Source organism: Falco peregrinus, chromosome 5 (genome assembly GCF_023634155.1).
Source record: "Falco peregrinus isolate bFalPer1 chromosome 5, bFalPer1.pri, whole genome shotgun sequence".
NCBI lineage: Eukaryota > Metazoa > Chordata > Aves > Falconiformes > Falconidae > Falco > Falco peregrinus.
This window is the reverse complement of record NC_073725.1, coordinates 107,099,398-107,232,580: the sequence shown is the minus strand read 5'-3', so window position 1 is coordinate 107,232,580 and position 133,183 is coordinate 107,099,398. Positions and strand designations below refer to the sequence as shown.

Sequence of the window (133,183 nt, the reverse complement as noted above, 5' to 3'; positions counted from 1 at the left end):
CATGATGCCCACTTGAACAGTGCTCACCTGAGAGAGCAGAACCTGGGACCACAGACCCATCCAAATCCAAAGAGCTCTCTATATTGGGCAAAGAGGTACTGCTCTAGGAAAAGAACACACACATACTGTGATCAAAACACCCAGTGTTATTTTGTAAACAAAGACCAAACCTCCCAACGGACCATGAAAAAAGTAGTAGGCCAAAGATCTCTATCAGATAGTAAGAAAAAAAGTTATGAAAAGAACCTATGACTTACACCTACATAACTGATTTGCAGTTAAGAGTCCCACCAAGCTGGCGTCCAAACCACATACGTAATTTCACTACTGACTCCAGATAAGCGACCTTCTGTCTCAATAATCCTATAATACCAGAGGTGAAGGCACATCTGTCACCCTACAGAACAAATTATCACGGGACCTCATGACCACCCACGCTGTTGACAGTCCATCAAGAATCAGTACCAAGCTGTATGCATTAAAGCCATTTATCAGTTTGTATAAAATCTTTGCTTGATTAAAGAGTCATCTTGAAACACTTCACAGAGCAAGCTAGTCCCAGGGACATGCTTACTGACATGGGTTAAGCAGCTCCTTCCTCCACAGACACCAGAGAGTAGTCCATAAAAAGGTCAGTCTAAAGTTAGCTGGCCATGCAAATGCTGTCAAATGAGGAGGGAACTGGGATGGGAAAAGGCACCTATTAACAGGATCACATACAGGATTGGCACAGCACCCAGTTTCCCTTAGGGGAACTTGGGATTAAATAGGCTATCTATCCCAAACGCCAGCTAAAGACTACTGTGCCTGTTGCACAAGGGACCCTTGAGACACACGCAGAGGCTGACTATCACCAATCCTGTCCATACACGCAAATTCTATTTTCAGCAGCCTGAGACCCCCTAAGACCAGCTCCACCTGTTGAACCTTCTCAAGTGGGTAAGGAGGGAAACAGGGCAACAGATGAAGCAGTACCCTTCCTCCAGGACACAAAGGGTGTACTGCATCAACCACAGGAACTCTGCATCCCGAGGTAAGGGCAATCCTTGACATCAGGCAAACCAAAAACACAATCAGAAGATCCCGGCAGCAAGATGGGGCACAGTAAGACCCTTCTACCTCCCTCCTGCACTACCAGCCAGCTCCTCAGCTTCTGCAAGCTCTGCTCTGTTTCTGTGAGCAGTAGAGCCCACCTGCTCGACTGCAAGAAACAGGGAACCAACTCCCTGGTCCAATAGACTCAGCTGACAGGCCTGCAGGCAAATAGGGCGCCCCAATACCACAACTGCCCCCGCAGCTGCCTTCCCCCAACCCAGCGATGCCTGGGTGCCCCGGGGCCGGCTGGGGAGCCGTGCCCAGCAGCGAGGTTTCCAACACCGGTGGCTCCCCCAGATGACGCACACACCTTCCACCGCTCCCCCTCCACTAGGTAAGGCCTCAAGGTGAGCGCCGAGGCCTCCGTCAGCCACGGAGCGCAGGCGGTGAGCCCCCAGCCGGCAGGGCGCACCACCGCACCGACCGAGCCCGACGCAGACGCAAACCCACAACCCGCGCGGCGTAAATAGCACCCGTGCTTTTATAGCGCCCCTTCCCGGCAGCCCCCGCGCCCGGCCGCGCCGATTGGCTGTCTGGCGAGCGGGGGCGCGCGCGCGGGCGCGCGGGCCGAAGGCGGGCGGGGCCGGGCGGGGCCGGGCTGAGGGAGCGCAGCGCCGCGCCGCGTCGCGCCGGGCCGGTGAGCGCGCACGCCCCCGCCCCGCCCGTTTCCGTTCGCCGCTGCTCGAGCTCGGGCCTGTGGAGCAGGAAGCGGCGGGAGCCAGACCCAGCGCAGGCCGCAGGTACCGGGGAGGGGGCTTTCCGCCGCCCGGGGTAGGGGGTGGCTCGTCGGCTTCTCTCCTCCTTTCGCCGCGGCGCCGCCGCCGCCGCCGCCGCCGGGTGGGGCCCACCCGCCCCCGCCGGGAGCCCGCGCCGCGAGCCCGCGCCGCGGCCTGCGGGCGGGGGCGGCCGGGCCCGGCCGAGCCTCTCGCCGCCGCGTCCGGACGGCATCGCGCGCACAAAAGGGGAGGGTGTGTGCGGCAGCCCGGCCGCCCCCCTGCGAGCCCCCGAGTTTCCGGGGCCGGTAACGGGCCCTTTTCCGGGCGGCGGCAGCGGGGGAGGGGCGGCGGGCTGGGGCGCGGCCCCGGGGGCTCCCCCGCTGGAGACGCCCGCGCCTCGCCCGGCCCTCGGCGCCTGGGCCGCGGCGGGGACCCTGCTCCCGCCAGCTCCGCCGTGGGCGGCGCGGAGGCGGCGCTCGCCGGCCGTCCCCCTCCCCCAGTCCCCCCCCCGCTGTGGGGTGTGACACGAGTGGGCACCGGGCGGTGGGGGTGACCCGGCTGACTGGCAGCTTGTTGTGGTGACGTCACCCGGGCGCGCGGGAGGCGCCGCCACGCCGGAGCGCGGAGCCGGGTCCGGGCGCCCCCGGGGCCCCCCCGACCCCCCGCCGGCGGCAGCCTCTGCGGGGATACTGCCCCGGGTCTCGGCGGCGGTTAGACTTTCAGTTGGGGAAGAACCCGCCTTTCGGGGGGGTCGCTGCAAACTTTTAATTTTGGTGATTTTTTTTTTTTTTTTTGCCGTAGCTGAAGCCGGTGCCGCCTCAGCAGGCCCAGGGCGCGGACAAGTGTGTAGCCAGGAGCTCGGGTTTGGTTTAGAACAAACGGCTGGCGTGATGGGCTTCGTGTCGCTCAGCAGCCTTGCTTTAGACTGAAAATTACCCAGCTTCAAGTTATCCACTACCTAAACCTTCTTTGCTAGGAAACCCGTTTGTTCCTTCAGGGCTGAGGGGAACCTTGTGACTGCTTCAGTTGTGCTTGGGTCAAAAAAACCTCAACAAAACACGAAAATGTATTGTAGATGTTTACAGAGTTGAAGTTACTGCAGTGGCTCAGGACGAAATCTTGTCCCCAGTCAAATGGTGCCTTAACTACTTTGATATCCCTTTAAGTCTGTCTGTGAGGTGTCTGGAACTGGAGTTTGTTTGTTTTTAGTTGCTGCCTCATATCCAGCTTTTGTTTCTCTCCTGGTATGGTTCACCTGTTTGTTGCAGGGAACCCTTCATGAGCAGTGCATCCCACTCACTCGGGATATGGTGCGGGATTCAGAGAAAACTAAATCCTGAGACCTACCTAGGGAAAGTTAGGTTGGTTTGTTGCTTCCCTCCCTGCCTCCAGAGCTTAGACTAGGTAACAACTCCTGTCTGTGTTTTTAAAACAGTGCACTTCTAAAAGCCAACTTCTACAACCTTGTTGTTGTTTTTTTTTTTAATCTCAGAGATCTCAAAAATTAGTTTTTTACTTGTCCTAAATGTTGTTTGTGACTCAAAGTATTAGATTCTCTAATGACTTTATTTTGGTATTTCTTTTCAGTAAGGAAATACAAAGTCTCTCCCACCCTGAAAAGATTGTTTGTGAAAATACTTTCTTTCGAAGGCTCTTCTAATGCATCTGTGTGCCTTCCTCTTGCCCTGATCTGGCCTTACCTAGATTTCCAGCCATGCAGCACTAGCATTTCAGTTTCAGATCTCCAGACTAATTCTGGCTCTGGTTTGGACCAAGGTTGCGTGTTTAAAAAAAGAAAAACTGCCATTAGCCTTATTTCATTTTAATTAGTTCACCGGAATGCTTAACAGCATATTCAGCATAAATGCTTGACATAAATTAATTTTAATTGGTGATTTGTATCATTTAACACTAGTATACATGGGGGTTTTTTAAATGCATAAATTAAACATAAATGCACCTTCACACGAGTGGCAAAAGAAATTCAGTTACAGAGCTAATCTGAGCAACTCTTATGTTATCCCTCCTAGTTCACCAAAATCATGCTCTGGCGGAGTGCCATGGCAATTGAGCACCAGGGGCGGGGAGTTCTCTGAGCCAGGAATTGACAATAAAAACATCCTAAATGATCTTAACTGCCACCAGGATGTAGGACTAGTGTTGGCTATTCAGATAAGCAGATTCCAAATAAAAACTATTTGATATTTTGGAGAGGCTTGGAAATATTGTCTTTCCTCAATTTTTTTAATGGTAACTCTTTTTTTTCCTACATTTTCCAGTTCATCTTTTTCTTTCAATGTGTTTACGCTGCCCCAAACCCTTCTGGCTCTTTACATGGTTTCTGTGGTCCGCTCTGCCCTAGAAATTTCTGAAGTCTGCACTCAAACACTTACCTTTTACCTTTTATACTAAACTCTAATCTGGCTCACCTGTTACTCCACATACATTTAAACTCTCATGTACTGCTCTGTTGTCTTAACAATTTGTATTCAAATGCAGTTTACTAATGTGGAGGGAAAGTTTAATCAGTGAGTTTGAGGAAGTTAGCATGTTGATAGAAGGCTAGGTAGCATGCCCTTTAAATCTTCAATTGATCTGTGATTTATCTGTCCTAGTAAACAAGTAATAAGGATGAAACCCTGTAACACAGAACAGTGCTGTACAAAATAAGTGCATCAAATGACAGTTTGCCATCATTCCCAGGGATACAGCTATGCAAATGGACACACCTGAATGCACGATGAAAATCCTCTGCTCCTTACCTATTGGTGTGATTCCTCTCCTGCAACGTTGGATGCTGTATAAATAGCTAGGTAGCTAAGTAGAAAAAGGTAGTTGTTTATTACTTTTGGGATCATCTCAGAAATTAGCACAAATATTCCAAAAGACTGCCTCTGGTACACTGGTTAAGTTAATCTTGCTTTAAGCCATTTTACACCACTGTTGGGTGTCCAGGTGCCTTCTGGCCTTGATGTAGTCTCTGTTCTCACCTCATTCTGAACTGTGAATAAAAACTACCAAAAGCATAATTGGAGTCAATAGAGCAATTCTGATCTGTCCATCCTGTCTTCTGTCCGTTTCCTTTTGTTGTGTTTTCAATTGAGAAGGGCATTTGAAACAGTAAAAGAACTAAGATAGCCATAAACCACTGTTTAATTAAGACACTTCCTATCCACTGTTGTGTACACACAACTAACAGCCAGTCCTTCCTAAGTGAATCATCTAATTAAACTAATCAGAACGAGGTTCACTGTCTTTCTCTGACCAGCCTTCATGACCAAGGTCCCTAGTAGAAGGAACAGATGGACAGTCACTAGTATACAGAGTAAAATGGGGGCAGTACACCTACAATGAGTATGAGGTCTTTATTTCCTCAAGCTCTGACAGTTATGAGTTTCTTGTTTGCCTTTTTTAATTGTTGTTTTCAATCAGAAATGGGGCTGGAATTCAGTCTCTTTGCTCACTTAATTAGCAGTGCTTTGCAATAATAAGTAATTCTGTCTCATCTGACCATGTACTGACTTACTGAACTGTCACATTTGGAGCAGATCCCTAGTATATACAAAGTGATTGCTCCTCTTCTTCACAGTTTTAAGAAAGGTTGTCTTTGCATGTGTCAGTGTTTTGAAAGAAGTAGCAGCTCTCCAAGTACCAGTTATCTCTGTTTGCATTCTTTGCTAAGATTTCATTTTTCTTGTATTTTACACCTGGAGGTTCTTTATTCTTCACCTTCTCTCTGCTCTGTTGAAATTATGTGAGATGAGAAGGCCGTCTTACAGTAGGATCTTGACTTGGTACTGACAAAGTGAATTGGCTCATTTTTTGAACCTCAGTCCAAAAGCTGTTTGGAAAGGCTGGGTTCCATGTAAACCACAGCAGAGCTAGGCTTCACCGCTTAAGATTGGAAATGTTGGGAAGATTTTAAATTATACTGTGGAATGTTGACAGATGAGAATGAGCATGCAGTTTGGGATAAAGAAAGTATTAGAAATAAGAATACAGCCTTTAGAAAGTTCAAGTCATGAAGTTGACCAGAAAAGTAAATAAGAATGTGAACTCTGGCAAGTCAAATGAAAAATATAAGGACCTGCCAGAAAGACTCTGAGCAGCATCATATTAATAGCAAAAAAAAATATTTTTTTTTTTTAAAGAAATCTTTTCCAAGTACATCAGAAGCGAGAAAGGTGCTAGAGTCTGGAAGGCCAATAGATGATGATGAAGTGAAAGAAATACTTGGTGATGAAGTCATCAGTAGAAAGTTAAATGACTTATGTGCATTCCTGTTTACTGTGGAGGAATCCAAAGAGGTTCCTCCGTCAGAAATTCTCTTTACGGGGAACAGGACTCACTGGAACATCTATCTCTGCTTGAAGTGTTGGCAAAGAAGTTTTTTAGAGCAAAGTGATGTAGTTACAAAATGCCAAGACCAGATGGTGCTTGCCCAAGGGTTCCAAAGAAAACTTGGGCCTGAAATGATTTAATTATTAATTATGCTATGTAACTTCTCACTTAATACCTTGAAGCCAGAGAAATAGAAGATGACTTACATGGTAGCAGTTCTTAAAGATAGTTCAGCAGGATATCACAGAGTTCAATGCCTTTTAAAAAGTAAATTATAAAATAAAGTAAGCAGATGGACTAACAACTTACAGTGGAAGAAAGTTGAGGTGGCTTTTGCAGAGGAGACAGTGCTGCTTAAATTTACTGGAGTTTTTGAATGACTCAACAAGCACAGAGAAAGGAAGTTTGGGACAAGAGAAGAACAGGGATCCGTGTTACACCTGTGCTGTACACCTGTGTTACGTCCGTGTTACACCTGTATGCTCATAAATACCTGGTGAGAAAGGTGTTGAGTAGTAAGGGAAGAAAAGACAAGAGCTGACTAGGAAGAATTGCAGCTCATCCTTCTGACACTGAATGCCAGTAAAATGTCAAATGATATTTGTTCCAGATAATTACAGTGTTGGGGGGGAGAATCTTTGTTTATGCACCATTGGGGTGAAAATTAATTATTGCCACTTAGGAGAAAGAGCTTGTCATAATTCTGTGAAAATGCAAGTTTAATGTTCAACAGTGGTCACATGAGTACATGTGAGGGGCTTTGGGGAATGGAATAAAGAAAACACAGGATAGCATCATGGTTCCCAGTTCTTAGCACACTGATCACTGTGGTTTTGCATGAAGGAAAGAGGACTTTGAGATACAGTGCAACTGGAAAAGCAAAGAAGAGGCTGAGAATGATCAGGGATAAGGATTCTGTACAAGGGATGCTTAAAAAAAATTGAACTTTTCAGCTTGGCAAAGGCATCACTGAGCACAGTCTGGTCTAGATCAAAACCTGTGGTGCCTCTCCCACAGCCTGTACTGAGACCACAAAGTGCTTTGAATTGCAATGATTTACGTGGCTTCGGAATCAAACAGATCAAATCGCAGAAGAAAATGCTGTCAAATAGGTTGTTGAGCACAAAGATTAAAAAACCCAAGAATACCTCCAAGCTGGAAACTACTTGCAGAGGTATCAATGTGTTTGCTCCTTCTTTTACTCTTAGTCATCTGAGGTACCTGCGTTTGCAGGCAGGGTGCTGGGCTTGGTGGGTGTTTGATCTGAACCAGTGCAATCTCAACGGACATCTTGTGGTGGGAGAAGAGGAGGAACCCAGGTGAGAGTGTCAGTCATGGGTACAAAAAGATGGTTGTCTGGAAAGGGTTAGTGTTAGTTTCTCTTGCCCACATGTGTTTCTGCTGCCAGCTATGGGACAGGGGTGGGTGCCTAAAGACAGAGCCACCTTGCCCAAGCAGAACCTGCCTTGTTCAGCATGCAGGTGCCCCACATCCCATTTGACATGCTGGAGGTGTGAAGAGAGGATACCAAGAAAAAAACTGGCACAAACACAAAGTGTTCTACATATTGCATGTGAGCGGGATCCACAGATCTACTATAATTACCTCAATATTAAGCCCTAATCTCATTCTGTGCAAAGTAATCGTGAGACTTGGTATTGCATAAGAGAAGTGCTCTCCTAAGTTGTCGTACCTACAGATAACACGGATCTAGTCAGTAGGGGCAAAGGAACAAGAATGCTGAGAGGGTGGAAGGACAGCAATGGCAGCCACTGATCCCGAGGACAAAATGTGCTGCTTTCTGCCCCCATAGTCCCAGCTTTGCCTTCAGCCTTTGAGACAGGCTTGTCCTGGTATAGAGTAAGGCAGGGCAGAAATGCTGGAATTTGTCTTCTTCCCTGAGTTCTGAAATGGTGTTGATTCACTAATTACATACAAATAGGGAGGTGAACAGCATAGGGGTGAACTTTGCAGGTAGTCGAGAGCAAAGAAAACTTTTAGTAGACCAGGAGGACCTTGCTAGGTTTGGTGTTTGTCACCATGCATCCTGTTTTGCAATGTTAAGACAGAGTGGCTTGTACATATTGCTGTTTTAGTTCCTAACAATTTTGGCTTAAATGGGCTTAAAAAAGATGTTTCAGGAACCCTCTTTTGCGATATTTTTCCCCAGTCAAGTGTTGAAAGCAAATTAAATAACCTGACTTGGAAAGGAATGAAGGCGTCTGTTTTGTTTGCACTTTAAAAACAATGCAAGAAAGCTCTACAGATTAAATAGGAGAAAAGTAGAAACTGAAAGTAGAAAATAAAAGAAGTGCAAAAGCATGAGAAGTAACGGGGAGAAAAAGGGAGCTCAAAGAGAAACATACGACTAAGAAATGATAGATCTAAAAAAGTTGAAATGTGGTAGAAACAGTAAAGCCTTGCTGTGTGCTCTGGTAGGAGGCCTGCGTGCCTTTGCTTTGAACCTGGCTCATCCCATGTGTCCTTGTCCTTGTTTTGAAGACCGAATGCTCAGGCTCCAGCTCTTCTCAGCACTGCTTAGGATCTTAGAGAAGTGTCTGTAGTAATTTTCTTCCTTGGCTGGGTCTCTTCCAGATTGTCCTTTTTTCAGTTTTGCCATAGTTGTTCTTCATATGGACACTGTTCTGTAGTTTAATCATCTGTGTTGCTCTGCTCTGAGTCATTTCCAGTTCCTCTTGCCATGGGGAGGATCACAACTGCACACAGAGTCAAAAGATGCAGGTGTGCTTGTGTTCCTAAATCAGCTTAATGATTTCTGGTTTGTTCATTTTTTCTTAGTTCTTAATATTGGAGCTTGTAAATATATTTTATTTTTAGCTCTCCAGGGTGTTGAGCTTGTATTTTAAGGGAATTAACTATATAACCCTAAAATATTGCTCCTGAGTAGCAGTGGTCAGCCCCCACTCCATCATATAGGAAGTTGAATCTGGTTTTTACCTTGTGTATCACTTCACATTTATCTATTTCAAGTTTTATTGCTTAGGCACAGCGTCTGTTAAGGTTCTGAAATTCATCACAGTAAGCTCTTGCCTTTGTAACCTGAGCATCTTGGAATCATCAGTAAACTTTGCTGTATTTCCTCACTTTTTCAGGTCATTTAGGAGTGTCGAGCTGTGCAGGTTCCACTGGTGGTCTTCTGTGAGAGCTGAGCATATCTTTCTGTTTGGTTTCCTGTCTTTCGCGAGTTATTTATCTGTGCACAGGGAACTTCCCTGTAATCAGGTATTTTGATTATCTCTTTAAATAACATTTTAAAAAAGGGTGAATGGTATCGCATACCTAATCTGGCCAGACTTGGTAATTGACACCTATGTTTTGACATATATCTCAGCTCTGAAGATCTCTGGCCTGAGAATAGAGGGGGTTTATATTTTTTTTCTTCCAGAAAGCTCTTTACATACTGCAGTAGTTTAAGGAGTTTGAAAGAATGCTAATACACAGTAATAATAAGGAGAAGTAGGACAACCTTAATGATTATAATCCCATCAGACTTAAGACATCAGTCCCAGGTACAATAATGGACTAAGTAACAAAGCATTCAGGAAAGAATTAAGGCAATGTCACTCAACCTGGACTGGGGGAAACAGAAACAATTAGTGTTAATTGTTTCAGTTTGGTTCTTAAGTACAGGTGTTCATCTTAGCCTTCAGTTAGCACTTGACGGTAATTGCACATCATTTTCAGTGAGAGACTAAGCCAGTACAAAATCAATATGGTTCATAATAAATTTAGTAGAAAGAGGACAGCTTTAAAAGGCAAGTAGAGAATCAAGTGAATCTGTGCCTAGTGAGAACACGAAGGAGTTTGCTCTTGGGCTGGATGTCTTACCAATCACCTGGAAGAAACAAAATACCAGTATGAAGAAATTTGCAGAGGTCAAATAAATGAAAAAGTGAAAAATAAAACCTCATCACTAATGCAGAAAATTTAACTAATGCTGGAGCATGAAGTGCGGTAGGGGATTCTCTGTTATTGCCTATTTTAAAGTCAGGATTAACTTGATTAACTTGAGTTAATGCAAGGAGTGAAACATGTACCCAGGAACGACCAAGCTGCAGCTTGTTTGCACTTGAAACACAGCTGAGGGTGTGGTTCTGTGATATGATGTGAATGGATGTAACAGCGCACCTGTGTCACAACAGGGGTGTCCCTATGGGCTCCAGCTCCTTGGGCCTGTGTTGCAGCAGCCCTGATGCATTCGGGGCTATGATGGGTGACGGATGGGAGGGTACACGGTGTTGTGCTGCTGGGCTTCCAAGGGGCCTCCTGGCTGAAGCACTTCACTGATGCCTCTACTGGTTTGTTACTCGTTATGCTTGGAGCAGCCAGCTGATAGATCAGCCAGTCACTATTGTCAAAGGTGTAAAGGTATTTAAAAAAACAAACCAACCAACCCACAACTGTATGCTAGGATGCTTCAGTCTGGAAAGTCTGTTACGTGAGCAGCAGAAAGAGGGTGAACGAGGTGAACTTTTCACTCTTTCCATTTCAGAGTTAGGAGGCAGTAAAAGAAACTAATAGGGACAATCTTGAATTCGAAGGAAGTGGCTTTACACACAATGTGTAATTAAGCTGTGGGAACTCCCTCCAACAGGATGTTGTGAGTGCTGGAAGTTTACATGGGTTCAAAGGGAGTCTGGACAAGCTCATAGAAGAGAAGTCTGTTTGAGGTTACCAAATTCATGGGAACCACATCTGACCCAAGAAAGCTGATTCTGAGTGCCAGGCGCTAGGATGGAGAGACCTAAGTCCCAAGCCAATGTACCCATTTTTATATATGTGTAGACCTGTAGTAAATGGCAGTCTGTGAGTCTCGATGTAGGAAGTGTAAGTTTAGCAGGGACAAGTTGGTCCCCTGGTCGGTGTCTGTGCTGGAGCTGCTTGTGGGACAGTGCTGGGTGTAGAGGGTTGCGCAGGTCATGGCTTGGGTGTTTTAACAAAAGATAGTTTGTGTGTTCCTGGGAGTGTTTGATCGTGCTGAGGCATTGTTCGTGTAAAGAACAGGAGGGTGGGCTGTACAGGGAAGGAGAGCAGAGTAAAATGTTTTCCTCTCTCCTGTAGTTGTTAGAAATCAAGAAAATTTATCAGAATCCAAAGCAATTTTTGTCTCTGAGAGTCAGATGTATGTTGTCGTACAGGATTTATCCTGAAGAGGAAAGCAAGGGCAAAGGCTGTAATTTGATAGGATGAATCCAGCTTTGAGACTTCACATGATATCTCAGATTAGACGTACTATGTCCGCATGACACACAACACAGATCTAGTACTGACTGCCGATTCAGGTTTCCTCAAAAACTTTGCACTGGCAGGCTTTATGCTGGATGCGGTATCTCCTGCCCTATTGCAGCCATTGTAGAAGCAGCATAAGCAACGCACTGTGTGCTGAACTGAAATGCATTGTATGCTCATGCCTATTAAACAACAATTTTGTAATTTTGGATAACTTAGTGGCTGTATAAAATTCATCAGTCATTAAGGGTTCACCAGGGCTGGCACTGAACCAATGTTGTTAAGACCTAATGCAGTTAAGCTGACCCTGCTCCCAGTTCTGGTGATGTGGTCTAAAGAGGCTTGAGCTGGTTATTTGTGGAGTTAGCTGAGACCTGATGAGGTTTGTTCGCTGGGGTTGTAACACGGCTGTACTGCTCCCAGTTTAAAGCTGGCTCTGGAAATGTATATCTATGTTTGCAAAGCATTTTTCCCAAAACTAGTAAAACTTGCCAGACTTGAGCGTGGTTAACACACAGCCTGAATAAACTCCTAGCAGAAAGCTGAACACTCAGCTCACCATGTCCAAGGACCTTCCTGAAGGACTCATGACCGGTATCTTAATCCCATAGGATACTACACTGACCTTCTGGGTCGGTGTTTCAATTGTACTTCAGTCTTATAACAGAAAATTCCTGTTTCTCTGGATTGCATTTAATGTGCAACATCAGTAGCCTGCCCTGTGCTTTGCCAGCTTTGGGACTTTTTTTTAAGTGTTAAATTTCATCTGTAACCCTCAAAAAAAACCCTCAGCAGATATCTTTTTCTTACCAACTGCTCCCACATAGCACCATAGTTAGAAATAGGTCTATTCTGCAGTACTGTCAAGCTGCTTTATGTGTTGGATGCTGTAAGGAATATAAATATAGTTGTTTCCCAAAGGCCTTGTTAGCACCGCTTTAAATAACGTGGCTTATCAGTTTATGAATGCAAGTGTCCACAGGCAAATTTGCACAGAATTAAGTACATTTCAATTACTGAAATAAGCTGTGTTGACTATTTCCTTTATAGCAGTGACTGCATTCGTGTTTTTAGTGTTTGTATTGCAGTGGCTTGTAATGGAACTATATTTCTACCACAGTAATACTTGATTTCAGGTTGTACATGGTACCAAACGAGCATGATCATGCTGAGCATGGAGTTTGGCTTCACTTTCAGTGCAGCTGTCCATATGAGTTCTATTCTGAGACAATAAATAAATGGTCACTTGCAGCTGGTTTTGGTGTATGTAGTTCTTCCAGAATCTTTTAGGAATCCTGTAGCAGAAGCATGGGTTGTATCTAACTCCTTTATGTGATTGAATCACCTTTTTTTCTCTTCTTTTTTCTTTTTTTTTTTTTTTTTTTAATTCTTCCCCTTACTCTTACTGCAGTCCCAAGGCTGTTTGCTACCCATTTTGCAACTTCTGTAAGAGGTGAATTGGGGTCATGGTGTCCCTTACTTCATAACTATTTCTGTTTAAGTGCATGGCCATCCTGTATGGATTATGTGGAAAAAATAGCATGATAGCACACATAGGCTTATGTATGCTCAAAGGAGCTGATTTAAGGTAGCATGAATAGCATTTCAACAGCAAACTGCAATGTGTCTGACATTTGTTTATACATACTTTCACTAATGAAAGGCGTAGTGGAGAAAAAAATCAGAAAATATACAGTTGCTGACATTTTCCATTGGGACTTCAGCAGGGGAGAAGGTTGAGCTGCTTGGCTTCTGCTGGCAGTCAAACAGCTGAGGGATGTGGGAATCCTAGATTCTGCTCTAGGGGGCGGATTTGAGTGCTTACATCCTTCTGCCATCCTCCTCCTGGCCTGTTTGCCTGCCCCCCCTATTCCTTTGCTCATGGTCTTTGGACCATTTCCCCTACCCAGATGCTCTGTATTCAGTCACAGTTTCTTCACTGTCTGTACACAGCTGTCCTGAAGGCAGACCTGTTTGCTTTTGGGCTGCTTTCTGCTCCAGACTGCTTTGGTAGTTCTCAGTTTTGATGCCAGACCTTGCTAAACAGCCAGATGAGAACTGTGGGGAAAGCCCATCCATGTTCTCTTCATCACTGGAGTCTTTGGGGAAACACATTCCTCCTCCCCCTCAAACTTGGAACAGCAGTGAGTATATTTGAAGAGTAAATCCCGGCCTCGGTGCAGAGGCAGTTCTACCCTGCGGTAGGTAGAGGGCAGGGCTTGACTGGTTGGGGTGGGAGGACGCTTGAGTAGGGTTTAGTCTTCTGGTCCCTCAGGCTTGCTCTTGTTCCTCCTGCTGGCCCGGGACAGGGCTGACTGAATGACAGGGGAAATGGAGCAAGTGAGAAGAGTGCCAGGCTGTAATTTGCTCAATAGCAAACTGTTTCAGTGCTGAGTGTGGAGGAGTCGGCAGCAAAGCAGTCTTTACACGATTTCAAAACCTTTACTTTCCAACATTTTGGTTTTAAGGACTTCAGCAAGTTTAGGTGGGAAAGAATTTAGAGGATCTTTCCCCCTCAGCATCAGAAACATCACTAATGGTCCTGCTGAACTGCTTCTGCTGAGTTCTTGCTAACATATGCAGTAATACAGATCTCTTAACAAAACTGAGGGATCTGCCCATATGGTGTAGCAGGCAATATAAAGTTGATAGCAGTTGATTGGTCATTGAAATTAAATCTAGTCAGGATACCTATGTGATGATAAAGGGCTGTTTCTTCCACCTTATTACTTTCTCCAGGATGAAATCCAGAGCGAGACAGGCAAACCTGGCACGTTTGTTACCAGGTTATCCAACTTCAGAATGTCAACAGTGTTTCCACAGCCCTTACTCGTGCTGTGTGGCCTTGGGATTTGCAGGAGAGGAGGCACTGGAAATGTTGTTCCTTGGAAAAATAAATAGCGTGCTGAAGAGAAGAGGCAAATTCCACTGCAGTAAACAATAATACTTGGGGGGAGTACATTTAAAACATGGGAAAAAATATTTTCCCCATTTCTCATTCTTCTGGAGTATTTGCTAGTTTCTCTTAACAAGCAGGGCTTTATGCTGCATGAGTCTCGGAGCGTCACTGCACTTAGAAATAGCAGCCTCATGTAACAAGGCTATTGGTGTGGTAACGCAGCAAACAGGAGCTCCTTGTGTTGTAACCTCCTGTGATGTTAGTGGGATTGAGTAAACGATGTCTAAAGCTCTTGTAATACCTGTGAAAGGCCTGGGTTGAGGAAATGTCATAATTGAATCTCTTCCATTCAGATGAGTCATTTGAGTCATATTGTGAGAGTTTCCACTTTGAATCCAGCAGACTAGCTAGAATTTACAGGTTTTAAGAATCCTATAAATGCAAAGGTGGGAAGAGTGGGTCATTTAAGAGTAGGAAAAATTGCAGATCTGCTGCAGAAGACAGCAAAGATTCCCCTAGATCACTGCAGCCATTCTGCTACACTAATTGGGATAGACTATTTATTGCTCAGTGTTCTGTGTGCATCAGCAGTGATGCTGTTCCAGCAGCTTTCTGAATTTATTGGTCTCTTTCGCTCTATGCATTGCATAAAAGGATGTATGTATAGTACTTGTGTTCAGTTACAGTGACTTAGTAGTAGCTTAGATTTGGTCTGTCTGTAATACCCTCTTAGGTAGTTCATATACTTTTTTTACCTTTAAGTGTAGACACATACTCACTGGTGACAGGCTGTGCTACAGCAAATACTAGCTTGCATGTAACGTAAGTACTGTACATCTTAAGTTAAACTTTTTAGGCTAGCATAGTGCTTTTTGATTCCCACATACTGCTGGTCCAAATTTTATGTGTTTCCAGGATTCAGAATACTTAAGAAAAGCAGAGCATGTCAAAATGCAGGAGAAAGACCCAACTGTTGCAAATGCTATTAGCGTTGTCCTTGTGATATGCACCACTAAGATGTAGCACCTTTCTAAGCAACCAATTTTTTCCTCCATTGTACTACAGAGATGCTGCTTTTCTGAGTATTTGCCAGAACTGACAATCCCTTAAAGGCTACACACTGGGTAGGAATGTATTTCTTTTATCTAGAAATGATTAGCTGAAAGATACTGATCTGTACATTGAATCCTCTAAACTAGGAAATGATTATTGTAAGTATACTGATGCATAGATCAGGAGATGCTGTTACTGTGTCCAGATATCTGCTAAAATTTGAAGACCAAATATGGGGGTTTGAGACATTGTAGCACCATTAGAGTGATTTCCATACACATGGATACCTTCAGCCCTACAGACAAGATGAATCTGTCATAAGAAGAAAGCTGGGTGCAGGCTCAGCAGCAGTGTTCCCTCCTTAAAAATCCACAGGTTGAACAAAATGAAGTCTGTTGTTCTGGCAGCAAGTAAGGGTCCAACCTCACCAGTAGAGAAGAAACTTCAAGTACCATAAAGCTGTAAAGTTTGTAACCAGTAATGTCAGGAAGAAACAAGTGGTTGTGATGGTTGGTGACTTCCTTCGGAGGTGCATGGAGAGGGGTCTGTCCAGTGATCAGACCTGACATCTGATCTGAGAAGTCTGTTGTCTACCCAGCATTTATAATCTGAGCTGTTCCTGAAAATTTGTTGAGGTCTGTAAACAAACTGGCCTCAGCCTGTGCTGCATGCCCAGGGGAACACTTGAGGTAAACAAATCAAAAGCAACTCCAAGGGCTTTGGAGGCAAGTGAAAGCTTCAAGGATGTAAGTGGTGATCTTTGCATCCTGAAATGAATTTTATACATAACACATTTGTTCAGAGGACATCATGCAGAAGGAATTCTGCTGTGGTAATGCTCTGGAAGGTGAAACTAAAAAAGATGAGGGTGCCGCAGGTCACCAAGAAAAGATAAGGGGGTTGAGGCTTTTTGTCAGTGTCTGGCAGGATCCTCTGGAAATTGGTGGTGAAGGAATTTTAATTACCTAGATAGCCAATGTACTAGACAGAAGGGACTGTTCAGCAGGTTTGAGGTGTCCTGGTGACCATCCTGCTCATAAAAGATTGTGAGCAGGGGAGAGTCTCTATGGGGTGGATCTTAAGTAGTGGGGAGGAAGTGGTTGAGCACGCACGCACTGCTGAAGGGCACCTGGATTGAGAGCGGACTTCCACATGGGGTCCAAAAAGTGTCAACAGATCTCAGGAAAGATTCAGGCAGGGAGAGTTTTGTGACAGGCTTTTCTCAGGAAAAAGTTACTGAGGAGATAAAGTAAAGCTCCTGAAATAATTTTTAATACGTGTGTGTGTATTTTTTTCAAGCTGTTTTTTTCTAGGGTTTATAGAAGCCACTACATTAAATGATGATTTATTAATTTTTTTACAGAATTGTAGTTTTCTTGGAGACCTTAGGCATAAATATGTAGAAGGGGCAAATCATAAAATGAGATTCAACTGGCAAGGAATGTTTAAAAAAACCAAACAAACAAACAACTAGAGTGATGGCAGTATTTAGAGGAAGATAAAGGAAGAGTTGATCTGGTAACCCACAGAAAAAGACAACTGTCTTTTTCTCTGTCGGTGACGCTGTAAAGGTCGCCTACCCTAGGTGCTCTTGCAGGTAACACAAGTGATCAAGGGCCAGAGCCTCAGCTGGTAGCACAGAAGGGCAAAAGAGGGAGGACACTGAGGAAGGACAGGTTATCCCATTCTGTCATCCACCTACTTTGTCTCCAGTGTGCTTTCATCAATGACCTAGATAGTTGTCTGGGATTCATGATTATTAAACTTGCATCTGAGAAAGACTATGATTAAGCTGGAGGGCAGAACTAGAACCTGAAGGTGAAATAAAACACCAGTCAGAGGAAGGATAAATAGAAGTGTGACAGAAGAATATTCAGCGGTGTGAATAGAAAGCAACTGGCTATGTAGCTGTCTGATGAAAAAAGATCTGGGACTTACCACGAGTTAAAAGCTGAATGTATGTAACACTGTTGTCTTCTGGAGGCGGGAGGACACACACTTCCAGTGTGGTTTAAGCAACAGTATATCCTGGAAGATCAATAAAATAATCCTTCAGCTCTAGTTAATGTTTGTAAAGCCCTAGGTGAAGTACTGGATTCAACGTTTGGGTTGAATCCGTGCTTCAGTAAATTTGTGCCAATTGGACTGTGCCCAGAAGGGAGTGAAAGGAAAGTCTAGGAAATACGATTTACAGAGAAGGCTTGAATAAACTGGGATTGTTTTGCCCAAAGAGAAGACTCAATGAAGGCGTATATTCTCAACTGCACTAGGGAAAGGCAATAATCTATTCTCCTATGCCCATGACAAATAGGATAAACAATAACGGACTTACATTACATCAGAGAACGTTGAGGATACACACTGGGGGAAATTTTCTCATAGTAAATATTGTGGAGTGCAGGAGTAGATGGCTTCAGAGGTTTTGTGTAGGACTCAGCGTTACAGTTTTGAAGGGCAGATTAGACAAAGCTGACACTAGGTAGAACTTGTAAGTAGATGGCATTGACTCAGTACAGAGGACAGATGATTTGCAGTTCTGCAAAAATCAAATAGTACCATTGCTAGGAATTATTCAAAACCATCTAAAAACACTGAAAGAAAACATTTTTAGAGCTTGGATCATTTTAAACTCTCCAGAAATGTAAAAATAACCCCAGATCCCTAAGGTAAATAACTTGAATATGTGTATATATATCCACAAGGTGAAAGAAGCTACTTTAGAGATGGATTTGGATTACTTGAGCAGTTATGTCTGACAAAGCTGCACGCTACAAGTCCTTGAGCCCTTGCTGCTTGATGGGCTGAAATGGTCCTTCTCTGTTTGTACCTGGAGCAGAAATACATAATCTCTGAAATATCCACCACTTCTTCACCACCTAATAGTACTAAAGTTGCTTTTAGATGGTTCATTTTACCTTTTTACTTAATTTCATGAGGCAAGAGAAGAGATGGAAAGGAGAAAATGGTTTTGCTATGTCTTTTAACTCCCTTCTGTGCTTCTTCAAGCCCTTCTCCCCTTGCCAGCAGCGCTAGTCATCCTCATAGAGCTTTGTACTGGGACTGTCATAGCAAAATTAAACTCACAAGGGTCAGTTTAATACCCTTTGTGGTATTTTAGTCATCCATTGGTAGGTATTGTGGTGGCTTTGCTGTTTGCTCCATTTCCAGGAAGCTTCATGGGATGACTAAGCAGTTTCCCCTGGAGTCCTTTACGTTATGGAGAAGAAAGTAGTTATGATTCTGTCCTCATTCCAATCCCTTGTAGCTAGGACACTCCCTAAATCTCTGGCTTGTTCCTGCAATGGTCACAGATAAATGCCTAGGAAAAAGAAAGAAGAGAGCAGGCACATATATAGTGTTTCTTAAAGTATTCTCAGCCTTTAAGTACTTTTAATATGGAGGTTTTCTAAGGCAGATGTGGTTTCTGCATTCTTCAACTCACATAGGAAGCTTCTTCCATGTACTTGCCCCGTCCTCTTGAGGCCTGTATAAATTTCTTGTGTCCAAAACATCTTCGTGTTCAAGTTCCCAAGGCGCATTGCCTTCTGGTGGGCTTGACCTGTTTTCTACTATCTTTGTATTGCCCCCCTTGTATTTGTTTGTAAGAAGTGATGATGAACATCAATCCCTATCCATACTATGGGCTGCTTGTGACTTCGTAGAAATTTGCTAAATCCAACACGATCATCTCCTTGAGGCTTTTGTTAAACCTTTCAAGCTTTCATGCTGTCTCTTAGAGGCCAGAGTTGCGTGTGAGCAAGCCATAGATTCGTAGGGTCCTGTACAAACCAGTACGCTGAACAGCAGAGATTTGCGTGGAGCACCATGGTGGTGTCTCCCTCTGTGTTCCCTCTTACTTAATGTAAACCGATAGCAGGCTATGTTAGCCTGGTAGTAGTGATGCCCAGGAAAGCAGACTGAGCAGTGGGATGTGGCCTTCCAAAATCCTTTGCAGTGTGGTGGTTGTAATTTAAGGAGCAGGCTGGTTGCCTTGAGATCCTTCTGTTGGTGCTCTGACACAACAGCAGATGCCCCTCGGTCCAGCTGACTGGCTCATTGTGGTTAAGACAGCTCAGCACATGACAAAAAAAGTTACTGTCCTTGAATTGAAGCATGTGTTACTTGATTACCTAGAAGATACTTTTCAGAAGGTGCTCATGGACAGTGCTGCTTGCTCACTTGCTATCTCTGGATGTTCCTATCTTAGTCTTTAGAATAGGTTAAGAAATGCTAAACCAGGCTGGTCTTGTCTCCTTTCTATTATTTTTACACCCAGTGGCTCACCAGTGTGTTGACGAGCGCTGGGGAGTGTTTTTCTCAAAAGGATGGGAATCTGAACGCATGTGATTGCAGATGCCTGTCTGTCTCTAATGGGCGTGCAGACCCAATTTAAAAGTTCTCACTAATTGAAAACTTAGTGGTTTTTAATTATTAGCATCTCAGTTAAAAGCTGTACCAGAAGAATTGATAAGTTGTCGTTTTGTTTTTCAGCTATGGCAGCCATTCGAAAAAAGCTGGTTATAGTGGGTGATGGTGCCTGTGGAAAGACCTGTCTGCTGATTGTATTTAGCAAAGACCAGTTCCCTGAAGTGTATGTTCCCACCGTCTTTGAAAATTATGTAGCAGATATCGAAGTGGATGGAAAGCAGGTATGTATATACTTCTGTAACAGTCAAAACGAACTTAAAGTTATTCAGAATACCATGGAGATCTCTACACTTCTTTACTAAGTGGTTAGTACACATCCTTAGTGCTTATATTGTAAATATATTTTTAAATATTAAGCGTGTTCCTGTGGAAAAAATATTGGCCTTGCTAGGACCTGCTCATATCCAATGTCTAACAACCTATTTCTAACCTTATACAAGTTGAGATTCTAAAAAACATAGTTATTCCAATTAAAATGTTGCAGTAGGTGGAAGGGGTTGGAGCAATTCAAAGACATGCCTACATGCTGAGGACACAGGGCTGCTAGCCTTTGGAAATGCATAACGGGCTCCCTGTTTTGATAGGGACCTGGTATTGTGATTAATAAAGACTAGTTCCTGGAGAGAGTCGCTTTTTTCATACCTACTCCTGGCAATGTGCAGGATCCTCTTCAGAACAGATGACTGACAGGCTTCAAAGGGATTTGATTTTTGTAGTGTATATCAGCATCATCTGTCCTACTTGTCTGAAGGAACATAATTCTTAGCAGAAAAGCATACCCACAGCTCACTGAGCTTCATTTTTAATTTGTACTTCAGTAAATTAATCATTAAAACATTTAATTTTATTTTTCAATCTTCTGAAAATCTGTTTTCAATCTGTGTGACCTCTTGAGTCCTTTTGTTTACCAAACAAGCAAACATGCCAGACACCTGCTCCAAGAGGCCGTTTTCAGGAGGCTGCTCTCTGGACGCTGACTAGGTTCCCTTCTGCACTTGTGTCACACAAGGTGGTGTGTGATATTTGAAATTGTTACTTTCCAGGATACTCTGGAAACACACGAAGCAGAAACTTTGCACCTTGAAAGCTCAAGTATTTTCAACCCCTTTTCGGCAGTCATGGCACGTGGCTGTTTTATTACTGTAACTGCACAGAGCTGACCTCAGTGCCATAGTTCCTCATGTCAGGCATGCGGCAGGTTTTGGTGCTGGCAGTGCTGAGCTTCCCTGTTTTGCCTCTTGCTGCAACCTGTGTCTTTGCTCTGGGTCCAGGTACAGCCAGAACATCTCCCAGTCAGTTCTAGTTCGTATGCAGTGGCAGATTGATCGAAACTGCTCAGTTTGGATCCTGGTTTGAGAAGAAACTTTTTGAGCTACTTTTGGGCTTTATGTTAAATTTGATTTCCTACTGTTACAGGCATAGATTATTTGTGGGTTTAGTCATAATAGTTCATGCTATTGAAGTCTAAAGAAAGCTTTTATCTCCCATTATATGAATGGGTAAAAAAAATAGTTTACTTTTAGACTAATATTAGAACATGTTTTCCCTGCCAAGTGACGGTTTCTGCAGTTTCTATATTGTATCTTAGACTCTAAGGACAATGTTTAAAATATGTACAATATGTATTTCTCTCTTGTTATCACCTAGTCAAACTTGCTCATTCCCTTCTGCCTGAATCTGCATCTCTAAATGGGTGAACAGGGAGCCATGCCCCATCACCTACATGCAGCCAGTATCTAAATAAAAATTGCATGAGCAGCTTGAGCAATGCTGATTTTTTTTTTTTTTTTTTTTTTGGTAAGTAGAGGACATATTTTATCCAAGCAATTTGTCTTCAGAAAACGTGATTACAGAAGTTTGTAAGGGAGCACTACTTAAGACTGTTCTGTTTGACAGCACTTACTTCTGTTTTCCTGGAAAAGCATTACCAGCAATGTTCAGAAGCTATGTGAAGACAAAACGGTGATGGTACAAGGTGCATTTTTTTAGGGGTAGAGCAAAGGAGCTGATTCCAGTCATGTGAGGGAACCTTCAACAGACATCTCTGTAAAAAATAGGAATATTTGCCACAGAATTCATGTTTGCAAATGCAGGGGTGACTTTGAGAGGAGGAGTATTTCTTACTGAAATACAGAAGAATTTTTTTGTGTATGCATGCAACTAAGGTTTGTATCTTCACAATTTAACCAAACAGTTGCATTGCACATTCAGGCTCACATTTGGGTTCCAGTTCCGGCAATCTGTCTTTATCTGAGCTGCTGTGGACTACTACTATTGGAGTCTTTGAACGTAAGAGTTTAAACAGGAAGGAAAACGATCCTATTGGAGTGTTCTCCCCTAGCTTTACCATAAGTAGAAATATTGAGAACATTAGTTACTTTATTCAGTTCTTAGTTACAAGAAGCTTTACACACAAATCGGGTTTATTTCAAAGCAAATTACAAGTGTAAATTTTGGCTGTGATGGAGTTTTAATGAATTTGTGCACAAATAAGTACAATCTTGATGTTTCTTAGTTGCTGCACGTTCCAGTTGTAAACCAAATGAAAATATACATAATCATAAAAAAAAATACTTTTAGAGAGTCCACTTTCACTGAAAACTGATATTTCTGGAATGCTTATCAGAGAGATTCCCAGCCCTTTGGAGCTGATTCTCTTTGATTCTTCTCTCTTGCTTTTCTACTGGTAGCTTTTATGTCCTTTCAGAGAATTGACACTGGTCATGGATATAGAGAAAAGTCTCATAAGCTGCATAAGTTGATTTTTGAAGTTATGGAACAAAAAATTTCTAACAGTTCTCTTGTCAAAGTGGTTTGTCTTGTAGTCTCCTCCTTTTGAGAGGAGTTGACTGAAGTATTTTATCTACTTTTTTTCGATTACTGGCTTCTGAATCAAAACTCCCCTGGTGATCTGGCTAACTAACTGCCTTGCCTTTCTTCTGCAGGTGGAGTTGGCTTTGTGGGATACAGCAGGACAAGAAGACTATGATCGACTTAGACCGCTTTCTTATCCAGATACTGATGTTATACTTATGTGTTTTTCAATTGATAGTCCTGATAGTTTAGGTAAGTAGATCACTAATTGAACTGAACTAGTTCTCTGTGTTGCAGTATTCCCCTTGGAAATCATGCTGTAAAATATATTTTCATGTGCTGTAATGGTTGAGAGCATTCCTAGTTTCAAAATTCATACTGGTTTGAATGCATAGTTTTTAGACGTTAAGATCTTAAAGGAATCTGTATTCTTCTTCTACAATGCTGAGTGGCATTTTGAAAGCCTCAGCAGCGTACTGTGTTTATCCGGGGCTCTGCTGCATAATTTGAGCAACACTAGCAGGAAGGCAGCTCCTGGCCTAGATCGGCACCCCCAGCCTGGCCACTTGCCTGGGGGGCCGAGGCGGCGTGCTCACCCTTTGGGAGGTGCTGCCTCGGTGACCCCAGGCGAACAGGAAGGCTGTAGTTGCACTCTGCTGTGGCCAGGAGCCCTGTGAGTACATAAGGTGTTCACTGAGTGGCATGGCCCACCCAAGTTTTGACTTTATTTTACTTTTTTTTGTTTCTTCTTGGAAACTGCAGGTTCTTATACACTTAAGATCACACGATATCCAGGAAAAGAAATTATTTTCTACATAAATGGGAAAGCTAGTTTTGTGATCTCATCCCTTTTCCCTTCTCCCCATTTATTCAAGAGAGATGAGCTTGAAACACTGAGTTACTGGTCCCAAATAACCTGGGTTTTTTTGCTCTGCTTGGGGAGTTAAAAACAGGGATTGGAACTACACTGGAATGCAGCACTCTGACTGCGGGGAATGATCAGAGGCTGGAGATTTATACTGTCCTAGTGTGCTTTCTGGTGACTGACATCTGCTTGTGATGGAGGAAAGAGAAGAGTTGCCAATGTATGATTTCTGAGCTCCAAAAACATATATTTCAAAAATATGGGCACCTCTTCTGTATGCAGTCTGAGACTGAAGTCTTCACTAATTGACATCAATATCTACACGTTAGATTTATATATATTTGATCTTATAAAGATGTTTTTGAAGAGACAAAGGAGCAGGAGATAGAGCTACTCTTATTTCTAAGAGTCGGCATCTCTGGAACTTTTGATTTCTATTTGAAATGGTAATTACTCCATCCAATGTAGTCTCCTAAACAAATACATTGTGGTAGTACTTTCTTAAACAAGTGGATGTCTGTAAAAAACTCCCTTATCTGCTTCTCACCAGTGGGATTTGTTCACTAGTGACTGTGAGGTTTCTTATTAGAATGCAGATAACGTTAAGGTAGGTGTTTAGACACACCAATTCTGTGTGTACAACCAGCTGTGCTCTGATAAAAACCTTCTGTGCAGTGACTGACTGGTACTTGTTTGTAACTGGTCAAAATTATGTCCATGCATTGCGCATCTCCTAGCCAGAAAAAGTGAGACCCCTCTGCTTTGTCTATTAATGACAGGTGTTAAATTATTTTAACTGGTGCTCATATATGGGATACCAGTTCTGTCTTAAATGTATTAAACCACTGAACCCTTTGGAGCTTTTTGCCACCAGGGCAATCATGGTCACTGCAAGCTGTCCTTAGAGGGGCTTTTTTACTACACCTCTGATCTGTCTTATGGATGAACTCTGCTTCTCAGAGTTGTGTCTTAGGAAGAAACAAGAATGAAACAAAAAGAATCCAGGAAGCACAGAAATGCAGTTAGTGGAAGGATTAGTCCTGAATGCAGCTGCCACAATGGTTGAAAAATACCATTCCTGCCAAAATTCGTAGGTTTGAGTAAATGAGCAAATAAAATATTCCTTAAGCCATTACAGTGTCATTACAGCCTGACTGGGTTAAAGTTTGGTAGCTGCTCAGTCTCGTTTCTTGCCTTGCCTCTAAGGGGTAGCAGCTGTTGAACGGGCAGTTGAAAGTATCTTTTTAGAAAAACCAGTGCCAGCTTGGTATCTGGGAAATCCTTATCTCCATCACTTCCACCTGATCCTGTGTTTAGAGACACCTTGCATTGTCTTTATCTCTCTCCAAAACAGTTTGAGGTTTAGTTGGCAGCAGCGCTGAGGCCATGTCTGGTGTAGCTGTGAACAGCGACATGCAAGGTCTGAGCTGCGCTTGTTTCTCCTGCATGTGCTGCTCCCCGGGCAGCTGGAGAGCTCACAGACTGCCCGCCCTGGAAACAAGATGGGTCACTGAACCCTGCAGGCAGGGGGAGAGACGTTCACTTGAGTCCAATCTGATCTTGGCTATTTTTTCCTCGCTCTCCTCCCTTCCTGCTCACTAGTATCGGAGCGCCTGTGTCCCTGGGAGCAGTGGAGGGAGCAGGGAACTGCCAGACAGCTCTTCAGGTGTGCAGCATCTGGAGGCCGGCACCCTCTGAGCACTCCAGGTGCAGCTGTAGAATTGCTGTTTTGGCTGTAGTGCAAAAACTGTCTTAAATGCTTGTCTTAAGTTGTTCTTTCAAGCAAGAAAACAATACCCTAATAGTGAATGTCTCTTCAAAAGCTGAATGGAATTTTGTGAAGATAAAAAGGGGTTATGTAGTCTGCAGGTACATCCACCGGGGAATCTCACATGTCTAAGAGCTTCTGAAAGCAAAGCCTAATATTTTGGGCCATTCAGCACTTCCTGCTATATATCATTTATCAAGGTTTTGCTTTCAAAAGCTGTCAAATCTTCCATTTGCAGCTCCATTTAAAAAAAAGTCAGGTAAGGAAGTTACATTAGGAGGACGAAGCTCCTTGTAGATGAGTGCAAATTCATTTGCTGCAGATAGGGAGAAATGGCAAATCTGCAAATGACTTACACAAAGTCTTTGTTTCTGTGCGTCTGTAATTAGCATATAGAACAACATTTCAGCTACAGTTAATGGGAGACTTCGGAGTGGTTGTTTGATGTTGCTTTATAAAAGGAAGAAGTGATGTAAAAACTTAGCTTCAGGGTTGCGCCCATCTTTAGCTTCTGGAGATAAATAAAATGTTTCTCTTGAAGCAGAATACTCCGTAACTTTCTGCTTCAGAATTCTGCATGCTGTTCTTTGAAGTACCTTATGCTAACCCTTGTCAGGCAGCTACTGAGAGACGTAGAGAAGCCAAGAGGTTAGGTGTCCCTCAGCCTTAAAATTACCATAGACAGGCCTGTCTTTTTTGCTTATACCAGAACAGGTCTATTTGCTTCCCAAAGTAAAAGTAGAAGAAGGGGCATCAGTGTGGATTAGCAAGCTAAAACCACTCAGACAGCAGGTAAAAGTTTCAAAATAAAACTGTCCTCAGAAGTGAGTTTTAGTACAGTCATATTTTTTTTTTCCTCCCTAGAAAACATCCCAGAGAAGTGGACCCCGGAGGTGAAGCATTTCTGCCCCAACGTGCCTATCATCTTGGTAGGAAACAAGAAGGACCTGAGGAATGACGAGCACACAAGACGAGAGCTGGCCAAAATGAAGCAGGTGGGTTCCTTTCTGATAGTCTTAAATAAACGAAGAAAGTGTATAGTGGTTGTACCAGAGCATTAAATAGGCATCCACAGCTTGCTGCCAGCTTCCTATGGGCTGCATAATGAACACTTATCCATGACAGAAACCAGAAAGTATCTATTACCTTTAATTGAGTGTTTCTTTGTTCATATTTGGAGATTTAGTTTGTAGAAAAAGGCATTCTCAGCAATGAAAATGGCTATATTGGGTTACTAACAGCCAGCTGATCTCCGTGCTGGAGAGCTGGATCCCTGCGGTAGAAAGGAATTAATTAGGAGACATCAACACATCAAGTGCCTGCACACTTGAGTTGTTCTTTATTTGGTATGTTCAGGACGTGAAAGGAAACAGTTGTATTGGTAGGTGTTTTGAGGTGATAACCACCAGTGCTGTAGCTCACTCCTGAGCCTCATCGCTAGGTTTCTCTTTCAAATTGAGTCTGAAACCCCTGGCTTGGGTATGGGACTACAGGTAATTCTGCTCTGTCCTGGAATTTTTGCTCCTGTTGCATAATATTTGCTTTTAGACAAAAGCTGAGGCATTAATTTGGGGATTTGTTCACAGGCTTTTGTTACAATTGGGGCAAAGAGTTGCATAAATGTTTCTTCAGAAATTAGCAATTGCTCAAGTTTCAAAGGATCTTGCAGCCTTCATGCTCAGAGGTGTTAGAAAACGGATCATGTCCTCAAGCATTGGTGCAGTATGCAAACATACACCCCATCTTTGTAATCCAGGCTGAGGTGCATGCCGCTTCTTGAGAAAATAAGCGAATTTTATTTTATATCTGCCTTTATTATTTACAGGACCATTCTCAGGGGAACAATTATTAACTAACCAATTGATTATGTGCATTTAATCCAGAAATTCCTTTGCCTTTGTTGGGAAGCTGGGTGGGAAAGGGAAGGCGGGTGCGTGTTGGTGGTTCTAACGTGTTGCTTTTGTGCTGTTATAGGAGCCTGTCAAACCTGAAGAAGGAAGAGATATGGCAAACCGCATTGGTGCATTTGGGTATATGGAGTGTTCGGCAAAGACCAAAGACGGTGTGAGGGAGGTTTTTGAAATGGCCACTAGAGCTGCTTTGCAAGCCCGGCGTGGCAAGAAAAAGTCCGGGTGCCTTCTCTTATAAAGTGTGGCCAGAGGAAGATGGCCAAAGCAGCACCCTGCACTTGAGTAATTTTGAAGTGCTGTTTATTAATCTTAGTGTATGATTACTGGCCTTTTTCATTATCTATAATTTACTTAAGAGATTTAAAAATCGAGTCATCTTGCTACCAGTATTTAGAAGCCAACCATGATTTTTATAACAATCTGCATCAAATTCATCTGTGCACCCAAGGTTAACCTCAACATTCCTCTAACAAACCTTTTCTGCACTCACAGGATATGCCAGGCGCTAATTGAAGACAATTCTCTATCTTCTTTCTTCTCTCTAGAAAGAGAAAAAGCTGTCAACACAGAGGATTGGTCTGTAACTACTTTCTAACTAACGTCCTATTCTAACTGAGTACAACAGTTACATGGCTGTATGTGGAATCAAGTGTGGCTTCAGTGCTATCACATTTAGGAAGATCTGATTTTCATGGCTCAGTGGTGTAAAACATTAGTTTGAAAATGTGATCACTCTGAAATGACCAAGTCCCATTCAGCTAAGGAAAAGTGAGGGTTCTGTGGTTTCATGTTAGTTACCTTTTAGTTACTGTGTAATTAGTGCCAGTTTAAATGTATGTTACCAAAAATAAATCTATTTACCCCAGCTTAGATGTAGTATTTTTTGTATAATTGGATTTCCTAATACTGTTACTTGTAACCTCTGCGTTAAGGTGTTCTGGGTTTTTTAAGAAACTGTATTTGAAAATAAAGTCCGATGGAAAGCAGCTGGTCCTCTTCCCCTGTTCATTTGTAAGAGTCTGACCCATTTGAATGATTTGAGTGGTCTGCACACCCAGGAGGAGCTTTTTCCATGACGTGCCGTAGGGATGAGAAAAGACAGCCTGCTCACACTCAAAGCTTCTGAACTGTTCAGTTGCCTTAAGTTCATTGCTGGACCCAGTTTCAAAACTAAAAGGAAAAAAAAGAAACTTTTTGTGTAAGTTTGGTTACCATGTAGTGATCAGACTCCTAACCTGTGAACTTCTTGCTGTTCTGCAGCTAACTAAACTCTTTCTGTATTTTCATTTTTCCAACAACTAATAGAATAAAGGCAGTTTTCTAAGCTCCCTGTATCCTGGTGTCTGTATTCCTCACTCTGGGGTTTTGGCCCAGCATATTGACAGCCTGAATCAGAAACACCATTTTTTGATACAGCTGTGGTAGGATTTGCTGAACAGTTGCAAGTGCTTTAATACTTATTTTTGTTCCCCAGCAAGTGATACCCATCTGCTGCTCGCAGCAGTGGTGAGTAGCAAAGCTTCCCAGGAGCTGCTTTTGATACTCAAACCAGACGAGAGGGCATCAGTTGAGTTGGATTTGTTGGTCTTGACTGTGGGAATAGACGAGCAGGAGGCGGTACGTAGGAGGGGAGCGCAGGAAGAAGGGAGGAGATGGCAGCAGTGTTGCTGTAGAAGCATGCAGTGATGCGCAGCATGCCGGTCTACTGTCGTGTGTGTGCTGCTCGCAGTGGTATTTGCGGCAGCTGCTGTTGAGCTGAGAGCCTCTGCCTGCAGGGCTGGGCAGGAGGGAGGTCCAGTTGCTGATGAGAGTCCATGGAAGTGAGCACCTAGCTGTATCCATGTCCTAAAAAAATGCCAATGTCACTTTTTTTTTTTTTTTTAAATGGTCCCAATTCCTTTTCCTGCAACAAAGGAGAAAGAGCTCCAGCTGTGGGAGTGCCCTGTACCTCTGGTCCTTGTCCTCCCTCTACAGCCGTAAGACTCCCCAGAATGAAGCACCTGGCCAGCCCGGTGGTGGCACCCACCCCACCCTTCCCTCCTTCCTCCCCGGGTGCCTGTTCTCCACCTGCGTGGGGTGACGATGTGGAGCAGAGCAGGACGTTCCTAGCTGCAGCTGCACAGGATTTCATTCTCTGCCCCGCTGACACGCTTACTCACTCCTGCAGTTCCCTTTTTGAGGGTTCTGTTGGGTGGTTTAGGGTGATGGTCCCATTGAGCAAAACCGGGGGTGTTCATTCTGGCAGAGCGCCTGGGTTGCAGTTCTTTATGGTGACGGTTACAGAGCAGCTTTGCAGCTGCTCTTCAGGGGTTTTGAGTAAGGTCTACATGTTCCTGAGACACAGCTTGTGACAACCCACAGCTGTTGATGCACCTCCACCCAGAAGTCAGTAATTTAGCATCCCGGTTTTAATTTAAGCTCTTGTTAAGCTGCAGCACCACCTCCCCACCTCTTCCGTCTTCTCCACCAGCTGGCGTTACGTTTCCACGCCTGGCCTGCCGTTCTCCAAGTTCAGACACATTAAGTTAGTGTCTCCCATTTACAACCAGAAGCTCCAGCTCCCTCTCCTTGTCCCTCGCACCGCTGGCGTCAGAGCAGAAGCCTGCTCAGGAGCACGTGGTTGTGAAGTTATCAGTTCTTTCCTCAGCCTTCCTGCCTTCAGAGGCTGGCAGCCTGGCTCCCTTTGGGTTCCTGTCACATCTGTCACCTCTGGAAGCCACCTTTGTTGTGGATGAAACGGCTGAGGACACAGATGGCCAGGCCAGACCTGGGAAATGGGCGCTCAGCACTGACGGAGAGTGACCAGCCAGGCAAGGAGGTGTGAAGGAGCAGGAGAAAAGCCGGGAGCCAAGCGCCAGCCCCCCGTCCAGGGGAGGGAGTTTGGTTCCAGGAGCGCAGGGAAGATGTAAGCAGGAGGCTGGATGGTATGGCCTCGTGGCCTTTGTGATTACTCACTGCTGTTGCTGTTAAACAGCAATCTGACTTTGCAGGACAACTGTCACTTGTCACACAACTTAAAAGGGGTCCCTTGAGCCCATCTAGTCCCTCAGGAGCTCCTGGCGCTCCTCCGGATCCACGTTCAGCAGAACGTGTCCAGGCACGGGGCGTAGCTCTGGGCCAGCGAAGTTGTTCAGCTCACTCGGTTTCCTGAGAACTCGCTCACTGTGGAAGGGAAAGCTCAAACCTGCGCTTGTCTGAGGAGGTCGGGGCCCCAGAACCAAACTCCCTGCTTCAGATGAAATCCCCAGGTCCAGCCAGAGGACTGAAGGTGCCAGTCTGGGCAAGCGTCAAAAGCGGCAGCAGAGCAATGCCTCTGCGGCACTGCCACAGGGGTCACCCTGAGGAGAAATTCCTCTTCTTCAAGCCACCGTGGCTCACTGTGCCCAAGGGGCGGGTGAGGAGTCTGCGTGAACTGTAACCACCAATTTACTCAAGAGCAAAGACATGTCACGTGCCTCTGCTCCTCCCCACAGCTGCCGCTCTGATCTCTCCCGGGACACTTGTCATGGCTCCTGCTATCAGTCCTGCAACATGGTGCAAAAACTGTCAGCCCCCCAAGATGCAGGCTAATCAGGCGAGTCCCCAGAACTCACCACAGCCAGGAACTATTCCGGTTCCCAGTTGTGGGGACAGGTGCCAAGAGTGGCCCAAAGCAAAATCCCTGGATCCCGCGGTCACCTGGGCAGCCAGGCCAGAGATGCAGCATTTCGCAGTGCCCTGTTAGTGACGGCTGGCACTTGGGGATGTCCCCACTGCCAAGCATCAAGGAGAACGCAGAGCATCCCCCTGCGCTCAGGGGCCCAGGCTGCCTTGGCCGGGGGCCAGGGCTGATAAGCAGCTGTCTGACCTTGGGGCTGTCAGGAATGGAGCTCACTTGGTGCAAATGCTGGCTGGAGCCTTGGCAGGGGCTCCCTGCTTCCCTGTGGGAGCCGTGCTGGAGCCGAGGCCCTTGCTCTTGGTCCCTGAGCTGTGCTGCCCCGCGGTCCCTGCGGACATCACCCTGGACTTAAGTGCCTCTCCCATGCTCCGGAGGAGGGCCATGTCCCAGCACAAGGACCCGGGGGGGAGCAGCTGGGCCAGCTTGCGTGGCGTGGGCGCGGGCAACAGTCAGCGTAGTTCACTGGGGGCTGCCTCGAATCCACCAGAAAACAGGCAGTTGTGTGGTGTGCATTGAGAACTTCCAGAGCAGAAGCAGTAAGGCAAGAACTGGAAAAGCCAGGGATGGGGAAAAGCAACCGCTGAAGTAAAGGGGAGGCTTTGCCTGCCTCGAAGGGGTGGGAGAATGATGAAAGGGGGTTGAAGAAGGGAATTTCTGGCCCCTCTCAGACCCCTCGTGCTCCTCCTGCTGGCACACAGCCCGAGGGTGTTTCTCCCCAAAGCTGCTCGCCTTGGCAGCCCTGCCCCGGGAAGCTGCTGCGGCCCCCGGTGCTGCGGCCCCGTCCTCGGGGGCTCCCGCTCCCGTGAGGGTTTGAACTCCGGGGACCACCTTGCGTCGTGCTGATTCCCCGCAGCGTTCCGGGCCGTGGCCGGCGCTCCCCTGCGCGTTACCCGCGGAGCTGCAAACCCCCCGGCTCCGAGCCTTCGACTCACCAGAAAAGGCCCAGCCCCCCGGGGAGCTGGGGGGCAGCGGGGGCGCAGCGGGGGACCGGCCGGGGAGCTGCGGGCTCGTCGGTCTGCGCGCACCGCCGGGCGGGAGCGGGCGGGGCCGGGCGGGAGCGGGCGGGAGCGGGCGGGGCCGGGCGAGAGCGGGCGGGGCGGGGCCGGGCGGGAGCGGGCGGGGCCGGGCGGGAGCGGGCGGGGCCGGGCGGGAGCGGGCGGGGCCGGGCGAGCGCGGGAGAGGGCGGGGCCGGGCGGGAGCGGGCGGGGCCGGGCGGCAGCGGCCGGGGCGGGGCGGAGCGGGCGGGGCGGGGCCGGGCGGGAGCGGGCGGGGCCGGGCGGGAGCGGGCGGGGCCGGGCGGCAGCGGCCGGGGCGGGGCGGAGCGGGCGGGGCGGGGCCGGGCGGGAGCGGGCGGGGCCGGGCGCGAGCGGGCCCCGCGCGGCAGTGTTGGCCATGGCGGCGGCGGCGGCGGCGGCGGCGGCGGGGCTGGCGGGGCTGGCGGCGCGGCCGCTGGGCGCGGCGGAGCCGCTGGCGCTGGGCTCGCTGCGGGGCAAGGTGCTGCTGGTGGCCAATGTGGCGTCGCTCTGAGGCACCACCACCCGCGACTTCCTGCAGCTCAACGAGCTGCAGCGGCGCTACGGGCCACGCGGGCTGCAGGTCCTCGGCTTCCCCTGCAACCAGTTCGGACACCAGGTAGGGGCCGGGGGCGGGGGGCGGGGCGGGGGGAGCCCCCGGCGGGCTTGGGGGAGCCCCCTGGCCCGGCTGGGCTCTGACGGCCTCGCCGGGGGCGGTGTCGTGTTTGTTTCTCCAGGAGAATGCTAAGAACGAGGAGATCCTGCTCTCGCTGGAGCACGTACGTCCCGGCAACGGCTACAAGCCCAATTTCATCATGTTCGAGAAGTGCGAGGTGAACGGGAAGGACGCGCACCCCCTCTTCACCTTCCTGAAAGAGGCGCTGCCCTTCCCGCACGATGACCCCTCCTCGCTGATGACCAACCCGCAGTACATCATCTGGTCCCCCGTCTGCCGCAACGACATCTCCTGGAACTTCGAGAAGTTCCTCATCGGCCCCGACGGCATGCCCTTCAAACGCTACAGCCGGCATTTCGAAACCATCAAGATCCAGGATGATATTGAATTGCTTCTGCAGAAGGTTCCCAAGAATGTTCTGGAATAAAGCAGAGTGCCACAGCGTTCGCCAGCTGGCCCCCTTGCTTCCTACCTTGTGCGCCCGCCTGTTCCCCTCGCAGGGGGCTGCTGCTCAGGCAGAAATCCCGATGTCTTGTGCAGGTTTTGCTTGTGATGGTGCGTCTTCCAAATTCTCGAAGTGTACTTGATGTTTTCAAAAGCTGCACGAGAATGTTTGGGAAACTATGCCGAGGAAAGCAGCCATGAGTCTCAGTAGCTTCCTGTGATTTTCTGAACAAAAATAAATGCTACTTTCTTTAAGGCTGTGGCTTGATAAATCTGGGCGACTTGGGTCAGCTCACGTGGGTGCTCACAGGGTGAACTCAAACCACTCGAGCGTGATGTCACGGTCAGGCTGAAATCTGAGTGCAAACCTAGGGCAGCGTGATGGGCGAGCAGCGCTCGCAAGCCCTGCAAACTGAGCCAGGGCCACATCTCACCTCGCACCTAACAAGCTTGGCCGGGTGGGAGGGTGGCACGCAGGGAGCACCTTGCCAAACTGCCCACTGGACCTTGCTCGGGGCTCGCCCGCAGAGGAAGGACACAGCACGCAGCCAAGGGGTGATTTTGCATGGGCTGCTGAACCCCCAGCTAGGCTACCCCCAGCACGCTGTGACAGGGTAACGGGTGTCTCAGGCAGGTGGATGCGGCTGTGCTGGCAGAGGGCTTGGGGAAGAAGAGCCCACCGGCCAAGGCCCACCTTGTTACCTGGCCTCCCTCAGTAGATGCCCAGGGGAGGCTGAGAACCAGAGCAGCACCCACCGTCCCTCCCCTTGTCCCAGAACCACTGCCCCCTTGCTGGCTTAGCTGTCTCCTGGCTCTATCCCGTCTCGCATCGGTGGTAGCCACAGATCTCTACATACTTGCCCAGTCCTACGTGAAGCCCGTATTGCCTTCATGCACCCCCAACACCTTGCAGCACAGGGAATCGCAACAAGAACCAGTTCTTTCACTTTCCTGGTCAACCTATTTGACCACTTCTCCCACTGGAACCGTGCCCTGCCTCACAGCATCCTTGTTGCCCTTTGGGCACAGGAATCGCATGTGGCGCTCCAGGTGCGGGTGTGCCAGGATTCAGGCAATATTTTCTTTCTACTCCTTCCCTATCACTTTTTTGACTCCTGCCAACCATAAAGCTGACAGGTATTTCATGGAATTGTTAGAATAATCCTGATGCATTGTTCCTGTGTGGCAACGCTGGGTTTACAGCCTGCTGCTGAACAGCTGGAATTAGGATAGGTTTCCCCTGAGAAACTGTGAGCCTGTGCCAAATTTCATATGCCCTCCTTTTGCCCAGTGGCTCAGGTCCTTCTGCAGGTAAATTTTCACCCCCTGAATAGCTCTGTGAGCACGTTTTCATGACCAGCCACTGTGCACAAGGCCTTGTAGCACTGAGCATAAACTTGGTGCTGGACTGAGGAGCACTAACAGAAACCTGGGCTTTCAAAGGGAAGGCATAACACTTTCAAGCACTAGTGCGCCGTTTTCATCATTACAAACACTTGGGATTTGAGGGTTTGGGGTTTTTTTCCTGTTCACAGCTTCTCACCTCACCGGTTCGCTGGTTGCTTTGTCACTGTACCTAGACTCAAGGCCTCCTCCGGGCTGAGGAGAGACACGGGGGCAAAACCTACCGCCAGCTCTACCTTGCTTGCTGCTGACCTTGAGTCATCCGGCTTTGAACTCAGATTGCACAATCCTCACCGGGCTATTTCTTAACTTCCATAACAGCTTTGTGGAAAAACCAGGACGTTTTCAGTAGCTATTTTGGCTCTGGAGCAGAAGCTGCTTGATTTGGGGGGTTATTTTTTCAGTTAAATCTACTTCCCTCATTGATGCAGGACATATTTTGAAGTATGTGGAGAAGACCGAGGATCATGGGCAGCAGGAACTCCCTGCATTGAAAAATCTTTCTCGACAATGAGCCTGCAGCACTTCCTCAATCCTGACTCACCAAACTCGAGCCGTATGAGCTCCCAGGACCTCCTTTGCTTTGCCGGTTCCTTATCAGCCTGTGGCCCCTGCTGAGCCCCACTGCTCCCCTAACGCCTGCTGCTGTTCCAACAGCAGCCCTGCCAACAAGGGTCTCTCGCCGAGCCTGCCTGTCACAGAGGCGTCTTACACCCGGCTTATTCAGTGCTAATGGCCGAGGGATTTATTTACCTTCCGGCTGCTGGGACTGCGCTAGCAGAAAAACAAAGCAGCAGCTCTAGAACAGATACAGCCACGCCAGCAGAAGTACAGTGACGTGATTCCTGGACGAAGATTAGCCATGTCAGCAGGAAAATGAATGATCCCAGTGTAAGCATACCTGCAGGAACTCTGCAGTGTAGATAAAAGCCTCCCAGCCTTGTTATTCCCAGTCTTGTTTCAGCGTTCCCCAGAGCAGCTGGCTTCTGGGGCAAAGCAGGCTGTGGTGCGAAGGGCAGCCTGTGGGCTGGAAACCTCCGGCAGCAACACCTGTGGAAGAGCACAGCCCGCCCCCCCCCAGGCTCTGGCACCCAAATGTTTTTTGGTTGTGACCAGTGGGGATGAAGATGTTTCACTTCTGTAATGTAGTAGCTCTATGGGGAGGGTAGACTCGAAGAATCCCAGGCGATTCCTCAGGGATTATAAAATGGCCCAGTTCTGTTTCTGTAATTTCAGAGAGAAACAGACTGATTCAGTAGGAAACCTTTTAATAAATACGATTACTTCAGCAGACTTGGATATTTCCGTGGCTTGAGGATGCTGTCCTTTCAACGTCTCGTGTCTGTCACATCTACACTCCCACACTCTTATTTTTTTCTACATGTACACTTCTATTGCAAACAGCTTGTCCCTCTGTTAGCATTCACCCTGCTTTTCTGTTCTACGTATCAGAGTCCCATAGACCCCTCGCTTTCCAGAGAACGTTTGTTCCTCCCCTTCTCCCCTCCCAGTGATATTCTCCCCACCTTAGCTGCTGATAGTTGCCATCAACTTCTTAAATCTTTAAACAAGTCCAGGTATATGAAGCTGCAAAGAAAAGTATCCTTCCCACTGTCTCCCTCTCCCAGGTTTCCCTAGCGTTCTGCCCACCAAATCCCAGCGCATCTCCTAAAATCATGGTAGGTGAGATGGGGTGTTCAGTAGCGTCTAGTCAGTGGAAATGTCATAAACTCTTTTGTACTCAGCCTGTTAAACGTTCTTTCAGCTATTTCAAATCCCTTTCTCCTCCTACTGAGCTTTCTTGCACCCACTAAATTTTGAGATAGCTTTTAGCCACCAGGTTTGATCTTTGCCATCATAAGGCAGGTAGGAAACACCTGCCTTCAACTGGGTGGCACTGGAAAGGGCTTCATTCCTGTTGGTGCCGCTCTCTCAGCGAGCAGCCATCAGGTTCAGTTAAGAGACAAGGGCAGGAAGCTGAACGGCAGAACGCGTTTGAAGAGACAGGAGAAGATAGACACCCCTACCTTACGGTGAAACTGTAATGCCATTTCCTAGTACTGAATCAGAAAGCTTTCAATGAGACCATTTTGATTGTTTACCACACTATTAGGAAGAGGCAATTCATTAGCAGAGCAAAGTCAGCTACGTAAGCATTATCACATAATAGCTGACTCATTTTAAACACACACCCAGTCTTGCCAAAACAGGGTGTGTTAGTTTCTTGAAGCCTGAAGGCGCCCTGCCTTTTGAAAAAGGAGCAGGTAACAGGCCTCAACTCCTGCTGGAAGGAAAAAACGGTCTTCTTTTTCAGCATTAACTGGATGGACTTGCCCTGCTGTCAAGAAAAAAAAAAAAAAAAAGCCTTTAGCGTTTTACCCTGGATTACTGCAGCACTGCCAGGCCTGGCTGGCAAGGGGTAGGCCCCATCTACCCACCACACTGCTGCAAAGGGGCTGCCAAGAGAGTGCTCCCCTGCAGTCATGGCCCTAGCACATCACCCCCTGCCTTTTTTCCATGAGGTAAATGCATTTTTTGGTGTTATCAGTTTAAAGCAGGTTAAGTTTCTGAACCCTTCCCAATTTTCCTATTTCTCAAGGGCACGCTCCCTAAACAGCACGGGATACGCTTGCTACTCGAGACAAACGCCTGAACTACTTCTTGAGAGGCTCTTTCCAGACACACTCTCAAAACTGCGTGCTCCCCAGCGGGTCACTCAGCCCCATTTCCCTGTCTATTCCCACAACGATTTGGAGCCCCCCTCCCTAGCCAAAGCCAAGCAGAGGGCTCCACACATCCGCTACGCGAGAAAACAGCCTGGGGCGCTGGAACCACACAGCCCACAGGAAGCATTTCTGCCCCCTGCTGTGAAAGCCGCCCCCCTCGGAAACGGAGCCACCTCGGGGACGAGGCCTCCCGCACCCCCCGGCCTCCAGCTGTGCGCCGAGGCCGCCCCGCACCCCCTCACGCTCCCAGCCCCGGCTGCTCTCCACGCTGGAGGCCCAAGGGAGGGGGGTGCCCACCCTGCCCGCCCCCCAGCGCGGCAGATACCGCCTGCCCCGGCAGCCGCAGGGCCGGGCCGGGGCTGCGCGGCCCCGTGGGACGCGCCCACACAAGATGGCGGACGCCACCACAGCGCGCGCGCCGCCCGCCTCACCCCTGCGCGCGGCCCCGCCCATGCCGTCAGAGGGCGCGCGGGCGGGGCGGGGCGAGCGCGGCGGGGCAGCCAGCGCGCATGCGCACGCGGGCCGACATCCGCCCGCGACGGGGCTCGCGCACCGACATGGCGGCGGCGGAGGGTGGCGGCGGCGACGGCTGCGACGGCGTGTGGCCGGACCTGACGGTGCAGCGGGCCGAGCTGCGGTCGCTGCTGGCTATGGCCCTCCGGCCGGGGGAATCCTGGTGAGCCCGGCCGCACGGCCCTCCCTCCCCTCCCCGCCCCTTCCCCCCCCCCCCCTTCCCCCGCGGGCGGCAGGGCCTGCGGGAGCGGGCTGGGCCGCGCCACCGCTGAGGGGGCCGGGCCGCCTGGTGTCGTGTGTTGCAGGTACCTGGTGGACAGCCGGTGGTTCAGGCGGTGGAAGAAGTACGTGGGCTTCGACAGCTGGGACATGTCCGGTGTGGGCGATCCCAGATTCTTCCCCGGGCCTATCGACAATTCGGGTCTCTTCAGCGGTGAGTGCTGCCCGGCGGCGCTGGGCCGCGGGGGAGCAGGGCCTGGGCCCTGGGCCCCGGGGTCTGGGAGCTCGGCCGCAGGCCAGGCTTGGGCAGGTAACTCCCATGTGCAGTCGCCTCATCGTGCAGCTTTCGCTTTTGAAGCCGTGTCTTCTGGGAAGCTGCAAGCAGCCATCCCGGCCTTGTGAGTGAGGAGACTGGTGCGGTTTCTGCCTGCCCGTGGGAGTGTTGGCAGTTCTTAGCGTCATGGCACTGTGCGTATAGCCCTTGAGAAGAAAGGGTTCTGTTTGATGCCGCGCTTTCTTACATCTGTCTCCCTTTTAGATCCAGAAACGCAGAGTTTAAAAGAACACCTCATTGATGTGCTAGATTACGTATTGGTTCCTACTGAAGCCTGGAATAAACTAGTAGCATGGTATGGTTGCGTAGATGGACAGCAGCCTATTGTGAGGAAAGTAAGTATGGGTGAACCAGCTTCTCATCACCTTGGTTTCATTATCTGATCTCTACCAAACTTAGACAAAATTTATTTTGCTGCATGTCAGTTAAGACAGGATCCTCAGAAGATCCTTGGAGATAATAACGTGAGGTCTTTCTGCCTTGTTGTCTGAAGGAATGACCTTCCAGTATTAGAGTAAAAATGCCCGAATCTTCAGTGATGCTCAGCTGATGGGCTCTATAGGGTGAGAACCATGAACTTTGTTAACTTTTTGCATTATGATTATGCTCTTGTGTTGCATGGAATAGCTAGTGTGTTGGCTTAGGGATGCCTACAGATGGCATCTGGTTGAGGGACTTCAGATGGCTTGGGGGCTTCCTCTGGAGTTTAAGGTTGTTCTTGTTTTGTTCTTCAAAATTCTGGGATTCTAAAATCGCTACAAGAGGCATATGTATGGTTTTGTTCTGTAAGTCTGACTTTTGTTTGGTTAAATGCTGTCATGAATGCATTCTGAGTATATAACCTTTTGAGAAGGTGACATCTGCGAGTTGCTTTTTTGGAAATCTATCAGGCACTTGTTTATGGGTAAAAGTTTTTTTGGTTTTATTTTAGTCTTAGGTTTTTGCACTGACTAAATTGAGAAGTGCCGGTCTGTAGTGTTCATAAAGACTAATCACTACCCCAAGCAGATAGCGTTCATAGAATTTGCATAATTAATACTGATCAAGTAGCATTATGTTACAGTAAGGGTTACTTAAAGGTGTGCAAGGCTCAAGAAAGTGTGGCATCAGAGTAATAAAAGGAAGTCGGAACCTTCTCTTGCAGGCCCGCTTGTGCTGATCAGTGGTACTGAAATGTTGTCATTGTCTGGCTAGGAATTCTATGTAATGAGAAATGATGATATCTTCAGAAAATGTAAATGATCCCAGGTTCACCCTGTGTCCCCACGTTTGCTCTGCTGAGTAGGCAGAACTTCCGTGTAAACCAGAAGTGGGGGGGAAAATGGAGAAGAGTTATAGCTATAAAGGAGACGTGGTTTTAGTAGGAACAGATGATTTCTTGAGCAACAGAAAATCTATACTGAGAAGGAAAACTAGAATTATTACTAAGCAGTGCCCTTGTGAGTGAGGAAGGCTTTATTCGTGAACTGGCTAACCACTTTCGCAAAGCCTGGCATGTTATTAGACGCTGCCTTTTCTGAAAGATTTGGGAGTGGGACAAGAAGTTTGGAAGCTATAGGGGAAACACTTGAGTGGAAGGCTTACTTGTATGAGCCTCCTTTCATTGGCATATCAGATACCACTGTTCAACACTGTAATTATTGAGGGCTAGAGCTTAGAGCTAGTGTTGCATTATGGATGTAAGATGTCAGGTTATTGTGGTGCAGTTAAGAGTAAATTTTTAAGGTTTTGAATTGCTATGAGTGTTCAGTCTCTGTTTATTGCTTGTTTATTATTTGAAGTGGATTTTTATATTAAGAAAAATGTTCAAATATAGCAGAATAGTACGTTTGTGGGATGCTACAGCTTCTTGCAAAAAATATAAAGTGAAAGGTCAGTGGGACACACAAAGCTGCAGTATTTCACCTGAGTAGAATGTGTTCAGTATCTGGTTACATACTCTTCAGATAGCTCTGGAAGTAAAGCACTTAAAGCATTCAAGGACCAGAAGTTTTAATCCCTTTCCTAAAGCTGGATCAACTGTAATCCATACATCAAAATATCCATAAAAGCTGGATTTGGGAAGTAATTTTCAAGCATCTTTGTAATTTTACAAGCTGGGGTTTCTTCCATTTCTATATGCCTGATGATCAGAGGCAAGTATAGGAAGATTAACTTAGATTTATTTGTAGGTCAGGTTTCTTTCCATAATCTCAAACCATGTTTTTGGACAGTCTTCTATGGAGTCCTGTTGAAAAGTGTATTAATGTGCAAAATACAGAACAGTGTGCTTCCTCGGTGGTTGACAGCGTGTTGTGCTCAAATTGCTATCCATCCAACAGGATGACCTGAGTTTTACTTCGACAGAACAAGCTAGCTGATCAGACACTGTTTCAAAGACCTCTGCAGGCCATTAGACTCTTCTTGACATTCATCCGTCCTAATGGACTCGGTGGTATGGTCAGAAACTTCTTGGAAAAGTTCTTATGTTTCTGCATATGGTTCTTTATTTGTTTCTACCTATAGAATACTGGAGAACAGGAAGTCCCATTGAATGAAATTCCTTCTGAAAGAGAAATGAAGAACTTGTGAATTGGTTTCTTTGCATTCTTTAAAAAAAAAGTCTAATTTGCCTGTCAAGAAGCTGTTTGAACAGGGAGTTTTACTTTCACTTTCTGTTGCAACAGCAAAATAGTGAACATCTTTCCAACTGTATTTGTTAATTATTTATTTTTAAAGCACCTTGCATATCTAATACAACTCTATAAAAGCTCAGAAGAGGGAAGCATAGTTTAGCCAAATTCTCACGGTAAGTCTTAAGTCTTAATTCTTTGTTTCTTTCCGCAGTTGGGTGGAGGATTTGTAAAATGATCTACTTCTGTATCATTTTACAGAAGTAGATCATAGCAAGTCTGGTGTCACGCGAGTGATACAGAATATTTCAGTTGGAAGTGAGCTACAACAATCATCTAGTTCAACTGCTTGACCACTTCAGGGCTGACTGAAAGTTAAAGCAAGTTATTAAGGGCACTGTCCAAATGCTTCTTAAACACTGTTACTTGTAAAAATTGGACCTGCTGGTTCAATGAAAATACGATCTCAGTTTCATAGGCTTTATAGCTACAGAGAACTGTGGAGAGAATTGAGGTGTATTTTGGTGGGTTGGTTGGTTTTCGTTTGGTTTTTTCCTCCAGTTATATCAGAGTTGTCTTATAATTGGCCTCTGAAGTGTGCTTTTCTTACTGGTATAATGTGTTTTATGATATGTAGGTGAAGAGGGGTGCCTAGTCTTACAGAATACATTTCTAAAAATATGCTGAAAGCTAGTGGGATGGGTAATGTACCTATTCGATTTTCTCTCAAATGTGAAATTGATGTAAAAATGACTCTGAAATAAAGCAATGTCATCAAAACTAGTTCTGACATAAATTTACCTGGTTTTTTGCAAGGAGACAGTAATAAGGCAGATTGTGTATACCACGCAGAAAAGTAATTAATGCTTTGTCTTACTCCCTTCTAATAGAAAGGATTCTGTTCCAGTGTTCTAGGCTTGTTTTTTTAATGTAAACCTTAGCCAAAGGCTAGAAGCAAAAGGTATTTTTTTTCTAGAATGCTTTGACTGTGTGATCAAATATTTTTCATGGGTAATTAGCTGGCACTATCAACTCAGCTGTGATGATGGACCTTTGGAACTGTGCAGTGTGGAAGGAAAGCATGGGGATTTCTTATGTTTTAAAAACAAAAAACCCCAAAACAAGCTCACAGAGGTTGTGACTGATTTTGGACTTCAGAGCGAGTCGGTGTTCAGTTTACGGGTTGACTTGCAAGACATGTAAAGACTTAGAGTATTTAGGCAGGGGTACCTTACAGAGGATTGCCCAGTGGTTTAGCTTTGTGTTCGTTTCATTTATCGCATCTGCCTTCTGTTTGCAGGTAGTGGACTTTGGTGTGTTTGCGAAGCGCTATAAGGTTGAAGTTTATCTTCTTGAGCTGAAGCTGTGTGAGCGCAGCAATCCTGACAATGTAATTAGCTGCCACTTCAGTAAAGCAGACACTGTTGGTAAGTAGTTCTCTCATACCTGAAGCTGTGCAATGGTGCTACCTCAAGAGATACTTTGTGCCCCCCTGAACAACAACAGTGTTGGTAAACTGGAGCAAGTCTAGTGGGTACCAACAGGATAGCTGGGAGTTGGAGCATGTGATGTGTGAGAAGAGGCTGGGGGAGCTAGCTGTGCCTGGGGAAGAAAAGGCTTTGGCAGGACATTGTAACACCTATGAGGAGGTTACTGAGGATGTGAATCAGGCTACTTATCGAGTCATGAACAGCAGACATAGTCATAAACTGAAGCGGGACAAATTCCAACGGAATAGAATGAAAACGTTTTCCCTGTTGGGACAGCTGGACATTTGAACAGGGCCCAGAGGGGTGGGGGAATCTCCTGCCTTGTAAGTTTCGAAGACCTGACTGGATAAGCCCCAAGCAGCCTAGTCTGAATTCAGTGTTGACCCCACTTTGAGCGATTGGACTAGGAACCTCCTGAGTTTCTTCCAGCCGCAGTTGTGGTTAAGAGCTTCGAGGAGCGTGTTGCTTACTAAGTAGCGTCCTTGAGAAACAGCCACATCACTCACGTAAAGCAGTTCCATTTCTGGTTTTCCTGTGATTCCTTCCTGGTGTGTGAATATTTATAGAGATCTTAATGGTTCTTCCTGCACTTCTGTTCTTCCTGAGGTTTGGCCCATCTCCCTCTCTGTATCATCGCTATATTTTCCCATGTAAAAATGCTGAATGTCATCTGTCCTATATGTCCATAAAGATGCTTTTTTTCAGTTTGCTGATGTATGGCCTGGCAGTAGTAAGTGGAAAGACTTCCTTCTTGAGCCTATTGTTTTCAAACGATGACTGTTTCACAGAAGCTGGCTTTTGGGCAGAAACCTGTCAGTGTGTTCTGATTGTTATTGGTTTGAGGGCTTGACAGGCAAATACATGACTGAAAATCCAAGCTTTTCATTTTTTCAGACTAAATATTAGTCAAGTTATATGGGAAATTATAACTTCCATGATACTTTTCGTACCCGAAAGGATCTTGAAGGATCAAGGATGTACTTCCTTGCTAAATATCTGGCTTGTCGTTTTGTTTTTTTTTTCCAAATCACCCAAGTTTTAGGAATTTTGGTGGGTTTTTTTTTTCCTCCTGAACAGCTACCATCGAGAAAGAAATGAGAAAGCTATTTAATATCCCAGCTGAGAAAGAAACTAGATTATGGAACAGGTATATGAGTAACATGTATGTGCAGCTCAGCAGGCTGGATAGCACAGTGCAAGATGCGGGGCTCTATCAAGGTCAGGTAACGGGCTTTTTTTTTAAGATTCTTATGTACTGCTTTCTCTGATACGTAGTTCTTTTCACTTGCCTTTTATGTACTTTGAGCAAACCTTGAAAATGTCATTTTGTAAATGTTTTTAGTGATTTTGAAAAGTGTGTAGCACTATCTTTATTACCTGAACTTTCTTTCAGGTTGTTCTAATAGAAGTGAAAAATGAAGATGGCACGTGTCCTGGACAGCATTTCCTGGCAAAGTAGGCATGTTTAAAAGGCTTCTGCTGTTTTGTCCAGCTTGTTCACTAGGCTTTAGTGACCACACGTTCTCTGTGAATACCTAGTTATCAGTGGCTATCGTGGCTTATTTTGGATATTTTGAAGAAGGAGGTGAAAATTTTGAATATGAATATTCTTCAGTGGTTTTGCTGTTGGTTTATTGTCTTAGCAATGGTCTTCTGTTTTAAAGCCCATTTCAAATAGGCTATGTAAGGATTAAATATCTTAGATTTCTATAGTGTTAGGAGACAAAAGTGCTCTTTACATTGAGCTAGTTTACTTTAAAAGCTACCTCTACACACTGCACAGTCTTCTACCATTGTAGAACAAAAAGGATCTTGGAGTAAAAGCTGCCAGTCATGAATGCTCAGAGTTCTGGTAGTTCCTTCTTAAAAAGGGTATAGAAACAGCTGAACAGCCCCCCCCTGCCACCAAAGGCAATTGTAGAAGCCTGTAAATATTACACAGATATCCTCTCACTGCTATCTCTTTTAGAGTAGAGATGAGTAAGAGAGGGACTTCATGAAATACTGTATAGAGTGAACGGTATAGAATGGGCACTGCTTGTAATAGTAAGGAACTGTTCAAGTCCTACTACAGAGAAGTAAAATTCTGTGATTTTACTAGTCTGATGGCCTACTTGCTTTCCTGTGAGTAGGCCACCAGACTTGATATGGAAAGGAAATATTTTTCTGTACAGTATGGTTAACTTCTAGAACTTGCTGCCAAGTGATCTCATTTGAGATCAAGATCTTACTGGTGTTAATTTGAACAGATCAAATAGGTCAGTGAAACCTATTTTGAAACAGTTCTCTCCTACTGAAATATAATACTGGGTAAATGGATCAGGAGAATGCTGGTGTTAAGAGAGGCAGCTGTGCAAGACCAGATTATAACATTTTATTTCTACGCAAAGCAAAGCTGAAATGGAGCCCTGTAGCATTCCCAGGCCTCAGGTTTTTTCTCTTTTCACCAGCTAGTCTGATATGTAAAGACTTTTAATTAACCTCTAGTGATAATTAAATGAAAATGGCTATTGGTATGCAGATTAATATTTTCTAATGACACAGAAAGAAACATTTGCTAATTGTAATGTAAAACTTTGTAAACTTTGTAAAAAAACGTGACATTGTTTGACTTGATGCTGATAATGGTGACTGAAGGAATTCTTTTAAAACATACGTGTAGGAAGGAGTGTCTATTCCTTTGTACTTTGCCTTCTACTTAATCCTATCTCAGGCAAACATTTTGCTCCGATATTCTACTTCTCAGCTAGAGAAAATACTGCTTAGCCAGGACCGTAGGGAATTTCATATTGGAGTTCTTCCTTCAGGTTGCATCATACTGGGATTCATCATGGGCTCTTTTAATGCTAAAAGCTTACAGGAGAGTTTTTCTGTGTTTAGAATTTTGATGACATAAACCAAACGGGATGTGGAGCGCTGTGCTGTTGGTAGAGGAATGATGAGCATCTGCATCGCTGTCCAGGGCCAAAAGAGGCCTTGGACAGCTGAAAGTTCATGTCATTCGCTACTTGCAGAATATGGGTGTGCAAGGTGATTGTGGCGTGGGTGGGTTACCTGTCGTGAGGATTTTTCCCCACCATTTACTGCATGTCAGAGGCACTGGCTCCTACCAGGGCGAAACATTTTCCACATGTTGGGCACCCTTCCCGAGTGTTTGTTTCCCCAGCCGTCAAACTGGCTGACATACTACAGAAGAAATGCTCTTAAACTCCACAGCAGTTCTTGGGTGGTACGTTCAGCGTACGGTTGGCCATTACTGTTTGTTAGTTTGCTGCTTCCTGAGGTTCAAAGTACTTTCTTCTTGTTGTAGTTAGAAACTGCTTTTACTGCCAGGCAAGGTTTCAGAAGAGGGAATGGATTATACTAGGAATTTCAGAATTGGAGGCATACTTTGTTTATGAAGGGAGATTATGTCAATGACTCTGTGAAACTTAGTCCTCTTTAATTGTTACTTAGAAGGCTCCCAAAATAAAACCCTGAGATGGGGGCGTTCCAGCTGAGTCCTAGCACACACTGTTTTTATCCTGGGTATAAATTTCTTAGCACAAACAAACAAGGAGTTGTCAGATTTATAAAAATGGCACCTTTTCCATCAAGTGTTGCATTTGAAAACAGGAGTAAAGCTGTATTTAGCATCTGCCTGGTAGCTGTCTGCCTCCCTTTGCAGTGTGCAGCAGTAAAATACCTTTCAGTCTTTTGCTTGCTGCTAGAATTTTACTGCAGTTTCCTCTTCCTGCTCTTCTGTTTACTGATGGCACGGTATACTCGGTGGACTTTCTTTGCCCCACCTGGTACTCTCCTCCGTAAAAATGTCGAGGGGCTGTTGCTTAGTTCACGCATCCTGTAATGCGTGTGTCTTTCCTCAACTACTCTGTCTTGACTTAGGCATCTGTTCAACCTGGTATACAGCATGCAATGATATTACATGCCAGAAATTATTGTACAATTTTAAGACCTTGGTGGTTGATACATATTTTGTAGGTACATAATGCCATAATTAAATGCCCTTTCATATTTAAAACTCATGTCCTTCTCGCAGTTCCTTGTATGCTGATGATTTTAGAAGACCCCTTCAGCAACTAGGCTAAATATTTTGTGGGCAGATCTTTATTATGTGACTTTCACGTGCTTGAGTTTGCAGCAGATGCCATGCTTTCAGAGTAGCATTGAGTGTGTAAGAGAAGTTAAGGATGCTTTTGCATGTCAGAGCTTTCTAAATGAAAAATCCCTTACGGCCTCTTCTCTGCCAGTGAGATCTAAGTCAGCTTTTCTTGCTTCGACAAAAACTTCTTGTCACAATATTCTTGATGTGGAGGCTTTTTTTTATATTGGTGGCTTAAAGGAGGACTAATTCTACTGTATGCTCTGAAGGTAGCCTCAACTGAATTGAAATATTTTTCCTGTCTCAGTCTTGCAACCTTTTACAGTATTTCTTCAAGCTGTTCAGCTTAGCAGTTTTTCTACTTATCAACCATATGGCCTCACAGTTTTCTGCACTAGATTAATTTAACTTTGTCCCCTTTATGCTGCAAGTCTCCGGATTTCTCCTCAGTTGCCATTTGTGTGGGTTTTTGACAGGTTGCATAGCAAGATATGAAACAGCTGTCTTTTAATTGGCATATGGGGGGCAATGTGCATCAGTATTGTGAAACGAAGTTGTGTACGTGAGGACGAAGGATGTGAGCCCCAAATGCACGCTGGATTCTGTAGGAATGTGATTCCAGTCCTGGCTCAGTCTCTTGAATGTGAGCTCCTGTAGCAGCCTTGAGGCAAACCCAACCAACCAAGTCAGTGGTCAGTAGGGAGGTGCTGAGTGCGTCAGAAGACTTTCTGATAACTGACACACTGATCAAACTGCATGTGGAATGGTCGTGTCCTGTGAGGTTGTCAACAAATTTGAAAAGTAGACTAATGAGAGGTTTCAGAAGGAGCCAAGTGAATTGTTGAAAAATGAGCAAATAATTTTTGTACTAGAAGACTTAAAGTATTATATCAGTGAGAAATGTAAAAGGTGATTTTAACACTGTAGTGGGTTTGCATGGCGAAGTTTTAGTAGCAGGGGGGCTACAGGGGTGGCTTCTGCGAGAAGCTGCTTGAAGTTTCCCTTGTGTCTGATGGAATGACTGCCAGCCGGCTCCGAGACGGACCTGCTGGCCAAGGCCGAGCCAGTTGGCAACAATGGTAGCACCTCTGTGATAACATGTTTAAGAAGCAGGAAAAAACAAACACCCCGCAACAAATTGCAGTGTAAGAGAATGAGACTGTGTGAGAGCAACAGCTCTGCAGACATTGAGGTCAGTGCGGAAGGAGGGAGGAGGTGCTCCAGGTGCCGGAGCAGAGATTCCCCTGCAGCCTGTGGTGAAGACCATGGTGAGGCAGGCTGTCCTCCTCAGCCCATGGAGGTCCATGGTGGAGCAGATCCCCACCTGCAGCCTGTGGAGGGCTGTGGAGGCGTATGTCTGAAGGAGGCCGTGGCCTGTGGGAAGCCCACACTGGAGCTGGCTCCTGGCAGGACCAGTGGAGAGAGGGGCCCACGCTGAAACAGTTTGCTGGCAGGATTTGTGACCCCGTGGGGGACGCGCAGTGGAGCAGTCTGTTCCTGATGGACTGAAGGCCATGGGAGGAACCCACACTGGAGCAGTTTGTGAAAATCCTGCAGCCTGTGGGAAGGGCTTGCACTAGAGAAGTTCATGGAGCACCGTCTCCCGTGGGACAGACCTCACACTGGAGCAGGGGAAGAATGTGAGGAGTTAGAAGTGGCAAAGGCAGCGTGTGATGAACTGACTGCAGCCCTCATTCCCTGTACTGCTCAGTGGGAGGACGTAGAGAATTTGGGAACGAAGCTGAGCCCGGGAAGAAGGGAGGGGTAGGTGTTTTTAAGTTTTAGTTTTAGTTCTCGTTGCCCTACTCTGATTTGAATTAATAAATTAAACTAATTTTGCCAAGTCGCAGCTGTTTTGCCTGTGACAGTAATTGCCGAGTGATCTCCCTGTCCTAATCTCAGCCTGTGAGCTTTTTGTTATATTTGCTCTGCTCTGTCCAGCTGAGGAGGGGAGTGATAGAGTGGCTTTGGTGGGCACCAGGTGTCCAACCAAGGGCAAACCACTACAAGCACAAAATCTTCTGTGGGATATGAGAAATGGAAGTTGAAGAAGGAACTCCACAGGCAGCAGATGGAGACGAGCACAAACCAATGTTCAGGTGATGAAGCCGGATACTCGTGCTGCAAATGAAATCAAGGTTTCTGCTGACTGTAAGGGGTGTTGATCATTGGAACAGTTTAGCTATGGTCTACTGGGTTAGCTGTTGCTGGCCACTGTGAAACCATGATGGCAGATTTTTCTGGAAGATGTATTTTAGCTCAGACAAGAGTTACCTTGAGAGACTGAAATTGTCCTTAAGCAGGAGGACTGATTGAGCAGTAATACCACGCAGTGTCATCCTCAGAGCTGTGAAGTTATTTTGTCAAATCCCTGAACTGTTGCATGGTTACATGGAGTCTTTCTTTGCTATAGTTTACTCCTGTATAGGTTTTGTTGATGAAATGTAGCTGAATGTGTTTATTCCTGTCAGAAGAATTGCAGTGGTTCTCAAGGGAAGCTGCAGGAGTTTGGCACCTTCCAGTCCAGTGTCTGTTGTGCGTACAAAGAGCAAACTAGGCCAACTGAGAGTAGTTTCAGTGGTAACCCACTGAGTAGCCCAGAATGTTTTGGAAGGTTCTAAGTCACAGACTTCAAAGAAGAAATAATGTTTCTCTCTTACTTCAGTGAGGTGTTGGAGCCTCCATTTCCAAGGGAGCAGAAATCCATTGCTGTGAGAGGTGGCAGTGGAGAGAGAAGGTGGGTTTGACCAGTCGGTGTCTGCGTATTCCACAGAAACCCCTTTTGGGGCATTGGGGATAAAAAGCTTGGCGTCCAGGACTTCTATTGTCAGCTCTGTGTGCAAATGAGACAGTCTCCTGAGGAGCCTGCAGTACTGTGGAGTCATGAACAGTAGCTTCCCGGTCTTAAAATGGGAAGCTTTCAGAGAAAAAGATTTTCCTTTGTTACTCTCTGTGCCTTCAACCTGGAATCGTAGCTGCTATTGTGACTATCTTGTGAAATGAGGGGGAACAGCTGTGCTTAGTAAATTGTCAATCTTTCTTCTGTTATTACAGACAGATGAGTAACTTGTGAAATGTAAGAGTGCTTAGAATTTTTATCTTCTCAAGTGAATTTGATTTTTATGGGTTTTTTCCCTGCCTGCTTGGAAAGCTGTTGGCCTCTCTTTTGTTGTTTTACTTTCATGATCCTTCCCAATTTTCTAACAGGAATTTGCTCGGTATCCTTGATGCCTTTGTAGGTGGGCCTTTCCCTGCTCTGACTTGTCTTTTATCTTTGTTTTCTGATCCATTTTTTAATCTTCCTCCTTAGATCTTAGCGTATTTTTTTGTGTGTGCGTGGGGTACTGTTGAAATACTTCTTGGAACTCTTCAGTTGCCATCTGACTCTTTGATTATGCACTGCCTCTATGCTTCTGTTGGAAATTTTGAAATCCTTAAGGTGTTGTCCTCCTTTTCTTGTCTCCCTATCAGATTTTCTTCATATTATTTTCCAAGCATCTTGCTCTGTTCTCTCACTGGGAACAAACATGAAGCAGAGATGCTGCATTTTCAAGTCTGGCATTTTTTAAATTGCCCTTCTTTGCTTCTGTTTGAAGCTTTTGAAAATGTGTTTGTAGTGCATTTACATGCTGTTGTTAGCTTAATTGCTTTATTCTTGACCCTTGAAACTCCCCCAGGTGGACCACCAGTGTGACCCTCTTGTTCTGTTATTGATCTTATCTTTGTGTCCAGGTAGTCTTGAGAAGTTCCACCCTCAACCTTGCAATGACCAGAAGGTTGCGTATTGTCCCAGAAACGGTTGTCACGGTTATTTCGGTAATTGTTCATTCTCTCTAGTATACTTTCCAGTACACTTCTTGGTTGTGCTGTCTGGTTGAGGTTTTTTTTTTTTAGCATGCTTCAGGCTTAGACTATGTTTGGGGTTTGTGTTTTCATCTGGGAGCTCTCATCATAACTTGCTTCCTTCTGTATTTACTTTACTTCTACTTATTTCCGAACGGGTAAATTTGTCCAGCTCTTCTGCCTCCTCTTGGCCATTATGGCTTGTTCTTTGTCTTGTAGTTTTTGCTCTGCAGAGGTTTTCCAGGACTGTTTTCTTAGTAGCATGGGAGCGATGAATATTCATTTTTAGTTTGTGTCATTTGAGAATCAAGGCCTCATTAAGAGAGATACAGGAACAGGCTGTAGCTTGAGGGCACTGTCCTGTGCTGGTGCTCTGCTGTGCTGTGGGTGCAATTAGCTACTGTTGCGTGGCTGTTGGTGTCCTGCACCTTTTTGCATTCGGTTTTGCTTGTTGACTTGGGCAAAGATGGGGAGAATGGGTAATTTCCCAGTTGGGTCTTGCTGAGGAGAAATTAATCAGTATCAAAATAGTTTCTTTAAGCTTATGTATGTAGTACTGGCGTGTGGTTTTGCCTTTTTTATTGAACAAAAGCTGTCTATGACAGAATGCCGTGGGATTTTAGAGCCTTGCTGGCCTTTTGTAACATTGTGTTCTGGTTCTTTCCCGGCCGAGGAGAGTAGTGGTGTAGAACAGCCTGGGATTCACGAAGGGATACCCTTGGGGCTTGTGAACTTTTTTGATCTGTTTTAGTATCTCCAGTCTCAAAATGCTGAGGATTGCTATGCACACCCCATGTACATAGCAGTGTGTTTTGCCTGCAAGTTGTAGTTGTATCAGCTAGGCTCAGTAACAAACTATTTTGTGCCCACCCACAAGAAGATAGATGCCACAGTATCTTCTTACTAATTAATGTTCTGTTTGAGTGATGGTTTGGGTTTCAGATAGGCAAGGACTGACTTTGTTGCTTTGGGTAAGTGTTTCAGGATTTTTTTTGCTTGCTTGTTTCAAGGTGGTTTACTCATAAACTTAAAGCTTGCTTCCCTGTCACTCATGCCATCCAAATTGCCTACTTCCTTTGGTCTGGGACCCAGATTTTGCTTTAAGCAAAAACTGTTACTCCTGCTTCTGATACTTCTGTCTGATGTTTGTGTTCCAGACAAGTGTTTGGAAGTGTGATCACACAGATCAAAGCAGTAAATTCTGTGTGTGGGAACTAACTGTAATGTGGCAAGTCCTTGGAGTTTTGCGGGAGGTGGGGCTGGGGGTGAAAAAAGCAGTAGCCCTGTTCCTACTTCTTTCTCCTTTCTCCCAGATCAAGCACTGCAACTAGCAGAAACTTTACTACCTCTTCAAAATCATCAGCAAGTTCTTATTCCTCAGTGTCTGCCACCTCTGTCATTACTAACGGTGATAACAGTAACTCCTATGGACTGAACAGCTCCCACCTGGGCAGGGGGTAAGAGCAGGAATGTTCTTTTTGTTTCTTCATCCTTCATGTGAATAATCCTGTGCATCCTTGCCTGTACAGAAAAGGACTGTGATGGTGCTCCGTGAGGAGGTCTACTACTCTTGTGTACTTGTTTATCACACTTTGCTTTTGAAACCGCTGTGTTCTGCTGTTCCTTGCTCACTTGCAAAAGTAGCGTGTGTTCCTGAGCTTACTAACTACCAGGGCATTGCCTGATTTTGGGTGGACTGGGGGTATGAGGGAAGGGATTGTATTCTTTTCTCCATCTGTCATTAATGTAGAAACCTTTCCAGGCAGAGATCATAATTTTCTTATTAGCTCGTACAGTATGTTGTATAGATCCTTGCTGCATTCGGATAGTGTGCTGTGTACTTATAGACAGAGAAAATTAATGTGTTATGAGCCATAGATTAATAATATGCTGTGTAACAATTAACACTTCCAAAGTTATCACATACGCTTCACGTTCCTGGTATTTAGTATTGGCGGCTATGAAGCAGCAGAAACCTGTAGGCTGGTTAAACTGTTTAATTAAACAGTTTTTCGACTTGTATTTGATGTGGCTTTTAAACAGTATTGAGACTCAATAGACTCATTGTGGAGTTCACTGTGTTGTCTTTCAGAGGTTCTGGATTTGTCTGTAACTCTTACAGCTGCAGGGACAGCGCTTCCCTGACACAGCCTGGACTCTGCGGACTCAGTAACCTTGGAAATACCTGCTTCATGAATTCTGCATTACAGGTAGGAATTGGAAAGAACCCTTCTTAGAATTAAATAAAAGATCAGTCTCACAGAGATTATAGATTAAAATCTCTGCAAGGGGAATGTGATTCAATGAGGAGACTGTGCCTGGAATGGAAAAAAACCCCACCAAACCAACAACCAGCCAACTCCAAACCGAAAAATTGGTTCATATTTACTTTTGCTTATGCATAGCATGTTAGTACTATAAAACATAGTACAGTATGAAGGACTGGATCTCAAATACATGACTTCTGAAAAGGCTGTGGGCTAACTGTAACGTAAGGTCCTAGTGCGGTGCTATGACAAAAATGGGCTGATGTGGAGGATGTTTTGACTTGTGTGGGCTACATAAGTAGGTCACTGCATGCAGTTCTGGGGTCTGTGTTTAAAGATTCTTGAAAAATTAGGAGTATGAAAAGCCCCAGGAAGGGTTCAGGGTCATTGTGTGGGCTGTTAAGGTTGTGACAGTTATGCAAAGCTAATAATAATTGGTATACTTATTTAATTCAGTCTCTTAGGTTTATGTGGTTCATTTTAAAAAATGCAGAAACATATTAGGGAAAGTTGTTTGCTAAGAAATTGAAAAAATTTTGAGCCGATTTTTATGAACTTTGCCTATTGCTTACATCAGACTTGTAGTGCGGTACTGTATTGGGTCTGGCTGAGCCCACAGCAGCCCTCACAGCGCTGTGCTTTGTACTGGGAGCCAGAAGGGTGGTGATAACGCACCAGTGTTTTGACTGCTGCTGAGCAGCGCTCACACAGCATCAGCCCCAGTAGCCTGAGGCCTGGGAGTGGGCGAGACCTTGGGAGGGGACACAGCCAGGAGGGCTGACCCAGAGTGACCAACGGGATATTCCATACCATATGACGTCTGCTCTGATACAAAAGCTAAGAGATAGGAGGAGGAAGGTGGGGCATGCGCTGTTTATGACATTTCTCTTCTGGACTAACCGCTACGCGTACTGAAGCCCTGCTTCCTGGGAAGTGACCGAACATCATCTGCTGATGGGAAGTAGAGAGTAACTGCTTGCTTTTTTTTTTTTTTTTTTTTTTTCCCCTCTTCTCCTTTGCTTCCATGCGTATGACTTTTGCTATTGCTTCATTAAACTGCCTTTATCTTGACCCACAAGTTTGGGGTATTTTTCCATCTTATTTTCTCCCCCTCCCCGTTCTACTGAGGAGGAGAGTGATAGAGTGGCTTGGTGGGCATGTGGCATCCAGCCAATGTCAACCCACCACAGGTACAAGTGCTGTATAATGACTTCTGTCACTCTGTGGTAGCTTTGAAAGCTAGAACAGGTCTTAAAATAACTGTAATGCATTATGCATGTGGTATTCAGGATACACAATAAACTTGGAATGCCTTGCTTTGTTTGACATGACTTTATTTTCAGTTGTATCATGGTAACCTTAAACCAAATCGTTTTCTTGAACTTTATAGCTAAGACACAACTTCAACAATTAATTTTTATTGTCAAAGTAACTTAATCCAAACATTCTTCAACCTCAATTTTGCATGCAAACTAGTCGTGTTAAGGACCAATTGCTTTCCTCTATCAACCGTAGGCTTTAATTTTCTAGACATCAGTCTTTCAAATGCAAATTTCTGCCTTTAGATTTTGGAGGTTCTTGAAATTTTGTCAGCAGCACTCTCCCAGTGAGAGGCTGGTGTCAAACGTAGCAGTTCTATAAGCACTTTCATGTCACTTGCCTGGAGAAAGATAGTAACACCTGGGCATTGGAACTGGAACAATTTGATAGGAAATAAATTCCACAAGGTACACATCAAGGCAGTGAAAGTGGAGTTGGCTGAAGGGCAGGACTACACTTTCCTGGCTCTCCAGGTTGCCAGGTGTAACTGTGCTGTTCCATCTGTGTAGCTACACCTAGTGCGTGAAGCGCTGTACGGGCATCTGGTGCAGGTCCTGACATTTTAGGCATTCAGAAAGAGCCCAGTTTAGGTTTTCTTGATACGGCAGTGCGTCAAAGCCCTAATAATTTTGATCATATCTTAGACTTGGTTCTCTTTTTGTTCACACATCCAAGTCTTGCCTTACTTATCCGAGTGTTGCTTCTTGCTATGAGCTTTGAGTCTGTGAATTACTGAATTAGGGAATCTACTATTTGTGCTAATTTTACTTGTGTGCTGAGGTTTATGGTGATTTCCCAGAATGCAGTAAATCATTACCGTGGTACACTGATGATAAGTATATAAATGGGAGAGCAGATAGAGTGGTATCCTTCCTGCCTTTAAAACTCACTAAGTTTTTGATGGGGATTCTTTTTAATGGCATTTGGTTCTTTGTAGGACAAAGTGTAGCTTGTGTTTCACCTTTAGGAGAAGCCCTTGTTCCTCCTTTTGTCACTGTTACGTATATTAGGATTTTAAGATGAGAGAGTGAATGAGGGGTGTAGACTTGAGAACATTAATGTGACATCTCTAGAGACCTTCCTGACCCGTTCTGTGCAGCTTTCCCTATAATGCATCGGTAAGGTAGCCTACCCTGCCACCTCAGTCCTGTGTGGAAAACCAGGTCGGCATCCATTAATTACAGGAACTGGTGAGTGTTGGCAGGACTGTGATTGCAATCTTGTACTCTTCTGGCACTTGCAGGCTTGGATTTTTTTCAGACTTCAGCATTACACCAGGAGACATTACACAAATTGAAGTGTTAGTGGGAGTTACAGAACGAATTAACAAAATGTGGAGGGACATAATAAGAAAAGCAGATACCTTCCTTCCAAAAGTCTGTAGGTTGGTTTTTTTTTTTCTGAAGGTTGTTTGCTGTTTGCTTTCCTGAACTCTTAAATGCAGTAACTTTAAGTGAATGCTTAAAATTATTCTGCACCAAAGAATGTGATGCCGGTTTTAAAGAAATTCCTGAAGGAGAACCAAGGAGCTGCAGAGCAGTGAGCCTTATGCCTTAAGCTAGATCAACCAGTAGAAACCGTTCCAGAGGGAAAGCTGACAATCTGGGGGCAAATACACTCTACAGGAGAGCAGTCAGTGTGGCACCTGCAAAAGAAAACTTGTTTCCGAAAAGAGCTGTTAGTCTTTTGAACACTGATACTTGGGGGTGTGGTTTTTTTAGTTCAGCCATGCTCTGATGCAATGGTTATAGTATCCCACCCTCCCAATAGGTTTTTTTCTTTGTTTTTTTCCTGAGTGTGTACTCAAAAATTCAGCCTCACCGGTTTTGTTAATAACTTAGTACATATTTTGATGTGAAAATTGGGTTTATTTTGTTGGTACACAGATTTATTGTCCTGTGCAGTAAATTAATCTTCTTAATGCTTTTTCAGTGTCTAAGCAATACACCTCCTCTGACTGATTATTTCCTGGAAGATAAATATGAAGCTGAAATAAATCAGAACAATCCACTGGAGATGAGAGGAGAAACTGCAGAGGCCTATGCAGAGCTCATTAAACAGATTTGGTCTGGGAGACAGTCTTATGTGGCCCCTCGGATGTTTAAAGTAAGTACTCTGTGTTCTTGTAGCATAGCTCGTTGACAAAAGAAACAGTGAAAGCTAATACACCTTCCGCATATTTTGATGTTATGAAAGCAGTAATGACAGAACTGCTTCGGAGTTGTTTCACATTTTATATAAATGCTTTTCAAGGAATTTGGCCAGCCAGTAGTGTCATACCCTGGGGTTGGTTACTGCTCCCTAATGTTAAATGTCTTAATAAATGACCTTCCAGCCTGAGAACTGCTTAAGCTGCATCGGCACGATCCTTGCTACAAAACTAGGCAAGGTCATGTGAATTGCCAGCTGTGAACTTTAATCAGTGGGAAGAGGTATTCAGGTTATGAAGTGGAGAGCAAAATGCATCTCCTTGTCTACAATGTTGTTTATTGATGTAATGCTCCCGGTGCTTCAGTTGAAAGAACTGCTTTGCGCTGAATACTGCAACGTAGCAGCTGTGTATGAACCCCTAGAAAAAAATGTAACTATGTCTTTTGTTTTAAATAAAATGCAGGGATGCTCCACTGCAGAGCAATGTAAATAAAATATCAAGGAACACTAAGAATTTGCTTCAGTTTGAAATGTCAGTATGTTGTGGATGAATAACATCCCTAATGCATGAAATAAGCATGACCTGGTATTAATGTAAATGTGCATCTTGTTATGTTTAGGCTTTGCATGGTACAGTTTTGAAGTTGAGGGTATATGCCTTTGAGACCTTGGAGCAAAAGTCTTATGGACCACAGAAATCTGTCCTCTGTAGAGTGATACGTAGTTCTGAAACAACAAGATATTGTTTGATTTCTGTCACTTTGAGTTGCTGGCACATCATTCACTGCTATTGAAGCTTTCTGTAAACTTCTGTTCAGAGGAAGTATGTGAATCTGTAGTGGACATCAATAAAAGTGTCTTAATGTGGGCTGTTGTTGTTTTAAGACTGGAAGAGGGATTACTCTTTATTTCCTAGTGCAGGTCACTTGTGACTTTTCTAACAATTCTTGCTGATACAGTGAGTGTTAACTATCTCCGTAATACAAACAACCCTTCAGTTTGGGTTCCATTACAGTTGTCATCTTTGACTGGTTAAAATGTACTAAGCATAATTCTGCAAGTCTGTTGGACTGTGTATTTATGAGAAAGCTAGCGATGGTCACTAGGGCTGACTACTCCTTCAGCTAATTGTTGGTTTTCCTGTGGGACCCCTTTCTATTGTTGTTTTTTTTTTAGAAGCAGGAACACTTAAGTGGCAGTGTTGTGACGTAGCACTTAGGAAATAAGAGGCTGCATATGGGTGTGTTGTTTCTGCTGCTTGCTAACTAAGGCTGTTAAGTTTCTTAGGTTCATATCACGATTCTTAGAATAGCTAGAGATTACTGTGGCGAGATTTTCAATCTTAGTTTTAAGCCAGTTTTGTTAGTTTATAAGTATCTTCTGCAAGCATTTTCAATCTTGCGGTCTACCTGCTTCAAGGTGCTATCCTATAGCAGGTCTGTACTATGGCAGCTGTAGGTTTCTGAAACAGAAATTGAATTACAAAATGCATCCGGCAGCTAGGTTTGTACTTGCATGTGGATTTGAAGGGGACTGGGAGCATTTTCACGTGGAGGTGCCAGGGGTGTCCCTCAGACAAGGGTCTTGAACACACGCCCTGGGCATGGGGTTGTAAGCAGTCATTTTGTCCCCCTGGTAGACAGCAGAGTATTAGACGAAATGAACTGTTAGGCCAGATTTCCTATGTGTGCTCCCTCATGGCCTCTAGACAGACGTCATGCCTGAGCTAGATTTAAACCCAGGCTGAATAGGGTGCACGGAAGCACTGGTCAAGACGAGGGAGAACCAAGGTGTAAGTGATTTGGCACAGCCGTGGATCTCGATGAATTCCTGGTGTTTGGTGCATCTCCTTAAGAGGTTTAACTGGAGGTTTTTTACCTTTCTGGTGCCATGGAAATGGGTACACTGATCTTAAAGCAACTTTACGTTTTATTTAATTTATATCTGAATTCAAACAGCCTTGGGCTCCAGTTACCCCCTTTACCTAGTAATTCTGTTACGCCATTTTCCTGACAGAGGCCAGAAAAATCTCTTCTGTTTGTTTTTTTCTTCCTGTCTTTTTTGTCCTGTTTCCCAGTCAACGCTGATATTTGAGCCCCTTGCAGACACTTCTTTGTTGCTCTGAAGTTGGCAAACATCGTGCTCCCATTAAAATGAGGCACGTAATAGTGAAGTGTCTTTCCCTAAGTGAACTCACGCTCCCCTGATTAGGCTTTTGCCTGTTGTCATGGTACAACCAGCTGCAGCATACTGACAAATGCAGAGTCCAGAGTAACTACATTGGGTAGAACAATGCTTTAGGAGCCTCTAAAAGCCAGATACAATAATGATTTTTAGGAAGTGTATGTGACTAGTTGTTATTTCTCTTAATGGGCAATAATTTCATGTCTCTTGCCTTTTCTTGCTTAATACAGTACATGTGGCAACACCACAAGAAGGAGTACATTTGATCTTTTTTTCTCTCGAAGAAATGCTGCTAATTGTGGGATTGAAAAGATGCCCACCATGCCTTCATTTTATGTGGGTACTTCCTTTCGTGCAGTGTAGGAGATGCACGCGTGTTTCTGCCTTGCATCCCTATCACTGCACTTGTTGGAGTTTATGACTCTGTTCCCATCTCAGCATCCTGGTTAGCAACTGTGTGTGTATCTATGCACTTATTTAACTTGAGATATAATATATCAAAATACATGGTATTGTACCATAAATGAAGTCTCATGCTAGGAAGAGCCTTTGATTGCATTGAATAGACAAATGCCCGTGATCAGATGCCCTTAAGTAAAGAGTTTGTAAGTTGTATTGTGAAAGCCTTCAAGGGATTGTAAGTTGTCTCCTTTTATACTTTCTGTAAGACATGGACCTTCATTTTTCTACTTTTTTTTTTTTTTTTCCTGGAAGCTGTAACTGCAGTTGTCTGTGAGAAGCAGGAGGCAGCAGTCTGTTCCTCGTGGAGGAGAGTGGAGCATATCTCGTTAGCAGCTTGCTGTCCTGAATAGCAGCGTGTAACCGTCACTGTCTCCTTGGCTCCATTCATGCTTTTGGCATTGTGTGCGCCAAGGAATACCTGATCAAGTGACTCGGCCAAAATAGATACATTACGTTTGACTTGATGCAGGGTCTTAGTTTCACTGAGAAGAAATCTTGGTGTGTTATGCTGGATGCACTGGTAGACACTCCCTTTCTGTGAAACTTACCCGTCAGTATCAATTTTCTCAGTTTTTTCTCAGTTTTCTTTGATCCCTGTGCTTAGTCTTAAATAAACGAAGAAAGTGTATAGTGGTTGTACCAGAGCATTAAATAGGCATCCACAGCTTGCTGCCAGCTTCCTATGGGCTGCATAATGAACACTTATCCATGACAGAAACCAGAAAGTATCTATTACCTTTAATTGAGTGTTTCTTTGTTCATATTTGGAGATTTAGTTTGTAGGAAAAGGCATTCTCAGCAATGAAAATGGCTATATTGGGTTACTAACAGCCAGCTGATCTCCGTGCTGGAGAGCTGGATCCCTGCGGTAGAAAGGAATTAATTAGGAGACATCAACACATCAAGTGCACGCACACTTGAGTTGTTCTTTATTTGGTATGTTCAGGACGTGAAAGGAAACAGTTGTATTGGTAGGTGTTTTGAGGTGATAACCACCAGTGCTGTAGCTCACTCCTGAGCCTCATCGCTAGGTTTCTCTTTCAAATTGAGTCTGAAGCCCCTGGCTTGGGTATGGGACTACAGGTAATTCTGCTCTGTCCTGGAATTTTTGCTCCTGTTGCATAATACTTGCTTTTAGACAAAAGCTGAGGCATTAATTTGGGGATTTGTTCACAGGCTTTTGTTACAATTGGGGCAAAGAGTTGCATAAATGTTTCTTCAGAAATTAGCAATTGCTCAAGTTTCAAAGGATCTTGCAGCCTTCATGCTCAGAGGTGTTAGAAAACGGATCATGTCCTCAAGCATTGGTGCAGTATGCAAACATACACCCCATCTTTGTAATCCAGGCTGAGGTGCATGCCGCTTCTTGAGAAAATAAGCGAATTTTATTTTATATCTGCCTTTATTATTTACAGGACCATTCTCAGGGGAACAATTATTAACTAACCAATTGATTATGTGCATTTAATCCAGAAATTCCTTTGCCTTTGTTGGGAAGCTGGGTGGGAAAGGGAAGGCGGGTGCGTGTTGGTGGTTCTAACGTGTTGCTTTTGTGCTGTTATAGGAGCTTGTCAGACCTGAAGAAGGAAGAGATATGGCAAACCGCATTGGTGCATGTGGGTGTATGGAGTGTTTGGCAAAGACCAAAGACTGTGTGAGGGAGGTTTTTGAAATGGCCACTAGAGCTGCTTTGCAAGCCTGGCGTGACAGGAAAAAGTGTGGGTGCCTTCTCTTATAAAGTGTGGCCAGAGGAAGATGGCCAAAGCAGCACCCTGCACTTGAGTAATTTTGAAGTGCTGTTTATTAATCTTAGTGTATGATTACTGGCCTTTTTCATTATCTATAATTTACTTAAGAGATTAAAAAATAGAGTCATCTTGCTACCAGTATTTAGAAGCCAACCATGATTGTTATAACAATCTGCATCAAATTCATCTGTGCACCCAAGGTTAACCTCAACATTCCTCTAACAAACCTTTTCTGCACTCACAGGATATGCCAGGCGCTAATTGAAGACAATTCTCTATCTTCTTTCTTCTCTCTAGAAAGAGAAAAAGCTGTCAACACAGAGGATTGGTCTGTAACTACTTTCTAACTAACGTCCTGTTCTAACTGAGTACAACAGTTACATGGCTGTATGTGGAATCAAGTGTGGCTTCAGTGCTATCACATTTAGGAAGATCTGATTTTCATGGCTCAGTGGTGTAAAACATTAGTTTGAAAATGTGATCACTCTGAAATGACCAAGTCCCATTCAGCTAAGGAAAAGTGAGGGTTCTGTGGTTTCATGTTAGTTACCTTTTAGTTACTGTGTAATTAGTGCCAGTTTAAATGTATGTTACCAAAAAAAAATCTGTTTACCCCAGCTTAGATGTAGTATTTTTTGTGTAATTGGTTTTCCTAATACTGTTACTTGTAACCTCTGCGTTAAGGTGTTCTGGGTTTTTTAAGAAACTGTGTTTGAAAATAAAGTCCGATGGAAAGCAGCTGGTCCTCTTTCCCCTGTTCGTTTGTAAGAGTCTGACCCATTTGAATGATTTGAGTGGTCTGCACACCCAGGAGGAGCTTTTTCCATGACGTGCCGTAGGGATGAGAAAAGACAGCCTGCTCACACTCAAAGCTTCTGAACTGTTCAGTTGCCTTAAGTTCATTGCTGGACCCAGTTTCAAAACTAAAAGGAAAAAAAAGAAACTTTTTGTGTAAGTTTGGTTACCATGTAGTGATCAGACTCCTAACCTGTGAACTTCTTGCTGTTCTGCAGCTAACTAAACTCTTTCTGTATTTTCATTTTTCCAACAACTAATAGAATAAAGGCAGTTTTCTAAGCTCCCTGTATCCTGGTGTCTGTATTCCTCACTCTGGGGTTTTGGCCCAGCATATTGACAGCCTGAATCAGAAACACCATTTTTTGATACAGCTGTGGTAGGATTTGCTGAACAGTTGCAAGTGCTTTAATACTTATTTTTGTTCCCCAGCAAGTGATACCCATCTGCTGCTCGCAGCAGTGGTGAGTAGCAAAGCTTCCCAGGAGCTGCTTTTGATACTCAAACCAGACGAGAGGGCATCAGTTGAGTTGGATTTGTTGGTCTTGACTGTGGGAATAGACGAGCAGGAGGCGGTACGTAGGAGGGGAGCGCAGGAAGAAGGGAGGAGATGGCAGCAGTGTTGCTGTAGAAGCATGCAGTGATGCGCAGCATGCCGGTCTACTGTCGTGTGTGTGCTGCTCGCAGTGGTATTTGCGGCAGCTGCTGTTGAGCTGAGAGCCTCTGCCTGCAGGGCTGGGCAGGAGGGAGGTCCAGTTGCTGATGAGAGTCCATGGAAGTGAGCACCTAGCTGTATCCATGTCCTAAAAAAATGCCAATGTCACTTTTTTTTTTTTTTTTTTTAAATGGTCCCGATTCCTTTTCCTGCAACAAAGGAGAAAGAGCTCCAGCTGTGGGAGTGCCCTGTACCTCTGGTCCTTGTCCTCCCTCTACAGCCGTAAGACTCCCCAGAATGAAGCACCTGGCCAGCCCGGTGGTGGCACCCACCCCACCCTTCCCTCCTTCCTCCCCGGGTGCCTGTTCTCCACCTGCGTGGGGTGACGATGTGGAGCAGAGCAGGACGTTCCTAGCTGCAGCTGCACAGGATTTCATTCTCTGCCCCGCTGACACGCTTACTCACTCCTGCAGTTCCCTTTTTGAGGGTTCTGTTGGGTGGTTTAGGGTGATGGTGCCATTGAGCAAAACCGGGGGTGTTCATTCTGGCAGAGCGCCTGGGTTGCAGTTCTTTATGGTGACGGTTACAGAGCAGCTTTGCAGCTGCTCTTCAGGGGTTTTGAGTAAGGTCTACATGTTCCTGAGACACAGCTTGTGACAACCCACAGCTGTTGATGCACCTCCACCCAGAAGTCAGTAATTTAGCATCCCGGTTTTAATTTAAGCTCTTGTTAAGCTGCAGCACCACCTCCCCACCTCTTCCGTCTTCTCCACCAGCTGGCGTTACGTTTCCGCGCCTGGCCTGCCTTTCTCCAAGTTCAGACACATTAAGTTAGTGTCTCCCATTTACAACCAGAAGCTCCAGCTCCCTCTCCTTGTCCCTCGCACCGCTGGCGTCAGAGCAGAAGCCTGCTCAGGAGCACGTGGTTGTGAAGTTATCAGTTCTTTCCTCAGCCTTCCTGCCTTCAGAGGCTGGCAGCCTGGCTCCCTTTGGGTTCCTGTCACATCTGTCACCTCTGGAAGCCACCTTTGTTGTGGATGAAACGGCTGAGGACACAGATGGCCAGGCCAGACCTGGGAAATGGGCGCTCAGCACTGACGGAGAGTGACCAGCCAGGCAAGGAGGTGTGAAGGAGCAGGAGAAAAGCCGGGAGCCAAGCGCCAGCCCCCCGTCCAGGGGAGGGAGTTTGGTTCCAGGAGCGCAGAGAAGATGTAAGCAGGAGGCTGGATGGTATGGCCTCGTGGCCTTTGTGATTACTCACTGCTGTTGCTGTTAAACAGCAATCTGACTTTGCAGGACAACTGTCACTTGTCACACAACTTAAAAGGGGTCCCTTGAGCCCATCTAGTCCCTCAGGAGCTCCTGGCGCTCCTCCGGATCCACGTTCAGCAGAACGTGTCCAGGCACGGGGCGTAGCTCTGAGCCAGCGAAGTTGTTCAGCTCACTCAGTTTCCTGAGAACTCGCTCACTGTGGAAGGGAAAGCTCAAACCTGCGCTTGTCTGAGGAGGTCGGGGCCCCAGAACCAAACTCCCTGCTTCAGATGAAATCCCCAGGTCCAGCCAGAGGACTGAAGGTGCCAGTCTGGGCAAGCGTCAAAAGCGGCAGCAGAGCAATGCCTCTGCGGCACTGCCACAGGGGTCACCCTGAGGAGAAATTCCTCTTCTTCAAGCCACCGTGGCTCACTGTGCCCAAGGGGCGGGTGAGGAGTCTGCGTGAACTGTAACCACCAATTTACTCAAGAGCAAAGACATGTCACGTGCCTCTGCTCCTCCCCACAGCTGCCGCTCTGATCTCTCCCGGGACACTTGTCATGGCTCCTGCTATCAGTCCTGCAACATGGTGCAAAAACTGTCAGCCCCCCAAGATGCAGGCTAATCAGGCGAGTCCCCAGAACTCACCACAGCCAGGAACTATTCCGGTTCCCAGTTGTGGGGACAGGTGCCAAGAGTGGCCCAAAGCAAAATCCCTGGATCCCGCGGTCACCTGGGCAGCCAGGCCAGAGATGCAGCATTTCGCAGTGCCCTGTTAGTGACGGCTGGCACTTGGGGATGTCCCCACTGCCAAGCATCAAGGAGAACGCAGAGCATCCCCCTGCGCTCAGGGGCCCAGGCTGCCTTGGCCGGGGGCCAGGGCTGATAAGCAGCTGTCTGACCTTGGGGCTGTCAGGAATGGAGCTCACTTGGTGCAAATGCTGGCTGGAGCCTTGGCAGGGGCTCCCTGCTTCCCTGTGGGAGCCGTGCTGGAGCCGAGGCCCTTGCTCTTGGTCCCTGCGCTGTGCTGCCCCGCGGTCCCTGCGGACATCACCCTGGACTTAAGTGCCTCTCCCATGCTCCGGAGGAGGGCCATGTCCCAGCACAAGGACCCGGGGGGGAGCAGCTGGGCCAGCTTGCGTGGCGTGGGCGCGGGCAACAGTCAGCGTAGTTCACTGGGGGCTGCCTCGAATCCACCAGAAAACAGGCAGTTGTGTGGTGTGCATTGAGAACTTCCAGAGCAGAAGCAGTAAGGCAAGAACTGGAAAAGCCAGGGATGGGGAAAAGCAACCGCTGAAGTAAAGGGGAGGCTTTGCCTGCCTCGAAGGGGTGGGAGAATGATGAAAGGGGGTTGAAGAAGGGAATTTCTGGCCCCTCTCAGACCCCTCGTGCTCCTCCTGCTGGCACACAGCCCGAGGGTGTTTCTCCCCAAAGCTGCTCGCCTTGGCAGCCCTGCCCCGGGAAGCTGCTGCGGCCCCCGGTGCTGCGGCCCCGTCCTCGGGGGCTCCCGCTCCCGTGAGGGTTTGAACTCCGGGGACCACCTTGCGTCGTGCTGATTCCCCGCAGCGTTCCGGGCCGTGGCCGGCGCTCCCCTGCGCGTTACCCGCGGAGCTGCAAACCCCCCGGCTCCGAGCCTTCGACTCACCAGAAAAGGCCCAGCCCCCCGGGGAGCTGGGGGGCAGCGGGGGCGCAGCGGGGGACCGGCCGGGGAGCTGCGGGCTCGTCGGTCTGCGCGCACCGCCGGGCGGGAGCGGGCGGGGCCGGGCGGGAGCGGGCGGGAGCGGGCGGGGCCGGGCGAGAGCGGGCGGGGCGGGGCCGGGCGGGAGCGGGCGGGGCCGGGCGGGAGCGGGCGGCAGCGGCCGGGGCGGGGCGGAGCGGGCGGGGCGGGGCCGGGCGGGAGCGGGCGGGGCCGGGCGCGAGCGGGCCCCGCGCGGCAGTGTTGGCCATGGCGGCGGCGGCGGCGGCGGCGGCGGCGGGGCTGGCGGGGCTGGCGGCGCGGCCGCTGGGCGCGGCGGAGCCGCTGGCGCTGGGCTCGCTGCGGGGGAAGGTGCTGCTGGTGGCCAATGTGGCGTCGCTCTGAGGCACCACCACCCGCGACTTCCTGCAGCTCAACGAGCTGCAGCGGCGCTACGGGCCACGCGGGCTGCAGGTCCTCGGCTTCCCCTGCAACCAGTTCGGACACCAGGTAGGGGCCGGGGGCGGGGGGCGGGGCGGGGCGGGGGGAGCCCCCGGCGGGCTTGGGGGAGCACCCTGGCCCGGCTGGGCTCTGACGGCCTCGCCGGGGGCGGTGTCGTGTTTGTTTCTCCAGGAGAATGCTAAGAACGAGGAGATCCTGCTCTCGCTGGAGCACGTACGTCCCGGCAACGGCTACAAGCCCAATTTCATCATGTTCGAGAAGTGCGAGGTGAACGGGAAGGACGCGCACCCCCTCTTCACCTTCCTGAAAGAGGCGCTGCCCTTCCCGCACGATGACCCCTCCTCGCTGATGACCAACCCGCAGTACATCATCTGGTCCCCCGTCTGCCGCAACGACATCTCCTGGAACTTCGAGAAGTTCCTCATCGGCCCCGACGGCGTGCCCTTCAAACGCTACAGCCGGCATTTCGAAACCATCAAGATCCAGGATGATATTGAATTGCTTCTGCAGAAGGTTCCCAAGAATGTTCTGGAATAAAGCAGAGTGCCACAGCGTTCGCCAGCTGGCCCCCTTGCTTCCTACCTTGTGCGCCCGCCTGTTCCCCTCGCAGGGGGCTGCTGCTCAGGCAGAAATCCCGATGTCTTGTGCAGGTTTTGCTTGTGATGGTGCGTCTTCCAAATTCTCGAAGTGTACTTGATGTTTTCAAAAGCTGCACGAGAATGTTTGGGAAACTATGCCGAGGAAAGCAGCCATGAGTCTCAGTAGCTTCCTGTGATTTTCTGAACAAAAATAAATGCTACTTTCTTTAAGGCTGTGGCTTGATAAATCTGGGCGACTTGGGTCAGCTCACGTGGGTGCTCACAGGGTGAACTCAAACCACTCGAGCGTGATGTCACGGTCAGGCTGAAATCTGAGTGCAAACCTAGGGCAGCGTGATGGGCGAGCAGCGCTCGCAAGCCCTGCAAACTGAGCCAGGGCCACATCTCACCTCGCACCTAACAAGCTTGGCCGGGTGGGAGGGTGGCACGCAGGGAGCACCTTGCCAAACTGCCCACTGGACCTTGCTCGGGGCTCGCCCGCAGAGGAAGGACACAGCACGCAGCCAAGGGGTGATTTTGCATGGGCTGCTGAACCCCCAGCTAGGCTACCCCCAGCACGCTGTGACAGGGTAACGGGTGTCTCAGGCAGGTGGATGCGGCTGTGCTGGCAGAGGGCTTGGGGAAGAAGAGCCCACCGGCCAAGGCCCACCTTGTTACCTGGCCTCCCTCAGTAGATGCCCAGGGGAGGCTGAGAACCAGAGCAGCACCCACCGTCCCTCCCCTTGTCCCAGAACCACTGCCCCCTTGCTGGCTTAGCTGTCTCCTGGCTCTATCCCGTCTCGCATCGGTGGTAGCCACAGATCTCTACATACTTGCCCAGTCCTACGTGAAGCCCGTATTGCCTTCATGCACCCCCAACACCTTGCAGCACAGGGAATCGCAACAAGAACCAGTTCTTTCACTTTCCTGGTCAACCTATTTGACCACTTCTCCCACTGGAACCGTGCCCTGCCTCACAGCATCCTTGTTGCCCTTTGGGCACAGGAATCGCATGTGGCGCTCCAGGTGCGGGTGTGCCAGGATTCAGGCAATATTTTCTTTCTACTCCTTCCCTATCACTTTTTTGACTCCTGCCAACCATAAAGCTGACAGGTATTTCATGGAATTGTTAGAATAATCCTGATGCATTGTTCCTGTGTGGCAACGCTGGGTTTACAGCCTGCTGCTGAACAGCTGGAATTAGGATAGGTTTCCCCTGAGAAACTGTGAGCCTGTGCCAAATTTCATATGCCCTCCTTTTGCCCAGTGGCTCAGGTCCTTCTGCAGGTAAATTTTCACCCCCTGAATAGCTCTGTGAGCACGTTTTCATGACCAGCCACTGTGCACAAGGCCTTGTAGCACTGAGCATAAACTTGGTGCTGGACTGAGGAGCACTAACAGAAACCTGGGCTTTCAAAGGGAAGGCATAACACTTTCAAGCACTAGTGCGCCGTTTTCATCATTACAAACACTTGGGATTTGAGGGTTTGGGGTTTTTTTCCTGTTCACAGCTTCTCACCTCACCGGTTCGCTGGTTGCTTTGTCACTGTACCTAGACTCAAGGCCTCCTCCGGGCTGAGGAGAGACACGGGGGCAAAACCTACCGCCAGCTCTACCTTGCTTGCTGCTGACCTTGAGTCATCCGGCTTTGAACTCAGATTGCACAATCCTCACCGGGCTATTTCTTAACTTCCATAACAGCTTTGTGGAAAAACCAGGACGTTTTCAGTAGCTATTTTGGCTCTGGAGCAGAAGCTGCTTGATTTGGGGGGTTATTTTTTCAGTTAAATCTACTTCCCTCATTGATGCAGGACATATTTTGAAGTATGTGGAGAAGACCGAGGATCATGGGCAGCAGGAACTCCCTGCATTGAAAAATCTTTCTCGACAATGAGCCTGCAGCACTTCCTCAATCCTGACTCACCAAACTCGAGCCGTATGAGCTCCCAGGACCTCCTTTGCTTTGCCGGTTCCTTATCAGCCTGTGGCCCCTGCTGAGCCCCACTGCTCCCCTAACGCCTGCTGCTGTTCCAACAGCAGCCCTGCCAACAAGGGTCTCTCGCCGAGCCTGCCTGTCACAGAGGCGTCTTACACCCGGCTTATTCAGTGCTAATGGCCGAGGGATTTATTTACCTTCCGGCTGCTGGGACTGCGCTAGCAGAAAAACAAAGCAGCAGCTCTAGAACAGATACAGCCACGCCAGCAGAAGTACAGTGACGTGATTCCTGGACGAAGATTAGCCATGTCAGCAGGAAAATGAATGATCCCAGTGTAAGCATACCTGCAGGAACTCTGCAGTGTAGATAAAAGCCTCCCAGCCTTGTTATTCCCAGTCTTGTTTCAGCGTTCCCCAGAGCAGCTGGCTTCTGGGGCAAAGCAGGCTGTGGTGCGAAGGGCAGCCTGTGGGCTGGAAACCTCCGGCAGCAACACCTGTGGAAGAGCACAGCCCGCCCCCCCCCCCCCCCCCCCCAGGCTCTGGCACCCAAATGTTTTTTGGTTGTGACCAGTGGGGATGAAGGTGTTTCACTTCTGTAATGTAGTAGCTCTATGGGGAGGGTAGACTCGAAGAATCCCAGGCGATTCCTCAGGGATTATAAAATGGCCCAGTTCTGTTTCTGTAATTTCAGAGAGAAACAGACTGATTCAGTAGGAAACCTTTTAATAAATACGATTACTTCAGCAGACTTGGATATTTCCGTGGCTTGAGGATGCTGTCCTTTCAACGTCTCGTGTCTGTCACATCTACACTCCCACACTCTTATTTTTTTCTACATGTACACTTCTATTGCAAACAGCTTGTCCCTCTGTTAGCATTCACCCTGCTTTTCTGTTCTACGTATCAGAGTCCCATAGACCCCTCGCTTTCCAGAGAACGTTTGTTCCTCCCCTTCTCCCCTCCCAGTGATATTCTCCCCACCTTAGCTGCTGATAGTTGCCATCAACTTCTTAAATCTTTAAACAAGTCCAGGTATATGAAGCTGCAAAGAAAAGTATCCTTCCCACTGTCTCCCTCTCCCAGGTTTCCCTAGCGTTCTGCCCACCAAATCCCAGCGCATCTCCTAAAATCATGGTAGGTGAGATGGGGTGTTCAGTAGCGTCTAGTCAGTGGAAATGTCATAAACTCTTTTGTACTCAGCCTGTTAAACGTTCTTTCAGCTATTTCAAATCCCTTTCTCCTCCTACTGAGCTTTCTTGCACCCACTAAATTTTGAGATAGCTTTTAGCCACCAGGTTTGATCTTTGCCATCATAAGGCAGGTAGGAAACACCTGCCTTCAACTGGGTGGCACTGGAAAGGGCTTCATTCCTGTTGGTGCCGCTCTCTCAGCGAGCAGCCATCAGGTTCAGTTAAGAGACAAGGGCAGGAAGCTGAACGGCAGAACGCGTTTGAAGAGACAGGAGAAGACAGACACCCCTACCTTACGGTGAAACTGTAATGCCATTTCCTAGTACTGAATCAGAAAGCTTTCAATGAGACCATTTTGATTGTTTACCACACTATTAGGAAGAGGCAATTCATTAGCAGAGCAAAGTCAGCTACGTAAGCATTATCACATAATAGCTGACTCATTTTAAACACACACCCAGTCTTGCCAAAACAGGGTGTGTTAGTTTCTTGAAGCCTGAAGGCGCCCTGCCTTTTGAAAAAGGAGCAGGTAACAGGCCTCAACTCCTGCTGGAAGGAAAAAACGGTCTTCTTTTTCAGCATTAACTGGATGGACTTGCCCTGCTGTCAAGAAAAAAAAAAAAAAAAAGCCTTTAGCGTTTTACCCTGGATTACTGCAGCACTGCCAGGCCTGGCTGGCAAGGGGTAGGCCCCATCTACCCACCACACTGCTGCAAAGGGGCTGCCAAGAGAGTGCTCCCCTGCAGTCATGGCCCTAGCACATCACCCCCTGCCTTTTTTCCATGAGGTAAATGCATTTTTTGGTGTTATCAGTTTAAAGCAGGTTAAGTTTCTGAACCCTTCCCAATTTTCCTATTTCTCAAGGGCACGCTCCCTAAACAGCACGGGATACGCTTGCTACTCGAGACAAACGCCTGAACTACTTCTTGAGAGGCTCTTTCCAGACACACTCTCAAAACTGCATGCTCCCCAGCGGGTCACTCAGCCCCATTTCCCTGTCTATTCCCACAACGATTTGGAGCCCCCCTCCCTAGCCAAAGCCAAGCAGAGGGCTCCACACATCCGCTACGCGAGAAAACAGCCTGGGGCGCTGGAACCACACAGCCCACAGGAAGCATTTCTGCCCCCTGCTGTGAAAGCCGCCCCCCTCGGAAACGGAGCCACCTCGGGGACGAGGCCTCCCGCACCCCCCGGCCTCCAGCTGTGCGCCGAGGCCGCCCCGCACCCCCTCACGCTCCCAGCCCCGGCTGCTCTCCACGCTGGAGGCCCAAGGGAGGGGGGTGCCCACCCTGCCCGCCCCCCAGCGCGGCAGATACCGCCTGCCCCGGCAGCCGCAGGGCCGGGCCGGGGCTGCGCGGCCCCGTGCGACGCGCCCACACAAGATGGCGGACGCCACCACAGCGCGCGCGCCGCCCGCCTCACCCCTGCGCGCGGCCCCGCCCATGCCGTCAGAGGGCGCGCGGGCGGGGCGGGGCGAGCGCGGCGGGGCAGCCAGCGCGCATGCGCACGCGGGCCGACATCCGCCCGCGCCGGGGCTCGCGCACCGACATGGCGGCGGCGGAGGGTGGCGGCGGCGACGGCTGCGACGGCGTGTGGCCGGACCTGACGGTGCAGCGGGCCGAGCTGCGGTCGCTGCTGGCTATGGCCCTCCGGCCGGGGGAATCCTGGTGAGCCCGGCCGCACGGCCCTCCCTCCCCTCCCCGCCCCTTCCCCCCCCCCCCCCTTCCCCCGCGGGCGGCAGGGCCTGCGGGAGCGGGCTGGGCCGCGCCACCGCTGAGGGGGCCGGGCCGCCTGGTGTCGTGTGTTGCAGGTACCTGGTGGACAGCCGGTGGTTCAGGCGGTGGAAGAAGTACGTGGGCTTCGACAGCTGGGACATGTCCGGTGTGGGCGATCCCAGATTCTTCCCCGGGCCTATCGACAATTCGGGTCTCTTCAGCGGTGAGTGCTGCCCGGCGGCGCTGGGCCGCGGGGGAGCAGGGCCTGGGCCCCTGGCCCCGGGGTCTGGGAGCTCGGCCGCAGGCCAGGCTTGGGCAGGTAACTCCCATGTGCAGTCGCCTCATCGTGCAGCTTTCGCTTTTGAAGCCGTGTCTTCTGGGAAGCTGCAAGCAGCCATCCCGGCCTTGTGAGTGAGGAGACTGGTGCGGTTTCTGCCTGCCCGTGGGAGTGTTGGCAGTTCTTAGCGTCATGGCACTGTGCGTATAGCCCTTGAGAAGAAAGGGTTCTGTTTGATGCCACGCTTTCTTACATCTGTCTCCCTTTTAGATCCAGAAACGCAGAGTTTAAAAGAACACCTCATTGATGTGCTAGATTACGTATTGGTTCCTACTGAAGCCTGGAATAAACTAGTAGCATGGTATGGTTGCGTAGATGGACAGCAGCCTATTGTGAGGAAAGTAAGTATGGGTGAACCAGCTTCTCATCACCTTGGTTTCATTATCTGATCTCTACCAAACTTAGACAAAATTTATTTTGCTGCATGTCAGTTAAGACAGGATCCTCAGAAGATCCTTGGAGATAATAACGTGAGGTCTTTCTGCCTTGTTGTCTGAAGGAATGACCTTCCAGTATTAGAGTAAAAATGCCCGAATCTTCAGTGATGCTCAGCTGATGGGCTCTATAGGGTGAGAACCATGAACTTTGTTAACTTTTTGCATTATGATTATGCTCTTGTGTTGCATGGAATAGCTAGTGTGTTGGCTTAGGGATGCCTACAGATGGCATCTGGTTGAGGGACTTCAGATGGCTTGGGGGCTTCCTCTGGAGTTTAAGGTTGTTCTTGTTTTGTTCTTCAAAATTCTGGGATTCTAAAATCGCTACAAGAGGCATATGTATGGTTTTGTTCTGTAAGTCTGACTTTTGTTTGGTTAAATGCTGTCATGAATGCATTCTGAGTATATAACCTTTTGAGAAGGTGACATCTGCGAGTTGCTTTTTTGGAAATCTATCAGGCACTTGTTTATGGGTAAAAGTTTTTTTGGTTTTATTTTAGTCTTAGGTTTTTGCACTGACTAAATTGAGAAGTGCCGGTCTGTAGTGTTCATAAAGACTAATCACTACCCCAAGCAGATAGCGTTCATAGAATTTGCATAATTAATACTGATCAAGTAGCATTATGTTACAGTAAGGGTTACTTAAAGGTGTGCAAGGCTCAAGAAAGTGTGGCATCAGAGTAATAAAAGGAAGTCGGAACCTTCTCTTGCAGGCCCGCTTGTGCTGATCAGTGGTACTGAAATGTTGTCATTGTCTGGCTAGGAATTCTATGTAATGAGAAATGATGATATCTTCAGAAAATGTAAATGATCCCAGGTTCACCCTGTGTCCCCACGTTTGCTCTGCTGAGTAGGCAGAACTTCCGTGTAAACCAGAAGTGGGGGGGAAAATGGAGAAGAGTTATAGCTATAAAGGAGACGTGGTTTTAGTAGGAACAGATGATTTCTTGAGCAACAGAAAATCTATACTGAGAAGGAAAACTAGAATTATTACTAAGCAGTGCCCTTGTGAGTGAGGAAGGCTTTATTCGTGAACTGGCTAACCACTTTCGCAAAGCCTGGCATGTTATTAGACGCTGCCTTTTCTGAAAGATTTGGGAGTGGGACAAGAAGTTTGGAAGCTATAGGGGAAACACTTGAGTGGAAGGCTTACTTGTATGAGCCTCCTTTCATTGGCATATCAGATACCACTGTTCAACACTGTAATTATTGAGGGCTAGAGCTTAGAGCTAGTGTTGCATTATGGATGTAAGATGTCAGGTTATTGTGGTGCAGTTAAGAGTAAATTTTTAAGGTTTTGAATTGCTATGAGTGTTCAGTCTCTGTTTATTGCTTGTTTATTATTTGAAGTGGATTTTTATATTAAGAAAAATGTTCAAATATAGCAGAATAGTACGTTTGTGGGATGCTACAGCTTCTTGCAAAAAATATAAAGTGAAAGGTCAGTGGGACACACAAAGCTGCAGTATTTCACCTGAGTAGAATGTGTTCAGTATCTGGTTACATACTCTTCAGATAGCTCTGGAAGTAAAGCACTTAAAGCATTCAAGGACCAGAAGTTTTAATCCCTTTCCTAAAGCTGGATCAACTGTAATCCATACATCAAAATATCCATAAAAGCTGGATTTGGGAAGTAATTTTCAAGCATCTTTGTAATTTTACAAGCTGGGGTTTCTTCCATTTCTATATGCCTGATGATCAGAGGCAAGTATAGGAAGATTAACTTAGATTTATTTGTAGGTCAGGTTTCTTTCCATAATCTCAAACCATGTTTTTGGACAGTCTTCTATGGAGTCCTGTTGAAAAGTGTATTCATGTGCAAAATACAGAACAGTGTGCTTCCTCGGTGGTTGACAGCGTGTTGTGCTCAAATTGCTATCCATCCAACAGGATGACCTGAGTTTTACTTCGACAGAACAAGCTAGCTGATCAGACACTGTTTCAAAGACCTCTGCAGGCCATTAGACTCTTCTTGACATTCATCCGTCCTAATGGACTCGGTGGTATGGTCAGAAACTTCTTGGAAAAGTTCTTCTGTTTCTGCATATGGTTCTTTATTTGTTTCTACCTATAGAATACTGGAGAACAGGAAGTCCCATTGAATGAAATTCCTTCTGAAAGAGAAATGAAGAACTTGTGAATTGGTTTCTTTGCATTCTTTAAAAAAAAAGTCTAATTTGCCTGTCAAGAAGCTGTTTGAACAGGGAGTTTTACTTTCACTTTCTGTTGCAACAGCAAAATAGTGAACATCTTTCCAACTGTATTTGTTAATTATTTATTTTTAAAGCACCTTGCATATCTAATACAACTCTATAAAAGCTCAGAAGAGGGAAGCATAGTTTAGCCAAATTCTCACGGTAAGTCTTAAGTCTTAATTCTTTGTTTCTTTCCGCAGTTGGGTGGAGGATTTGTAAAATGATCTACTTCTGTATCATTTTACAGAAGTAGATCATAGCAAGTCTGGTGTCACGCGAGTGATACAGAATATTTCAGTTGGAAGTGAGCTACAACAATCATCTAGTTCAACTGCTTGACCACTTCAGGGCTGACTGAAAGTTAAAGCAAGTTATTAAGGGCACTGTCCAAATGCTTCTTAAACACTGTTACTTGTAAAAATTGGACCTGCTGGTTCAATGAAAATACGATCTCAGTTTCATAGGCTTTATAGCTACAGAGAACTGTGGAGAGAATTGAGGTGTATTTTGGTGGGTTGGTTGGTTTTGGTTTGGTTTTTTCCTCCAGTTATATCAGAGTTGTCTTATAATTGGCCTCTGAAGTGTGCTTTTCTTACTGGTATAATGTGTTTTATGATATGTAGGTGAAGAGGGGTGCCTAATCTTACAGAATACATTTCTAAAAATATGCTGAAAGCTAGTGGGATGGGTAATGTACCTATTCGATTTTCTCTCAAATGTGAAATTGATGTAAAAATGACTCTGAAATAAAGCAATGTCATCAAAACTAGTTCTGACATAAATTTACCTGGTTTTTTGCAAGGAGACAGTAATAAGGCAGATTGTGTATACCACGCAGAAAAGTAATTAATGCTTTGTCTTACTCCCTTCTAATAGAAAGGATTCTGTTCCAGTGTTCTAGGCTTGTTTTTTTAATGTAAACCTTAGCCAAAGGCTAGAAGCAAAAGGTATTTTTTTTCTAGAATGCTTTGACTGTGTGATCAAATATTTTTCATGGGTAATTAGCTGGCACTATCAACTCAGCTGTGATGATGGACCTTTGGAACTGTGCAGTGTGGAAGGAAAGCATGGGGATTTCTTATGTTTTAAAAACAAAAAACCCCAAAACAAGCTCACAGAGGTTGTGACTGATTTTGGACTTCAGAGCGAGTCGGTGTTCAGTTTACGGGTTGACTTGCAAGACATGTAAAGACTTAGAGTATTTAGGCAGGGGTACCTTACAGAGGATTGCCCAGTGGTTTAGCTTTGTGTTCGTTTCATTTATCGCATCTGCCTTCTGTTTGCAGGTAGTGGACTTTGGTGTGTTTGCGAAGCGCTATAAGGTTGAAGTTTATCTTCTTGAGCTGAAGCTGTGTGAGCGCAGCAATCCTGACAATGTAATTAGCTGCCACTTCAGTAAAGCAGACACTGTTGGTAAGTAGTTCTCTCATACCTGAAGCTGTGCAATGGTGCTACCTCAAGAGATACTTTGTGCCCCCCTGAACAACAACAGTGTTGGTAAACTGGAGCAAGTCTAGTGGGTACCAACAGGATAGCTGGGAGTTGGAGCATGTGATGTGTGAGAAGAGGCTGGGGGAGCTAGCTGTGCCTGGGGAAGAAAAGGCTTTGGCAGGACATTGTAACACCTATGAGGAGGTTACTGAGGATGTGAATCAGGCTACTTATCGAGTCATGAACAGCAGACATAGTCATAAACTGAAGCGGGACAAATTCCAACGGAATAGAATGAAAACGTTTTCCCTGTTGGGACAGCTGGACATTTGAACAGGGCCCAGAGGGGTGGGGGAATCTCCTGCCTTGTAAGTTTCGAAGACCTGACTGGATAAGCCCCAAGCAGCCTAGTCTGAATTCAGTGTTGACCCCACTTTGAGCGATTGGACTAGGAACCTCCTGAGTTTCTTCCAGCCGCAGTTGTGGTTAAGAGCTTCGAGGAGCGTGTTGCTTACTAAGTAGCGTCCTTGAGAAACAGCCACATCACTCACGTAAAGCAGTTCCATTTCTGGTTTTCCTGTGATTCCTTCCTGGTGTGTGAATATTTATAGAGATCTTAATGGTTCTTCCTGCACTTCTGTTCTTCCTGAGGTTTGGCCCATCTCCCTCTCTGTATCATCGCTATATTTTCCCATGTAAAAATGCTGAATGTCATCTGTCCTATATGTCCATAAAGATGCTTTTTTTCAGTTTGCTGATGTATGGCCTGGCAGTAGTAAGTGGAAAGACTTCCTTCTTGAGCCTATTGTTTTCAAACGATGACTGTTTCACAGAAGCTGGCTTTTGGGCAGAAACCTGTCAGTGTGTTCTGATTGTTATTGGTTTGAGGGCTTGACAGGCAAATACATGACTGAAAATCCAAGCTTTTCATTTTTTCAGACTAAATATTAGTCAAGTTATATGGGAAATTATAACTTCCATGATACTTTTCGTACCCGAAAGGATCTTGAAGGATCAAGGATGTACTTCCTTGCTAAATATCTGGCTTGTCGTTTTGTTTTTTTTTTCCAAATCACCCAAGTTTTAGGAATTTTGGTGGGTTTTTTTTTTCCTCCTGAACAGCTACCATCGAGAAAGAAATGAGAAAGCTATTTAATATCCCAGCTGAGAAAGAAACTAGATTATGGAACAGGTATATGAGTAACATGTATGTGCAGCTCAGCAGGCTGGATAGCACAGTGCAAGATGCGGGGCTCTATCAAGGTCAGGTAACGGGCTTTTTTTTTAAGATTCTTATGTACTGCTTTCTCTGATACGTAGTTCTTTTCACTTGCCTTTTATGTACTTTGAGCAAACCTTGAAAATATCATTTTGTAAATGTTTTTAGTGATTTTGAAAAGTGTGTAGCACTATCTTTATTACCTGAACTTTCTTTCAGGTTGTTCTAATAGAAGTGAAAAATGAAGATGGCACGTGTCCTGGACAGCATTTCCTGGCAAAGTAGGCATGTTTAAAAGGCTTCTGCTGTTTTGTCCAGCTTGTTCACTAGGCTTTAGTGACCACACGTTCTCTGTGAATACCTAGTTATCAGTGGCTATCGTGGCTTATTTTGGATATTTTGAAGAAGGAGGTGAAAATTTTGAATATGAATATTCTTCAGTGGTTTTGCTGTTGGTTTATTGTCTTAGCAATGGTCTTCTGTTTTAAAGCCCATTTCAAATAGGCTATGTAAGGATTAAATATCTTAGATTTCTATAGTGTTAGGAGACAAAAGTGCTCTTTACATTGAGCTAGTTTACTTTAAAAGCTACCTCTACACACTGCACAGTCTTCTACCATTGTAGAACAAAAAGGATCTTGGAGTAAAAGCTGCCAGTCATGAATGCTCAGAGTTCTGGTAGTTCCTTCTTAAAAAGGGTATAGAAACAGCTGAACAGCCCCCCCCTGCCACCAAAGGCAATTGTAGAAGCCTGTAAATATTACACAGATATCCTCTCACTGCTATCTCTTTTAGAGTAGAGATGAGTAAGAGAGGGACTTCATGAAATACTGTATAGAGTGAACGGTATAGAATGGGCACTGCTTGTAATAGTAAGGAACTGTTCAAGTCCTACTACAGAGAAGTAAAATTCTGTGATTTTACTAGTCTGATGGCCTACTTGCTTTCCTGTGAGTAGGCCACCAGACTTGATATGGAAAGGAAATATTTTTCTGTACAGTATGGTTAACTTCTAGAACTTGCTGCCAAGTGATCTCATTTGAGATCAAGATCTTACTGGTGTTAATTTGAACAGATCAAATAGGTCAGTGAAACCTATTTTGAAACAGTTCTCTCCTACTGAAATATAATACTGGGTAAATGGATCAGGAGAATGCTGGTGTTAAGAGAGGCAGCTGTGCAAGACCAGATTATAACATTTTATTTCTACGCAAAGCAAAGCTGAAATGGAGCCCTGTAGCATTCCCAGGCCTCAGGTTTTTTCTCTTTTCACCAGCTAGTCTGATATGTAAAGACTTTTAATTAACCTCTAGTGATAATTAAATGAAAATGGCTATTGGTATGCAGATTAATATTTTCTAATGACACAGAAAGAAACATTTGCTAATTGTAATGTAAAACTTTGTAAACTTTGTAAAAAAACGTGACATTGTTTGACTTGATGCTGATAATGGTGACTGAAGGAATTCTATTTAAAACATACGTGTAGGAAGGAGTGTCTATTCCTTTGTACTTTGCCTTCTACTTAATCCTATCTCAGGCAAACATTTTGCTCCGATATTCTACTTCTCAGCTAGAGAAAATACTGCTTAGCCAGGACCGTAGGGAATTTCATATTGGAGTTCTTCCTTCAGGTTGCATCATACTGGGATTCATCATGGGCTCTTTTAATGCTAAAAGCTTACAGGAGAGTTTTTCTGTGTTTAGAATTTTGATGACATAAACCAAACGGGATGTGGAGCGCTGTGCTGTTGGTAGAGGAATGATGAGCATCTGCATCGCTGTCCAGGGCCAAAAGAGGCCTTGGACAGCTGAAAGTTCATGTCATTCGCTACTTGCAGAATATGGGTGTGCAAGGTGATTGTGGCGTGGGTGGGTTACCTGTCGTGAGGATTTTTCCCCACCATTTACTGCATGTCAGAGGCACTGGCTCCTACTAGGGCGAAACATTTTCCACATGTTGGGCACCCTTCCCGAGTGTTTGTTTCCCCAGCCGTCAAACTGGCTGACATATTACAGAAGAAATGCTCTTAAACTCCACAGCAGTTCTTGGGTGGTACGTTCAGCGTACGGTTGGCCATTACTGTTTGTTAGTTTGCTGCTTCCTGAGGTTCAAAATACTTTCTTCTTGTTGTAGTTAGAAACTGCTTTTACTGCCAGGCAAGGTTTCAGAAGAGGGAATGGATTATACTAGGAATTTCAGAATTGGAGGCATACTTTGTTTATGAAGGGAGATTATGTCAATGACTCTGTGAAACTTAGTCCTCTTTAATTGTTACTTAGAAGGCTCCCAAAATAAAACCCTGAGATGGGGGCGTTCCAGCTGAGTCCTAGCACACACTGTTTTTATCCTGGGTATAAATTTCTTAGCACAAACAAACAAGGAGTTGTCAGATTTATAAAAATGGCACCTTTTCCATCAAGTGTTGCATTTGAAAACAGGAGTAAAGTTGTATTTAGCATCTGCCTGGTAGCTGTCTGCCTCCCTTTGCAGTGTGCAGCAGTAAAATACCTTTCAGTCTTTTGCTTGCTGCTAGAATTTTACTGCAGTTTCCTCTTCCTGCTCTTCTGTTTACTGATGGCACGGTATACTCGGTGGACTTTCTTTGCCCCACCTGGTACTCTCCTCCGTAAAAATGTCGAGGGGCTGTTGCTTAGTTCACGCATCCTGTAATGCGTGTGTCTTTCCTCAACTACTCTGTCTTGACTTAGGCATCTGTTCAACCTGGTATACAGCATGCAATGATATTACATGCCAGAAATTATTGTACAATTTTAAGACCTTGGTGGTTGATACATATTTTGTAGGTACATAATGCCATAATTAAATGCCCTTTCATATTTAAAACTCATGTCCTTCTCGCAGTTCCTTGTATGCTGATGATTTTAGAAGACCCCTTCAGCAACTAGGCTAAATATTTTGTGGGCAGATCTTTATTATGTGACTTTCACGTGCTTGAGTTTGCAGCAGATGCCATGCTTTCAGAGTAGCATTGAGTGTGTAAGAGAAGTTAAGGATGCTTTTGCATGTCAGAGCTTTCTAAATGAAAAATCCCTTACGGCCTCTTCTCTGCCAGTGAGATCTAAGTCAGCTTTTCTTGCTTCGACAAAAACTTCTTGTCACAATATTCTTGATGTGGAGGCTTTTTTTTATATTGGTGGCTTAAAGGAGGACTAATTCTACTGTATGCTCTGAAGGTAGCCTCAACTGAATTGAAATATTTTTCCTGTCTCAGTCTTGCAACCTTTTACAGTATTTCTTCAAGCTGTTCAGCTTAGCAGTTTTTCTACTTATCAACCATATGGCCTCACAGTTTTCTGCACTAGATTAATTTAACTTTGTCCCCTTTATGCTGCAAGTCTCCGGATTTCTCCTCAGTTGCCATTTGTGTGGGTTTTTGACAGGTTGCATAGCAAGATATGAAACAGCTGTCTTTTAATTGGCATATGGGGGGCAATGTGCATCAGTATTGTGAAACGAAGTTGTGTACGTGAGGACGAAGGATGTGAGCCCCAAATGCACGCTGGATTCTGTAGGAATGTGATTCCAGTCCTGGCTCAGTCTCTTGAATGTGAGCTCCTGTAGCAGCCTTGAGGCAAACCCAACCAACCAAGTCAGTGGTCAGTAGGGAGGTGCTGAGTGCGTCAGAAGACTTTCTGATAACTGACACACTGATCAAACTGCATGTGGAATGGTCGTGTCCTGTGAGGTTGTCAACAAATTTGAAAAGTAGACTAATGAGAGGTTTCAGAAGGAGCCAAGTGAATTGTTGAAAAATGAGCAAATAATTTTTGTACTAGAAGACTTAAAGTATTATATCAGTGAGAAATGTAAAAGGTGATTTTAACACTGTAGTGGGTTTGCATGGCGAAGTTTTAGTAGCAGGGGGGCTACAGGGGTGGCTTCTGCGAGAAGCTGCTTGAAGTTTCCCTTGTGTCTGATGGAATGACTGCCAGCCGGCTCCGAGACGGACCTGCTGGCCAAGGCCGAGCCAGTTGGCAACAATGGTAGCACCTCTGTGATAACATGTTTAAGAAGCAGGAAAAAACAAACACCCCGCAACAAATTGCAGTGTAAGAGAATGAGACTGTGTGAGAGCAACAGCTCTGCAGACATTGAGGTCAGTGCGGAAGGAGGGAGGAGGTGCTCCAGGTGCCGGAGCAGAGATTCCCCTGCAGCCTGTGGTGAAGACCATGGTGAGGCAGGCTGTCCTCCTCAGCCCATGGAGGTCCATGGTGGAGCAGATCCCCACCTGCAGCCTGTGGAGGGCTGTGGAGGCGTATGTCTGAAGGAGGCCGTGGCCTGTGGGAAGCCCACACTGGAGCTGGCTCCTGGCAGGACCAGTGGAGAGAGGGGCCCACGCTGAAACAGTTTGCTGGCAGGATTTGTGACCCCGTGGGGGACGCGCAGTGGAGCAGTCTGTTCCTGATGGACTGAAGGCCATGGGAGGAACCCACACTGGAGCAGTTTGTGAAAATCCTGCAGCCTGTGGGAAGGGCTTGCACTAGAGAAGTTCATGGAGCACCGTCTCCCGTGGGACAGACCTCACACTGGAGCAGGGGAAGAATGTGAGGAGTTAGAAGTGGCAAAGGCAGCGTGTGATGAACTGACTGCAGCCCTCATTCCCTGTACTGCTCAGTGGGAGGACGTAGAGAATTTGGGAACGAAGCTGAGCCCGGGAAGAAGGGAGGGGTAGGTGTTTTTAAGTTTTAGTTTTAGTTCTCGTTGCCCTACTCTGATTTGAATTAATAAATTAAACTAATTTTGCCAAGTCGCAGCTGTTTTGCCTGTGACAGTAATTGCCGAGTGATCTCCCTGTCCTAATCTCAGCCTGTGAGCTTTTTGTTATATTTGCTCTGCTCTGTCCAGCTGAGGAGGGGAGTGATAGAGTGGCTTTGGTGGGCACCAGGTGTCCAACCAAGGGCAAACCACTACAAGCACAAAATCTTCTGTGGGATATGAGAAATGGAAGTTGAAGAAGGAACTCCACAGGCAGCAGATGGAGACGAGCACAAACCAATGTTCAGGTGATGAAGCCGGATACTCGTGCTGCAAATGAAATCAAGGTTTCTGCTGACTGTAAGGGGTGTTGATCATTGGAACAGTTTAGCTATGGTCTACTGGGTTAGCTGTTGCTGGCCACTGTGAAACCATGATGGCAGATTTTTCTGGAAGATGTATTTTAGCTCAGACAAGAGTTACCTTGAGAGACTGAAATTGTCCTTAAGCAGGAGGACTGATTGAGCAGTAATACCACGCAGTGTCATCCTCAGAGCTGTGAAGTTATTTTATCAAATCCCTGAACTGTTGCATGGTTACATGGAGTCTTTCTTTGCTATAGTTTACTCCTGTATAGGTTTTGTTGATGAAATGTAGCTGAATGTGTTTATTCCTGTCAGAAGAATTGCAGTGGTTCTCAAGGGAAGCTGCAGGAGTTTGGCACCTTCCAGTCCAGTGTCTGTTGTGCGTACAAAGAGCAAACTAGGCCAACTGAGAGTAGTTTCAGTGGTAACCCACTGAGTAGCCCAGAATGTTTTGGAAGGTTCTAAGTCACAAACTTCAAAGAAGAAATAATGTTTCTCTCTTACTTCAGTGAGGTGTTGGAGCCTCCATTTCCAAGGGAGCAGAAATCCATTGCTGTGAGAGGTGGCAGTGGAGAGAGAAGGTGGGTTTGACCAGTCGGTGTCTGCGTATTCCACAGAAACCCCTTTTGGGGCATTGGGGATAAAAAGCTTGGCGTCCAGGACTTCTATTGTCAGCTCTGTGTGCAAATGAGACAGTCTCCTGAGGAGCCTGCAGTACTGTGGAGTCATGAACAGTAGCTTCCCGGTCTTAAAATGGGAAGCTTTCAGAGAAAAAGATTTTCCTTTGTTACTCTCTGTGCCTTCAACCTGGAATCGTAGCTGCTATTGTGACTATCTTGTGAAATGAGGGGGAACAGCTGTGCTTAGTAAATTGTCAATCTTTCTTCTGTTATTACAGACAGATGAGTAACTTGTGAAATGTAAGAGTGCTTAGAATTTTTATCTTCTCAAGTGAATTTGATTTTTATGGGTTTTTTCCCTGCCTGCTTGGAAAGCTGTTGGCCTCTCTTTTGTTGTTTTACTTTCATGATCCTTCCCAATTTTCTAACAGGAATTTGCTCGGTATCCTTGATGCCTTTGTAGGTGGGCCTTTCCCTGCTCTGACTTGTCTTTTATCTTTGTTTTCTGATCCATTTTTTAATCTTCCTCCTTAGATCTTAGCGTATTTTTTTGTGTGTGCGTGGGGTACTGTTGAAATACTTCTTGGAACTCTTCAGTTGCCATCTGACTCTTTGATTATGCACTGCCTCTATGCTTCTGTTGGAAATTTTGAAATCCTTAAGGTGTTGTCCTCCTTTTCTTGTCTCCCTATCAGATTTTCTTCATATTATTTTCCAAGCATCTTGCTCTGTTCTCTCACTGGGAACAAACATGAAGCAGAGATGCTGCATTTTCAAGTCTGGCATTTTTTAAATTGCCCTTCTTTGCTTCTATTTGAAGCTTTTGAAAATGTGTTTGTAGTGCATTTACATGCTGTTGTTAGCTTAATTGCTTTATTCTTGACCCTTGAAACTCCCCCAGGTGGACCACCAGTGTGACCCTCTTGTTCTGTTATTGATCTTATCTTTGTGTCCAGGTAGTCTTGAGAAGTTCCACCCTCAACCTTGCAATGACCAGAAGGTTGCGTATTGTCCCAGAAACGGTTGTCACGGTTATTTCGGTAATTGTTCATTCTCTCTAGTATACTTTCCAGTACACTTCTTGGTTGTGCTGTCTGGTTGAGGGTTTTTTTTTTTAGCATGCTTCAGGCTTAGACTATGTTTGGGGTTTGTGTTTTCATCTGGGAGCTCTCATCATAACTTGCTTCCTTCTGTATTTACTTTACTTCTACTTATTTCCGAACGGGTAAATTTGTCCAGCTCTTCTGCCTCCTCTTGGCCATTATGGCTTGTTCTTTGTCTTGTAGTTTTTGCTCTGCAGAGGTTTTCCAGGACTGTTTTCTTAGTAGCATGGGAGCGATGAATATTCATTTTTAGTTTGTGTCATTTGAGAATCAAGGCCTCATTAAGAGAGATACAGGAACAGGCTGTAGCTTGAGGGCACTGTCCTGTGCTGGTGCTCTGCTGTGCTGTGGGTGCAATTAGCTACTGTTGCGTGGCTGTTGGTGTCCTGCACCTTTTTGCATTCGGTTTTGCTTGTTGACTTGGGCAAAGATGGGGAGAATGGGTAATTTCCCAGTTGGGTCTTGCTGAGGAGAAATTAATCAGTATCAAAATAGTTTCTTTAAGCTTATGTATGTAGTACTGGCGTGTGGTTTTGCCTTTTTTATTGAACAAAAGCTGTCTATGACAGAATGCCGTGGGATTTTAGAGCCTTGCTGGCCTTTTGTAACATTGTGTTCTGGTTCTTTCCCGGCCGAGGAGAGTAGTGGTGTAGAACAGCCTGGGATTCACGAAGGGATACCCTTGGGGCTTGTGAACTTTTTTGATCTGTTTTAGTATCTCCAGTCTCAAAATGCTGAGGATTGCTATGCACACCCCATGTACATAGCAGTGTGTTTTGCCTGCAAGTTGTAGTTGTATCAGCTAGGCTCAGTAACAAACTATTTTGTGCCCACCCACAAGAAGATAGATGCCACAGTATCTTCTTACTAATTAATGTTCTGTTTGAGTGATGGTTTGGGTTTCAGATAGGCAAGGACTGACTTTGTTGCTTTGGGTAAGTGTTTCAGGATTTTTTTTGCTTGCTTGTTTCAAGGTGGTTTACTCATAAACTTAAAGCTTGCTTCCCTGTCACTCATGCCATCCAAATTGCCTACTTCCTTTGGTCTGGGACCCAGATTTTGCTTTAAGCAAAAACTGTTACTCCTGCTTCTGATACTTCTGTCTGATGTTTGTGTTCCAGACAAGTGTTTGGAAGTGTGATCACACAGATCAAAGCAGTAAATTCTGTGTGTGGGAACTAACTGTAATGTGGCAAGTCCTTGGAGTTTTGCGGGAGGTGGGGCTGGGGGTGAAAAAAGCAGTAGCCCTGTTCCTACTTCTTTCTCCTTTCTCCCAGATCAAGCACTGCAACTAGCAGAAACTTTACTACCTCTTCAAAATCATCAGCAAGTTCTTATTCCTCAGTGTCTGCCACCTCTGTCATTACTAACGGTGATAACAGTAACTCCTATGGACTGAACAGCTCCCACCTGGGCAGGGGGTAAGAGCAGGAATGTTCTTTTTGTTTCTTCATCCTTCATGTGAATAATCCTGTGCATCCTTGCCTGTACAGAAAAGGACTGTGATGGTGCTCCGTGAGGAGGTCTACTACTCTTGTGTACTTGTTTATCACACTTTGCTTTTGAAACCGCTGTGTTCTGCTGTTCCTTGCTCACTTGCAAAAGTAGCGTGTGTTCCTGAGCTTACTAACTACCAGGGCATTGCCTGATTTTGGGTGGACTGGGGGTATGAGGGAAGGGATTGTATTCTTTTCTCCATCTGTCATTAATGTAGAAACCTTTCCAGGCAGAGATCATAATTTTCTTATTAGCTCGTACAGTATGTTGTATAGATCCTTGCTGCATTCGGATAGTGTGCTGTGTACTTATAGACAGAGAAAATTAATGTGTTATGAGCCATAGATTAATAATATGCTGTGTAACAATTAACACTTCCAAAGTTATCACATACGCTTCACGTTCCTGGTATTTAGTATTGGCGGCTATGAAGCAGCAGAAACCTGTAGGCTGGTTAAACTGTTTAATTAAACAGTTTTTCGACTTGTATTTGATGTGGCTTTTGAACAGTATTGAGACTCAATAGACTCATTGTGGAGTTCACTGTGTTGTCTTTCAGAGGTTCTGGATTTGTCTGTAACTCTTACAGCTGCAGGGACAGCGCTTCCCTGACACAGCCTGGACTCTGCGGACTCAGTAACCTTGGAAATACCTGCTTCATGAATTCTGCATTACAGGTAAGAATTGGAAAGAACCCTTCTTAGAATTAAATAAAAGATCAGTCTCACAGAGATTATAGATTAAAATCTCTGCAAGGGGAATGTGATTCAATGAGGAGACTGTGCCTGGAATGGAAAAAAACCCCACCAAACCAACAACCAGCCAACTCCAAACCGAAAAATTGGTTCATATTTACTTTTGCTTATGCATAGCATGTTAGTACTATAAAACATAGTACAGTATGAAGGACTGGATCTCAAATACATGACTTCTGAAAAGGCTGTGGGCTAACTGTAACGTAAGGTCCTAGTGCGGTGCTATGACAAAAATGGGCTGATGTGGAGGATGTTTTGACTTGTGTGGGCTACATAAGTGACATAAGCAGGTCACTGCATGCAGTTCTGGGGTCCGTGTTTAAAGATTCTTGAAAAATTAGGAGTATGAAAAGCCCCAGGAAGGGTTCAGGGTCATTGTGTGGGCTGTTAAGGTTGTGACAGTTATGCAAAGCTAATAATAATTGGTATACTTATTTAATTCAGTCTCTTAGGTTTATGTGGTTCATTTTAAAAAATGCAGAAACATATTAGGGAAAGTTGTTTGCTAAGAAATTGAAAAAATTTTGAGCCGATTTTTATGAACTTTGCCTATTGCTTACATCAGACTTGTAGTGCGGTACTGTATTGGGTCTGGCTGAGCCCACAGCAGCCCTCACAGCGCTGTGCTTTGTACTGGGAGCCAGAAGGGTGGTGATAACGCACCAGTGTTTTGACTGCTGCTGAGCAGCGCTCACACAGCATCAGCCCCAGTAGCCTGAGGCCTGGGAGTGGGCGAGACCTTGGGAGGGGACACAGCCAGGAGGGCTGACCCAGAGTGACCAACGGGATATTCCATACCATATGACGTCTGCTCTGATACAAAAGCTAAGAGATAGGAGGAGGAAGGTGGGGCATGCGCTGTTTATGACATTTCTCTTCTGGACTAACCGCTACGCGTACTGAAGCCCTGCTTCCTGGGAAGTGACCGAACATCATCTGCTGATGGGAAGTAGAGAGTAACTGCTTGCTTTTTTTTTTTTTTTTTTTTTTTTCCCCTCTTCTCCTTTGCTTCCATGCGTATGACTTTTGCTATTGCTTCATTAAACTGCCTTTATCTTGACCCACAAGTTTGGGGTATTTTTCCATCTTATTTTCTCCCCCTCCCCGTTCTACTGAGGAGGAGAGTGATAGAGTGGCTTGGTGGGCATGTGGCATCCAGCCAATGTCAACCCACCACAGGTACAAGTGCTGTATAATGACTTCTGTCGCTCTGTGGTAGCTTTGAAAGCTAGAACAGGTCTTAAAATAACAGTAATGCATTATGCATGTGGTATTCAGGATACACAATAAACTTGGAATGCCTTGCTTTGTTTGACATGACTTTATTTTCAGTTGTATCATGGTAACCTTAAACCAAATCGTTTTCTTGAACTTTATAGCTAAGACACAACTTCAACAATTAATTTTTATTGTCAAAGTAACTTAATCCAAACATTCTTCAACCTCAATTTTGCATGCAAACTAGTCGTGTTAAGGACCAATTGCTTTCCTCTATCAACCGTAGGCTTTAATTTTCTAGACATCAGTCTTTCAAATGCAAATTTCTGCCTTTAGATTTTGGAGGTTCTTGAAATTTTGTCAGCAGCACTCTCCCAGTGAGAGGCTGGTGTCAAACGTAGCAGTTCTATAAGCACTTTCATGTCACTTGCCTGGAGAAAGATACTAACACCTGGGCATTGGAACTGGAACAATTTGATAGGAAATAAATTCCACAAGGTACACATCAAGGCAGTGAAAGTGGAGTTGGCTGAAGGGCAGGACTACACTTTCCTGGCTCTCCAGGTTGCCAGGTGTAACTGTGCTGTTCCATCTGTGTAGCTACACCTAGTGCGTGAAGCGCTGTACGGGCATCTGGTGCAGGTCCTGACATTTTAGGCATTCAGAAAGAGCCCAGTTTAGGTTTTCTTGATACGGCAGTGCGTCAAAGCCCTAATAATTTTGATCATATCTTAGACTTGGTTCTCTTTTTGTTCACACATCCAAGTCTTGCCTTACTTATCCGAGTGTTGCTTCTTGCTATGAGCTTTGAGTCTGTGAATTACTGAATTAGGGAATCTACTATTTGTGCTAATTTTACTTGTGTGCTGAGGTTTATGGTGATTTCCCAGAATGCAGTAAATCATTACCGTGGTACACTGATGATAAGTATATAAATGGGAGAGCAGATAGAGTGGTATCCTTCCTGCCTTTAAAACTCACTAAGTTTTTGATGGGGATTCTTTTTAATGGCATTTGGTTCTTTGTAGGACAAAGTGTAGCTTGTGTTTCACCTTTAGGAGAAGCCCTTGTTCCTCCTTTTGTCACTGTTACTTATATTAGGATTTTAAGATGAGAGAGTGAATGAGGGGTGTAGACTTGAGAACATTAATGTGACATCTCTAGAGACCTTCCTGACCCGTTCTGTGCAGCTTTCCCTATAATGCATCGGTAAGGTAGCCTACCCTGCCACCTCAGTCCTGTGTGGAAAACCAGGTCGGCATCCATTAATTACAGGAACTGGTGAGTGTTGGCAGGACTGTGATTGCAATCTTGTACTCTTCTGGCACTTGCAGGCTTGGATTTTTTTCAGACTTCAGCATTACACCAGGAGACATTACACAAATTGAAGTGTTAGTGGGAGTTACAGAACGAATTAACAAAATGTGGAGGGACATAATAAGAAAAGCAGATACCTTCCTTCCAAAAGTCTGTAGGTTGTTTTTTTTTTTCTGAAGGTTGTTTGCTGTTTGCTTTCCTGAACTCTTAAATGCAGTAACTTTAAGTGAATGCTTAAAATTATTCTGCACCAAAGAATGTGATGCCGGTTTTAAAGAAATTCCTGAAGGAGAACCAAGGAGCTGCAGAGCAGTGAGCCTTATGCCTTAAGCTAGATCAACCAGTAGAAACCGTTCCAGAGGGAAAGCTGACAATCTGGGGGCAAATACACTCTACAGGAGAGCAGTCAGTGTGGCACCTGCAAAAGAAAACTTGTTTCCGAAAAGAGCTGTTAGTCTTTTGAACACTGATACTTGGGGGTGTGGTTTTTTTAGTTCAGCCATGCTCTGATGCAATGGTTATAGTATCCCACCCTCCCAATAGGTTTTTTTCTTTGTTTTTTTCCTGAGTGTGTACTCAAAAATTCAGCCTTGCCGGTTTTGTTAATAACTTAGTACATATTTTGATGTGAAAATTGGGTTTATTTTGTTGGTACACAGATTTATTGTCCTGTGCAGTAAATTAATCTTCTTAATGCTTTTTCAGTGTCTAAGCAATACACCTCCTCTGACTGATTATTTCCTGGAAGATAAATATGAAGCTGAAATAAATCAGAACAATCCACTGGAGATGAGAGGAGAAACTGCAGAGGCCTATGCAGAGCTCATTAAACAGATTTGGTCTGGGAGACAGTCTTATGTGGCCCCTCGGATGTTTAAAGTAAGTACTCTGTGTTCTTGTAGCATAGCTCTTTGACAAAAGAAACAGTGAAAGCTAATACACCTTCCGCATATTTTGATGTTATGAAAGCAGTAATGACAGAACTGCTTCGGAGTTGTTTCACATTTTATATAAATGCTTTTCAAGGAATTTGGCCAGCCAGTAGTGTCATACCCTGGGGTTGGTTACTGCTCCCTAATGTTAAATGTCTTAATAAATGACCTTCCAGCCTGAGAACTGCTTAAGCTGCATCGGCACGATCCTTGCTACAAAACTAGGCAAGGTCATGTGAATTGCCAGCTGTGAACTTTAATCAGTGGGAAGAGGTATTCAGGTTATGAAGTGGAGAGCAAAATGCATCTCCTTGTCTACAATGTTGTTTATTGATGTAATGCTCCCGGTGCTTCAGTTGAAAGAACTGCTTTGCGCTGAATACTGCAACGTAGCAGCTGTGTATGAACCCCTAGAAAAAAATGTAACTATGTCTTTTGTTTTAAATAAAATGCAGGGATGCTCCACTGCAGAGCAATGTAAATAAAATATCAAGGAACACTAAGAATTTGCTTCAGTTTGAAATGTCAGTATGTTGTGGATGAATAACATCCCTAATGCATGAAATAAGCATGACCTGGTATTAATGTAAATGTGCATCTTGTTATGTTTAGGCTTTGCATGGTACAGTTTTGAAGTTGAGGGTATATGCCTTTGAGACCTTGGAGCAAAAGTCTTATGGACCACAGAAATCTGTCCTCTGTAGAGTGATACGTAGTTCTGAAACAACAAGATATTGTTTGATTTCTGTCACTTTGAGTTGCTGGCACATCATTCACTGCTATTGAAGCTTTCTGTAAACTTCTGTTCAGAGGAAGTATGTGAATCTGTAGTGGACATCAATAAAAGTGTCTTAATGTGGGCTGTTGTTGTTTTAAGACTGGAACAGGGATTACTCTTTATTTCCTAGTGCAGGTCACTTGTGACTTTTCTAACAATTCTTGCTGATACAGTGAGTGTTAACTATCTCCGTAATACAAACAACCCTTCAGTTTGGGTTCCATTACAGTTGTCATCTTTGACTGGTTAAAATGTACTAAGCATAATTCTGCAAGTCTGTTGGACTGTGTATTTATGAGAAAGCTAGCGATGGTCACTAGGGCTGACTACTCCTTCAGCTAATTGTTGGTTTTCCTGTGGGACCCCTTTCTATTGTTGTTTTTTTTTTAGAAGCAGGAACACTTAAGTGGCAGTGTTGTGACGTAGCACTTAGGAAATAAGAGGCTGCATATGGGTGTGTTGTTTCTGCTGCTTGCTAACTAAGGCTGTTAAGTTTCTTAGGTTCATATCACGATTCTTAGAATAGCTAGAGATTACTGTGGCGAGATTTTCAATCTTAGTTTTAAGCCAGTTTTGTTAGTTTATAAGTATCTTCTGCAAGCATTTTCAATCTTGCGGTCTACCTGCTTCAAGGTGCTATCCTATAGCAGGTCTGTACTATGGCAGCTGTAGGTTTCTGAAACAGAAATTGAATTACAAAATGCATCCGGCAGCTAGGTTTGTACTTGCATGTGGATTTGAAGGGGACTGGGAGCATTTTCACGTGGAGGTGCCAGGGGTGTCCCTCAGACAAGGGTCTTGAACACACGCCCTGGGCATGGGGTTGTAAGCAGTCATTTTGTCCCCCTGGTAGACAGCAGAGTATTAGACGAAATGAACTGTTAGGCCAGATTTCCTATGTGTGCTCCCTCATGGCCTCTAGACAAACGTCATGCCTGAGCTAGATTTAAACCCAGGCTGAATAGGGTGCACGGAAGCACTGGTCAAGACGAGGGAGAACCAAGGTGTAAGTGATTTGGCACAGCCGTGGATCTCGATGAATTCCTGGTGTTTGGTGCATCTCCTTAAGAGGTTTAACTTGAGGTTTTTTACCTTTCTGGTGCCATGGAAATGGGTACACTGATCTTAAAGCAACTTTACGTTTTATTTAATTTATATCTGAATTCAAACAGCCTTGGGCTCCAGTTACCCCCTTTACCTAGTAATTCTGTTACGCCATTTTCCTGACAGAGGCCAGAAAAATCTCTTCTGTTTGTTTTTTTCTTCCTGTCTTTTTTGTCCTGTTTCCCAGTCAACGCTGATATTTGAGCCCCTTGCAGACACTTCTTTGTTGCTCTGAAGTTGGCAAACATCGTGCTCCCATTAAAATGAGGCACGTAATAGTGAAGTGTCTTTCCCTAAGTGAACTCACGCTCCCCTGATTAGGCTTTTGCCTGTTGTCATGGTACAACCAGCTGCAGCATACTGACAAATGCAGAGTCCAGAGTAACTACATTGGGTAGAACAATGCTTTAGGAGCCTCTAAAAGCCAGATACAATAATGATTTTTAGGAAGTGTATGTGACTAGTTGTTATTTCTCTTAATGGGCAATAATTTCATGTCTCTTGCCTTTTCTTGCTTAATACAGTACATGTGGCAACACCACAAGAAGGAGTACATTTGATCTTTTTTTCTCTCGAAGAAATGCTGCTAATTGTGGGATTGAAAAGATGCCCACCATGCCTTCATTTTATGTGGGTACTTCCTTTCGTGCAGTGTAGGAGATGCACGCGTGTTTCTGCCTTGCATCCCTATCACTGCACTTGTTGGAGTTTATGACTCTGTTCCCATCTCAGCATCCTGGTTAGCAACTGTGTGTGTATCTATGCACTTATTTAACTTGAGATATAATATATCAAAATACATGGTATTGTACCATAAATGAAGTCTCATGCTAGGAAGAGCCTTTGATTGCATTGAATAGACAAATGCCCGTGATCAGATGCCCTTAAGTAAAGAGTTTGTAAGTTGTATTGTGAAAGCCTTCAAGGGATTGTAAGTTGTCTCCTTTTATACTTTCTGTAAGACATGGACCTTCATTTTTCTACTTTTTTTTTTTTTTTTCCTGGAAGCTGTAACTGCAGTTGTCTGTGAGAAGCAGGAGGCAGCAGTCTGTTCCTCGTGGAGGAGAGTGGAGCATATCTCGTTAGCAGCTTGCTGTCCTGAATAGCAGCGTGTAACCGTCACTGTCTCCTTGGCTCCATTCATGCTTTTGGCATTGTGTGCGCCAAGGAATACCTGATCAAGTGACTCGGCCAAAATAGATACATTACGTTTGACTTGATGCAGGGTCTTAGTTTCACTGAGAAGAAATCTTGGTGTGTTATGCTGGATGCACTGGTAGACACTCCCTTTCTGTGAAACTTACCCGTCAGTATCAATTTTCTCAGTTTTTTCTCAGTTTTCTTTGATCCCTGTGCTTAGTCTTAAATAAACGAAGAAAGTGTATAGTGGTTGTACCAGAGCATTAAATAGGCATCCACAGCTTGCTGCCAGCTTCCTATGGGCTGCATAATGAACACTTATCCATGACAGAAACCAGAAAGTATCTATTACCTTTAATTGAGTGTTTCTTTGTTCATATTTGGAGATTTAGTTTGTAGGAAAAGGCATTCTCAGCAATGAAAATGGCTATATTGGGTTACTAACAGCCAGCTGATCTCCGTGCTGGAGAGCTGGATCCCTGCGGTAGAAAGGAATTAATTAGGAGACATCAACACATCAAGTGCACGCACACTTGAGTTGTTCTTTATTTGGTATGTTCAGGACGTGAAAGGAAACAGTTGTATTGGTAGGTGTTTTGAGGTGATAACCACCAGTGCTGTAGCTCACTCCTGAGCCTCATCGCTAGGTTTCTCTTTCAAATTGAGTCTGAAGCCCCTGGCTTGGGTATGGGACTACAGGTAATTCTGCTCTGTCCTGGAATTTTTGCTCCTGTTGCATAATACTTGCTTTTAGACAAAAGCTGAGGCATTAATTTGGGGATTTGTTCACAGGCTTTTGTTACAATTGGGGCAAAGAGTTGCATAAATGTTTCTTCAGAAATTAGCAATTGCTCAAGTTTCAAAGGATCTTGCAGCCTTCATGCTCAGAGGTGTTAGAAAACGGATCATGTCCTCAAGCATTGGTGCAGTATGCAAACATACACCCCATCTTTGTAATCCAGGCTGAGGTGCATGCCGCTTCTTGAGAAAATAAGCGAATTTTATTTTATATCTGCCTTTATTATTTACAGGACCATTCTCAGGGGAACAATTATTAACTAACCAATTGATTATGTGCATTTAATCCAGAAATTCCTTTGCCTTTGTTGGGAAGCTGGGTGGGAAAGGGAAGGCGGGTGCGTGTTGGTGGTTCTAACGTGTTGCTTTTGTGCTGTTATAGGAGCTTGTCAGACCTGAAGAAGGAAGAGATATGGCAAACCGCATTGGTGCATGTGGGTGTATGGAGTGTTTGGCAAAGACCAAAGACTGTGTGAGGGAGGTTTTTGAAATGGCCACTAGAGCTGCTTTGCAAGCCTGGCGTGACAGGAAAAAGTGTGGGTGCCTTCTCTTATAAAGTGTGGCCAGAGGAAGATGGCCAAAGCAGCACCCTGCACTTGAGTAATTTTGAAGTGCTGTTTATTAATCTTAGTGTATGATTACTGGCCTTTTTCATTATCTATAATTTACTTAAGAGATTAAAAAATAGAGTCATCTTGCTACCAGTATTTAGAAGCCAACCATGATTGTTATAACAATCTGCATCAAATTCATCTGTGCACCCAAGGTTAACCTCAACATTCCTCTAACAAACCTTTTCTGCACTCACAGGATATGCCAGGCGCTAATTGAAGACAATTCTCTATCTTCTTTCTTCTCTCTAGAAAGAGAAAAAGCTGTCAACACAGAGGATTGGTCTGTAACTACTTTCTAACTAACGTCCTGTTCTAACTGAGTACAACAGTTACATGGCTGTATGTGGAATCAAGTGTGGCTTCAGTGCTATCACATTTAGGAAGATCTGATTTTCATGGCTCAGTGGTGTAAAACATTAGTTTGAAAATGTGATCACTCTGAAATGACCAAGTCCCATTCAGCTAAGGAAAAGTGAGGGTTCTGTGGTTTCATGTTAGTTACCTTTTAGTTACTGTGTAATTAGTGCCAGTTTAAATGTATGTTACCAAAAAAAAATCTGTTTACCCCAGCTTAGATGTAGTATTTTTTGTGTAATTGGTTTTCCTAATACTGTTACTTGTAACCTCTGCGTTAAGGTGTTCTGGGTTTTTTAAGAAACTGTGTTTGAAAATAAAGTCCGATGGAAAGCAGCTGGTCCTCTTTCCCCTGTTCGTTTGTAAGAGTCTGACCCATTTGAATGATTTGAGTGGTCTGCACACCCAGGAGGAGCTTTTTCCATGACGTGCCGTAGGGATGAGAAAAGACAGCCTGCTCACACTCAAAGCTTCTGAACTGTTCAGTTGCCTTAAGTTCATTGCTGGACCCAGTTTCAAAACTAAAAGGAAAAAAAAGAAACTTTTTGTGTAAGTTTGGTTACCATGTAGTGATCAGACTCCTAACCTGTGAACTTCTTGCTGTTCTGCAGCTAACTAAACTCTTTCTGTATTTTCATTTTTCCAACAACTAATAGAATAAAGGCAGTTTTCTAAGCTCCCTGTATCCTGGTGTCTGTATTCCTCACTCTGGGGTTTTGGCCCAGCATATTGACAGCCTGAATCAGAAACACCATTTTTTGATACAGCTGTGGTAGGATTTGCTGAACAGTTGCAAGTGCTTTAATACTTATTTTTGTTCCCCAGCAAGTGATACCCATCTGCTGCTCGCAGCAGTGGTGAGTAGCAAAGCTTCCCAGGAGCTGCTTTTGATACTCAAACCAGACGAGAGGGCATCAGTTGAGTTGGATTTGTTGGTCTTGACTGTGGGAATAGACGAGCAGGAGGCGGTACGTAGGAGGGGAGCGCAGGAAGAAGGGAGGAGATGGCAGCAGTGTTGCTGTAGAAGCATGCAGTGATGCGCAGCATGCCGGTCTACTGTCTACTGTCGTGTGTGTGCTGCTCGCAGTGGTATTTGCGGCAGCTGCTGTTGAGCTGAGAGCCTCTGCCTGCAGGGCTGGGCAGGAGGGAGGTCCAGTTGCTGATGAGAGTCCATGGAAGTGAGCACCTAGCTGTATCCATGTCCTAAAAAAATGCCAATGTCACTTTTTTTTTTTTTTTTTTAAATGGTCCCGATTCCTTTTCCTGCAACAAAGGAGAAAGAGCTCCAGCTGTGGGAGTGCCCTGTACCTCTGGTCCTTGTCCTCCCTCTACAGCCGTAAGACTCCCCAGAATGAAGCACCTGGCCAGCCCGGTGGTGGCACCCACCCCACCCTTCCCTCCTTCCTCCCCGGGTGCCTGTTCTCCACCTGCGTGGGGTGACGATGTGGAGCAGAGCAGGACGTTCCTAGCTGCAGCTGCACAGGATTTCATTCTCTGCCCCGCTGACACGCTTACTCACTCCTGCAGTTCCCTTTTTGAGGGTTCTGTTGGGTGGTTTAGGGTGATGGTGCCATTGAGCAAAACCGGGGGTGTTCATTCTGGCAGAGCGCCTGGGTTGCAGTTCTTTATGGTGACGGTTACAGAGCAGCTTTGCAGCTGCTCTTCAGGGGTTTTGAGTAAGGTCTACATGTTCCTGAGACACAGCTTGTGACAACCCACAGCTGTTGATGCACCTCCACCCAGAAGTCAGTAATTTAGCATCCCGGTTTTAATTTAAGCTCTTGTTAAGCTGCAGCACCACCTCCCCACCTCTTCCGTCTTCTCCACCAGCTGGCGTTACGTTTCCGCGCCTGGCCTGCCTTTCTCCAAGTTCAGACACATTAAGTTAGTGTCTCCCATTTACAACCAGAAGCTCCAGCTCCCTCTCCTTGTCCCTCGCACCGCTGGCGTCAGAGCAGAAGCCTGCTCAGGAGCACGTGGTTGTGAAGTTATCAGTTCTTTCCTCAGCCTTCCTGCCTTCAGAGGCTGGCAGCCTGGCTCCCTTTGGGTTCCTGTCACATCTGTCACCTCTGGAAGCCACCTTTGTTGTGGATGAAACGGCTGAGGACACAGATGGCCAGGCCAGACCTGGGAAATGGGCGCTCAGCACTGACGGAGGGTGACCAGCCAGGCAAGGAGGTGTGAAGGAGCAGGAGAAAAGCCGGGAGCCAAGCGCCAGCCCCCCGTCCAGGGGAGGGAGTTTGGTTCCAGGAGCGCAGAGAAGATGTAAGCAGGAGGCTGGATGGTATGGCCTCGTGGCCTTTGTGATTACTCACTGCTGTTGCTGTTAAACAGCAATCTGACTTTGCAGGACAACTGTCACTTGTCACACAACTTAAAAGGGGTCCCTTGAGCCCATCTAGTCCCTCAGGAGCTCCTGGCGCTCCTCCGGATCCACGTTCAGCAGAACGTGTCCAGGCACGGGGCGTAGCTCTGGGCCAGCGAAGTTGTTCAGCTCACTCGGTTTCCTGAGAACTCGCTCACTGTGGAAGGGAAAGCTCAAACCTGCGCTTGTCTGAGGAGGTCGGGGCCCCAGAACCAAACTCCCTGCTTCAGATGAAATCCCCAGGTCCAGCCAGAGGACTGAAGGTGCCAGTCTGGGCAAGCGTCAAAAGCGGCAGCAGAGCAATGCCTCTGCGGCACTGCCACAGGGGTCACCCTGAGGAGAAATTCCTCTTCTTCAAGCCACCGTGGCTCACTGTGCCCAAGGGGCGGGTGAGGAGTCTGCGTGAACTGTAACCACCAATTTACTCAAGAGCAAAGACATGTCACGTGCCTCTGCTCCTCCCCACAGCTGCCGCTCTGATCTCTCCCGGGACACTTGTCATGGCTCCTGCTATCAGTCCTGCAACATGGTGCAAAAACTGTCAGCCCCCCAAGATGCAGGCTAATCAGGCGAGTCCCCAGAACTCACCACAGCCAGGAACTATTCCGGTTCCCAGTTGTGGGGACAGGTGCCAAGAGTGGCCCAAAGCAAAATCCCTGGATCCCGCGGTCACCTGGGCAGCCAGGCCAGAGATGCAGCATTTCGCAGTGCCCTGTTAGTGACGGCTGGCACTTGGGGATGTCCCCACTGCCAAGCATCAAGGAGAACGCAGAGCATCCCCCTGCGCTCAGGGGCCCAGGCTGCCTTGGCCGGGGGCCAGGGCTGATAAGCAGCTGTCTGACCTTGGGGCTGTCAGGAATGGAGCTCACTTGGTGCAAATGCTGGCTGGAGCCTTGGCAGGGGCTCCCTGCTTCCCTGTGGGAGCCGTGCTGGAGCCGAGGCCCTTGCTCTTGGTCCCTGAGCTGTGCTGCCCCGCGGTCCCTGCGGACATCACCCTGGACTTAAGTGCCTCTCCCATGCTCCGGAGGAGGGCCATGTCCCAGCACAAGGACCCGGGGGGGAGCAGCTGGGCCAGCTTGCGTGGCGTGGGCGCGGGCAACAGTCAGCGTAGTTCACTGGGGGCTGCCTCGAATCCACCAGAAAACAGGCAGTTGTGTGGTGTGCATTGAGAACTTCCAGAGCAGAAGCAGTAAGGCAAGAACTGGAAAAGCCAGGGATGGGGAAAAGCAACCGCTGAAGTAAAGGGGAGGCTTTGCCTGCCTCGAAGGGGTGGGAGAATGATGAAAGGGGGTTGAAGAAGGGAATTTCTGGCCCCTCTCAGACCCCTCGTGCTCCTCCTGCTGGCACACAGCCCGAGGGTGTTTCTCCCCAAAGCTGCTCGCCTTGGCAGCCCTGCCCCGGGAAGCTGCTGCGGCCCCCGGTGCTGCGGCCCCGTCCTCGGGGGCTCCCGCTCCCGTGAGGGTTTGAACTCCGGGGACCACCTTGCGTCGTGCTGATTCCCCGCAGCGTTCCGGGCCGTGGCCGGCGCTCCCCTGCGCGTTACCCGCGGAGCTGCAAACCCCCCGGCTCCGAGCCTTCGACTCACCAGAAAAGGCCCAGCCCCCCGGGGAGCTGGGGGGCAGCGGGGGCGCAGCGGGGGACCGGCCGGGGAGCTGCGGGCTCGTAGGTCTGCGCGCACCGCCGGGCGGGAGCGGGCGGGGCCGGGCGGGAGCGGGCGAGAGCGGGCGGGGCCGGGCGAGAGCGGGCGGGGCGGGGCCGGGCGGGAGCGGGCGGGGCCGGGCGGGAGCGGGCGGGGCCGGGCGAGCGCGGGAGAGGGCGGGGCCGGGCGGGAGCGGGCGGGGCCGGGCGGCAGCGGCCGGGGCGGGGCGGAGCGGGCGGGGCGGGGCCGGGCGGGAGCGGGCGGGGCCGGGCGCGAGCGGGCCCCGCGCGGCAGTGTTGGCCATGGCGGCGGCGGCGGCGGCGGCGGCGGGGCTGGCGGGGCTGGCGGCGCGGCCGCTGGGCGCGGCGGAGCCGCTGGCGCTGGGCTCGCTGCGGGGGAAGGTGCTGCTGGTGGCCAATGTGGCGTCGCTCTGAGGCACCACCACCCGCGACTTCCTGCAGCTCAACGAGCTGCAGCGGCGCTACGGGCCACGCGGGCTGCAGGTCCTCGGCTTCCCCTGCAACCAGTTCGGACACCAGGTAGGGGCCGGGGGCGGGGGGCGGGGCGGGGCGGGGCGGGGGGAGCCCCCGGCGGGCTTGGGGGAGCCCCCTGGCCCGGCTGGGCTCTGACGGCCTCGCCGGGGGCGGTGTCGTGTTTGTTTCTCCAGGAGAATGCTAAGAACGAGGAGATCCTGCTCTCGCTGGAGCACGTACGTCCCGGCAACGGCTACAAGCCCAATTTCATCATGTTCGAGAAGTGCGAGGTGAACGGGAAGGACGCGCACCCCCTCTTCACCTTCCTGAAAGAGGCGCTGCCCTTCCCGCACGATGACCCCTCCTCGCTGATGACCAACCCGCAGTACATCATCTGGTCCCCCGTCTGCCGCAACGACATCTCCTGGAACTTCGAGAAGTTCCTCATCGGCCCCGACGGCGTGCCCTTCAAACGCTACAGCCGGCATTTCGAAACCATCAAGATCCAGGATGATATTGAATTGCTTCTGCAGAAGGTTCCCAAGAATGTTCTGGAATAAAGCAGAGTGCCACAGCGTTCGCCAGCTGGCCCCCTTGCTTCCTACCTTGTGCGCCCGCCTGTTCCCCTCGCAGGGGGCTGCTGCTCAGGCAGAAATCCCGATGTCTTGTGCAGGTTTTGCTTGTGATGGTGCGTCTTCCAAATTCTCGAAGTGTACTTGATGTTTTCAAAAGCTGCACGAGAATGTTTGGGAAACTATGCCGAGGAAAGCAGCCATGAGTCTCAGTAGCTTCCTGTGATTTTCTGAACAAAAATAAATGCTACTTTCTTTAAGGCTGTGGCTTGATAAATCTGGGCGACTTGGGTCAGCTCACGTGGGTGCTCACAGGGTGAACTCAAACCACTCGAGCGTGATGTCACGGTCAGGCTGAAATCTGAGTGCAAACCTAGGGCAGCGTGATGGGCGAGCAGCGCTCGCAAGCCCTGCAAACTGAGCCAGGGCCACATCTCACCTCGCACCTAACAAGCTTGGCCGGGTGGGAGGGTGGCACGCAGGGAGCACCTTGCCAAACTGCCCACTGGACCTTGCTCGGGGCTCGCCCGCAGAGGAAGGACACAGCACGCAGCCAAGGGGTGATTTTGCATGGGCTGCTGAACCCCCAGCTAGGCTACCCCCAGCACGCTGTGACAGGGTAACGGGTGTCTCAGGCAGGTGGATGCGGCTGTGCTGGCAGAGGGCTTGGGGAAGAAGAGCCCACCGGCCAAGGCCCACCTTGTTACCTGGCCTCCCTCAGTAGATGCCCAGGGGAGGCTGAGAACCAGAGCAGCACCCACCGTCCCTCCCCTTGTCCCAGAACCACTGCCCCCTTGCTGGCTTAGCTGTCTCCTGGCTCTATCCCGTCTCGCATCGGTGGTAGCCACAGATCTCTACATACTTGCCCAGTCCTACGTGAAGCCCGTATTGCCTTCATGCACCCCCAACACCTTGCAGCACAGGGAATCGCAACAAGAACCAGTTCTTTCACTTTCCTGGTCAACCTATTTGACCACTTCTCCCACTGGAACCGTGCCCTGCCTCACAGCATCCTTGTTGCCCTTTGGGCACAGGAATCGCATGTGGCGCTCCAGGTGCGGGTGTGCCAGGATTCAGGCAATATTTTCTTTCTACTCCTTCCCTATCACTTTTTTGACTCCTGCCAACCATAAAGCTGACAGGTATTTCATGGAATTGTTAGAATAATCCTGATGCATTGTTCCTGTGTGGCAACGCTGGGTTTACAGCCTGCTGCTGAACAGCTGGAATTAGGATAGGTTTCCCCTGAGAAACTGTGAGCCTGTGCCAAATTTCATATGCCCTCCTTTTGCCCAGTGGCTCAGGTCCTTCTGCAGGTAAATTTTCACCCCCTGAATAGCTCTGTGAGCACGTTTTCATGACCAGCCACTGTGCACAAGGCCTTGTAGCACTGAGCATAAACTTGGTGCTGGACTGAGGAGCACTAACAGAAACCTGGGCTTTCAAAGGGAAGGCATAACACTTTCAAGCACTAGTGCGCCGTTTTCATCATTACAAACACTTGGGATTTGAGGGTTTGGGGTTTTTTTCCTGTTCACAGCTTCTCACCTCACCGGTTCGCTGGTTGCTTTGTCACTGTACCTAGACTCAAGGCCTCCTCCGGGCTGAGGAGAGACACGGGGGCAAAACCTACCGCCAGCTCTACCTTGCTTGCTGCTGACCTTGAGTCATCCGGCTTTGAACTCAGATTGCACAATCCTCACCGGGCTATTTCTTAACTTCCATAACAGCTTTGTGGAAAAACCAGGATGTTTTCAGTAGCTATTTTGGCTCTGGAGCAGAAGCTGCTTGATTTGGGGGGTTATTTTTTCAGTTAAATCTACTTCCCTCATTGATGCAGGACATATTTTGAAGTATGTGGAGAAGACCGAGGATCATGGGCAGCAGGAACTCCCTGCATTGAAAAATCTTTCTCGACAATGAGCCTGCAGCACTTCCTCAATCCTGACTCACCAAACTCGAGCCGTATGAGCTCCCAGGACCTCCTTTGCTTTGCCGGTTCCTTATCAGCCTGTGGCCCCTGCTGAGCCCCACTGCTCCCCTAACGCCTGCTGCTGTTCCAACAGCAGCCCTGCCAACAAGGGTCTCTCGCCGAGCCTGCCTGTCACAGAGGCGTCTTACACCCGGCTTATTCAGTGCTAATGGCCGAGGGATTTATTTACCTTCCGGCTGCTGGGACTGCGCTAGCAGAAAAACAAAGCAGCAGCTCTAGAACAGATACAGCCACGCCAGCAGAAGTACAGTGACGTGATTCCTGGACGAAGATTAGCCATGTCAGCAGGAAAATGAATGATCCCAGTGTAAGCATACCTGCAGGAACTCTGCAGTGTAGATAAAAGCCTCCCAGCCTTGTTATTCCCAGTCTTGTTTCAGCGTTCCCCAGAGCAGCTGGCTTCTGGGGCAAAGCAGGCTGTGGTGCGAAGGGCAGCCTGTGGGCTGGAAACCTCCGGCAGCAACACCTGTGGAAGAGCACAGCCCGCCCCCCCCCCCCCCCCCCCCCAGGCTCTGGCACCCAAATGTTTTTTGGTTGTGACCAGTGGGGATGAAGGTGTTTCACTTCTGTAATGTAGTAGCTCTATGGGGAGGGTAGACTCGAAGAATCCCAGGCGATTCCTCAGGGATTATAAAATGGCCCAGTTCTGTTTCTGTAATTTCAGAGAGAAACAGACTGATTCAGTAGGAAACCTTTTAATAAATACGATTACTTCAGCAGACTTGGATATTTCTGTGGCTTGAGGATGCTGTCCTTTCAACGTCTCGTGTCTGTCACATCTACACTCCCACACTCTTATTTTTTTCTACATGTACACTTCTATTGCAAACAGCTTGTCCCTCTGTTAGCATTCACCCTGCTTTTCTGTTCTACGTATCAGAGTCCCATAGACCCCTCGCTTTCCAGAGAACGTTTGTTCCTCCCCTTCTCCCCTCCCAGTGATATTCTCCCCACCTTAGCTGCTGATAGTTGCCATCAACTTCTTAAATCTTTAAACAAGTCCAGGTATATGAAGCTGCAAAGAAAAGTATCCTTCCCACTGTCTCCCTCTCCCAGGTTTCCCTAGCGTTCTGCCCACCAAATCCCAGCGCATCTCCTAAAATCATGGTAGGTGAGATGGGGTGTTCAGTAGCGTCTAGTCAGTGGAAATGTCATAAACTCTTTTGTACTCAGCCTGTTAAACGTTCTTTCAGCTATTTCAAATCCCTTTCTCCTCCTACTGAGCTTTCTTGCACCCACTAAATTTTGAGATAGCTTTTAGCCACCAGGTTTGGTCTTTGCCATCATAAGGCAGGTAGGAAACACCTGCCTTCAACTGGGTGGCACTGGAAAGGGCTTCATTCCTGTTGGTGCCGCTCTCTCAGCGAGCAGCCATCAGGTTCAGTTAAGAGACAAGGGCAGGAAGCTGAACGGCAGAACGCGTTTGAAGAGACAGGAGAAGACAGACACCCCTACCTTACGGTGAAACTGTAATGCCATTTCCTAGTACTGAATCAGAAAGCTTTCAATGAGACCATTTTGATTGTTTACCACACTATTAGGAAGAGGCAATTCATTAGCAGAGCAAAGTCAGCTACGTAAGCATTATCTCATCATAGCTGACTCATTTTAAACACACACCCAGTCTTGCCAAAACAGGGTGTGTTAGTTTCTTGAAGCCTGAAGGCGCCCTGCCTTTTGAAAAAGGAGCGGGTAACAGGCCTCAACTCCTGCTGGAAGGAAAAAACGGTCTTCTTTTTCAGCATTAACTGGATGGACTTGCCCTGCTGTCAAGAAAAAAAAAAAAAAAAGCCTTTAGCGTTTTACCCTGGATTACTGCAGCACTGCCAGGCCTGGCTGGCAAGAGGTAGGCCCCATCTACCCACCACACTGCTGCAAAGGGGCTGCCAAGAGAGTGCTCCCCTGCAGTCATGGCCCTAGCACATCACCCCCTGCCTTTTTTCCATGAGGTAAATGCATTTTTTGGTGTTATCAGTTTAAAGCAGGTTAAGTTTCTGAACCCTTCCCAATTTTCCTATTTCTCAAGGGCACGCTCCCTAAACAGCACGGGATACGCTTGCTACTCGAGACAAACGCCTGAACTACTTCTTGAGAGGCTCTTTCCAGACACACTCTCAAAACTGCATGCTCCCCAGCGGGTCACTCAGCCCCATTTCCCTGTCTATTCCCACAACGATTTGGAGCCCCCCTCCCTAGCCAAAGCCAAGCAGAGGGCTCCACACATCCGCTACGCGAGAAAACAGCCTGGGGCGCTGGAACCACACAGCCCACAGGAAGCATTTCTGCCCCCTGCTGTGAAAGCCGCCCCCCTCGGAAACGGAGCCACCTCGGGGACGAGGCCTCCCGCACCCCCCGGCCTCCAGCTGTGCGCCGAGGCCGCCCCGCACCCCCTCACGCTCCCAGCCCCGGCTGCTCTCCACGCTGGAGGCCCAAGGGAGGGGGGTGCCCACCCTGCCCGCCCCCCAGCGCGGCAGATACCGCCTGCCCCGGCAGCCGCAGGGCCGGGCCGGGGCTGCGCGGCCCCGTGGGACGCGCCCACACAAGATGGCGGACGCCACCACAGCGCGCGCGCCGCCCGCCTCACCCCTGCGCGCGGCCCCGCCCATGCCGTCAGAGGGCGCGCGGGCGGGGCGGGGCGAGCGCGGCGGGGCAGCCAGCGCGCATGCGCACGCGGGCCGACATCCGCCCGCGCCGGGGCTCGCGCACCGACATGGCGGCGGCGGAGGGTGGCGGCGGCGACGGCTGCGACGGCGTGTGGCCGGACCTGACGGTGCAGCGGGCCGAGCTGCGGTCGCTGCTGGCTATGGCCCTCCGGCCGGGGGAATCCTGGTGAGCCCGGCCGCACGGCCCTCCCTCCCCTCCCCGCCCCTTCCCCCCCCCCCCCCTTCCCCCGCGGGCGGCAGGGCCTGCGGGAGCGGGCTGGGCCGCGCCACCGCTGAGGGGGCCGGGCCGCCTGGTGTCGTGTGTTGCAGGTACCTGGTGGACAGCCGGTGGTTCAGGCGGTGGAAGAAGTACGTGGGCTTCGACAGCTGGGACATGTCCGGTGTGGGCGATCCCAGATTCTTCCCCGGGCCTATCGACAATTCGGGTCTCTTCAGCGGTGAGTGCTGCCCGGCGGCGCTGGGCCGCGGGGGAGCAGGGCCTGGGCCCCTGGCCCCGGGGTCTGGGAGCTCGGCCGCAGGCCAGGCTTGGGCAGGTAACTCCCATGTGCAGTCGCCTCATCGTGCAGCTTTCGCTTTTGAAGCCGTGTCTTCTGGGAAGCTGCAAGCAGCCATCCCGGCCTTGTGAGTGAGGAGACTGGTGCGGTTTCTGCCTGCCCGTGGGAGTGTTGGCAGTTCTTAGCGTCATGGCACTGTGCGTATAGCCCTTGAGAAGAAAGGGTTCTGTTTGATGCCACGCTTTCTTACATCTGTCTCCCTTTTAGATCCAGAAACGCAGAGTTTAAAAGAACACCTCATTGATGTGCTAGATTACGTATTGGTTCCTACTGAAGCCTGGAATAAACTAGTAGCATGGTATGGTTGCGTAGATGGACAGCAGCCTATTGTGAGGAAAGTAAGTATGGGTGAACCAGCTTCTCATCACCTTGGTTTCATTATCTGATCTCTACCAAACTTAGACAAAATTTATTTTGCTGCATGTCAGTTAAGACAGGATCCTCAGAAGATCCTTGGAGATAATAACGTGAGGTCTTTCTGCCTTGTTGTCTGAAGGAATGACCTTCCAGTATTAGAGTAAAAATGCCCGAATCTTCAGTGATGCTCAGCTGATGGGCTCTATAGGGTGAGAACCATGAACTTTGTTAACTTTTTGCATTATGATTATGCTCTTGTGTTGCATGGAATAGCTAGTGTGTTGGCTTAGGGATGCCTACAGATGGCATCTGGTTGAGGGACTTCAGATGGCTTAGGGGCTTCCTCTGGAGTTTAAGGTTGTTCTTGTTTTGTTCTTCAAAATTCTGGGATTCTAAAATCGCTACAAGAGGCATATGTATGGTTTTGTTCTGTAAGTCTGACTTTTGTTTGGTTAAATGCTGTCATGAATGCATTCTGAGTATATAACCTTTTGAGAAGGTGACATCTGCGAGTTGCTTTTTTGGAAATCTATCAGGCACTTGTTTATGGGTAAAAGTTTTTTTGGTTTTATTTTAGTCTTAGGTTTTTGCACTGACTAAATTGAGAAGTGCCGGTCTGTAGTGTTCATAAAGACTAATCACTACCCCAAGCAGATAGCGTTCATAGAATTTGCATAATTAATACTGATCAAGTAGCATTATGTTACAGTAAGGGTTACTTAAAGGTGTGCAAGGCTCAAGAAAGTGTGGCATCAGAGTAATAAAAGGAAGTCGGAACCTTCTCTTGCAGGCCCGCTTGTGCTGATCAGTGGTACTGAAATGTTGTCATTGTCTGGCTAGGAATTCTATGTAATGAGAAATGATGATATCTTCAGAAAATGTAAATGATCCCAGGTTCACCCTGTGTCCCCACGTTTGCTCTGCTGAGTAGGCAGAACTTCCGTGTAAACCAGAAGTGGGGGGGAAAATGGAAAAGAGTTACAGCTATAAAGGAGACGTGGTTTTAGTAGGAACAGATGATTTCTTGAGCAACAGAAAATCTATACTGAGAAGGAAAACTAGAACTATTACTAAGCAGTGCCCTTGTGAGTGAGGAAGGCTTTATTCGTGAACTGGCTAACCACTTTCGCAAAGCCTGGCATGTTATTAGACGCTGCCTTTTCTGAAAGATTTGGGATTGGGACAAGAAGTTTGGAAGCTATAGGGGAAACACTTGAGTGGAAGGCTTACTTGTATGAGCCTCCTTTCATTGGCATATCAGATACCACTGTTCAACACTGTAATTATTGAGGGCTAGAGCTTAGAGCTAGTGTTGCATTATGGATGTAAGATGTCAGGTTATTGTGGTGCAGTTAAGAGTAAATTTTTAAGGTTTTGAATTGCTATGAGTGTTCAGTCTCTGTTTATTGCTTGTTTATTATTTGAAGTGGATTTTTATATTAAGAAAAATGTTCAAATATAGCAGAATAGTACGTTTGTGGGATGCTACAGCTTCTTGCAAAAAATATAAAGTGAAAGGTCAGTGGGACACACAAAGCTGCAGTATTTCACCTGAGTAGAATGTGTTCAGTATCTGGTTACATACTCTTCAGATAGCTCTGGAAGTAAAGCACTTAAAGCATTCAAGGACCAGAAGTTTTAATCCCTTTCCTAAAGCTGGATCAACTGTAATCCATACATCAAAATATCCATAAAAGCTGGATTTGGGAAGTAATTTTCAAGCATCTTTGTAATTTTACAAGCTGGGGTTTCTTCCATTTCTATATGCCTGATGATCAGAGGCAAGTATAGGAAGATTAACTTAGATTTATTTGTAGGTCAGGTTTCTTTCCATAATCTCAAACCATGTTTTTGGACAGTCTTCTATGGAGTCCTGTTGAAAAGTGTATTCATGTGCAAAATACAGAACAGTGTGCTTCCTCGGTGGTTGACAGCGTGTTGTGCTCAAATTGCTATCCATCCAACAGGATGACCTGAGTTTTACTTCGACAGAACAAGCTAGCTGATCAGACACTGTTTCAAAGACCTCTGCAGGCCATTAGACTCTTCTTGACATTCATCCGTCCTAATGGACTCGGTGGTATGGTCAGAAACTTCTTGGAAAAGTTCTTCTGTTTCTGCATATGGTTCTTTATTTGTTTCTACCTATAGAATACTGGAGAACAGGAAGTCCCATTGAATGAAATTCCTTCTGAAAGAGAAATGAAGAACTTGTGAATTGGTTTCTTTGCATTCTTTAAAAAAAAAGTCTAATTTGCCTGTCAAGAAGCTGTTTGAACAGGGAGTTTTACTTTCACTTTCTGTTGCAACAGCAAAATAGTGAACATCTTTCCAACTGTATTTGTTAATTATTTATTTTTAAAGCACCTTGCATATCTAATACAACTCTATAAAAGCTCAGAAGAGGGAAGCATAGTTTAGCCAAATTCTCACGGTAAGTCTTAAGTCTTAATTCTTTGTTTCTTTCCGCAGTTGGGTGGAGGATTTGTAAAATGATCTACTTCTGTATCATTTTACAGAAGTAGATCATAGCAAGTCTGGTGTCACGCGAGTGATACAGAATATTTCAGTTGGAAGTGAGCTACAACAATCATCTAGTTCAACTGCTTGACCACTTCAGGGCTGACTGAAAGTTAAAGCAAGTTATTAAGGGCACTGTCCAAATGCTTCTTAAACACTGTTACTTGTAAAAATTGGACCTGCTGGTTCAATGAAAATACGATCTCAGTTTCATAGGCTTTATAGCTACAGAGAACTGTGGAGAGAATTGAGGTGTATTTTGGTGGGTTGGTTGGTTTTGGTTTGGTTTTTTCCTCCAGTTATATCAGAGTTGTCTTATAATTGGCCTCTGAAGTGTGCTTTTCTTACTGGTATAATGTGTTTTATGATATGTAGGTGAAGAGGGGTGCCTAATCTTACAGAATACATTTCTAAAAATATGCTGAAAGCTAGTGGGATGGGTAATGTACCTATTCGATTTTCTCTCAAATGTGAAATTGATGTAAAAATGACTCTGAAATAAAGCAATGTCATCAAAACTAGTTCTGACATAAATTTACCTGGTTTTTTGCAAGGAGACAGTAATAAGGCAGATTGTGTATACCACGCAGAAAAGTAATTAATGCTTTGTCTTACTCCCTTCTAATAGAAAGGATTCTGTTCCAGTGTTCTAGGCTTGTTTTTTTAATGTAAACCTTAGCCAAAGGCTAGAAGCAAAAGGTATTTTTTTTCTAGAATGCTTTGACTGTGTGATCAAATATTTTTCATGGGTAATTAGCTGGCACTATCAACTCAGCTGTGATGATGGACCTTTGGAACTGTGCAGTGTGGAAGGAAAGCATGGGGATTTCTTATGTTTTAAAAACAAAAAACCCCAAAACAAGCTCACAGAGGTTGTGACTGATTTTGGACTTCAGAGCGAGTCGGTGTTCAGTTTACGGGTTGACTTGCAAGACATGTAAAGACTTAGAGTATTTAGGCAGGGGTACCTTACAGAGGATTGCCCAGTGGTTTAGCTTTGTGTTCGTTTCATTTATCGCATCTGCCTTCTGTTTGCAGGTAGTGGACTTTGGTGTGTTTGCGAAGCGCTATAAGGTTGAAGTTTATCTTCTTGAGCTGAAGCTGTGTGAGCGCAGCAATCCTGACAATGTAATTAGCTGCCACTTCAGTAAAGCAGACACTGTTGGTAAGTAGTTCTCTCATACCTGAAGCTGTGCAATGGTGCTACCTCAAGAGATACTTTGTGCCCCCCTGAACAACAACAGTGTTGGTAAACTGGAGCAAGTCTAGTGGGTACCAACAGGATAGCTGGGAGTTGGAGCATGTGATGTGTGAGAAGAGGCTGGGGGAGCTAGCTGTGCCTGGGGAAGAAAAGGCTTTGGCAGGACATTGTAACACCTATGAGGAGGTTACTGAGGATGTGAATCAGGCTACTTATCGAGTCATGAACAGCAGACATAGTCATAAACTGAAGCGGGACAAATTCCAACTGAATAGAATGAAAATGTTTTCCCTGTTGGGACAGCTGGACATTTGAACAGGGCCCAGAGGGGTGGGGGAATCTCCTGCCTTGTAAGTTTCGAAGACCTGACTGGATAAGCCCCAAGCAGCCTAGTCTGAATTCAGTGTTGACCCCACTTTGAGCGATTGGACTAGGAACCTCCTGAGTTTCTTCCAGCCGCAGTTGTGGTTAAGAGCTTCGAGGAGCGTGTTGCTTACTAAGTAGCGTCCTTGAGAAACAGCCACATCACTCACGTAAAGCAGTTCCATTTCTGGTTTTCCTGTGATTCCTTCCTGGTGTGTGAATATTTATAGAGATCTTAATGGTTCTTCCTGCACTTCTGTTCTTCCTGAGGTTTGGCCCATCTCCCTCTCTGTATCATCGCTATATTTTCCCATGTAAAAATGCTGAATGTCATCTGTCCTATATGTCCATAAAGATGCTTTTTTTCAGTTTGCTGATGTATGGCCTGGCAGTAGTAAGTGGAAAGACTTCCTTCTTGAGCCTATTGTTTTCAAACGATGACTGTTTCACAGAAGCTGGCTTTTGGGCAGAAACCTGTCAGTGTGTTCTGATTGTTATTGGTTTGAGGGCTTGACAGGCAAATACATGACTGAAAATCCAAGCTTTTCATTTTTTCAGACTAAATATTAGTCAAGTTATATGGGAAATTATAACTTCCATGATACTTTTCGTACCCGAAAGGATCTTGAAGGATCAAGGATGTACTTCCTTGCTAAATATCTGGCTTGTCGTTTTGTTTTTTTTTTCCAAATCACCCAAGTTTTAGGAATTTTGGTGGGTTTTTTTTTTCCTCCTGAACAGCTACCATCGAGAAAGAAATGAGAAAGCTATTTAATATCCCAGCTGAGAAAGAAACTAGATTATGGAACAGGTATATGAGTAACATGTATGTGCAGCTCAGCAGGCTGGATAGCACAGTGCAAGATGCGGGGCTCTATCAAGGTCAGGTAACGGGCTTTTTTTTTAAGATTCTTATGTACTGCTTTCTCTGATACGTAGTTCTTTTCACTTGCCTTTTATGTACTTTGAGCAAACCTTGAAAATATCATTTTGTAAATGTTTTTAGTGATTTTGAAAAGTGTGTAGCACTATCTTTATTACCTGAACTTTCTTTCAGGTTGTTCTAATAGAAGTGAAAAATGAAGATGGCACGTGTCCTGGACAGCATTTCCTGGCAAAGTAGGCATGTTTAAAAGGCTTCTGCTGTTTTGTCCAGCTTGTTCACTAGGCTTTAGTGACCACACGTTCTCTGTGAATACCTAGTTATCAGTGGCTATCGTGGCTTATTTTGGATATTTTGAAGAAGGAGGTGAAAATTTTGAATATGAATATTCTTCAGTGGTTTTGCTGTTGGTTTATTGTCTTAGCAATGGTCTTCTGTTTTAAAGCCCATTTCAAATAGGCTATGTAAGGATTAAATATCTTAGATTTCTATAGTGTTAGGAGACAAAAGTGCTCTTTACATTGAGCTAGTTTACTTTAAAAGCTACCTCTACACACTGCACAGTCTTCTACCATTGTAGAACAAAAAGGATCTTGGAGTAAAAGCTGCCAGTCATGAATGCTCAGAGTTCTGGTAGTTCCTTCTTAAAAAGGGTATAGAAACAGCTGAACAGCCCCCCCCTGCCACCAAAGGCAATTGTAGAAGCCTGTAAATATTACACAGATATCCTCTCACTGCTATCTCTTTTAGAGTAGAGATGAGTAAGAGAGGGACTTCATGAAATACTGTATAGAGTGAACGGTATAGAATGGGCACTGCTTGTAATAGTAAGGAACTGTTCAAGTCCTACTACAGAGAAGTAAAATTCTGTGATTTTACTAGTCTGATGGCCTACTTGCTTTCCTGTGAGTAGGCCACCAGACTTGATATGGAAAGGAAATATTTTTCTGTACAGTATGGTTAACTTCTAGAACTTGCTGCCAAGTGATCTCATTTGAGATCAAGATCTTACTGGTGTTAATTTGAACAGATCAAATAGGTCAGTGAAACCTATTTTGAAACAGTTCTCTCCTACTGAAATATAATACTGGGTAAATGGATCAGGAGAATGCTGGTGTTAAGAGAGGCAGCTGTGCAAGACCAGATTATAACATTTTATTTCTACGCAAAGCAAAGCTGAAATGGAGCCCTGTAGCATTCCCAGGCCTCAGGTTTTTTCTCTTTTCACCAGCTAGTCTGATATGTAAAGACTTTTAATTAACCTCTAGTGATAATTAAATGAAAATGGCTATTGGTATGCAGATTAATATTTTCTAATGACACAGAAAGAAACATTTGCTAATTGTAATGTAAAACTTTGTAAACTTTGTAAAAAAACGTGACATTGTTTGACTTGATGCTGATAATGGTGACTGAAGGAATTCTATTTAAAACATACGTGTAGGAAGGAGTGTCTATTCCTTTGTACTTTGCCTTCTACTTAATCCTATCTCAGGCAAACATTTTGCTCCGATATTCTACTTCTCAGCTAGAGAAAATACTGCTTAGCCAGGACCGTAGGGAATTTCATATTGGAGTTCTTCCTTCAGGTTGCATCATACTGGGATTCATCATGGGCTCTTTTAATGCTAAAAGCTTACAGGAGAGTTTTTCTGTGTTTAGAATTTTGATGACATAAACCAAACGGGATGTGGAGCGCTGTGCTGTTGGTAGAGGAATGATGAGCATCTGCATCGCTGTCCAGGGCCAAAAGAGGCCTTGGACAGCTGAAAGTTCATGTCATTCGCTACTTGCAGAATATGGGTGTGCAAGGTGATTGTGGCGTGGGTGGGTTACCTGTCGTGAGGATTTTTCCCCACCATTTACTGCATGTCAGAGGCACTGGCTCCTACTAGGGCGAAACATTTTCCACATGTTGGGCACCCTTCCCGAGTGTTTGTTTCCCCAGCCGTCAAACTGGCTGACATATTACAGAAGAAATGCTCTTAAACTCCACAGCAGTTCTTGGGTGGTACGTTCAGCGTACGGTTGGCCATTACTGTTTGTTAGTTTGCTGCTTCCTGAGGTTCAAAATACTTTCTTCTTGTTGTAGTTAGAAACTGCTTTTACTGCCAGGCAAGGTTTCAGAAGAGGGAATGGATTATACTAGGAATTTCAGAATTGGAGGCATACTTTGTTTATGAAGGGAGATTATGTCAATGACTCTGTGAAACTTAGTCCTCTTTAATTGTTACTTAGAAGGCTCCCAAAATAAAACCCTGAGATGGGGGCGTTCCAGCTGAGTCCTAGCACACACTGTTTTTATCCTGGGTATAAATTTCTTAGCACAAACAAACAAGGAGTTGTCAGATTTATAAAAATGGCACCTTTTCCATCAAGTGTTGCATTTGAAAACAGGAGTAAAGTTGTATTTAGCATCTGCCTGGTAGCTGTCTGCCTCCCTTTGCAGTGTGCAGCAGTAAAATACCTTTCAGTCTTTTGCTTGCTGCTAGAATTTTACTGCAGTTTCCTCTTCCTGCTCTTCTGTTTACTGATGGCACGGTATACTCGGTGGACTTTCTTTGCCCCACCTGGTACTCTCCTCCGTAAAAATGTCGAGGGGCTGTTGCTTAGTTCACGCATCCTGTAATGCGTGTGTCTTTCCTCAACTACTCTGTCTTGACTTAGGCATCTGTTCAACCTGGTATACAGCATGCAATGATATTACATGCCAGAAATTATTGTACAATTTTAAGACCTTGGTGGTTGATACATATTTTGTAGGTACATAATGCCATAATTAAATGCCCTTTCATATTTAAAACTCATGTCCTTCTCGCAGTTCCTTGTATGCTGATGATTTTAGAAGACCCCTTCAGCAACTAGGCTAAATATTTTGTGGGCAGATCTTTATTATGTGACTTTCACGTGCTTGAGTTTGCAGCAGATGCCATGCTTTCAGAGTAGCATTGAGTGTGTAAGAGAAGTTAAGGATGCTTTTGCATGTCAGAGCTTTCTAAATGAAAAATCCCTTACGGCCTCTTCTCTGCCAGTGAGATCTAAGTCAGCTTTTCTTGCTTCGACAAAAACTTCTTGTCACAATATTCTTGATGTGGAGGCTTTTTTTTATATTGGTGGCTTAAAGGAGGACTAATTCTACTGTATGCTCTGAAGGTAGCCTCAACTGAATTGAAATATTTTTCCTGTCTCAGTCTTGCAACCTTTTACAGTATTTCTTCAAGCTGTTCAGCTTAGCAGTTTTTCTACTTATCAACCATATGGCCTCACAGTTTTCTGCACTAGATTAATTTAACTTTGTCCCCTTTATGCTGCAAGTCTCCGGATTTCTCCTCAGTTGCCATTTGTGTGGGTTTTTGACAGGTTGCATAGCAAGATATGAAACAGCTGTCTTTTAATTGGCATATGGGGGGCAATGTGCATCAGTATTGTGAAACGAAGTTGTGTACGTGAGGACGAAGGATGTGAGCCCCAAATGCACGCTGGATTCTGTAGGAATGTGATTCCAGTCCTGGCTCAGTCTCTTGAATGTGAGCTCCTGTAGCAGCCTTGAGGCAAACCCAACCAACCAAGTCAGTGGTCAGTAGGGAGGTGCTGAGTGCGTCAGAAGACTTTCTGATAACTGACACACTGATCAAACTGCATGTGGAATGGTCGTGTCCTGTGAGGTTGTCAACAAATTTGAAAAGTAGACTAATGAGAGGTTTCAGAAGGAGCCAAGTGAATTGTTGAAAAATGAGCAAATAATTTTTGTACTAGAAGACTTAAAGTATTATATCAGTGAGAAATGTAAAAGGTGATTTTAACACTGTAGTGGGTTTGCATGGCGAAGTTTTAGTAGCAGGGGGGCTACAGGGGTGGCTTCTGCGAGAAGCTGCTTGAAGTTTCCCTTGTGTCTGATGGAATGACTGCCAGCCGGCTCCGAGACGGACCTGCTGGCCAAGGCCGAGCCAGTTGGCAACAATGGTAGCACCTCTGTGATAACATGTTTAAGAAGCAGGAAAAAACAAACACCCCGCAACAAATTGCAGTGTAAGAGAATGAGACTGTGTGAGAGCAACAGCTCTGCAGACATTGAGGTCAGTGCGGAAGGAGGGAGGAGGTGCTCCAGGTGCCGGAGCAGAGATTCCCCTGCAGCCTGTGGTGAAGACCATGGTGAGGCAGGCTGTCCTCCTCAGCCCATGGAGGTCCATGGTGGAGCAGATCCCCACCTGCAGCCTGTGGAGGGCTGTGGAGGCGTATGTCTGAAGGAGGCCGTGGCCTGTGGGAAGCCCACACTGGAGCTGGCTCCTGGCAGGACCAGTGGAGAGAGGGGCCCACGCTGAAACAGTTTGCTGGCAGGATTTGTGACCCCGTGGGGGACGCGCAGTGGAGCAGTCTGTTCCTGATGGACTGAAGGCCATGGGAGGAACCCACACTGGAGCAGTTTGTGAAAATCCTGCAGCCTGTGGGAAGGGCTTGCACTAGAGAAGTTCATGGAGCACCGTCTCCCGTGGGACAGACCTCACACTGGAGCAGGGGAAGAATGTGAGGAGTTAGAAGTGGCAAAGGCAGCGTGTGATGAACTGACTGCAGCCCTCATTCCCTGTACTGCTCAGTGGGAGGACGTAGAGAATTTGGGAACGAAGCTGAGCCCGGGAAGAAGGGAGGGGTAGGTGTTTTTAAGTTTTAGTTTTAGTTCTCGTTGCCCTACTCTGATTTGAATTAATAAATTAAACTAATTTTGCCAAGTCGCAGCTGTTTTGCCTGTGACAGTAATTGCCGAGTGATCTCCCTGTCCTAATCTCAGCCTGTGAGCTTTTTGTTATATTTGCTCTGCTCTGTCCAGCTGAGGAGGGGAGTGATAGAGTGGCTTTGGTGGGCACCAGGTGTCCAACCAAGGGCAAACCACTACAAGCACAAAATCTTCTGTGGGATATGAGAAATGGAAGTTGAAGAAGGAACTCCACAGGCAGCAGATGGAGACGAGCACAAACCAATGTTCAGGTGATGAAGCCGGATACTCGTGCTGCAAATGAAATCAAGGTTTCTGCTGACTGTAAGGGGTGTTGATCATTGGAACAGTTTAGCTATGGTCTACTGGGTTAGCTGTTGCTGGCCACTGTGAAACCATGATGGCAGATTTTTCTGGAAGATGTATTTTAGCTCAGACAAGAGTTACCTTGAGAGACTGAAATTGTCCTTAAGCAGGAGGACTGATTGAGCAGTAATACCACGCAGTGTCATCCTCAGAGCTGTGAAGTTATTTTATCAAATCCCTGAACTGTTGCATGGTTACATGGAGTCTTTCTTTGCTATAGTTTACTCCTGTATAGGTTTTGTTGATGAAATGTAGCTGAATGTGTTTATTCCTGTCAGAAGAATTGCAGTGGTTCTCAAGGGAAGCTGCAGGAGTTTGGCACCTTCCAGTCCAGTGTCTGTTGTGCGTACAAAGAGCAAACTAGGCCAACTGAGAGTAGTTTCAGTGGTAACCCACTGAGTAGCCCAGAATGTTTTGGAAGGTTCTAAGTCACAAACTTCAAAGAAGAAATAATGTTTCTCTCTTACTTCAGTGAGGTGTTGGAGCCTCCATTTCCAAGGGAGCAGAAATCCATTGCTGTGAGAGGTGGCAGTGGAGAGAGAAGGTGGGTTTGACCAGTCGGTGTCTGCGTATTCCACAGAAACCCCTTTTGGGGCATTGGGGATAAAAAGCTTGGCGTCCAGGACTTCTATTGTCAGCTCTGTGTGCAAATGAGACAGTCTCCTGAGGAGCCTGCAGTACTGTGGAGTCATGAACAGTAGCTTCCCGGTCTTAAAATGGGAAGCTTTCAGAGAAAAAGATTTTCCTTTGTTACTCTCTGTGCCTTCAACCTGGAATCGTAGCTGCTATTGTGACTATCTTGTGAAATGAGGGGGAACAGCTGTGCTTAGTAAATTGTCAATCTTTCTTCTGTTATTACAGACAGATGAGTAACTTGTGAAATGTAAGAGTGCTTAGAATTTTTATCTTCTCAAGTGAATTTGATTTTTATGGGTTTTTTCCCTGCCTGCTTGGAAAGCTGTTGGCCTCTCTTTTGTTGTTTTACTTTCATGATCCTTCCCAATTTTCTAACAGGAATTTGCTCGGTATCCTTGATGCCTTTGTAGGTGGGCCTTTCCCTGCTCTGACTTGTCTTTTATCTTTGTTTTCTGATCCATTTTTTAATCTTCCTCCTTAGATCTTAGCGTATTTTTTTGTGTGTGCGTGGGGTACTGTTGAAATACTTCTTGGAACTCTTCAGTTGCCATCTGACTCTTTGATTATGCACTGCCTCTATGCTTCTGTTGGAAATTTTGAAATCCTTAAGGTGTTGTCCTCCTTTTCTTGTCTCCCTATCAGATTTTCTTCATATTATTTTCCAAGCATCTTGCTCTGTTCTCTCACTGGGAACAAACATGAAGCAGAGATGCTGCATTTTCAAGTCTGGCATTTTTTAAATTGCCCTTCTTTGCTTCTATTTGAAGCTTTTGAAAATGTGTTTGTAGTGCATTTACATGCTGTTGTTAGCTTAATTGCTTTATTCTTGACCCTTGAAACTCCCCCAGGTGGACCACCAGTGTGACCCTCTTGTTCTGTTATTGATCTTATCTTTGTGTCCAGGTAGTCTTGAGAAGTTCCACCCTCAACCTTGCAATGACCAGAAGGTTGCGTATTGTCCCAGAAACGGTTGTCACGGTTATTTCGGTAATTGTTCATTCTCTCTAGTATACTTTCCAGTACACTTCTTGGTTGTGCTGTCTGGTTGAGGGTTTTTTTTTTTAGCATGCTTCAGGCTTAGACTATGTTTGGGGTTTGTGTTTTCATCTGGGAGCTCTCATCATAACTTGCTTCCTTCTGTATTTACTTTACTTCTACTTATTTCCGAACGGGTAAATTTGTCCAGCTCTTCTGCCTCCTCTTGGCCATTATGGCTTGTTCTTTGTCTTGTAGTTTTTGCTCTGCAGAGGTTTTCCAGGACTGTTTTCTTAGTAGCATGGGAGCGATGAATATTCATTTTTAGTTTGTGTCATTTGAGAATCAAGGCCTCATTAAGAGAGATACAGGAACAGGCTGTAGCTTGAGGGCACTGTCCTGTGCTGGTGCTCTGCTGTGCTGTGGGTGCAATTAGCTACTGTTGCGTGGCTGTTGGTGTCCTGCACCTTTTTGCATTCGGTTTTGCTTGTTGACTTGGGCAAAGATGGGGAGAATGGGTAATTTCCCAGTTGGGTCTTGCTGAGGAGAAATTAATCAGTATCAAAATAGTTTCTTTAAGCTTATGTATGTAGTACTGGCGTGTGGTTTTGCCTTTTTTATTGAACAAAAGCTGTCTATGACAGAATGCCGTGGGATTTTAGAGCCTTGCTGGCCTTTTGTAACATTGTGTTCTGGTTCTTTCCCGGCCGAGGAGAGTAGTGGTGTAGAACAGCCTGGGATTCACGAAGGGATACCCTTGGGGCTTGTGAACTTTTTTGATCTGTTTTAGTATCTCCAGTCTCAAAATGCTGAGGATTGCTATGCACACCCCATGTACATAGCAGTGTGTTTTGCCTGCAAGTTGTAGTTGTATCAGCTAGGCTCAGTAACAAACTATTTTGTGCCCACCCACAAGAAGATAGATGCCACAGTATCTTCTTACTAATTAATGTTCTGTTTGAGTGATGGTTTGGGTTTCAGATAGGCAAGGACTGACTTTGTTGCTTTGGGTAAGTGTTTCAGGATTTTTTTTGCTTGCTTGTTTCAAGGTGGTTTACTCATAAACTTAAAGCTTGCTTCCCTGTCACTCATGCCATCCAAATTGCCTACTTCCTTTGGTCTGGGACCCAGATTTTGCTTTAAGCAAAAACTGTTACTCCTGCTTCTGATACTTCTGTCTGATGTTTGTGTTCCAGACAAGTGTTTGGAAGTGTGATCACACAGATCAAAGCAGTAAATTCTGTGTGTGGGAACTAACTGTAATGTGGCAAGTCCTTGGAGTTTTGCGGGAGGTGGGGCTGGGGGTGAAAAAAGCAGTAGCCCTGTTCCTACTTCTTTCTCCTTTCTCCCAGATCAAGCACTGCAACTAGCAGAAACTTTACTACCTCTTCAAAATCATCAGCAAGTTCTTATTCCTCAGTGTCTGCCACCTCTGTCATTACTAACGGTGATAACAGTAACTCCTATGGACTGAACAGCTCCCACCTGGGCAGGGGGTAAGAGCAGGAATGTTCTTTTTGTTTCTTCATCCTTCATGTGAATAATCCTGTGCATCCTTGCCTGTACAGAAAAGGACTGTGATGGTGCTCCGTGAGGAGGTCTACTACTCTTGTGTACTTGTTTATCACACTTTGCTTTTGAAACCGCTGTGTTCTGCTGTTCCTTGCTCACTTGCAAAAGTAGCGTGTGTTCCTGAGCTTACTAACTACCAGGGCATTGCCTGATTTTGGGTGGACTGGGGGTATGAGGGAAGGGATTGTATTCTTTTCTCCATCTGTCATTAATGTAGAAACCTTTCCAGGCAGAGATCATAATTTTCTTATTAGCTCGTACAGTATGTTGTATAGATCCTTGCTGCATTCGGATAGTGTGCTGTGTACTTATAGACAGAGAAAATTAATGTGTTATGAGCCATAGATTAATAATATGCTGTGTAACAATTAACACTTCCAAAGTTATCACATACGCTTCACGTTCCTGGTATTTAGTATTGGCGGCTATGAAGCAGCAGAAACCTGTAGGCTGGTTAAACTGTTTAATTAAACAGTTTTTCGACTTGTATTTGATGTGGCTTTTGAACAGTATTGAGACTCAATAGACTCATTGTGGAGTTCACTGTGTTGTCTTTCAGAGGTTCTGGATTTGTCTGTAACTCTTACAGCTGCAGGGACAGCGCTTCCCTGACACAGCCTGGACTCTGCGGACTCAGTAACCTTGGAAATACCTGCTTCATGAATTCTGCATTACAGGTAAGAATTGGAAAGAACCCTTCTTAGAATTAAATAAAAGATCAGTCTCACAGAGATTATAGATTAAAATCTCTGCAAGGGGAATGTGATTCAATGAGGAGACTGTGCCTGGAATGGAAAAAAACCCCACCAAACCAACAACCAGCCAACTCCAAACCGAAAAATTGGTTCATATTTACTTTTGCTTATGCATAGCATGTTAGTACTATAAAACATAGTACAGTATGAAGGACTGGATCTCAAATACATGACTTCTGAAAAGGCTGTGGGCTAACTGTAACGTAAGGTCCTAGTGCGGTGCTATGACAAAAATGGGCTGATGTGGAGGATGTTTTGACTTGTGTGGGCTACATAAGTGACATAAGCAGGTCACTGCATGCAGTTCTGGGGTCCGTGTTTAAAGATTCTTGAAAAATTAGGAGTATGAAAAGCCCCAGGAAGGGTTCAGGGTCATTGTGTGGGCTGTTAAGGTTGTGACAGTTATGCAAAGCTAATAATAATTGGTATACTTATTTAATTCAGTCTCTTAGGTTTATGTGGTTCATTTTAAAAAATGCAGAAACATATTAGGGAAAGTTGTTTGCTAAGAAATTGAAAAAATTTTGAGCCGATTTTTATGAACTTTGCCTATTGCTTACATCAGACTTGTAGTGCGGTACTGTATTGGGTCTGGCTGAGCCCACAGCAGCCCTCACAGCGCTGTGCTTTGTACTGGGAGCCAGAAGGGTGGTGATAACGCACCAGTGTTTTGACTGCTGCTGAGCAGCGCTCACACAGCATCAGCCCCAGTAGCCTGAGGCCTGGGAGTGGGCGAGACCTTGGGAGGGGACACAGCCAGGAGGGCTGACCCAGAGTGACCAACGGGATATTCCATACCATATGACGTCTGCTCTGATACAAAAGCTAAGAGATAGGAGGAGGAAGGTGGGGCATGCGCTGTTTATGACATTTCTCTTCTGGACTAACCGCTACGCGTACTGAAGCCCTGCTTCCTGGGAAGTGACCGAACATCATCTGCTGATGGGAAGTAGAGAGTAACTGCTTGCTTTTTTTTTTTTTTTTTTTTTTTCCCCTCTTCTCCTTTGCTTCCATGCGTATGACTTTTGCTATTGCTTCATTAAACTGCCTTTATCTTGACCCACAAGTTTGGGGTATTTTTCCATCTTATTTTCTCCCCCTCCCCGTTCTACTGAGGAGGAGAGTGATAGAGTGGCTTGGTGGGCATGTGGCATCCAGCCAATGTCAACCCACCACAGGTACAAGTGCTGTATAATGACTTCTGTCGCTCTGTGGTAGCTTTGAAAGCTAGAACAGGTCTTAAAATAACAGTAATGCATTATGCATGTGGTATTCAGGATACACAATAAACTTGGAATGCCTTGCTTTGTTTGACATGACTTTATTTTCAGTTGTATCATGGTAACCTTAAACCAAATCGTTTTCTTGAACTTTATAGCTAAGACACAACTTCAACAATTAATTTTTATTGTCAAAGTAACTTAATCCAAACATTCTTCAACCTCAATTTTGCATGCAAACTAGTCGTGTTAAGGACCAATTGCTTTCCTCTATCAACCGTAGGCTTTAATTTTCTAGACATCAGTCTTTCAAATGCAAATTTCTGCCTTTAGATTTTGGAGGTTCTTGAAATTTTGTCAGCAGCACTCTCCCAGTGAGAGGCTGGTGTCAAACGTAGCAGTTCTATAAGCACTTTCATGTCACTTGCCTGGAGAAAGATACTAACACCTGGGCATTGGAACTGGAACAATTTGATAGGAAATAAATTCCACAAGGTACACATCAAGGCAGTGAAAGTGGAGTTGGCTGAAGGGCAGGACTACACTTTCCTGGCTCTCCAGGTTGCCAGGTGTAACTGTGCTGTTCCATCTGTGTAGCTACACCTAGTGCGTGAAGCGCTGTACGGGCATCTGGTGCAGGTCCTGACATTTTAGGCATTCAGAAAGAGCCCAGTTTAGGTTTTCTTGATACGGCAGTGCGTCAAAGCCCTAATAATTTTGATCATATCTTAGACTTGGTTCTCTTTTTGTTCACACATCCAAGTCTTGCCTTACTTATCCGAGTGTTGCTTCTTGCTATGAGCTTTGAGTCTGTGAATTACTGAATTAGGGAATCTACTATTTGTGCTAATTTTACTTGTGTGCTGAGGTTTATGGTGATTTCCCAGAATGCAGTAAATCATTACCGTGGTACACTGATGATAAGTATATAAATGGGAGAGCAGATAGAGTGGTATCCTTCCTGCCTTTAAAACTCACTAAGTTTTTGATGGGGATTCTTTTTAATGGCATTTGGTTCTTTGTAGGACAAAGTGTAGCTTGTGTTTCACCTTTAGGAGAAGCCCTTGTTCCTCCTTTTGTCACTGTTACTTATATTAGGATTTTAAGATGAGAGAGTGAATGAGGGGTGTAGACTTGAGAACATTAATGTGACATCTCTAGAGACCTTCCTGACCCATTCTGTGCAGCTTTCCCTATAATGCATCGGTAAGGTAGCCTACCCTGCCACCTCAGTCCTGTGTGGAAAACCAGGTCGGCATCCATTAATTACAGGAACTGGTGAGTGTTGGCAGGACTGTGATTGCAATCTTGTACTCTTCTGGCACTTGCAGGCTTGGATTTTTTTCAGACTTCAGCATTACACCAGGAGACATTACACAAATTGAAGTGTTAGTGGGAGTTACAGAACGAATTAACAAAATGTGGAGGGACATAATAAGAAAAGCAGATACCTTCCTTCCAAAAGTCTGTAGGTTGTTTTTTTTTTTCTGAAGGTTGTTTGCTGTTTGCTTTCCTGAACTCTTAAATGCAGTAACTTTAAGTGAATGCTTAAAATTATTCTGCACCAAAGAATGTGATGCCGGTTTTAAAGAAATTCCTGAAGGAGAACCAAGGAGCTGCAGAGCAGTGAGCCTTATGCCTTAAGCTAGATCAACCAGTAGAAACCGTTCCAGAGGGAAAGCTGACAATCTGGGGGCAAATACACTCTACAGGAGAGCAGTCAGTGTGGCACCTGCAAAAGAAAACTTGTTTCCGAAAAGAGCTGTTAGTCTTTTGAACACTGATACTTGGGGGTGTGGTTTTTTTAGTTCAGCCATGCTCTGATGCAATGGTTATAGTATCCCACCCTCCCAATAGGTTTTTTTCTTTGTTTTTTTCCTGAGTGTGTACTCAAAAATTCAGCCTTGCCGGTTTTGTTAATAACTTAGTACATATTTTGATGTGAAAATTGGGTTTATTTTGTTGGTACACAGATTTATTGTCCTGTGCAGTAAATTAATCTTCTTAATGCTTTTTCAGTGTCTAAGCAATACACCTCCTCTGACTGATTATTTCCTGGAAGATAAATATGAAGCTGAAATAAATCAGAACAATCCACTGGAGATGAGAGGAGAAACTGCAGAGGCCTATGCAGAGCTCATTAAACAGATTTGGTCTGGGAGACAGTCTTATGTGGCCCCTCGGATGTTTAAAGTAAGTACTCTGTGTTCTTGTAGCATAGCTCTTTGACAAAAGAAACAGTGAAAGCTAATACACCTTCCGCATATTTTGATGTTATGAAAGCAGTAATGACAGAACTGCTTCGGAGTTGTTTCACATTTTATATAAATGCTTTTCAAGGAATTTGGCCAGCCAGTAGTGTCATACCCTGGGGTTGGTTACTGCTCCCTAATGTTAAATGTCTTAATAAATGACCTTCCAGCCTGAGAACTGCTTAAGCTGCATCGGCACGATCCTTGCTACAAAACTAGGCAAGGTCATGTGAATTGCCAGCTGTGAACTTTAATCAGTGGGAAGAGGTATTCAGGTTATGAAGTGGAGAGCAAAATGCATCTCCTTGTCTACAATGTTGTTTATTGATGTAATGCTCCCGGTGCTTCAGTTGAAAGAACTGCTTTGCGCTGAATACTGCAACGTAGCAGCTGTGTATGAACCCCTAGAAAAAAATGTAACTATGTCTTTTGTTTTAAATAAAATGCAGGGATGCTCCACTGCAGAGCAATGTAAATAAAATATCAAGGAACACTAAGAATTTGCTTCAGTTTGAAATGTCAGTATGTTGTGGATGAATAACATCCCTAATGCATGAAATAAGCATGACCTGGTATTAATGTAAATGTGCATCTTGTTATGTTTAGGCTTTGCATGGTACAGTTTTGAAGTTGAGGGTATATGCCTTTGAGACCTTGGAGCAAAAGTCTTATGGACCACAGAAATCTGTCCTCTGTAGAGTGATACGTAGTTCTGAAACAACAAGATATTGTTTGATTTCTGTCACTTTGAGTTGCTGGCACATCATTCACTGCTATTGAAGCTTTCTGTAAACTTCTGTTCAGAGGAAGTATGTGAATCTGTAGTGGACATCAATAAAAGTGTCTTAATGTGGGCTGTTGTTGTTTTAAGACTGGAACAGGGATTACTCTTTATTTCCTAGTGCAGGTCACTTGTGACTTTTCTAACAATTCTTGCTGATACAGTGAGTGTTAACTATCTCCGTAATACAAACAACCCTTCAGTTTGGGTTCCATTACAGTTGTCATCTTTGACTGGTTAAAATGTACTAAGCATAATTCTGCAAGTCTGTTGGACTGTGTATTTATGAGAAAGCTAGCGATGGTCACTAGGGCTGACTACTCCTTCAGCTAATTGTTGGTTTTCCTGTGGGACCCCTTTCTATTGTTGTTTTTTTTTTAGAAGCAGGAACACTTAAGTGGCAGTGTTGTGACGTAGCACTTAGGAAATAAGAGGCTGCATATGGGTGTGTTGTTTCTGCTGCTTGCTAACTAAGGCTGTTAAGTTTCTTAGGTTCATATCACGATTCTTAGAATAGCTAGAGATTACTGTGGCGAGATTTTCAATCTTAGTTTTAAGCCAGTTTTGTTAGTTTATAAGTATCTTCTGCAAGCATTTTCAATCTTGCGGTCTACCTGCTTCAAGGTGCTATCCTATAGCAGGTCTGTACTATGGCAGCTGTAGGTTTCTGAAACAGAAATTGAATTACAAAATGCATCCGGCAGCTAGGTTTGTACTTGCATGTGGATTTGAAGGGGACTGGGAGCATTTTCACGTGGAGGTGCCAGGGGTGTCCCTCAGACAAGGGTCTTGAACACACGCCCTGGGCATGGGGTTGTAAGCAGTCATTTTGTCCCCCTGGTAGACAGCAGAGTATTAGACGAAATGAACTGTTAGGCCAGATTTCCTATGTGTGCTCCCTCATGGCCTCTAGACAAACGTCATGCCTGAGCTAGATTTAAACCCAGGCTGAATAGGGTGCACGGAAGCACTGGTCAAGACGAGGGAGAACCAAGGTGTAAGTGATTTGGCACAGCCGTGGATCTCGATGAATTCCTGGTGTTTGGTGCATCTCCTTAAGAGGTTTAACTGGAGGTTTTTTACCTTTCTGGTGCCATGGAAATGGGTACACTGATCTTAAAGCAACTTTACGTTTTATTTAATTTATATCTGAATTCAAACAGCCTTGGGCTCCAGTTACCCCCTTTACCTAGTAATTCTGTTATGCCATTTTCCTGACAGAGGCCAGAAAAATCTCTTCTGTTTGTTTTTTTCTTCCTGTCTTTTTTGTCCTGTTTCCCAGTCAACGCTGATATTTGAGCCCCTTGCAGACACTTCTTTGTTGCTCTGAAGTTGGCAAACATCGTGCTCCCATTAAAATGAGGCACGTAATAGTGAAGTGTCTTTCCCTAAGTGAACTCACGCTCCCCTGATTAGGCTTTTGCCTGTTGTCATGGTACAACCAGCTGCAGCATACTGACAAATGCAGAGTCCAGAGTAACTACATTGGGTAGAACAATGCTTTAGGAGCCTCTAAAAGCCAGATACAATAATGATTTTTAGGAAGTGTATGTGACTAGTTGTTATTTCTCTTAATGGGCAATAATTTCATGTCTCTTGCCTTTTCTTGCTTAATACAGTACATGTGGCAACACCACAAGAAGGAGTACATTTGATCTTTTTTTCTCTCGAAGAAATGCTGATAATTGTGGGATTGAAAAGATGCCCACCATGCCTTCATTTTATGTGGGTACTTCCTTTCGTGCAGTGTAGGAGATGCACGCGTGTTTCTGCCTTGCATCCCTATCACTGCACTTGTTGGAGTTTATGACTCTGTTCCCATCTCAGCATCCTGGTTAGCAACTGTGTGTGTATCTATGCACTTATTTAACTTGAGATATAATATATCAAAATACATGGTATTGTACCATAAATGAAGTCTCATGCTAGGAAGAGCCTTTGATTGCATTGAATAGACAAATGCCCGTGATCAGATGCCCTTAAGTAAAGAGTTTGTAAGTTGTATTGTGAAAGCCTTCAAGGGATTGTAAGTTGTCTCCTTTTATACTTTTTGTAAGACATGGACCTTCATTTTTCTACTTTTTTTTTTTTTTTTCCTGGAAGCTGTAACCGCAGTTGTCTGTGAGAAGCAGGAGGCAGCAGTCTGTTCCTCGTGGAGGAGAGTGGAGCATATCTCGTTAGCAGCTTGCTGTCCTGAATAGCAGCGTGTAACCGTCACTGTCTCCTTGGCTCCATTCATGCTTTTGGCATTGTGTGCGCCAAGGAATACCTGATCAAGTGACTCGGCCAAAATAGATACATTACGTTTGACTTGATGCAGGGTCTTAGTTTCACTGAGAAGAAATCTTGGTGTGTTATGCTGGATGCACTGGTAGACACTCCCTTTCTGTGAAACTTACCCGTCAGTATCAATTTTCTCAGTTTTTTCTCAGTTTTCTTTGATCCCTGTGCTTAGTCTTAAATAAACGAAGAAAGTGTATAGTGGTTGTACCAGAGCATTAAATAGGCATCCACAGCTTGCTGCCAGCTTCCTATGGGCTGCATAATGAACACTTATCCATGACAGAAACCAGAAAGTATCTATTACCTTTAATTGAGTGTTTCTTTGTTCATATTTGGAGATTTAGTTTGTAGGAAAAGGCATTCTCAGCAATGAAAATGGCTATATTGGGTTACTAACAGCCAGCTGATCTCCGTGCTGGAGAGCTGGATCCCTGCGGTAGAAAGGAATTAATTAGGAGACATCAACACATCAAGTGCACGCACACTTGAGTTGTTCTTTATTTGGTATGTTCAGGACGTGAAAGGAAACAGTTGTATTGGTAGGTGTTTTGAGGTGATAACCACCAGTGCTGTAGCTCACTCCTGAGCCTCATCGCTAGGTTTCTCTTTCAAATTGAGTCTGAAGCCCCTGGCTTGGGTATGGGACTACAGGTAATTCTGCTCTGTCCTGGAATTTTTGCTCCTGTTGCATAATACTTGCTTTTAGACAAAAGCTGAGGCATTAATTTGGGGATTTGTTCACAGGCTTTTGTTACAATTGGGGCAAAGAGTTGCATAAATGTTTCTTCAGAAATTAGCAATTGCTCAAGTTTCAAAGGATCTTGCAGCCTTCATGCTCAGAGGTGTTAGAAAACGGATCATGTCCTCAAGCATTGGTGCAGTATGCAAACATACACCCCATCTTTGTAATCCAGGCTGAGGTGCATGCCGCTTCTTGAGAAAATAAGCGAATTTTATTTTATATCTGCCTTTATTATTTACAGGACCATTCTCAGGGGAACAATTATTAACTAACCAATTGATTATGTGCATTTAATCCAGAAATTCCTTTGCCTTTGTTGGGAAGCTGGGTGGGAAAGGGAAGGCGGGTGCGTGTTGGTGGTTCTAACGTGTTGCTTTTGTGCTGTTATAGGAGCTTGTCAGACCTGAAGAAGGAAGAGATATGGCAAACCGCATTGGTGCATGTGGGTGTATGGAGTGTTTGGCAAAGACCAAAGACTGTGTGAGGGAGGTTTTTGAAATGGCCACTAGAGCTGCTTTGCAAGCCTGGCGTGACAGGAAAAAGTGTGGGTGCCTTCTCTTATAAAGTGTGGCCAGAGGAAGATGGCCAAAGCAGCACCCTGCACTTGAGTAATTTTGAAGTGCTGTTTATTAATCTTAGTGTATGATTACTGGCCTTTTTCATTATCTATAATTTACTTAAGAGATTAAAAAATAGAGTCATCTTGCTACCAGTATTTAGAAGCCAACCATGATTGTTATAACAATCTGCATCAAATTCATCTGTGCACCCAAGGTTAACCTCAACATTCCTCTAACAAACCTTTTCTGCACTCACAGGATATGCCAGGCGCTAATTGAAGACAATTCTCTATCTTCTTTCTTCTCTCTAGAAAGAGAAAAAGCTGTCAACACAGAGGATTGGTCTGTAACTACTTTCTAACTAACGTCCTGTTCTAACTGAGTACAACAGTTACATGGCTGTATGTGGAATCAAGTGTGGCTTCAGTGCTATCACATTTAGGAAGATCTGATTTTCATGGCTCAGTGGTGTAAAACATTAGTTTGAAAATGTGATCACTCTGAAATGACCAAGTCCCATTCAGCTAAGGAAAAGTGAGGGTTCTGTGGTTTCATGTTAGTTACCTTTTAGTTACTGTGTAATTAGTGCCAGTTTAAATGTATGTTACCAAAAAAAAAATCTGTTTACCCCAGCTTAGATGTAGTATTTTTTGTGTAATTGGTTTTCCTAATACTGTTACTTGTAACCTCTGCGTTAAGGTGTTCTGGGTTTTTTAAGAAACTGTGTTTGAAAATAAAGTCCGATGGAAAGCAGCTGGTCCTCTTTCCCCTGTTCGTTTGTAAGAGTCTGACCCATTTGAATGATTTGAGTGGTCTGCACACCCAGGAGGAGCTTTTTCCATGACGTGCCGTAGGGATGAGAAAAGACAGCCTGCTCACACTCAAAGCTTCTGAACTGTTCAGTTGCCTTAAGTTCATTGCTGGACCCAGTTTCAAAACTAAAAGGAAAAAAAAGAAACTTTTTGTGTAAGTTTGGTTACCATGTAGTGATCAGACTCCTAACCTGTGAACTTCTTGCTGTTCTGCAGCTAACTAAACTCTTTCTGTATTTTCATTTTTCCAACAACTAATAGAATAAAGGCAGTTTTCTAAGCTCCCTGTATCCTGGTGTCTGTATTCCTCACTCTGGGGTTTTGGCCCAGCATATTGACAGCCTGAATCAGAAACACCATTTTTTGATACAGCTGTGGTAGGATTTGCTGAACAGTTGCAAGTGCTTTAATACTTATTTTTGTTCCCCAGCAAGTGATACCCATCTGCTGCTCGCAGCAGTGGTGAGTAGCAAAGCTTCCCAGGAGCTGCTTTTGATACTCAAACCAGACGAGAGGGCATCAGTTGAGTTGGATTTGTTGGTCTTGACTGTGGGAATAGACGAGCAGGAGGCGGTACGTAGGAGGGGAGCGCAGGAAGAAGGGAGGAGATGGCAGCAGTGTTGCTGTAGAAGCATGCAGTGATGCGCAGCATGCCGGTCTACTGTCTACTGTCGTGTGTGTGCTGCTCGCAGTGGTATTTGCGGCAGCTGCTGTTGAGCTGAGAGCCTCTGCCTGCAGGGCTGGGCAGGAGGGAGGTCCAGTTGCTGATGAGAGTCCATGGAAGTGAGCACCTAGCTGTATCCATGTCCTAAAAAAATGCCAATGTCACTTTTTTTTTTTTTTTTTTAAATGGTCCCGATTCCTTTTCCTGCAACAAAGGAGAAAGAGCTCCAGCTGTGGGAGTGCCCTGTACCTCTGGTCCTTGTCCTCCCTCTACAGCCGTAAGACTCCCCAGAATGAAGCACCTGGCCAGCCCGGTGGTGGCACCCACCCCACCCTTCCCTCCTTCCTCCCCGGGTGCCTGTTCTCCACCTGCGTGGGGTGACGATGTGGAGCAGAGCAGGACGTTCCTAGCTGCAGCTGCACAGGATTTCATTCTCTGCCCCGCTGACACGCTTACTCACTCCTGCAGTTCCCTTTTTGAGGGTTCTGTTGGGTGGTTTAGGGTGATGGTGCCATTGAGCAAAACCGGGGGTGTTCATTCTGGCAGAGCGCCTGGGTTGCAGTTCTTTATGGTGACGGTTACAGAGCAGCTTTGCAGCTGCTCTTCAGGGGTTTTGAGTAAGGTCTACATGTTCCTGAGACACAGCTTGTGACAACCCACAGCTGTTGATGCACCTCCACCCAGAAGTCAGTAATTTAGCATCCCGGTTTTAATTTAAGCTCTTGTTAAGCTGCAGCACCACCTCCCCACCTCTTCCGTCTTCTCCACCAGCTGGCGTTACGTTTCCGCGCCTGGCCTGCCTTTCTCCAAGTTCAGACACATTAAGTTAGTGTCTCCCATTTACAACCAGAAGCTCCAGCTCCCTCTCCTTGTCCCTCGCACCGCTGGCGTCAGAGCAGAAGCCTGCTCAGGAGCACGTGGTTGTGAAGTTATCAGTTCTTTCCTCAGCCTTCCTGCCTTCAGAGGCTGGCAGCCTGGCTCCCTTTGGGTTCCTGTCACATCTGTCACCTCTGGAAGCCACCTTTGTTGTGGATGAAACGGCTGAGGACACAGATGGCCAGGCCAGACCTGGGAAATGGGCGCTCAGCACTGACGGAGAGTGACCAGCCAGGCAAGGAGGTGTGAAGGAGCAGGAGAAAAGCCGGGAGCCAAGCGCCAGCCCCCCGTCCAGGGGAGGGAGTTTGGTTCCAGGAGCGCAGAGAAGATGTAAGCAGGAGGCTGGATGGTATGGCCTCGTGGCCTTTGTGATTACTCACTGCTGTTGCTGTTAAACAGCAATCTGACTTTGCAGGACAACTGTCACTTGTCACACAACTTAAAAGGGGTCCCTTGAGCCCATCTAGTCCCTCAGGAGCTCCTGGCGCTCCTCCGGATCCACGTTCAGCAGAACGTGTCCAGGCACGGGGCGTAGCTCTGAGCCAGCGAAGTTGTTCAGCTCACTCAGTTTCCTGAGAACTCGCTCACTGTGGAAGGGAAAGCTCAAACCTGCGCTTGTCTGAGGAGGTCGGGGCCCCAGAACCAAACTCCCTGCTTCAGATGAAATCCCCAGGTCCAGCCAGAGGACTGAAGGTGCCAGTCTGGGCAAGCGTCAAAAGCGGCAGCAGAGCAATGCCTCTGCGGCACTGCCACAGGGGTCACCCTGAGGAGAAATTCCTCTTCTTCAAGCCACCGTGGCTCACTGTGCCCAAGGGGCGGGTGAGGAGTCTGCGTGAACTGTAACCACCAATTTACTCAAGAGCAAAGACATGTCACGTGCCTCTGCTCCTCCCCACAGCTGCCGCTCTGATCTCTCCCGGGACACTTGTCATGGCTCCTGCTATCAGTCCTGCAACATGGTGCAAAAACTGTCAGCCCCCCAAGATGCAGGCTAATCAGGCGAGTCCCCAGAACTCACCACAGCCAGGAACTATTCCGGTTCCCAGTTGTGGGGACAGGTGCCAAGAGTGGCCCAAAGCAAAATCCCTGGATCCCGCGGTCACCTGGGCAGCCAGGCCAGAGATGCAGCATTTCGCAGTGCCCTGTTAGTGACGGCTGGCACTTGGGGATGTCCCCACTGCCAAGCATCAAGGAGAACGCAGAGCATCCCCCTGCGCTCAGGGGCCCAGGCTGCCTTGGCCGGGGGCCAGGGCTGATAAGCAGCTGTCTGACCTTGGGGCTGTCAGGAATGGAGCTCACTTGGTGCAAATGCTGGCTGGAGCCTTGGCAGGGGCTCCCTGCTTCCCTGTGGGAGCCGTGCTGGAGCCGAGGCCCTTGCTCTTGGTCCCTGAGCTGTGCTGCCCCGCGGTCCCTGCGGACATCACCCTGGACTTAAGTGCCTCTCCCATGCTCCGGAGGAGGGCCATGTCCCAGCACAAGGACCCGGGGGGGAGCAGCTGGGCCAGCTTGCGTGGCGTGGGCGCGGGCAACAGTCAGCGTAGTTCACTGGGGGCTGCCTCGAATCCACCAGAAAACAGGCAGTTGTGTGGTGTGCATTGAGAACTTCCAGAGCAGAAGCAGTAAGGCAAGAACTGGAAAAGCCAGGGATGGGGAAAAGCAACCGCTGAAGTAAAGGGGAGGCTTTGCCTGCCTCGAAGGGGTGGGAGAATGATGAAAGGGGGTTGAAGAAGGGAATTTCTGGCCCCTCTCAGACCCCTCGTGCTCCTCCTGCTGGCACACAGCCCGAGGGTGTTTCTCCCCAAAGCTGCTCGCCTTGGCAGCCCTGCCCCGGGAAGCTGCTGCGGCCCCCGGTGCTGCGGCCCCGTCCTCGGGGGCTCCCGCTCCCGTGAGGGTTTGAACTCCGGGGACCACCTTGCGTCGTGCTGATTCCCCGCAGCGTTCCGGGCCGTGGCCGGCGCTCCCCTGCGCGTTACCCGCGGAGCTGCAAACCCCCCGGCTCCGAGCCTTCGACTCACCAGAAAAGGCCCAGCCCCCCGGGGAGCTGGGGGGCAGCGGGGGCGCAGCGGGGGACCGGCCGGGGAGCTGCGGGCTCGTCGGTCTGCGCGCACCGCCGGGCGGGAGCGGGCGGGGCCGGGCGGGAGCGGGCGGGAGCGGGCGGGGCCGGGCGAGAGCGGGCGGGGCGGGGCCGGGCGGGAGCGGGCGGGGCCGGGCGGGAGCGGGCGGGGCCGGGCGAGAGCGGGCGGGGCGGGGCCGGGCGGGAGCGGGCGGGGCCGGGCGGGAGCGGGCGGGGCCGGGCGGCAGCGGCCGGGGCGGGGCGGAGCGGGCGGGGCGGGGCCGGGCGGGAGCGGGCGGGGCCGGGCGCGAGCGGGCCCCGCGCGGCAGTGTTGGCCATGGCGGCGGCGGCGGCGGCGGCGGCGGGGCTGGCGGGGCTGGCGGCGCGGCCGCTGGGCGCGGCGGAGCCGCTGGCGCTGGGCTCGCTGCGGGGGGAAGGTGCTGCTGGTGGCCAATGTGGCGTCGCTCTGAGGCACCACCACCCGCGACTTCCTGCAGCTCAACGAGCTGCAGCGGCGCTACGGGCCACGCGGGCTGCAGGTCCTCGGCTTCCCCTGCAACCAGTTCGGACACCAGGTAGGGGCCGGGGGCGGGGGGCGGGGCGGGGCGGGGCGGGGGGAGCCCCCGGCGGGCTTGGGGGAGCCCCCTGGCCCGGCTGGGCTCTGACGGCCTCGCCGGGGGCGGTGTCGTGTTTGTTTCTCCAGGAGAATGCTAAGAACGAGGAGATCCTGCTCTCGCTGGAGCACGTACGTCCCGGCAACGGCTACAAGCCCAATTTCATCATGTTCGAGAAGTGCGAGGTGAACGGGAAGGACGCGCACCCCCTCTTCACCTTCCTGAAAGAGGCGCTGCCCTTCCCGCACGATGACCCCTCCTCGCTGATGACCAACCCGCAGTACATCATCTGGTCCCCCGTCTGCCGCAACGACATCTCCTGGAACTTCGAGAAGTTCCTCATCGGCCCCGACGGCATGCCCTTCAAACGCTACAGCCGGCATTTCGAAACCATCAAGATCCAGGATGATATTGAATTGCTTCTGCAGAAGGTTCCCAAGAATGTTCTGGAATAAAGCAGAGTGCCACAGCGTTCGCCAGCTGGCCCCCTTGCTTCCTACCTTGTGCGCCCGCCTGTTCCCCTCGCAGGGGGCTGCTGCTCAGGCAGAAATCCCGATGTCTTGTGCAGGTTTTGCTTGTGATGGTGCGTCTTCCAAATTCTCGAAGTGTACTTGATGTTTTCAAAAGCTGCACGAGAATGTTTGGGAAACTATGCCGAGGAAAGCAGCCATGAGTCTCAGTAGCTTCCTGTGATTTTCTGAACAAAAATAAATGCTACTTTCTTTAAGGCTGTGGCTTGATAAATCTGGGCGACTTGGGTCAGCTCACGTGGGTGCTCACAGGGTGAACTCAAACCACTCGAGCGTGATGTCACGGTCAGGCTGAAATCTGAGTGCAAACCTAGGGCAGCGTGATGGGCGAGCAGCGCTCGCAAGCCCTGCAAACTGAGCCAGGGCCACATCTCACCTCGCACCTAACAAGCTTGGCCGGGTGGGAGGGTGGCACGCAGGGAGCACCTTGCCAAACTGCCCACTGGACCTTGCTCGGGGCTCGCCCGCAGAGGAAGGACACAGCACGCAGCCAAGGGGTGATTTTGCATGGGCTGCTGAACCCCCAGCTAGGCTACCCCCAGCACGCTGTGACAGGGTAACGGGTGTCTCAGGCAGGTGGATGCGGCTGTGCTGGCAGAGGGCTTGGGGAAGAAGAGCCCACCGGCCAAGGCCCACCTTGTTACCTGGCCTCCCTCAGTAGATGCCCAGGGGAGGCTGAGAACCAGAGCAGCACCCACCGTCCCTCCCCTTGTCCCAGAACCACTGCCCCCTTGCTGGCTTAGCTGTCTCCTGGCTCTATCCCGTCTCGCATCGGTGGTAGCCACAGATCTCTACATACTTGCCCAGTCCTACGTGAAGCCCGTATTGCCTTCATGCACCCCCAACACCTTGCAGCACAGGGAATCGCAACAAGAACCAGTTCTTTCACTTTCCTGGTCAACCTATTTGACCACTTCTCCCACTGGAACCGTGCCCTGCCTCACAGCATCCTTGTTGCCCTTTGGGCACAGGAATCGCATGTGGCGCTCCAGGTGCGGGTGTGCCAGGATTCAGGCAATATTTTCTTTCTACTCCTTCCCTATCACTTTTTTGACTCCTGCCAACCATAAAGCTGACAGGTATTTCATGGAATTGTTAGAATAATCCTGATGCATTGTTCCTGTGTGGCAACGCTGGGTTTACAGCCTGCTGCTGAACAGCTGGAATTAGGATAGGTTTCCCCTGAGAAACTGTGAGCCTGTGCCAAATTTCATATGCCCTCCTTTTGCCCAGTGGCTCAGGTCCTTCTGCAGGTAAATTTTCACCCCCTGAATAGCTCTGTGAGCACGTTTTCATGACCAGCCACTGTGCACAAGGCCTTGTAGCACTGAGCATAAACTTGGTGCTGGACTGAGGAGCACTAACAGAAACCTGGGCTTTCAAAGGGAAGGCATAACACTTTCAAGCACTAGTGCGCCGTTTTCATCATTACAAACACTTGGGATTTGAGGGTTTGGGGTTTTTTTCCTGTTCACAGCTTCTCACCTCACCGGTTCGCTGGTTGCTTTGTCACTGTACCTAGACTCAAGGCCTCCTCCGGGCTGAGGAGAGACACGGGGGCAAAACCTACCGCCAGCTCTACCTTGCTTGCTGCTGACCTTGAGTCATCCGGCTTTGAACTCAGATTGCACAATCCTCACCGGGCTATTTCTTAACTTCCATAACAGCTTTGTGGAAAAACCAGGACGTTTTCAGTAGCTAT

The 133,183-nt window shown here is 46.4% G+C and overlaps 6 protein-coding genes, 4 long non-coding RNA genes and 2 pseudogenes across 22 annotated transcripts; 8 read left to right on the top strand and 4 right to left on the bottom strand.

Annotated features, from left to right (window-relative positions):
* Nucleotides 1-1,671: 1,671 nt before the first annotated feature.
* RHOA (ras homolog family member A) lies at nucleotides 1,672-28,473 on the top strand. Of its 2 annotated transcripts, XM_055803783.1 has the most exons (6): nucleotides 1,682-1,835; nucleotides 9,266-9,395; nucleotides 19,846-20,003; nucleotides 22,728-22,848; nucleotides 26,094-26,224; nucleotides 27,204-28,473. In XM_055803783.1, the coding sequence occupies exons 3-6, from the start codon at nucleotides 19,848-19,850 to the stop codon at nucleotides 27,375-27,377; spliced, it is 582 nt and encodes a 193-aa protein (XP_055659758.1). In that variant the 5' UTR covers nucleotides 1,682-1,835; nucleotides 9,266-9,395; nucleotides 19,846-19,847; the 3' UTR covers nucleotides 27,378-28,473. The 2 variants fall into 2 exon arrangements, with proteins under 2 accessions (XP_055659757.1, XP_055659758.1); XM_055803782.1 differs by lacking the exon at nucleotides 9,266-9,395 and having other exon boundaries at nucleotides 1,672-1,835.
* Nucleotides 28,293-31,825, bottom strand: LOC129784449 (uncharacterized). The gene is made up of 2 exons (XR_008747193.1): nucleotides 31,730-31,825; nucleotides 28,293-28,984 (listed from the first exon to the last, which is right to left on the bottom strand). It is a non-coding gene; the product is annotated as an uncharacterized LOC129784449 (long non-coding RNA).
* Nucleotides 31,826-32,174: 349 nt separating this feature from the next.
* LOC129784634 (glutathione peroxidase 1-like) lies at nucleotides 32,175-33,185 on the top strand (annotated as a pseudogene).
* Nucleotides 33,186-37,602: 4,417 nt separating this feature from the next.
* LOC129784582 (ubiquitin carboxyl-terminal hydrolase 4-like) lies at nucleotides 37,603-61,392 on the top strand. Of its 5 annotated transcripts, none has more exons than XM_055805953.1 (10): nucleotides 37,603-37,736; nucleotides 37,879-38,006; nucleotides 38,331-38,461; nucleotides 42,039-42,165; nucleotides 43,306-43,451; nucleotides 43,622-43,683; nucleotides 51,487-51,630; nucleotides 52,266-52,383; nucleotides 55,693-55,866; nucleotides 60,122-61,392. In XM_055805953.1, exons 1-10 carry the CDS (start codon nucleotides 37,618-37,620, stop codon nucleotides 60,293-60,295), a joined length of 1,323 nt encoding a protein of 440 aa, XP_055661928.1. In that variant the 5' UTR covers nucleotides 37,603-37,617; the 3' UTR covers nucleotides 60,296-61,392. The 5 variants fall into 5 exon arrangements, with proteins under 5 accessions (XP_055661928.1, XP_055661931.1, XP_055661929.1 ...); XM_055805956.1 differs by having other exon boundaries at nucleotides 58,810-60,262; XM_055805954.1 differs by lacking the exon at nucleotides 60,122-61,392 and adding an exon at nucleotides 56,532-56,793.
* LOC129784583 (uncharacterized) lies at nucleotides 61,212-64,747 on the bottom strand. The gene is made up of 2 exons (XR_008747470.1): nucleotides 64,652-64,747; nucleotides 61,212-61,903 (listed from the first exon to the last, which is right to left on the bottom strand). It is a non-coding gene; the product is annotated as an uncharacterized LOC129784583 (long non-coding RNA).
* A 189-nt stretch (nucleotides 64,748-64,936) lies between these two features.
* LOC101911732 (glutathione peroxidase 1) lies at nucleotides 64,937-65,952 on the top strand. Its single transcript, XM_055806734.1, has 2 exons — nucleotides 64,937-65,191; nucleotides 65,315-65,952. Exons 1-2 carry the CDS (start codon nucleotides 64,952-64,954, stop codon nucleotides 65,678-65,680), a joined length of 606 nt encoding a protein of 201 aa, XP_055662709.1. The 5' UTR covers nucleotides 64,937-64,951; the 3' UTR covers nucleotides 65,681-65,952.
* A 4,431-nt stretch (nucleotides 65,953-70,383) lies between these two features.
* Nucleotides 70,384-94,181, top strand: LOC129784588 (ubiquitin carboxyl-terminal hydrolase 4-like). 5 transcript variants are annotated; one of them, XM_055806000.1, is made up of 10 exons: nucleotides 70,384-70,514; nucleotides 70,658-70,785; nucleotides 71,110-71,240; nucleotides 74,818-74,944; nucleotides 76,085-76,230; nucleotides 76,401-76,462; nucleotides 84,267-84,410; nucleotides 85,046-85,163; nucleotides 88,482-88,655; nucleotides 92,911-94,181. In XM_055806000.1, the coding sequence occupies exons 1-10, from the start codon at nucleotides 70,396-70,398 to the stop codon at nucleotides 93,082-93,084; spliced, it is 1,323 nt and encodes a 440-aa protein (XP_055661975.1). In that variant the 5' UTR covers nucleotides 70,384-70,395; the 3' UTR covers nucleotides 93,085-94,181. The 5 variants fall into 5 exon arrangements, with proteins under 5 accessions (XP_055661975.1, XP_055661978.1, XP_055661976.1 ...); XM_055806003.1 differs by having other exon boundaries at nucleotides 91,599-93,051; XM_055806001.1 differs by lacking the exon at nucleotides 92,911-94,181 and adding an exon at nucleotides 89,321-91,570.
* Nucleotides 94,001-97,540, bottom strand: LOC114010311 (uncharacterized). Its single transcript, XR_003551696.2, has 2 exons — nucleotides 97,447-97,540; nucleotides 94,001-94,699 (listed from the first exon to the last, which is right to left on the bottom strand). It is a non-coding gene; the product is annotated as an uncharacterized LOC114010311 (long non-coding RNA).
* A 154-nt stretch (nucleotides 97,541-97,694) lies between these two features.
* LOC129784533 (glutathione peroxidase 1-like) lies at nucleotides 97,695-98,805 on the top strand (annotated as a pseudogene).
* A 4,431-nt stretch (nucleotides 98,806-103,236) lies between these two features.
* LOC129784584 (ubiquitin carboxyl-terminal hydrolase 4-like) lies at nucleotides 103,237-127,034 on the top strand. 4 transcript variants are annotated; one of them, XM_055805977.1, is made up of 10 exons: nucleotides 103,237-103,367; nucleotides 103,511-103,638; nucleotides 103,963-104,093; nucleotides 107,671-107,797; nucleotides 108,938-109,083; nucleotides 109,254-109,315; nucleotides 117,120-117,263; nucleotides 117,899-118,016; nucleotides 121,334-121,507; nucleotides 125,763-127,034. In XM_055805977.1, the coding sequence occupies exons 1-10, from the start codon at nucleotides 103,249-103,251 to the stop codon at nucleotides 125,934-125,936; spliced, it is 1,323 nt and encodes a 440-aa protein (XP_055661952.1). In that variant the 5' UTR covers nucleotides 103,237-103,248; the 3' UTR covers nucleotides 125,937-127,034. The 4 variants fall into 4 exon arrangements, with proteins under 4 accessions (XP_055661952.1, XP_055661953.1, XP_055661954.1 ...); XM_055805978.1 differs by having other exon boundaries at nucleotides 122,173-125,903; XM_055805979.1 differs by lacking the exon at nucleotides 117,120-117,263.
* LOC129784585 (uncharacterized) lies at nucleotides 126,854-130,395 on the bottom strand. Its single transcript, XR_008747476.1, has 2 exons — nucleotides 130,300-130,395; nucleotides 126,854-127,552 (listed from the first exon to the last, which is right to left on the bottom strand). It is a non-coding gene; the product is annotated as an uncharacterized LOC129784585 (long non-coding RNA).
* Nucleotides 130,396-130,674: 279 nt separating this feature from the next.
* Nucleotides 130,675-131,406, top strand: LOC129784532 (glutathione peroxidase 1-like). Its single transcript, XM_055805199.1, has 3 exons — nucleotides 130,675-130,680; nucleotides 130,835-130,912; nucleotides 131,041-131,406. Exons 1-3 carry the CDS (start codon nucleotides 130,675-130,677, stop codon nucleotides 131,404-131,406), a joined length of 450 nt encoding a protein of 149 aa, XP_055661174.1.
* Nucleotides 131,407-133,183: the final 1,777 nt, after the last annotated feature.

Coding starts and splice junctions, on each gene's coding strand:
- RHOA (XM_055803782.1), top strand. CDS start 19,848: ATGGCAGCCATTCGAAAAAAGCTGGTTATAGTGGGTGATGGTGCCTGT. Junction 20,004..22,727: donor TCGAAGTGGATGGAAAGCAG/GTATGTATATAC, acceptor TTTCTTCTGCAG/GTGGAGTTGGCTTTGTGGGA. Junction 22,849..26,093: donor TGATAGTCCTGATAGTTTAG/GTAAGTAGATCA, acceptor TTTCCTCCCTAG/AAAACATCCCAGAGAAGTGG.
- LOC129784582 (XM_055805953.1), top strand. CDS start 37,618: ATGGCGGCGGCGGAGGGTGGCGGCGGCGACGGCTGCGACGGCGTGTGG. Junction 38,007..38,330: donor CAATTCGGGTCTCTTCAGCG/GTGAGTGCTGCC, acceptor TCTCCCTTTTAG/ATCCAGAAACGCAGAGTTTA. Junction 52,384..55,692: donor TCATGAATTCTGCATTACAG/GTAGGAATTGGA, acceptor ATGCTTTTTCAG/TGTCTAAGCAATACACCTCC.
- LOC129784588 (XM_055806000.1), top strand. CDS start 70,396: ATGGCGGCGGCGGAGGGTGGCGGCGGCGACGGCTGCGACGGCGTGTGG. Junction 74,945..76,084: donor CAGTAAAGCAGACACTGTTG/GTAAGTAGTTCT, acceptor CCTCCTGAACAG/CTACCATCGAGAAAGAAATG. Junction 88,656..92,910: donor TGGCCCCTCGGATGTTTAAA/GTAAGTACTCTG, acceptor GTGCTGTTATAG/GAGCTTGTCAGACCTGAAGA.
- LOC129784584 (XM_055805977.1), top strand. CDS start 103,249: ATGGCGGCGGCGGAGGGTGGCGGCGGCGACGGCTGCGACGGCGTGTGG. Junction 103,639..103,962: donor CAATTCGGGTCTCTTCAGCG/GTGAGTGCTGCC, acceptor TCTCCCTTTTAG/ATCCAGAAACGCAGAGTTTA. Junction 107,798..108,937: donor CAGTAAAGCAGACACTGTTG/GTAAGTAGTTCT, acceptor CCTCCTGAACAG/CTACCATCGAGAAAGAAATG.
- LOC129784532 (XM_055805199.1), top strand. Junction 130,913..131,040: donor GCAACCAGTTCGGACACCAG/GTAGGGGCCGGG, acceptor TTGTTTCTCCAG/GAGAATGCTAAGAACGAGGA.